Here is a 144,179-nt window from a genome sequence, read left to right as displayed (position 1 = left end):
TTGCGATTCGGCACTGCGTGACTTTAACAGACAATTACGCGGTTGTGCGACGCTGTACCCAAACGAAATTTACGTCCTTTTTTTCCCACAAACAGAGCTTTCTTTTGGTGGTATTTGATTACCTGTGCCATTTTTATTTTTTATATAAATCAGCAACAATTTTGAAAAAATAACAATATTTTTTCACATCCTTTATATGAAATTCTCAAAAAAAATGTAAAAATCAAAATTATTTAACATTTTAGGCCAATTTGTTTTCTGCTACATATTTTTGGTAAAAAAAAAATCGCAATAAACATATTTTGATTGGTTTGCGCAAAAGTTATTGCGTTTACTAACTACGGGATTTATGTCATTTTTATTTATTTATTTTTTTTACTAGTAATGGCGGCGATCTGCGATTTTTTTGTGGGACTGCTACATTACGGAGGACAGATCTGACCCCTAACTGACATTTTTGACACTTTTGGGGGTACCAGTGACATTACTACAGTAATCAGTGCTATAAATATGCACTGTTGCTGTAAAAATTACACTGGCAGGAAAGGGGTTAACAGTACTGGTGATCAAGGGGTTAAATGTGACCCTAGGGGCGTGATTCTAACTGTGGGGGGTGTGGATTGTGAAGTCATCACAGAGACATGTGATCCCATATAGCAGGATCACATGACATCTGTGATAACTTCAGGGAGAAGTACGGACGGCTGTGTTTACATCAGCCGTCCGTCCTCTCAGCTGCCGGAGATCGCGAGTGGCCGGTGGCCCTCCCTCACTCTACAGGAGAACAAGCACAGCTGTGGTTTTAAAACACAGGCTGTGTGCTGGAACTCTCCTCTCCTCTGTAAAAGCAGAATTTGACCAGTGCTATGGAGTGTGCGGTGAGGCGTGAAGGACTAACAGGTGTAAGCGGCCAACAACCAAACCCCAAAAGGGGTCAAGATATATGTGAAGTGCAGAGAAAGGTTGTAAACGGCGCTACCTTGTGCAAATAAATAGTTAAATAGTAATAAAGTGCAATCTCTTATAATCAATAAAAAATGAGAGGGTGTGTCCCATAAAACCGAAAGGGTTAAAAAATTATATATACTGTGTATCAAGTGGGTACAAGTAAAAAGGTAAAATATCCTGGTGTATGATAGATAAAACCCAGAAAGAGCTGGAGTGCAATAAATAAATAAATAACATAGACAGTGTTTTTATTGTGATAAACAAGTAATTAAATCAATCCACTATGGAAATAAAAAATCAAATATTGGTGAATATTCCTGGCACTGTTACTATCAAAAGTGCAACATGCCAGTAGAAACCATATAAGTGAAGTAGAGTGAAATCAGGGAATAATCCCGTGTAAATGAATAAACCAAAATAAAATGAAAAATCAGCTGCAATCACCTGTGTGACCACTAGGCATAGTGAGTGGATGCTACGTTCCTTTTCTTCAGTTTATCATTGATACTTCACGCGGTTCCCCCTTTCTTTTTCCCCATATGGAAACTCGCCAATTGGTACTTGGTTGATTGTGGAGGGGGACCTTTGAAGATCCATCTTGCCTAACTTTCGTTTAGGGCAGGTTGTATATACAGCGCGACACCTAGTGGTCACACAGGTGATTGCAGCTGATTTTTCATTTTATTTTGGTTTATTCATTTACACGGGATTATTCACTCTGATTTCACTCTACTTCACTTATATGGTTTCTACTGGCATGTTGCACTTTTGATAGTAACAGTGCCAGGAATATTCACCAATATTTGATTTTTTATTTCCATAGTGGATTGATTTAATTACTTGTTTATCACAATAAAAACACTGTCTATGTTATTTATTTATTTATTGCACTCCAGCTCTTTCTGGGTTTTATCTATCATACACCAGGATATTTTACCTTTTTACTTGTACCCACTTGATACACAGTATATATAATTTTTTAACCCTTTCGGTTTTATGGGACACACCCTCTCTCCTCTCCTCTCCCATCATCTTTTTTATGTTGGCATTGGGAAAAGCTGCAGAATAGAGTCTTGCTGATAACAGAACGGCAAGGCAGCAGGAAAAAATGACACTCAGAGCTTTGGAGAGGAGCAAGTACACAGTATAGAAGGATTTGCTTTGTTCATATATCATGTCTGAGGGTTACACCCACTTTAAGGAGAGGAAGGTGTTTAATAGATATGATCAGAGTTAATAAAGGGTTAACAAGGGTTTAAATCAGTGCAATTGTAATAAAAAATATATTGTGTTTAATTTGCCATGATGTAAAGAAGGCCATTTGATCTCCGCATGAAGAAGTCTAAGGCCCCTTTCACACTAGTGGACTGATCGGGTCCGCCTGTCAGTTTTTCAAGCATACCTGATTGGACCCTCCATTGTCCTCTATGGAGTGGCAGGTATAAATGGACATGTGTTTATTTACACCCGTTGACGTCCAATCCAATCCGATCTGCTAAAAACAGATGAGTGGGGATCCGTTTACTATCTGTCTAGCAGATCGGATCCGATGAGAGTCAGGTGTTACCAGACAAGGGGTCCTTTACATCCAACCCCCCATAGAGGAGAATGGGCCGTGTCTGTGTCTGCTCTGCATAAGTGGAGCGGGCACGGACCAGCCATCCACCTGCTCAGCGGGGATCGGCGGATAGATTCCCCGGCGAGCAGGAGGACTCCGCCTCATGTGGGGGGTGCCTAGTATAAACAATGAAATTGCTATAGTGCAGGGATATGCAAACTGTGGGCTCCAGATGTTGCAGAACTACAAGTACCATGAGGCATAGCAAGACTCTGACAGCCACAAGCATGACACCCAAAGTCAGAGGCATGATGGGACTTGTAGTTTTGCAACAGCTGGAGGGCCACAGTTTGCATATCCCTGCAATAGTGTATCTAGAAACTAAGTCCCCTGTGGGTTTTTTGGACTGATGACCAGACTACATTATGGCAAATTTGTAGGACTCTTCTGTTCTTTCTTTTACTTCTAAATTCACTCTTGATGTCTGTATGGATAAATGATTGTAATATTTTTTGCTGCACTGAAATATAAGAGAATTAAAAAAAATGATTTCCATTTCAGCGTTATATACAAACTGTGGGGGATATTTTACCGAAAGTTGTGGGAGGTTTTCAAGCCCACAGTTCCCAAGCAATTACCCATCTAACTGTCGATGCACTTGGGAAATTATAACAGCGCCCGATACATACGTAGTAATCTACTTCTCCTCTGTAAAGTGAGTATTGTATGTTGCATGTACTGTATATCTTTAAATGTTGTAGCCATTGGGATTGTTCTGTAGATTTAAATAGAAGCATAGAAACAGAGAGGAATGAAATAAAGACCTGACAACATTTTTTAACATGTTGGTTTATTTGTTTATTTACTTATTTCATTATTTATTAGCCTTTTTGTCTGAATATAGACCTACATTGAGTCTGAGTTCACACTGGTGAGATACCAGACATTGCATGATGTGATTCGCATTGCATTGCTGTGCACATCACATGCAATATCTGTGCGATGCAATTCAGCCATATAGTTTGTATGGTTGAAATCGCATTGCATTCGCATCAAAATGGTGCAGGATCCTTATTTTGGTCTGCACTGGAATCTGATCGCATGGGTGCTCAGACCCATGCAATCCGATTCCACAGTTTGCACTGTGTGTTCTGCAAACTGGTTTGGGGGTGTCATTAACTTTATATTGACACCTGCAGAGTTTCACAGAGAGTAGTGTGAATTGCCTGCTAGTCAGATGCGATGCGGGAACCCGCACTGGAATCACTGTGCTTCTCGCATCACACCAGTGTGAACCCAGCCCTACCCCAAGCATATATAAAGGCTAACTTCACCCTTAGGAAAATGTTACATGCTACACCTGTATTTCGGCTGTAACTTGTAACATTCCTCCCAACTTTTTCAGATGGGAATGAGGGACACCTATTAGCAAAAGTACATGGATAGTGCACAAACCCCCTGCCATGCTCCCTTAACCACCCTGGCGGTATCCCCGAGCGTGACTCGGGGTGGATTTTTTAGACTAGGATCGGTATCCCAGAGTCACGCTCGGGGTAGATGTGCAGAGCGCGCAGCGGTGTCTCTTACCTTCTCCTGGCGATCCAGTGATGATCTCTCATTGCTGTGACCGCCAGCCGAGATCCCCGCCGCTCGTCCGTCGGTGTGATGACTTCCTGGTTCTGTTACCTGCAGCAGCAATGCTGCATGGGAGCGGAACTGGGAGGGAAATTCAAACGTTGCACAAAACACAAACACATAACACATTTTATATTTTATATATATATATATATATATATATATATATATATATATATATATATGTATATATGTGTATATATGTATATATATATATATATATATATATATATATATATATATATATATATATATATATATATATATAATGCATGAATTATAATCTAATCAATAATATAATTTTATTATATATATTATATAATAAAATTATATTATTGATTAGATTATAATTCATGCATTTGTGTTTCAAATTTATCACATCTGGGATGTCTACTAGAGTCTTGTTTTGGTCAGGTTTAAGTCAGTAATTACTAAGAATTGTAGGCCTATAATACATAATGCCAAATTTCCATGAAAAAAATTGTACCGCTTTTGGTACGTAATTCCTGACATAATCATACCACCAGGGAGGTTAAGGCCACTTTCACACTTGTATGACCTGAAAGTCATGTGATTTTGACACGACTTGAAGCAATGCCTGTGTAATGGACCTCAAGTCGCATCAAAGTCGGCACTCAGAAATAATAGGGTACGACTTGTCATGCGACTATACAGTCCCAAGTCGCAGGACATCGCACAAATGTGAAAGGGGCCTAAATTATGCAAAAAAAATATTTCTTAAACCCACAAGTGTTCTTTTTTTTTTTTTTTTTTTAACACTACTATTCCTTCATACTGCCTATTGAAACTTAGCACTGGGAAACACTTTTTGGGAAAGATAAATAGTGCATTTTATATACAACTATACAGATCAGACCAAATGAGGGACAAATGAGGAGGAAAGAGGGACAGAGGAACGTTGTTCAAAATCAGGAACAGACCATCACAATCAGGGACAGTTGGGAGCTATGATGTAACATGCTACCAACCTGTGACAGCATGCAGGAGTTCCTCTCCCTCACAGCCAGGGCCATCTTTAATATTGATTGGACCCTGGGCAAATATTTTCTTGGGCCCTGCCAAAACCACGTATTACCTATTTGCAGGCAGTGTGGGCTCAAGGGGCAGCTGCTTTGGGCCCCACAACAATGACTGGACCCCGGGCAGCTGCCCCTTTTGCCCTGTGTTAAAGACGGCCCTGCTCACAGCTGCTGTAACATTTAAAATTGACATGCCAATAAAGTTGACTGCCTCAAGGCAAATAGGTTGTTCACTTTGCAAGGGACAAGGGAAGTTGCGCTTCGCGTTGGAATTTCCCCCAGAGCTTAGTGAATGTGATGAATGGTGACTATGCAAAAAAAAAACAATACAATGCAAGGAAAGTAAAAAAAAATGCATTTTTGCTTGAACATGGTTGGATGATGGAAAACGGCAGAACTTCCCCTTATTCGCAAAGCTTTGTGAAAAATTTCCATGCAAAGTGCAACTTTCTTTGCAAAGTGAACAGTCTTTTTGCTTTTGGCAAAACAACCCCAATGATCTAATTACATTCAGGAAGTCACACGGATGGGATTTACAAAAACTTGAGCATGCAAAATCTGATGCAGCTCTGCATAGAAACCAATCAGCTTCCAGGTTTTATTGTCAAAGATTAATTGAACAAGCTGAAATTAGAAGCTAGAGATGAGCTCAGGCGTGTTCGAGTTGCTATGTGCCCGATCCCGCCAGGAAGTCAACACTGCACTCCACTAATCACAGGCAGTGAGACGTTTCCTAACCTATGCAGCTGCAGATTGGGATATGTCTCACTGCCTGTGATTAGCGGATTGCAGTGTTGGCCTCCTGGTGGGATCGGGCAAGTACGAACTAGAACACGCCCGAGCCCATCCCTGTTAGTAGCTGATTGGCCACCATGCACAGCTGCACCAGATTCTGCTTTACAAGCTAAAGTTGGATACACACTATACAATTATCTTTAGATTTTTTCCTTTAGATTTACCAAAACCATATAATATGAGGTCAAATCTAAACACTTTGAATTTGTATGCAATCAGGCAGACCCTTGCGCTACATAGTTAAAGGTAAATCTAAAGGAAATCGAACAACAAAAGTTGTACAGTGTGTTTCCTGACAGACTCCATGCCAGCATACGTATCGGGTTTGACCCCGCCTCCAAACTGTAAGATTCTGGTACCTCTGGTACCCTTATTTTCCACTTTTCAAATATGCGTCCCACCTTTCTAATTAGGTGGTACGCATACACCTTTAAGACGGATGACATCATCGCCGAGCGCCGCAGAGCGGCTATTTCAACCGCCGGCGTTCTCTCTCACATCGTTCGTTCAACCTGCCGTGTGTCCACATGCTTACAAGCTTACCTTGCTACCGGAACCTCCAGCTATTCCCTTTTACTTGGAAACAGACCGGAACCTCGCTACCGATCCCTGTATCTCGCTACTGGATTACTCCCTTACTACTGGACCCTGCTACTACTAACTTTACTAGTGATAAGTACCCCACAGGGGAATCCTCCATAACCTTACTTACACTATCTACCTCTGCACATAAGGACTGTTACTATCTATGCATACTAATTCTATCATCTGCACTGTTACATAGATTGCTAGCTCTTGAGTCTACTACCATCTATCCTTGCACTGGGTTAGTCTATCCTGTATTTGTCATCTGCTGTCCTTACCACCTGTTACCATACTCGATTACTAACCTATCTGCATTCTACCTAATACCATCTAATACTCTCCTGAACAATTCTATCAAGTGCTTGCCATCTCTGTCACTGTTCACACCTGTCCCTTCAGCACATCATCTTCATACTGTTATATACATCCTATCACTCCAGGAACATCTTATTGAGTGTGTATATCTGTATGCTGAAGCTGACAAGCCCACAGTGATGAGTCTGGAGAGTTGGATCTGGTTATTCAACACATCTCTACATGACTACTGAGTGGAGATTCTGCAGCTGCAAATCCAGCCTACTACAAAAACGCAGGAGCGTTACACAAACCTACCCATAGGACATCACTCCCATAAATCTTTGCACCTGTTCAGCACACGTGTTCCTTTTTTGTCCTCCTAATGGATTACCTGTATCCTACCTGAAGATGGATCCCAGGAGATGGATGTCTCTACCATTCGGGTATTGAGTTCTCCAATAAGCCCCAGCTGTTGCGGGGTATAGAGCAGGGGTGAAGATTCTTCTGACGTGCACCTTGGCCAAAAAGCCCAGCTGCTGCGGGTGGCCTGTCCCCTTAAAGAATTATGAAGTCCGGTGTGTGCTGTATGCTCATCCATCCCTGGTGACTAGTGGTTCGTTGGTGGTCGTGAGTACCCCTTGCCTGTTATATTTGTGTAACTCCATGGCAGCTTAAGTTTTTATTTCAGGAGCATCTTTTATGCTGCCATTCTCTTGTACACACCTCATGGGTTGTGGTAACATCGGATGCCAGCAGCACAGGTTGGGGGGCTCATTGCCTCTCGGAAGTGGCTCAGGGCAAATGGAAATTCCCCTCCCAGGGGATAGTGTCCAACATTCTGGAGCTACGGGCGGCCCTCCAAGCTTTGAAAGCATTTCCTCACTTGACAAAAGGTCTTCCAGTGATGCTAAGACTGGACAACACCTCAGCAGTCACATACATAAGGAAGCAAGGAGGGACACGCAGTTGGTCCTTGTTGCGAGAGGTGGAACCAATTATGGTCTGGGCTCAAAAGAACTTGTCCGACCTGTCAGCAGTATACGTTCCTGGAGTCCAAAATGTCCAAGCCGACTTTCTATCTTGTGTGCAGTTGGACAACAACGAGTGGTCTCTCCACGAAGAGGTCTTCGAGTGGATCCTGAGCCTGGGGTTCTCCCCAGAGGTAGACCTTTTTGCCTCTCCTCGCAACCGCAAGTTGAAAAAATATTATGCGAGGTTCAGGGATCCTCAAGCTCTAGGAATTAGACGCCCTCACGGATTGTTGAAGGTTCAACAGGGCATATGCCTTTCCCCCAGTTCCCATAATCCTTCAGTTTCTCCAGAGACTCAGGTCGGAAGCAGTGGAAATAGTGGCGGTGATTCCATTCTGGCCCAACAGGCCCTGGTTCCCTCTTCTAACACTCCTCAGTGTTCAGGATCCGATCCCGCTACCTCTCAGGCAAGATCTGCTATCTTAAGGCACCATATTGCATCCTTGTCCAGCCCGGCTGCATCTGAAGGTTTGGCTGTTGAGAGGGGAAGGCTACAAGCCTTAGGGTGCCCTGAAGAGGCCATCTCTACACTTTTGAGTGCCAGACGGAGTTCAACTAATTAAGTGTATGAGAGAATTTGGTCAAGATTTTCCTCCATCTGGCCACTAGGTCCAACCCTCATTCATCCATCAGGATCCAGGATGTGCTAAGCTTTCTACAGTCTGGTCTAGATCTTCCTCTATCAGTGAGTTCTCTGAGAGTTCAGGTGTCGGCTATTTCAGCCTTTACCGGCATTTCTTGGGCTACCCATACGCTAGTCCAACAATTCTTCAAAGGAACAATGAGACTCAGGCCCCAGAAAAAGCCAAGGTTTCCTAAGTGGGATCTCCCCTTAGTTCTGGACTTTCTATCACAACGACTACGTGACACAGATGAAACTCTTACCATCAAGGAGTTGACATTGATGACCGTGTTCCTGGTAGCCATTACATCTGCGAAGAGAGTCTCTGAAATCGGAGCTTTAGGGGCACAGGAGCCCTTTCTAACCTTTTTTTCCAGACAGGGTAGTCTTAATCCCTATGCTGGAGGCTAGACCGAAGGTTACTTCAGTTTTTCATGAAAACACGGAAATAGTTCTGCCTACTTTTAGGCAAGAAGAAGGTTCTTCTGTCCATCTGCTGGATGTTGGAAATTTCGTCAAGCAGTATCTGGAAGCTACGGTCTCCTTTCGACAGTCAGATCATTTGTTTGTCACTTTTGGTGGAAAGAACAAGGGTCTTCGGGCTTCTTCAAGGTCCATCTCTTCTTGGATCATCCAAACTATCCAATGGGCTTATAGGGCTAAGGGCTTGACCCATCCAGTGGAGATTACGGCTCATTCAACTCGGAGTGTCTCTACGTCCTGGGCAGTGTCCAGACACGTCTCGCCTGAAGTGATTTGTAGAGCAGCATCCTGGTCCTCTATAAATACTTTTTTGTCTCACTATTATGTTGAGCCGGCAGCTCTTTCTTCTGTTAACTTTGGTTTACAAGTCCTGTCTGTTTGACAGAGTAAAATTAAACTTTTTGTTCAGCACCTGCCCACCCTTTTGTGTACGGCGAGTTATTTCCCGATACGTATGCTGCCATGGAGTCTGTCAGGAAGACGGAAAATTTATATCAAATAGTTACCGTAATTTTCCTTTCCTGATGGACTCCATGGCAGCAGGAGTTCCTTCCCGGATTCTGAGGAGGATAGTTACAGAACACGTGTGCTGAACAGGTGCAAAGATTTATGGGAGTGATGTCCTATGGGTAGGTTTGGAGGCGGGCCAAACCCGATACGTATGCTGCCATGGAGTCCATCAGGAAAGGAAAATTACGGTAAGTATTTGATATAAATTTTCCGTTATCCAGCTTTAAGCTGACCTTACATGGGTTGAATTCCAAAAGAGTTTTCTTTTGAAAATCGTATCTACGAATTCTCGTTCGAATTTCGCACCGTTACGGGGCTGCAACAACAGCCGACTGTCATGCAGCCATCAAATTTGAGTGATTGGGCATGTTGGAAATTTTTTGAAAAACAAACGATTTTCTAATCATTGGTGGGAGAAACGTGCAAGAAATATAATTAAAAGGAAATATGCATGGGAGCAAGAAAAAAATATTCCAGGAAACAAAAGAAGATTCCGGGCCACAAAAATTATTTTATATAGCATGAGGTGAAATCGAAGACATGGTTGGTCAAAATTTGAAATTAATGGTGGCATCTTCAAATTACAAAATGTACAAAATTTCTATATGGCCTGCAGTATTTCACAATTTAACCACAAATGTCCATGTAAACTAATTTTTCATGTATTGGTTGACCTTATTTTGGACCAGTTCTGGACTGCCCCACGCAGATATACTGCAGCAGGGCGGCCCTCCTACGCGAAATTACGTACCTGTATGTCATTTTGTGCACTGGGTCACTGCTGGCGACCTGCTCCCTCTGTGATTGGACACAGTGGGAGCCAATCAGCGGTTCCAGCGGACCCGATGTTCGCCGGCACCCCGTGATCCTTCATGAGAGAGACAGAACAGCTGTCTGCGTATGTAAATAAGGCAGACCGCCATTCTGTGAGAGGGGAAGATGGAGATCTTGTGTTCCTGCTAAGCAGAAACACAGATCTCTGTCTTCCCCTTAGACAATGCACCCCCAACACAGTTAGCAAGCACTCCCAGGGAACACATTTAACCCTTTGATCGCCCCTGATGTTAACCCCTTCTCTGCCAGTGTCAGTACAGTGACAGTGCTTTTTTTAGCACTGATCACTGTATTAGTGCCAATGGTCCCCAAAAAGTGTCAATTAGTTTTTGATACTATTAAAAAAAAAAATGTCATAAATCTATCCTACAGTTTGTAGACTCAATAACATTTGCGCAAACCAATCAATATACGCTAATTATGATTTTTTTTTTACCAAAAACATGTAGCAGAATACATATTGGCCTAAATTGATGAAGAAATTAGATTTTTCCATTTTTTTATTGGATATGTTTTATAGCAAAAAGTTGAAAATATATATATTTTTTTTCAAAATGGTTGGTCTTCTTTTGATTATAGCGCAAAAAAATAAAAACCGCAGAGGTAAGCAAATACCACCAAAAGAAAGCTCTATTTGTGTGGGGGGGGGGGAACCCATCAATTTTATTTGGGTACAGTGTTGCACGACCGCGCAATTGTCAGTTAAAGTGACGCAGTGCCGTATCGCAAAAAATGGCCTGGTCATGAAGGGGGTAAAACCTTCTGGGGGTTAAATGGTTAAAGCTTAGTAGGCAGCAAGGGTGGAGCCAAGCCTGACTTTTACAGGAAAGTCCAAACTGGCATAAAACAAAAGCTGTAACCTTTGCTTATGTTTTATTATCATATGGTTAGTTTGAATTGCCCAGGCTTGTGACAGGCTCACTTTAAAGTAAGCATTATAAAAAAATCTATCATATGTAACAATTTATCTATTTATTTTTTTATTGATTCACAAAGACAGATTCCCTACATGCACCCAGTTGAACTACTAAAATAAATTGTTTGTTTGTGGAATTCTTCCATGCAAAGCAATATTAACTAAACATTTCCTCTTTTTGTTTGCTAGCATAGAAAGTAATCCAAGTTGTATCTGGGATTTTGTGTCTATACATGATGGACCTCCTTGGAGCAATATGATTGCGAAGATTTGTGAACCACGATCTTATACCTTTTATGCCTCATCTAATGCAATGACCATTGTGTTCAATAGTGATATATCAGTTGAATACAAAGGCTTTCAGGCAATATATTATACTCAGACATTTTATGATTCAGGTAAAAACAATACATTGATTTCGTATTACCAATTATTCTGACTCCAATTGTTGTACACTGGGATGTATCTTTTCCTGAGACCTCTATGCAGGGCTGGCCCAAGCATTGTGCTGCCTGGGTCCAAGAACGAAATGCTGCCCCCCCCCCAAAAAAAAATTACGCCCACCAAAAAGCCCCCACGTCCATTATATTTAAAATGTTGAAAATATTATATATACTGTTATCTTCTTGCATAACTCACCACTGGACCGGTCCACCAAACACCCACTGTCTGTCCTCAGTCCTCCTGTCACTCCTGTGTCTGCCGCGCCCCCCGCCCTAGAAGATCCAGCCTGCCCTGTGTGAGATGGAGTGCGCTGATGTCTGATGTCATTGCGCACACTACGATCATGTGAGAGACATTCCACAGAGGAGACACTCCGCCTCCTCATACTCATCGGTTTGCATTACGGCGGCAGTATGAGATGGGGAAATGCCTCCCGTAACGCGACGCAAACTGATGACACACAAAACTGCTGTAAAAGTCAATTTGTTGGGAGTCAATTTGTTGCCCCTATCCAAATGCTGCTTGGGCCCAATGGACCCAGCTGGACACATGGTAGGGCTGGCCCTGCCTCTATGCCTAGTCTGAATATAGCAGAGGCACTCACTACAGATGATCTTATTCTTATCAACAGTCCCGGATCTGCAGAGACACTGCTGCTTTTCAGTCACAGGTCCCACAACTTCTGCATCCTGGGTTGCGTCCTGAAATCAGGGCTCTTTCAATATCGTGTACACAATAGGGTGGCCACCTCATCACTTTAAAGCAAGACACACATTATTTACACTGGTTCTGTGGCTGATTGGTAATTAAACTCACTTAGTGCCTTATCTGCATTTTATCAGCCCCAGAACCTGTGTAATGTATATGTGTCCTGGATTAAAGGGATGAGGTGGCAACCCTAGTACCCACTACTCCCCTCTCGCTTTACAGTATGTGCTGTGTATAGTCTCCCCCTTCTTCCCTGTGCACAGTCTCTTATATGTAGCACCCTCCTAGATAGGTGCTAAGCAGAGAGAGTAGTTTGCTCTGCCGCTTAACAGGGTAGTACCCGGTAAAACATAGCCTGCTCCATCTGCTTAACAGGGGAGCCTGATCAATAGTTATAAGTAAATGTGGAAGATAACCACGCTATGCTAATGTACCAATAAGCAGCAGCTTATAGTGTGACAAACACTTAAACAAAAATTATATCAAGGTAAGCCGCGCTAAGCAGTGACTTTGTGCTATAACACACTAAGTCCCCGTTCACACTAAGGCGACCTGTGAGGCAACCTGGTCACCTCACAGGTCGCCGTAGGTCGCATCCCATAGGGAAGCTGCGGACCCGTTCTAATAGGAGCGACACAAGTCGCTCCGACTTAGAAAAAAAGTCCGGAGCTTCTTTGGGGCGACCAGGAGGCGACCGCCATAGACTTCAATGTTATGAAGTCCGTGGCGGCCGCTCCGAGGTCGCGGTTCGAAGTAGCCTCGCCCCTATGTGAACGGGGCCTAAATATTATATATGGTGAAAATACCAAGTTAAATACTTAAATATACAGTGAATAAAAATAATAATAATAACAACAACTTGAATGTGACATACACCCAACAAGGAAGTGTGCAAGGCAAGCCGTGCGTGGAGTTAATTAAAGTTCAATAGTCCCAATAAGGACCCAAAAAATCAACAGTGACAAATAAAAATGTCTAAAGGTCAAAAATGATCTTGACCACAAAAACTGCTGGAAAACACCTGGGGATCAATCCAGTAGTCCGTGTGAGATTCCAAAGTGTTAGATCACTCCTATTGCAAGGAACAGCCACTAGATACGCAGACTGCTTACCAGATTGAGGTATATCAAGTGCCTGATTCAAAGGTGTGTACTCCCAGGATCCTCAATAGGATAGACCAGTGGTTCTCAACTCCGGTCCTCGGGACCCACCAACAGGCCAGGTTTGCAAGATAACTAAATTACATCACAGGTGATCCCATTTGCTGCTCAGTGATTGCAGTATTCTAGTCTGCATCTCCCCAAGGTAATACTTAAAATCTGGCCTGTTAGTGGGTCCCGAGGACCGGAATTGAGAACCACTGGGATAGACCTCTGGATAAATTCCAACCTCAGACGACAGGAAAAGCTCAACAAACATAGACCACGTGCATGAAAAAAATGATACAAGATCCCATAGCGTAACACTGTATAATTATTATGGGTGCATATATCACAAATGTACACCCAATGGTGAAATTTACACCTTAAGTGCAATCCACTTAATAAGGAAAAAAGTGCTAAAGTGAAAGATAGTGACCTCCACCGATATTACAAGCTGCTTACCAGACATACAAATGAGTATAGCCAAAGGAAGTTGCAAATAACTAAGTATGTGCCAAACTCCAGTCAGAGAAGCGACCAACACCCACATGCACAAATTGCTTACCAGATGTACACAATTAAGTGCCAGTATCAGATAACAATTTGTTTGAGGGAATTAAAGCCAAAGGAAGGAAATCCCAAGGTGTGCGGAAACTTCAGTCAGGAGCGTGACCACCACCGACATACAAAACTGCTTACCAGACATACTCAGTAATAAGCCAATGTCCAATGCCAGTAAACTCAGGATCAAAGAATTCAGCAGGTCCCAACATGGAGGAATGCCTTCAAACAATATCTCCAGCAGGCATCAAGTCTCAGGTTCATATAAAAAAGAATAAGGTGTCCCATAGTGTAATACCATAACATTTATTAAAAAAAAAATTAAGGGAAGCAACTTACAAACATCAGAAATAGAGAGCGTTTGTTTGAATGAGCCGCCGGCCGGTCGACTCTTCCGCCCGTCCTCAATCTCGTATTGGTGAATACTACAGTGATGTCAGCACGCCGCGACCGACGTACGTTTCATCAGATATGATGAAACGTACGTTGGTCGCGGCGTGCTGACATCACCATATATAATATTTAGTGTGTTATAGCACAAATTCACTGCTTAGCGCGGTTTACCCTGATCAATAGTTATGACTGTTGCATGTGTCCATGTGTGATTCATCTGGGCTGAGGAAGTGTCCCCACTGTATCCAATAGGGGAGCCTGTTGGACAGTGGAGGAAACCCAGCCAGTGACACACAGGCTTTGTAACTATCCCAGTGGGTTGGCACAAACAGTGGTGCATCCTGGGATATGTTATAAAAGCCAAGGGCACATGTGACAGGGTGTCTTTGGGCAGGAAGCCAGGTCCCAGGAGGAGGGTGACGGCTGTCTCTCCTCCTGTTCGCTGTGGAAGGTGGTCACAGGCCTAGTGCACCAGGAGTGTGGACCTGAGCCAGGAGGTCCAGGAAAGCTGACAAGCTGAGTTGGAGGCAGAAAAACCTTGGGGAAAACAGTGTCCGTGAGTACCGGGAAGCTTGCGAGGGGTCTGCCTAGGAAGGGGGACCGCTCCAATGGAGTGTCAGTGAACAGGAGTTCAGCACACACAGCAAGTGAGAAAGGGGGTGCCAAGTTAGACCCTGAAGAGTAACTTAACAGGATCATATTTTCAATCTCTGCTTTAGTGGCAAGGTGATGCAGCGGCCTTGCTGCACACACTACAGTCAGTTGTCCTCAGAATTGTGCATAGTTCATAGTTGGAGTATCCCACTCATCCCTTCTCCCATCCCAGTTCTAAATAAAACACAAAAAAACAAATCCCCTGGACTGTTCTTTGTCTGAGCCAAGCCTTTAAAGTGATAAGTTTCCACAGACTGTTGCTACGGGTAACCCAGGGGAATCCAGAAAGTGCAATTCTTAGCAGTCCTCTAGGGGGCAGTGCTACATATATATGTTATGGTATGTTTATTCACATACCCCAGAATACCGGCCAGTCCAGACCCCACCTCTGCCCCCACCCCTTGCTCAATGTTTCTGCAGCTGCTTGCAGGTCTAGGCTTGTGGACGCCGCTGGGTGTGCGATGCCCCCAGACAGCTATATGGTGAACACATGAGATTCGTTAGTGAACAAACTTCTTTAGGGTCATTCTACACAGAGAAATAATTTACAGGTAAAAAAAGACAGTACAGTGTTATCAGTGGTGGGATTCAAAAATTTTAGTAACCAGTTCCGACTTTCCCAGCAGAATGACCAGCATGCCCCCTTTCAATGCACAGTGACCAGCGTGCCCCCTTTCAATGCACAGTGACCAGCGCAGCGTGCCCCCCTTTCAATGCAGAGAGACCAGCGTGCCCCCTTTCAATGCACAGTGCCCACAGCATTGCCCCCAACCATTGCAGAGTGCCACGGTATTGCCCACAATCATTGCAGAGCGCCACAGTATTGCCCGCAATCATTGCAGAGTGCCCACAGCATTGCCCCAATCACTGCAGAGTGAACACAGCATTGCCCCCAATCATTGCAGAGTGCCCACAGCATTGCCCCCAATCATTGCAGAGTGCCCACAGCATTGCCCCCAACCATTGCAGAGTGCCACAGTATTGCCCGCAATCATTGCAGAGTGCCCACAGCATTGCCCCCAATCACTGCAGAGTGCCCACAGCATGCCCGCAATCACTGCAGAGTGCCCACAGAATGCCCGCAATCATTGCAGAGTGCCCACAGCATTGCCCCAATCATTGCAGAGTGCCACAACATTGCCCGCAATCATTGCAGAGTGCCCACAGCATTGCCCACAATCATTGCAGAGTGCCACAGTATTGCCCGCAATCATTGCAGAGTGCCCACAGCATTGCCCGCAATCATTGCAGAGTGCCACAGTATTGCCCGCAATCATTGCAGAGTGCCCACAGCATTGCCCCCAATAATTGCAGAGTGCCCACAGCATTGCCCCCAATAATTGCAGAGCGCCACAGCATTGCCCTCAATCATTGCAGAGTGCCCACAGTATTGCCCGCAATCATTGCAGAGTGCCCACAGCATTGCCCTCAATAATTGCAGAGTACCCACAGCATTGCCCCCAATAATTGCAGAGCGCCACAGCATTGCCCCCAATAATTGCAGAGTGCCCACAGCATTGCCCCCAATAATTGCAGAGCGCCACAGCATTGCCCTCAATCATTGCAGAGTGCCCACAGCATTGCCCTCAATCATTGCAGAGTGCAACAGCATTGCCCCCAATCATTGCAGAGTGCCCACAGCATTGCCCCCAATCATTTTTCTAGAGCTTTTTTTTTTTTAATACATCCATTAAATTGTACTTACTTTTGTACTACTAGTCACTGTCACTCTGTGTCACAGATCACAGTCACTGACTGCTCACTGCTCAGATTCTTCTCCTTGGACCTTGTTCGGTGCTGGCTGCTTGGAGAGAAGCTGCTGGAGCCTGGAGGGAGGAGGTGGGTGGAGCCAGGCAGCGCGCGAGGAAGGACTCGGAGGTTCCACTGTGGATGCTGGGGCATCGCTCTCCTCCACTCCTTAGACCGGCGACGAGGTGACGTCACTGGTTGCTAGACGCCAATCGGCGGTTGGCATAGCAACCAGTGCACTCACTGCGGGCGGGCCACGGCTGCTGTACAGGCCAGCGGCGCGGCGGCGGGACTACAAGAGAAGCTTTCAGCTCCGCCGCGCTGCTGGCCTGTTCCTGCTGGGGAGAAAGGACCATGGACTGGAGAGTTACACAGTAAGTGCCATGGGTAATATTTTTTTCGGGGGGTGCAATTGACCCGATGCCCCCCCCTGGATTCGCCACTGGTGGAGGCGGGGACTGGGAGGCGGCCTGGCTGGAGGAGAAGAGGCTCAGATTCAGAAGGCCTGGTGACGTCACTGGTTGCTAGATGCTAGGCGGCCTCTAGCCTAGCAACCAGTGCTCCCCGCAGAGAGAGAGAGCGCCGCCGCAGCCACAGACAGGACAGTCACGATTCACACAGAGGCAGAGAGAGCAGCGCTGCAGCCAGGACACAGAGGACAGATCACAGATGGTCAGTAGCAGTAAGCCGGTTCTGCGAACTGCCACATGTTTAGTAACCGGTTCTGTAGAACCGGTGAGAACCGGCTGAATCCCACCACTGAGTGTTATTATTATTGACTATAATAATAAAAATAATAACATAGTTAAACATTTAAAAAATGTAAAAGATTCTAAATGTGTCCATGCTAGAATAAGAAAGGCATTTATTAAAACAGTGTACTAAATAAAAGCTCTAATATGTCCTTAAGCCCCCGTTCACATCGGGGGGATTTGACATGATGCAATTTGACATGTCAAATCGCAAGTCAAATGGCAGCCTTTTGCAGCACCACACGATTTCAAAAAGCAGTTCCTGCACTACTTTTGGCAACTTCAGGGGCGATTTCAATACTGTAGAGATCTGTGCATAAACCCGAACAGATGTCTTTCAAATCGCCATCAAACTTGCACTGAAATGCTCGGCTGAACTCGCACGATTTCAAACTCGCCTCTAATGTGAATGAGGGCTAAACGATAACTTTACTTTGGTGGAAAAAAAAGTTCTAAACAAAATAAAAAATAGTATAGCATATACTGTGAAGAGGGTTTTTTCTTTTGCACACAAAATAAATAGGTGTTGCCACCGTCCCTAATAGAGTATATTGGGGTTTTCTGGTGCCTCAAACCAATAGTAAGTGGGACTTTGCGGGCAAGTAAATGAAAGTATATATATATATATATATAAGTTTACAAAATAGGTGCTCAAATAAGCGGTAAAAAGAAATATAGTATTAAAAGTCAACAGAAGTTTATTAACATATAATTCCAGGTATTGTTAATAACGTAATGGTGAATAATGTGCTTGGGGTAAAGAGCCCAAGTGTGAGGAAGTAAGAAAGAAGTTGATTCTGAAAGAATCAGTGACAGTAGTGCATAGGTGACATATTCTTGAGGAGTTTGTGGGGTTGTTTTCCCATAGATATTAAAGGGACATTGGTCCCCACAAGAGGATCCTCAATATTCGCTGACGCGTTTCGGCTCATAGGCCTTTTTCAAAGCGTTAAGGTCACTCTGTGCTTGTTCTATAAAGAAGAATATATATCCTCAGTATTGTCATCAAAAAATGGTACAGATAACTTTATAAGTAGAATAATGTTGTTCCACATACATGAGTTTAGCTGGCAGTGACTGCATGGGGCTCCCCTGTCCTTATTGTAGTCACAGCGAGATCATATTCTGCGTGCAGCCTGGGATGGTGGTGAAAAAGATTTTAATATATATATAAGAGAGATGGATGATTTTATATGGTGTGTCCAATATATATGTATATATATATATATGATATGATGACCACTTACAGTTTTTTGCTGGCGGGGGTAAAAAAACTCTTCCTCCAGGAGGGGGGTTGTGGTTTTTTCTTCCTCTATTGGTGCCAGAGTCTTGGTCTGTTATAAATGTATGGTATAGTATATAGTATGTAGGGACTACCAAATAGCTGATATCGCTTGGACATACTTCCATCAATGGATAATATGGTGCTTAGGTGCTTAGAACAGTAAATAGTGTGATTTCATTGGTGCCCAAATTTTATTGGTAATAACTGGGGAGTTTCCCTTTAAAGACTTACATTTAGTAGCTGGTCTTGGTTGTGGAGAAAAAGTCCATCCGGCTGGCGCGGGTTACGTCTGTCTCCTTCTCTCTGCACGAGAGAAGTGAAGACTGACCGTCGATCCCCGGCCTTTTAAAGCCCTCGGCGCATGCGCAGTGACTTCTGCACATGGGACGGCTTTAGCTTCGAGCGTGATGAGACGTCAGTACGTGCTCCTGCGCTTGTCGGATGCGCGCGCAGGTTGCTACGGCTCGTAGTGCAGGACGCTTTCTGGCCGCCAGCACGGAAGGAGGAGCCCACCTTTTCCCGAAGGTAATTGGTGGATCCCAAGCAGCCCCTATGTGAGTACGTAGGGGCTACCCGTGCTGGGTGTGACTAGCGGGGCTGGGGCCGGCTCATCTGCAGAACTGACAGCTATATATCATGTGTGTGGATTTGTCCTAGTACAATCGTTGACATAAAAAAACACAGGATTATACATGTGCCGTAACCAATGGTGACAGAACACAGTAACAGAACAAAATTCATGAAAGTAACAAAGATAAATAATTAATTAAATTAATTATGCAGTAAACCGGTAGTACAAAAAGATATAATGAATGAGTAAAATAAAGATGTTTTAAATAAAAACATTAATCCCACTTCAGGGAATCTATGGGTCGAGAAGGAGCAATCCCGGTATCCGGGCACTCCAGGGTCATCTCGAGGCCATGCTCATGTAATTTTCTGGTACCTTTGGGTACCCTAATTACTCTTTCATAAGTGTATGCGCCCCACCATTCTCTTTTGGTAAGGTGCGCATACACCTTTAAGACTGATGCTGTCATCACTGAGTGCCGGACTGGATGGCTATTTAGATCGCCGGCTCTCACTCACATGTGTTCGTTCAAACTGCTTTGTGCCTTGATGCTAACCTGTCTTGAAGCTCTCATGCTTGCAAGCATACCTCGCTGTCGGAACCACGCTGCGCTGATCCCTGTATCCCGCTACCGGATCATCCGCTCTTGCCGAACCTCTCCTCTGCTACATTGTTATTAGTGATAAGTACCCCACAGGGGAAACCTCTATAACCTTTATACTAAAGCTTACACTATCTAGCTCTGCATACTAAGGACTATTACTACATCTGCATTATCTAAGATTGCTAGCTCTTGAGCCTACTACCACCTGTTCTTGCACTGGGTTGATCTCTCTTGTATGTCCACCTGCTACTCTGTCATCTACTACCATACATGATTGCTAAACCTATCTGCATCCCATCTGCTACTATCTTACTTTCAAGAACATTTCCTTTCAAGTGTCTGTCATCTACCATCTCTACCCAACCTGTCTCTTCAGCCTATCATCACTGTGTTACTATATACATAAGTCACTCTAGGAAACATCTTATTGAGTGTGTGTATTTACTTGCTGAATTGAGATCATCCACACATGATGAGTCATTGAGAGTTGTGATTGGTGTCTCAGCGTTTCTCTACATGACTACTGAAGTGGAATAGTTCTGCAGCTGAAAATCCACATCATACGTAAAACGCAGGAGCGTTACAGATTGAACGAACCACAAATGGATTCAGCAGAAATAACCACTCAGATGACACAATTAAAACAGCAAGTAACGGCGTTAATACACGCACTTGCTGAATTAAAAGAAGACAATCAGGCTCTGTCGCAGCAGGTAATTAGACTGACACAACTTACCACTGCTCAGTCCCCTGAACCCAAAATAAATCCTCCTTTGGTATTTACAGGCGATCGCAAAAAATTTCGCGAATTTAAAAACGCATGTGAGTTACTTTTCTTGCTAAAACCCTGTACCTACCTTACTGATCACATTAAGGTTTGTACTATTATTGCTTACCTAACAGGCGATCCTTGGGCCTGGGCAGACTCTCTTTTTGAGAAAAACGACCAGCTTCTCAACTCCTATGCCTTGTTCCTAGCAGAACTCACTAGCCTATATGATGATCCCAATAGGCAGAGTACTGCCGATCTTCAATTAAGATCCTTGAAACAAGGTAGGAGACCTGTAGAAGACTTTGTCGCAGAATTCAAGAGATGGACCCTTGATTCAGAATGGAATGATGCATCTCTGAAAACCCAATTTAGGCTTGGCCTATCAGAGGCCGTTAAAGACGAGCTCGCCCGAGCGGATCTGCCAAAAACCCTGGATGCATTGATACAACTCAGTATCACCATAGATAGAAGACTACGAGAAAGAAAGGCTGAGAAAATGGGAATGCCATTATCCAGTTCTTCTCGGATTTCGGCCGTTGACCCCGTTCCTATGGAGGTAGGAACCATACGCCCACCTCTATCAATTATGGAAAGAGCCAAAAGACGATCTGGTAATCTCTGCTTGTACTGTGCATCCCTGGATCACAAGATAAACGTCTGTCCCCTAGTCTACAAAAAGAAGGGTGAGTGTTCACATGTCCTCCTAGGGGGATTGACAACTTCAATCACTAACCCTTACCTTTCTGTTTGCTTAACATTACAGTGGGACCAGAACAGGATTACTACTAAGGCCATGATTGACACAGGATCTTGTGGAAATTATATTGACATACGTTTTGCTGCTTTAAATAAAGTTCCTATTATTTCTAAACTTAAACCTGTCTCAGTAAGTCTTATTAACGGTGTTCCTTTATCCTCTGGTCCGATCACTGATCAGACACAGGCACTCCTAGTCACTACTAACGGGTCTCATATGGAGACCACTACCTTCGATCTAATACCTTCACCCCACTTTCCCATTGTGTTGGGACTTCCCTGGTTGCACACACATATCAACCAACCATAGATTGGAAGGAACGGACCCTGGCCTTCCTCTCTTGCTCTTGCGAGGGTACGTGTAACCTCCCGTCTTTCGGGAAGATCCTGTCTGTGGTGACAGATGAGATTGCACCACTATGTTATCAGGATCTCTCTGAGGTTTTTCTTGAGAAAAATGCTCAAGCACTACCTCCCCATCGAGACTATGATTGTAGCATTGATCTACTCCCAAATAGCAAATTGCCGTTCGGTCATGTTTATCCTCTTTCACAGGATGAACTTTCCCATCTCAAAGACTATTTGGATGAGAATTTGAAGAAAGGTTTTATTAGACCTTCCACTTCTTCCACAGCAGCAGGACTCTTTTTTGTCCGCAATAAGGACTCAAGTCTCAGGCCTATCATCGACTATAGGCAATTGAATGCTATTACAATAAAAGATCGCTATCCTCTACCGCTTATCCCTGAGCTCATTGAGCAGGTGCGTGGAGCTACCTATTTTTCAAAATTGGATCTGAAAGGAGCATACAATCTCATTCGAATCAGTGATAGACACGAGTGGAAGACTGCATTCAGAACCAGATACGGATTGTTCGAATATCTTGTAATGCCATTCGGGCTATGCAACGCCCCTGCAGTTTTTCAACGATTTATAAAACGATATTTTCAGAGACTTACTAGATGTCTGTGTTGTGGTATATCTGGACGATATACTTATATATTCACGATCCCTGTCTGAACACATAAGACATGTAAGACTAGTATTATCGAGATTGCTTGCACACAACCTTTATGTGAAACTGAAAAAATGCTTGTTTCATAAAGAAGAGGTACTGTTTCTAGGCTACATCATATCCAAAACAGGAATCGAGATGGACATGAGTAAGATATCCTGCATTCAGGATTGGCCTACACCAACCACACGCAAGGCGCTACAGCGATTCCTTGGATTTTCGAATTTCTACAGGAAGTTCATCAGAAACTTCTCTGCCATTGTGAGACCCCTCACACAGCTCACTAGCATTAAAAAACCATTCAAATGGTCAGATGAAGCAAATAAAGCTTTTCACCTGTTAAAGACAAGGTTTACTTCTGCTCCCATATTACGCCATCCAGACCCATCCCTCCAATACATTCTGGAAGTAGATGCGTCAAACATGGCAGTAGGGGCAATACTCTCCCAACGACCAACTCACACTTCACCACTTCATCCAGTCGCCTTTTTTTCTAAATCCCTAAGCAGTCCAGAGATAAATTACCCCGTGGGTGAAAAGGAACTGCTTGCTATAAAATTGGCTCTGGAGAATTGGCGACATCTACTCGAAGGCACCCAATTACCAATACTTATATACACGGACCATAAAAATCTCCAATATCTTCAGACTAACAAAACTCTCTCTCACCGACAGGTACGATGGTCACTATTCTTTCTAAGGTTTAACTTCCTAGTGACCTACACACCTGCAGATAAGAACAAAAAGGCGGATGCACTATCACGACTAACTGAAGAAAACTACTTCGAAATCCCTTCCGTTCCTATAATACCTCACAAACGCATTATTGGAGTTGTCCGTTCCTTGAAGGAAGAGGTTTTGCATGGTATAAGTTTGGATTCACCCCCACCACAACTAAATACTGATGCAGAAGGCTTCCTCTACTACAACGACAAACTTTACATACCACCTACCATACGCACCAAGATCTTGGAATTATCGCATGATGTGCCTATGGCAGGACATATGGGTATGACAAAGACTCTTAATCTGATTACCAGACAATTCTGGTGGCCTGACATGAAAACATCTATACAAAAATTCGTCTCTTCATGCAATGTCTGTGCCAGGTCCAAAATTGACACTACGAGACCATCCGGTCTACTATGCAATCTACCAATACCCCAAACTCCATGGGAAGTTGTGTCCTTGGACTTTATAGTGGAATTGCCTCCTTCCAAAGGATTTAATACCATCTTAGTGTCAGTGGACCATCTGACAAAAATGGCACATTTCATTGCTATTCGCAGACTACCTTCGTCCAAACAAACGGCAGAACTCCTGATGAAACATGTCTTTAAGTTACATGGTATCCCAAAAACTCTTCTGTCTGACCGTGGATCACAATTTATTTCCAAGTTCTGGCAAGAACTATGTCACATACTATGGATCGAGCGGAAGCTTACTTCTCCTTACCATCCGCAGACCAACGGACAGACTGAAAGAGTCAACCAATGCATCGAGCAATATTTACGTTGTTACACTTCTTACCAACAGGATGATTGGGTGGATCTTCTCCCTCTGGCAGAATTTGCCTACAACAACGCAACCCACAGTACGACCAAGCAGAGTCCGTTCTACTTGAACTATGGGTTTCATCCCTCTATTCTTCCACCACGCATCCTTCCTTCAAATAACCCAGTAGCCTCAGACTATCTTACCCAAATAAAGGACTCTCTGGGTTTGCTTAATACTACCATTGCACACGCTCATAGTCAACAAAAGAAGTACTATGATCTTCGCAGAAGACCTTCTCCTCAGTACGCTATCGGGGACCTCGTTTGGTTCTCAACAAAAAATTTAAGACTGAAAATCCCTAGCAAAAAGCTTGGACCTCTGTTCTTGGGACCTTTACCAATCAAGAAACTTATTGGAAAAGCTGCAGTACAGCTTACATTGCCAATAGACCTCAAAATACATCCCATTTTCCATGTGTCGCTACTGAAGCCCCATGTTCCTGACCAAGGAATAAGGCCTACTATCCCACCTCCTCCTCCTGTACAAGTTGAAGGTGGAGAAGAATATGAGATAAAAGAGATTCTGGATTCTCGTATCCACAGAGGAAGACTTCAGTACTTGGTTCGATGGAAGAACTATGGGCCCCAAGACGACACCTGGCTAAACACCTCTGACATACATGCCTCTAGATTAATCCGCAATTTTCATGCGAAGTACCCAGACAAACCAGCTCCAGAGGCCTTCAGGAGCCGGCCTTAAGGGGGGGGTACTGTAATGTTCTGGTACCTTTGGGTATCCTAATTATTCTTTCATAAGTGTATGCGCCCCACCATTCTCTTTTGGTAAGGTGCGCATACACCTTTAAGACTGATGCTGTCATCACTGAGCGCCGGACTGGATGGCTATTTAGATCGCCGGCTCTCACTCACATGTGTTCATTCAAACTGCTTTGTGCCTTGATGCTAACCTGTCTTGAAGCTCTCATGCTTGCAAGCATACCTCGCTGTCGGAACCACGCTGCGCTGATCCCTGTATCCCGCTACCGGATCATCCGCTCTTGCCGAACCTCTCCTCTGCTACATTGCTATTAGTGATAAGTACCCCACAGGGGAAACCTCTATAACCTTTATACTAAAGCTTACACTATCTAGCTCTGCATACTAAGGACTATTACTACATCTGCATTATCTAAGATTGCTAGCTCTTGAGCCTACTACCACCTGTTCTTGCACTGGGTTGATCTCTCTTGTATGTCCACCTGCTACTCTGTCATCTACTACCATACATGATTGCTAAACCTATCTGCATCCCATCTGCTACTATCTTACTTTCAAGAACATTTCCTTTCAAGTGTCTGTCATCTACCATCTCTACCCAACCTGTCTCTTCAGCCTATCATCACTGTGTTACTATATACATAAGTCACTCTAGGAAACATCTTATTGAGTGTGTGTATTTACTTGCTGAATTGAGATCATCCACACATGATGAGTCATTGAGAGTTGTGATTGGTGTCTCAGCGTTTCTCTACATGACTACTGAAGTGGAATATTTCTGCAGCTGAAAATCCACATCATACGTAAAACGCAGGAGCGTTACAGCTCAGCAGGGTCGGATGCAAGCAATCAGCACATATGGAATATTGTCTTAGGAGGAGTTGAGACCTCCTATATGTGAGGAGATGTTGAAATCCCACATAGGATTGTTTCTTGAACATAGAACGAGAAAGTAGGGGTGAGGGATGGATGGATGGTTTATGTATCATCTGAGTGGGTCATAAAAGAACCTATAAAGTTTATCGGAAGCATGGGAGTAGGAACATATTATGTAGAGATATGTTTTATGTCTGTACAGAGGTTGATTTTGATTTTTTAATCTTTTAATCCGTCTTTCCCGATGCAAAGCCCTCCAGGAAAGGGCGAAAACTCTCGTTTTCGTTGAGTCCAGGTGGTTTTGTGGCATGGAGGCGTCTTATCCACCTCATTTCCATTTGTAACAGACGTTTGTTCCAATCCCCCCCTCTACATGGTATATGGATCCTTTCCAGGGCTGTAAATGTGACTTTTGGCATGATATTCTTGTGGTAATGTGCTACGTGTCTGCCCAGAGGTACGTAAAAGTTGCACATCTGCATACTATTGATATGCTGATTGACACATTTGCCAAACTCCTGTTTAGTCTTACCTACGTAGTATGATTGACATTGGCACCTCATAAGGTAGACCACCCCTCTTGTACGACAGTTCACAAAATGCAGAGGTGTAAAAGAGTCTCCATTCGGAGAATGGTCATCATATCATATATATATAAACATATATATTGGACACACCATATCAAATCATCCATCTCTCTTATATATATATTAAAATCTTTTTCACCACCATCCCAGGCTGCACGCAGAATATGATCTCGCTGTGACTACAATAAGGACAGGGGAGCCCCATGCAGTCACTGCCAGCTACACTCATGTATGTGGAACAACATTATTCTACTTATAAAGTTATCTGTACCATTTTTTGATGACAATACTGAGGATATATATTCTTCTTTATAGAACAAGCACAGAGTGACCTTAACGCTTTGAAAAAGGCCTATGAGCCGAAACGCGTCAGCGAATATTGAGGATCCTCTTGTGGGGACCAATGTCCCTTTAATATCTATGGGAAAACAACCCCACAAACTCCTCAAGAATATGTCACCTATGCACTACTGTCACTGATTCTTTCAGAATCAACTTCTTTCTTACTTCCTCACACTTGGGCTCTTTACCCCAAGCACATTATTCACCATTACGTTATTAACAATACCTGGAATTATATGTTAATAAACTTCTGTTGACTTTTAATACTATATTTCTTTTTACAGCATATACTGTACAATTGCTACACAAGTCATATTGTAATTGAATGTTATGAAAAATGACCTTTCCCTTTCAATCTGCAGCGCTGTCATTTTCTGTAAAATTCAATGCAATGAGAGGAGGCGTTCCATGCACCACTGGTGTACAGAACACTCCCAGAAATGTAATTTCTTGCTTGTGTGATTGGTTCACTGATTTTCCCAGAAGTCTGCACAAAGATACAAATCTGTTTTTAGGCATCCTCTACAACTAAAATGTAATTTCTGGTGAGATACTCCCAAACATATAACCACTTCTAAAAGGATGCAGGCACAGTCTGCAACTTTCTTCATTAGAACACTAAAAGTCCATTAGCTAATCAATAACGAAAAAGTCACTCCCATTCAGATTCATTTTGCAGACAGCAAGCAGCTTTTTCTTCAGAGCAAAAACAGGTTGGAATCTGCAACGGTTTGTTCAAATCCTTGCAGTGTACATTAATCACCCAGAGAGGATTTTTTTTTTTCTTAGCAAAAGTAGTCCCCCTGAAGCTAGGGTAGGCTAAGTTCATATTTTTACAGTGATGATTGTGTTATTATAATTTATAAGCTTTCCCCTTACCTTTTATTGGGGCTTTGCCACTTATTTCCTTTAAAAATAATAGGGTGCCACACTCCGGTGATTTTTGATCTCTTCCGTGTTGCGCAGACTGATCTCCACCTCTCAAATGATGCCTACTCCTGCTCTAGGCTCACTTTGCACTGACTGGGTCTTTTTAAGCACATATATTTATCAGAATAAAAATGTTTTGCAGTTGTGATCCTAAATATAATTTATTTTTCTGTATTATAAAGCAGATGGTATGTCTTCTGTGGTTAGAGGCAAATGCTTTTTAGTCTTATTAGAGTTATTAGATATGAATTATGTTTAAGTGTGCTTTCATTCTTTGTAGATGGTAACATTCTGCATTTCTTTCTTTTTTATATCAACTTTGCCTGCTTTTGGTATAGTAGGTGCAACCACTGGTAAGTAGCACTCTAATCCTACTGGATATTATAATTAATGCACAACTCAAATGGCAGCCTTTTGCAGCACCGCACTGATTTCAAAAAGCAGTTCCCACACTACTTTTGGAAACTAGTGATGGACGAACATCGGCCAGGGTGGTTCGCGAACGTCAGCCGCAAATTTTCTCAAAATTCCGTGAACCGCAAATTCGCAGTGGGCCCAATTGACTTTAATGGGAGGCGAACTTTAAAAACCTTTAGGTCATATTTGCAGCCACAAAAGACATACTAGCTGTGCACAAATAGTCCCACCACATGGGACAATGTCATAACAGAAGTATTGCAATTGGAAAAGTTGCCCTAAATTTTTTTTTTTTACAGCAAAAAATTATTATTTTTTTTTCATAAATCAGCCAGAACTGACAGCAGCCAGTAAATACATTGTCTAATACATATATAGGGTCCATTCACACATCTGTAAAATGGGTCCGCATCCATTCCACAATTTGGCGGAACCTTTACAGACCCATTGATTTTCAATTCCAGTCTGAAAAATTAGGCATTCACAGGATAAAGAAGTGTCGGCCATTCCAGGCCCCAAAAATTAGCCCACATGCATTTACCTGACAGCTAAGAACGTAGTATTCTGTGGCTTAAGGTACATTAGGCATTCACAGGATACAGAAGTAAGTGTCTGTCAGCCAGTATTGGCCCCGAAAATTAGCCCACATGGGTTTACCTGACAGTTAAGAACGTTGTATTCTGTGGCTGAAGGTACATTAGGCATTCACAGGATACAGAAGTAAGTTTCGGCCAGTATTAGCCCCAAAAATTAGCCCACATGGGTTTACCTGACAGCTAAGAATGTTGTATTCTGTGGCTGAAGGTACATTAGGCATTCACAGGATAAAGAAGTAAGTGTCAGCCAGTATTGGCCCCAAAAAATAGCCCACATGGGTTTACCTGACAGCTAAGAATGTTGTATTCTGTGGCTGAAGGTACATTAGGCATTCAAAGGATACAGAAGTAAGTGTCGGCCAGTATAGGCCCCAAAAATTAGCCCACATGGGTTTAACTGACAGCTAAGAACGTAGTATTTTGTGGCTTAAGGTTCATTAGGCATTCACAGGATACAGAAGTAAGTGTCGGCCTGTATAGGCCCCAAAAATTAGCCCACATGGGTTTAACTGACAGCTAAGAACGTAGTATTCTGTGGCTGAAGGTTCATTAGGCATTCACAGGATACAGAAGTAAGTGTCGGCCTGTATAGGCCCCAAAAATTAGCCCACATGGGTTTAACTGACAGCCAAGAAAGTTGTATTCTGTGGCTGGAGGTACATTAGGCATTTACAGAAAAAATAATTGTCGGCCCTGAAAGGCCCCAAAAATTTGCCATTCAATGGACATGAAATGCCTTTTATGCCGCTGTATGTAGCGAAGCCAAGGACCAGGAATTGCTGTGGGTGGATGGCGGTCTGGCGGATATTTGTGGCCTGGCATGAGGAATTTCAATGAAACATGGTCTACTGGTCACATGTGTTGAATTCCTCAGAGATCCATGCCTCATTCATTTTTATAAATGTGAGGTAGTCTACACTGTCATGAGCTAGGCGAGTGCGCTTATCGGTCACGATACCCCCTGATGCACTGAACGTCCTTTCGGACAGGACACTGGATGGGGGGCAAGCCAACATTTCCATTGCAAATTTTGCAAGCTCTGGCCAGAGGTCAAGCCTGCCCACCCCGTAGTCCAGGGGTTCATCACTCCTCAGAGCGTCCACATCGGCCGTTAACCTGATGTAGTCGGACACATGTCGGTCTAGGCGTTCCCTGATGCTGGATCCGGAGTACAGCTGCCGATGGGTCGGCTGAAAGAAGGATCTCATATCTGAAGTGACTAAGACATCTTCAAACCGCCCTCTTCTTGAAAGGCGAGTTGGATTGCTACCCGCAACTGTCTCTCTGTGAGTGGAAATTCCTCTGCCAGCGCACGCAAAAGTAGAATGCAGCATTTCCCACAGCAAGGCCTGGAAGTGCTGCATTCTGACCGCCCTCTGTGATTGTGGTAACATTTCTGCCATTTTTTGTTTGTACCGGGGGTCTAAGTACGTTGCCACCCAGTACTGGTCCTTGGCCTTTATGCTTTTTATAGGAAGGTCCCCCTTAAAACACTGGAGCATGATGGCCTGCTTCCAGCTTATCATCCAGGATAATGTCGTCGTCATTCTCATCCCCCCAATCACGGATAACACCAGGGATCCCAGAAAGGTTTAAAGCATGCTCTTCTTGCTCCTCCTCATCCCCCCCAGGCACCCTCCTCCTCTGACTCCTCTTCAGACTCCTGCTGTTGACTTGTCTCAGATGGAGTAGCACCCACTGGGAATTCATCCAACATTGCGAATTCCTCATCTTCCTGCTCCTGCTCCTCGACGGTTTGATCAATGACACGACATAATGCACGCTCCAGGAAGAAGGCGTAAGGTACGATGTTACTTATGGCGCCCTGGCCATGACTGACCAGTTTGGTGATCTCATCGACTGGTCGCAGAAGTCTGCATGCGGCCCGCATGAGCAGCCACTGGCGAGGTGAAAAAAACCCAAGCTCCCCAGAACCTGTCCTGCTGCAGAGTTCATACAGGTAGTCGTTAAATGCATGTTTCTGCTGGAGCAGCCTATCAAGCATTTGCAACGTTGAGTTCCATTGCGTCGGGCAGTCACATATAAGACGACTGACGGGCAGGTTGTGTTGCCGCTGAATGTCAGTAAGGCGAGCCATGGCTGTGTAAGATCTTCTGAAATGGCCCGAGATTTTCCTGGCCTGCCGCAAGACATCTTGGACCCCAGGGTGTTTGGCAATGAATCGCTGCACCACCAAGTTCAGGACGTGTGCCATGCATGGCACGTGTGTTATTTTGCCCTGTTTCAGCACGCTCAGCAGATTGTCACCGTTGTCGCACACCACTTTACTAACTGTCAAATTCAGCGGTGTCAGCCACTGATCTGCCTGTGAACGCAAAGCTGAAAGGAGTGCAGGACCAGTGTGGCTCTTGGCTTCCAGGCACAACAGACGCAGCACAGCATGGCAACGTCTCACCTGGCATGTGGAATAGGTTCTGGGGATCTTGGGTGGCGCAGTGGAAGAGACGGTAGCAGCGCAAAAGGAGGAGTCAGCAGAGGAGGAGAGGGAGGATGGAGGAGGAGGAGGAGGAGAAGAAGAGGCAGGCCTGCATGCAATCCGTGGCGGTACAACCAAATCTACACGGGTGCCACGGGTTACATGCTTGACGGCCATCAGAAGGTTCACCCAGTGGGCAGTAAAAGTGATATACCTTCCCTGCCCGTGTTTGCTAGACCATGTGTCTGTGGGCAGATGTATCGTGGCACCAACACTGTGTGCCACAGATATATTCACTTGCCGCTGAACATGGCCATACAGCTCTGGAATGCCCTTCTGCGAGAAATATTTCCTGCCTGGGACCTTCCATTGTGGTGTTCCAATGGCCACAAATTTACGAAAGACCTCAGATTCCACCCGTTGATATGGCAGTAGTTGGTGGGCTATCAGTTCCGACAAGCCAGCAGTCAAACGTTGGGCAAGAGGGTTATCCGGCGTCATCATTTTTTTACGCTCCAACATTTGGGCCACAGAAGCCTGCCTTTTTCCAGAACAACGTGACGATGGCATCATGGAAGGTGGAGTGGAGGACAAACGTGAGGAGAAGGAGAAGAGGCTGGACGGTGAGAGCCTGGAGTGTGGCTTTGTGGGTTCTGACGATGTTGCTCCCAATGTTTGTGGTGGTGTCTTTGGGGGTGCACACAGCAGAGAGTGAAGAGGGTGCAGATAGAGAGGATGAGGAGGGTGCAGAAGAGGAAGGCAGAGTGAGCCACTCAACCAAGTCTGGTGCGTCCTTTGACGTAATCGAACTCGCCTTCTGAAACTTCACACTTTGGCTCCGGCCTACTGCTCCTGCCCTACCCCTACCACCCCTGCGCAAGTGTCTGCCTCTTCCTCTGCCTATCATGTTTTTAAATTACCCTGTGACAAAAGTCTCTAGAGAATCGCAGTATATCTGGAAAAAGGTATGTAACACCTCGCTTCAATCTGTGGTATTGGGGGGCCACAGGTTTATCACACCATTTCTATAAATAATTGGCCAATAACTGTTGTCACTGTGTGTAGCTCAGTTAACACAGCAAAAGAGGCCAAATTTTTGCAGGACTAAAATACAATCTTAGAAAGGTATACTGTTAAATAACACCCCACTTCAATATGTGATATTGGGGGGGGGGGCACAGTTTTATCACACCAGTTCTACAAATAATTGGCCAGTAACTGTTGTCACTGTGCGTAGCACAGTTAACACAGCAAAAGAGGCCAAATTTTTGCAGGACTAAAATACACTCTTAGAAAAGTATAATGTTAAATAACACCCCACTTCAATATGTAGTATTGGGGGGCCACTGGTTTATCACACCAGTTGTTCAAAAAATTGGCCAGTGAGTTTGGCACTGTGTGTATCAGAATTAACACAGCAAAAGAGGCAATATTGTTGCAGGACACAAATACACTTATGAAAGTATACTCAGATAACACCCCACTTCAATATGTGGTATTGGGGGGCTACTGGTTTATCACACCAGTTGTTCAAAAAATTGGTCAGTGAGTTTGGCACTGTGTGTATCAGAATTAACACAGCAAAAGAGGCAATATTGTTGCAGGACACAAATACACTTGTAAAATTATACTCAGATAACACCCCACTTCAATATTTTGTATTGGGGGGCCACTGGTCTATCACACCAGTTGTTCAAAAAATTGGCCAGTGAGTTTGGCACTGTGTGTATCAGACTTAACGCAGCAAAAGAGGCAATATTGTTGCAGGACACAAATACACTTGTAAAATTATACTCAGATAACACCCCACTTCAATGTGTGGTATTGGGGGGGGGGGGGGGCACTGCTCTATCACACCAGTTGTTAAAAAAATTGGCCAGGGAGTTTGGCACTGTGTGTATCAGAGTTAACGCAGCAAAAGTGGCAATATTGTTGCAGGACACAAATACACTTATGAAAGTATACTCCGATAACACCCCCTTCAATCTGTGCTATTGGGGGGCCACAGGTTTATTACACCAGTTCTACAAATAATTGGCCAGTAACTGTTGTCAGTGTGTGTAGCAGAGTTAACACAGCAACAGAGGCCAAATTTTTGCAGGACTAAAATACACTCTTAGAAAAGTATACTGTTAAATAACACCCCACTTCAATATGTGGTATTGGGTGGCCACTGGTCTATCACACCAGTTGGTCAAAAAATTGGCCAGTGAGTTTGGCACTGTGTGTATCAGACGGAACACAGCAAAAGAGGCAATATTGTTGCAGGACACAAATACACTTGTAAAAGTATACTCAGATAACACCCCACTTCAATATGTGGTATTGGGGGGCCACTGGTCTATCACACCAGTTATAATACATTAAAAGTGCTTTTGTCACTGTTTATAGTATTGCTGCAGCAACGCTCAGTCACCACACCTGTCACAATGCTGCACAGTGCACAATACTAATCCACTATAATATGCTTTCTACAAAGTATATTATACTGTGGATTACCCCCCCCCCCCATATAGGGCACTGCACACCAACACCAAAAAAATTGCAGCCCTTTAAATTACTTTTCTGGACATTAACAGAGCGTTTTGTGTCACTGCTGCTGATCTCTAACTGCCCCTAAAGCACAGACTGGATACCTGTCCCTAAACTCAAAAGAGACTGTAGTATCACAGGGAGGGCTAGGACTTCCTAACCTGCGGTGGTATTACCAAGCAGCACAGTTGGCGCAGATATCAGTCATATATTCTCATGGGGTAAAACCTGACTGGGTCAATATGGAACGCCAAGCGGTCCCTCTCCATACGATAGACTACCTGATGTGGTGTCAAGCAAAGTATCGTCCAGCAATTCTAGCTCCTACTCTCTCACACTTGTTCTCTCTCTGGGACAGGCTCCGGAGTAAACCTAAAATCACCTCCCCCATACGACCTCTGGCTCTCTTGTTCCAAAACCCCAATTTCCCTCCGGGCCGGAATATTACCTCGTTTAAATGGTGGCTAGATAAGGGGTTGTATAGAATAGGACACTTCTTTACAGGATCGGGCCCGATCTCCCTTTCGTACTGCAAATCTAAACTCAAAATGCCAGCTACTGAACTATTCCGCTTTCAACAAATTTCCCATTTCCTTTCTTCCATCTGGAATTCCAACGTCACTTCTCCTAGGGTAACACCATATGAGGAGTGGTGTGGTAATGTCATGGAGCAGAGGGGTGGCATCTCTGCGATCTACGGGTCACTTGCCGATAACAGTCAGAAACCTAGTTATGCCAGAGCATGGGAGGGTGACCTCTCGCAGGAGTGGGGGGAACATTCGTGGTCCTCTGCCATGACTGCGGCTTATAAAGGTGTACTGAATGTCTCCCTTATTGAGGCAAGTGTCAAAGTCCTCACTAGATGGTATATGGTGCCTGAGAGAATTCATAAATTCTACCCGGCTTCTTCCCCACTCTGTTTTAGGGGTTGCTCCTTCCTGGGCTCTGTCGTTCATATGTGGTGGGACTGCCCCAAAATACGGGGCTTCTGGAATAAAGTATTCAATATCATCAGGAAAGTCACAGGTCTATCTATTGTTCAATCACCACAGATTGCTCTGCTTAACATGCCTTCTTCGGGCGCATCCAAATTTCAAAAACGTCTCATTCACTTCATTCTTCTGGGAGCCAAAATGACCATAGCCAGCGCTTGGAAGCGACCTTCAGTTTCCATACTGCGCGCTAAAAGAAAAATTTCCTGGATCATGTCGCAAGAATTGTTAGCTAGCAAACTCCTGGATACTCACCATATCTTTGAAGTGGTGTGGGAACCATGGGCTGAGTTCACTAAAACCCCATTGCATGCTCTGCAGCACTAGTTTGATCCTTCTTGTTCTTAGGGACCTGTCAGGAAAACTCCTCCCTATCACTTTTTCTCTCTAAGACCTCATTCCTCTGTGCTAGTATCGCACCCTCTTTATCATGGTCTTATCCTTCCTCTGTTCTCTCCTTTAATAGCCTCTTTAACTCTCCTTTCTATTCCTTTCCCACCTTTTGTCTCTTCTCTTTCTCTTCTCCACACAATATTCTCTTAAGCATACCATGCTTGTTGTGAAGTTTTTGAGATGCTAGTTGCTCCCTACCTTCACGGTATTGGAAGCCTTCTCGACTCGTACGGTTGCATATTACTCAATAGCATTTTGATCTAAATTTATAACTTTACGGCTCTCTTTTATATGGGTAAATCATTAATACCTCAACTTGGTTTGCCAGAGCTGAGTTATGGGGGAGCCGGGTTGCCCTATCTCTCCTGAGGGGACAGTCTTAGCCCCCAGTAGGGTCTCCTTGGAATTGGGCGGGCCTCATCGGATCTCCATTTCACGGCGCATAACTTTTCCCCTGCGCCTTTCGCATTGTGGAACATGTGAAGACTACTTGCTTACTTATACTTTGAAACATACTAAACAGAATACATACAACTCTCGAAAACTTCAATTTGTCAAATATTTGCTTCTAGTGCATGGTTCATAATGCTTGTTTTGTATCTGTTCCATTATATTACAAATAAAAATCTTTTGAAAGTAAAAAAAAAAAAAAAAAAAAAAAAAAAAAAAACTGTAGTAGACCTATACCAAAATACCAGCCCTTTAAATGACTTTTGTGGACATTAACAGAGCGATTTGTGTCACTGCTGCCGATCTCTAACTGCCCCTAAAGCACAGACTGGATACCTCTCCCTAAACTCAAAAGAGACTGTAGTAGACCTATACCGAAATACCAGCCCTGAAAAGGTTTGTTGTGGACATTAACAGAGCGATTTGTGTCACTGCTGCCTGGCAATCTCTCCCTGATGCATACAGCAGACCTCTCCCTACGCTGACAAAAAGCAGAATGTGAAATGGCCGCCTGCTCTGGTCTATTTATAAGGTAGGGGGCATGTCCATGTGCTGAAATGTTTCAATTGGCTGTCCTGTTCCACCTGACGGCTGTGTCATGGGTCAAAGTTCTCCCCAATGTAAACTAATATGGCCGCTGCGAACAACGCCATGTGTTCGCAAATTTGGCGGGTAGTAAACAAACAAAATTCGCCGCAAAACCGACCGCCGGGCGAACCGCAAGGCCATCTCCATTGGCAACTTCAGGGGTGATTTCAATAGAGATCTGTGCATAAACCCGAACAGATGTCTTTCAAATCGCCATCGAACTTGCACTGAAATGCTCAGCTGAACTCGCACGATTTCAAACTCGCCTCCAATGTGAATGAGGGCTAAACGATAACTTTACTTTGGTGGAAAAAAAAGTTCTAAACAAAATAAAAAATAGAATAGCATATACTATGCAATTGCTACACAAGTCATATTGTAATTGAATGTTATGAAAAATGACCTTTGCCTTTCAATCTGCAGAGCTGTCATTTTCTGTAATATTCAATGCAATAAGGCCACCTGGAGGCGTTCCATGCACCACTGGTGTACAGAACACTCCCAGAAATGTAATTTCTTGCTTGTGGGATTGGTTCGCTGATTTTCCCAGAAGTCTGCACAAAGATACAAATCCGTTTTTATGCATCCTCTACAACTAAAATGTAATTTCTGGTGAGATACTCCCAAACATTTAACCACTTCTAAAAGGATGCAGGCACAGTCTGCAACTTTCTTCATTAGAACACTAAAAGTCCATTAGCTAATCAATAATGAAAAAGTCACTCCCATTCAGATTTATTTTGCAGACAGCAAACCGCTTTTTCTTCAGAGCAAAAACAGGTTGGAATCTGCAACGGTTTGTTCAAATCCTTGCAGTGTACATTAATCACCCAGAGAGGATTTTTTTTTTTTCTTAGCTAAAGTAGTCCCCCTGAAGCTAGGGAAGGCTAAGTTCATATTTTTACAGTGATGCTTGTGTTATTATATATTTATAAGCTTTCACTTTACCTTTTATTGGGGCTTTGCCACGTATTTCCTTTAAAAATAATAGGGTGCCACACTCCGGTGATTTTTGATCTCTTCCGTGTTGCGCAGACTGATCTCCACCTCTCAAATGATGCCTACTCCTGCTCTAGGCTCACTTTGCACTGACTGGGTCTCTTTAAGCACACATATTTATCAGAATAAAAATGTTTTGCAGTTGTGATCCTAAATATAATTTATTTTTCTGTATTATAAAGCAGATGGTATGTCTTCTGTGGTTAGAGGCAAATACCATTTAGCCTTATTAGAGTTATTAGATATGAATTATGTTTAAGTGTGCTTTCATTCTTTGTAGATGGTAACATTCTGCATTTCTTTCTTTTTTATAACACCTTTGCCTGCTTTTGGTATAGTAGGTGCAACCACTGGTAAGTAGCACTCTGATCCTACTGGATATTATAATTAATGCACAACTCTTTTGGCTAGATGGAATTTTTCATCCACCTGTCTCAGAAATACATGATATATGCTGCGAATACAAGCAAACTAATAAAAAAGAAGCACGTGAACCCTGGGCAGATATAAAATATTATATATACTGTTATCTTCTTGCATAACTCCACCGGACCGGTCCACCAAACACCCACTGTCTGTCCTCAGTCCTCCTGTCACTCCTGTGTCTGCCGCGCCAACCGCCCTAGAAGATCCAGCCTGCCCTGTGTGAGATGGAGTGTGCTGATGTCTGATGTCATTGCGCACACCACGATCATGTGAGAGACATTCCACGGAGGAGACACTCCGCTTCCTCATACTCATCGGTTTGCATTACGGCGGCAGTATGAGATGGGGAAATGCCTCTCGTAACGTGACGCAAACTGCATAATGTATTCCACACAATAGGCAAGGGGAGGAAAGTGTCTTGTAGTCACCAACAAATAATCTCTTAATCCTTTCGAGGGGGAAGGAGTCACACTCAAAGGTAGAAGGTTGGACGAGAAAAAGATTCCTGTGGCTTTCTTATTATCATCTAGAGGGTGTTCCTCATATAATAGATGGACAGAAAAGGGCTCATAGCGTGATTCTGTAATAAGACAATTTATTCAAAGATAAAACAATCTGAGAACATTCCCATTTGGGTAGTGAGAAGCAGGCATGAAACGAATAACACTCTTGTGTTAACTGAACAGCTGATATTTGTCCGACACGGATCGCAGTACAGCAAGCGCAACTGATGTCACTCGACTCCTCCTATGCGTTACCTCACTGGTCATGTGACTTCCTCTGCACCAAAATTGATGATGTTTGCAATAGATTCATGTACCTGTTGAGAACAGGTACATGAATCTGGTTTAGGAGGGGGCAGCACTGGGGCCGGAGTGTCCATACCAGACATAGCTATAGCTATAGAGTCCACCTGCTGTACTGGACTCTCAATCAAAAACAAGGTGGACCTATAGAAGAACTAGTCTTTCTGTTTCCCATCAGGCTCTGCACACCCAACAAGTGATGTGGCTGTGAGGTTGGATGGATGGGGCCTAATGAGGAACTGTGAGACTAGTTTCCATCAGGTCCAAATACTGTGGGACTTGTTTTTGCTGAAATATGGGCATTAGCATATTTGGATAATGGCAGCAGCCAGTATCCCTCACCCCTTAGTTTACATTCAGGTTTGAGGATCTTCAGGCAGACAGCCGAAATTGGCCCAAGGTTAGAACCCAGTGTAGGAAGCTGTCACATACATGACAGCTTCCCAGCACAAAATGCCCAACCCTGAGCACTGGTGTCTCTTCATACGCCAGATTGGAGTTAGTCTTAACTACTACCAGTTAACTAAGCTGTGAAATGGTGGTAGGTTCTTTCTGAATCTGTCACAGCCATAGCAACAGGTTATTTAAGAACTGCCTGAATTGTCCCTTGTGTTTTTACCAAAACTGGCACAAATGCAACCTGAATAAGGCACAGGTAGTTCTAAAGGTACTTAACGAAACAGAAAAGTGTAATAAAAGGCTTATTTTATTTTCCAGAGTCTATATTATAATTAAAGCCTGTTCACACCGGTAGAATGCAGCCCCTGGTGTGCGGTGTGAAGGCTTCAGTGCCAATGTACTGTAAACAGCGCATTGCATTGCAACTTTTCTTTCTGAAAACTGGTGCATTGTCACGCATTGTGTCACCCCTCGCTGAGCCTAGAAAAAAGGACTGCGTGCTGCATTGTAGTGGTCGGAACTGAGCAAGTTGTAAGCAAATTGCCTTCTCTTCTGTTAGGACTGTGCTAGGAAAGGATCCCCAGGTAAGTCCAATGCACCTGATGTGAAAATCAGAGATTGTATTTGTGAGCGTTTGTGTTCATGAAAATTATTATAATCTGATTATTTTTTGCTGAAAATATAAATTTGATAAACAGTTATGCAAATATCATGCAACATAAAAAATGCAACTGCTGTAATTTTACTCTATAGGTTTTCTGCTTTCAGAACATATATATATACACACAGTATCTCACAAAAGTGAGTACACCCCTCACATTTTTGTAAATATTTCATTATATCGTTTCATGTAACAACAGTGAAGAAATGACACTTTGCTACAATGAAAAGTAGTGAGTGTACAGCTTGTATAAGTGTAAATTTGCTGTCCCCTCAAAATAACTTAACACACAACCATTAATGTATAAATTGCTGGCAACAAAATTGAGTACACCCCTAAGTGAAAATGTCCAATTTGGGCCCGATGAGCCATTTTCCCACCCCGGTGTCATGTGACTCGTTAGTGTTACAAAGACTCAAGTGTGAATGGAGAGCAAGTGTGTTCAATTTGGTGTTATCGCTCTCACTCTCTCATACTGGTCACTGGAAGTTCAACATGGCACCTCTTGGCAAAGAACTCTCTGAGAATCTGAAAAAAAAGAATTGTTGCTCAACATAAAGATGGCCTAGGCTATAAGAAGATGGTCAAAACCCTGAAACTGAGCTGCAGCTCTGTGGCCAAGACCATACAGCAAAATAATAAGACAGGTTCCACTCAGAACAGGCCTCGCCATGGTCGACGTAAGAAGAAGTTGAGTGCACGTGCTCAGCGTCATATCTAGAGGTTGTCTTTGGGAAATAGACGTATTAGTGTTGCTAGCATTGCTGCAGAGGTAAAAGGGGTGGGGGGTCAGCCTGTCAGTGCTCAGACCATACGCCGCACACTGCATCAAATTGGTCTGCATGGCTGTCGTCCCAGAAGGAAGCCTCTTCTTAAGATGATGCACAAGAAAGCGTTTGCTGAAGACAAGCAGACTAAGGTCATTGATTATTGGAACCATGTCCTGTGGTCTGATGAGACCAAAATATACTTATTTGGTTCAGATGGTGTCAAGCTTGTGGGTGGCAGCAACCAGGTGAGGAGCACAAAGACAAGTGTGTCTTGCCTACAGTCAAGCATGGTGGTGGGAGTGTCATGGTCTGGGGCTGCATGAGTGCTGCCGGCACTGGAGAGCTACAGTTCATTGAGAGAATGCCAACATGTACTGTGACATACTGAAGCAGAGCATGATCCCCTCCCTTCGGTGACTGGACCGCAGGGCAGTATTCCAACATGATAACGACCCCAAGCACACCTCCAAGACGACCACTGCCTTGCCAAAGAAGCTGAGGGTAAAGGTGATGGATTGGCCAAACATGTCACCACACCTAAACCCTATTGAACATCTGTGGGGCATCCTCAAATGGAAGGTGGATGAGCGCAAGGTCTCTTAACATCCACCACGGGGCCCCCTACAGACTACCTGACAGACCCCCCCCCCAAGAAAATATTAAAGCTATATTTCGTTAGAAATACAATAAAATCATTATTAGCAGACACAAATACAACATAACTCACAGAATTCCTGCTAAATCTAAAAGACAAAACTGAGTTAATAAAAAAGAAGATGAGACCAGCTGCTGGAGGAAGTGTTCTGCAATTGTGGTCCATCGCTAATCCCCCTCCCTGTGTGGGCTCCCCTGTGTGCTAGGGCCCCCTACAAGAGGGCCAGTGGTTCCCCCCATTAGCGGCCCTGTCTGTGATGTTGTCATGGAGGCATGGAAGAGGACTCCAGGGCAACCTGTGAAGCTCTGGTTAACTCCATGCCCAAGAGGGTTAAGGCAGTGCTGGAAAATAATGGTGGCCACACAAAATATTGACACTTTAGGTCCAATTTGGACATTATCACTTAGGCCCCTTTCACACGGGTCCATTCCGTCGACTGAGCCTTTCTGCTCAGCGGAAGATCGATCCGCCGATCCCTGCTAAGCAGGCGGATGACAGCTCTGTCTCCGCTCTGTGTGCGGAGATGGAGCTGTCAGATCCCCACTGTCCTCTATGGGGGAATCGGATGAGAATGGACCACCTGTTCGTTCTCATCCGATCCCATCCGATCTGCTGGACGGATGGAAAATAGGGTTTCTATCCGTCCGGATTTCACAGACAGGATCGGATTTACACTGTTATACAAGCTGTACACTAACTACTTTACATTGTAGCAAAGTGTAATTTCTTCAGTGTTATCAAATGAAAAGATATAATAAATAATTTACAAATTCGTGAAGGGTGTACCCACTTTTGTGAGATACTGTGTATATACAGTGTGTACTGTATTGTTTTATTGATTTTTATGTATATGTCATAAATGCACAGTTTAGCCTGTGTTTAGGCAATGAAAACATTAAATAGTACTTTATTTGTAATTATTTATTTCAGATGGAAACCTACACATCAAACCGACGATGGACAACTGAGGATGAGAGACACAGAGGAATTGTTCTTAAATGCTGATAGCTATGAGTCTGAGAGGCAGCCACCATGACCATTCAGACACCAGGGTCCTTAACCACTTGTGGACTGTCCACCGTACATTTACTGTGGCAGGGCGGTCGCTCAGTGCCAGATCACGAACCTAGAATGTGATCTGACACTTCTGAATCTCGGGTGCCCACGCGCACCACAGGCGGCCCGCTCCCGATGTGATTCTGGTCAGTAGGTACGGCGGACTTGATGCCTTCCGGCACCCGGCGATCATTCGTTACACAGGCAGAAGGGCAGTCTGGCTATGTAAACAAGGCAGATTGACGTTTTGTCAGTACTGAATGCATTGATCCTCTGTTCCTGTAAAGCAGAAACATTGATCCATGCCTTCCACTAGTAAAAGCACCTCCCCCACTACACTCAATCACAGGCTAGGCACACTGTTAACACTTTGATCGCCCCAGATGTTAACCTCTTCCCAGCCAGTGTCATTAGTACAGTGACAGTGCATATTTGTTTAGCACTGATCACTGTATTAGTGTCACTGGAGCCCAAAAAAGTGTCAGTAAAGGCCCGTACACACGTAGCGATTGTCGGCCGTAAATATTCGGCCAACGTCCGATCGGCCGATTGTCGGCTTGTTAGTATGATGCGTCCGACAACCGACAGCGACTTTTCGGCCGAACAGAATCTGGTGTGCAGGCTTTGAATTTTTTGTTGACCAACACCAGAATGGCCAATTGTTCCTCAGTCAGTACAGAATTCGGCCGACAAACAGCAGATGAGCAAGACTGGGCATGCTCAGAGAAGAAAAAAGACACGGAAAGTTAACCATCACATGACATCACTTCTGCAGTCGGTTGTTGTTGGCCGACAAAATTCGTGTGCAGTCTTTTGCACTTTTCAACCGACAGGACAGCACCGGACAAAAGACGGCCGATCGTTCGGCCGACGATCGCTACGTGTGTACAGGGCTTTAGTGTACGATTAGTCCGCCGCGATATCTCAGTCCTGCTATATGTCGCTGATCGCCATCATTACTAGTAAAATAAATAAATAAATAAAAATATCCCATAGTTTGTAGATGTGATAACTTTTGTGCAAACCAATCAATATACGCTTAATGGGATTTTTTTTAAAATGTAGCATATTACATATTGGCCTAATTAATGAAGAAATTTGATTGTACCATTTTTTATTGGATGTGTTTTATAGCAGAAAGTAGAAATGTTGTTTTTTTTTTTCAAATATGTTGTTTTTTTTTTTTTTGTTTATAGTGCAAAAAATAAAAAATGCAGAGGTGATCAAATACCCCCAAAGGAAAGCTCTATTTGTGGGGAAAAAAAGGACATCAATTTTGTTTGGGTACAGCGTTACAGGACCGCGCAATTGTCAGTAAAAGTAATGCAGTGCCGAATCTTCCAGAGGTCAAGTGGTTAATAGGCATTTACAGCTCTAACAGTTGAACAAACTTCAGAACACTGGCTGAGAAGTCAGAGACAAAAGCTTCTCCACTAGGAAGCTTCAGACACAAACATTACTCCTTGCTCTGGGTTACCATTAGCTTTCAGACTTTACTGCGCATGCGCAAAACCTTTCACCCTCAAAGGTCAAAGGAACAGGCGTGCGTTTCATTCCGAATCTCGCGAGAAAAACACAGGGGACTGTTTCCAGGCAGCACAAGTCGCTCGTCGAAGGTTGGTTTTGACGTATTTCCGGTTTGCCCGGTCACATGACTGTTTGCTGGCTAGGCCATATTGCCTGTGTCGAGTGTACGTCTGTAGTCCGCAGCGATGTTATCGGCGCTTGTTTGGTGAGCTGGTAGGCGGGACCGGGCTGAATGGTGGCGGAGTTGTGTTTCTACATTTCACCAACGCGGTTACCGCCAGGCTTGGGCAGTGAGCGCTAAAAGAGGGCGGAAGTGAGGCCTGGAGGAGGTGAGTGACCCGGGAGTCCTCCCTGGGCAGTAAATGGGGACGGGGGATATGGGTGGTCTCTCAGGGCTTGTACACACCCCCCTCCCCCGCCAGATCCTCCTGAGTGTGGAGGGACACTGTGTATACTACAAGGTCCGCCCATAGATATGTACAGGGGGGTCCCCCCTGGGACCTATACCATGTGTCCCCAGTGTAAGGAGACCTCCCATAGATATGTACAGGGGGGTCCCCCCTGGGACCTATACCATGTGTCCCCAGTGTAAGGAGACCTCCTATAGATATGTACAGGGGGGTCCCCAGTGTAAGGAGACCTCCTATAGATATGTACAGGGGGGTCCCCAGTGTAAGGAGACCTCCCATAGATATGTACAGGGGGGTCCCCAGTGTAAGGAGACCTCCTATAGATATGTACAGGGGGGTCCCCAGTGTAAGGAGACCTCCCATAGATATGTACAGGGGTCCCCAGTGCAGTAAGGAGACCTCCCATAGATATGTACAGGGGTCCCCAGTGCAGTAAGGAGACCTCCCATAGATATGTACAGGGGTCCCCAGTGTAAGGAGACCTCCCATAGAGATCACAGGTGTGTGTGACCCTCATCCAGCACTGATCTGATACAAGAGAACCTGTAACTGACTCATAGATCTAATACATACACTTTATAACATCAGCATTGTAATAACAATACAAACAATGGGTACATTTGACATTCCAATATAAGTTTACTTGAAAAATCTTCCATGTTGTGAGTTCTGCCTGTCTGCTGTCCGTCCTCTTTCCACAACTTCCTGGATTCCCAGCATGCTTTGCAGCTTCTCTGCTGTTTACTTTCCATTTCTAATGACTACATATCCCATGGTACCATGCCTGCATTCTATGCATTACCACCTACTGACCGCACTATAGCCCAAACACGGCCACAGCCCAGTCACCTAGTTCTAGGAGGGCGTTGAACGCAGCTGATCACAGATCTGGGTAAAGGGCCAATCACAGTGGCCCTTTACCATGCAATCAGCTGTGTTCAGTCCCAGCAGATCATATGTAAACAGACTTGTCGGTTATTGGCATTCCTTCCCTCCCAGGCTGTGTCTGTTGGAGAAAAGGAAACCTGTTAACTGGCAAGCCTGTCAGGACATCGTTTTTACTGATAGTGAGAATCACAATTTCTTTGCTTAGAATAAAGATCACAATTCTCTCCTGATTCTCCGGGGAGAAATCATATTTAACATTATACAAAAAACTGGGCTAACTTTGCTATTTTGTTTTGTTTTTTTTTTTTTTTTTGTTTTTTAAATTCATTAAAGCGGTTGTAAACCCGAGGAAGAAAAAAAAAAACCTGCAAGACAAAGGCATAATGAGCTAGTATGCATCGCATACTAGCTCATTATGTATTACTTACTGTAGAACAAAGCCCCAACACGGACCCCCGGACATCGCTGCGGGCGCTGCCATGATCCCTCGGCGTCTCTTCCGGGTTCGGTGGTTCCGGCCAATCACATCGTGATTTTCCGGCAAGCTCCCGGCAAGGAAAACTGAAGGTCCCCCCCTTCAGAGCGCATGCGCAGCGGCTGCATGCACTGCAAATATCTCCTAAACCGTGCAGGTTTAGGAGATATTAATTGTACCTACAGGTAAGCCTTATTATAGACTTACCTGTAGGTAAAAGTGTCAAAAAGCGGGATACTCCCGCTTTAAAGTGTATCCCCCCCCCCCCAAAACTGAATTTCAAAGACTTCTGCGCAAATACAGTGTGACAAAAAAGATTGCAACAATCGCTATTTTATTCTCTAGGGTCTCTGCTAAATATATAAAATTGGGGGGTTCTGAGTAATTTTCTAGCAAAAAATACTCTTTTTAACTTGTAAGCAACAGGTGTCAGAAAAAGGCCTGGTCTTTTTTAAGAGGTTAAACTGCCCTATATAGGATCACAGGTCTCTGTGATCATTTCAGAAGCCCAACCCCCATACAGTTAGAATCACTCCTCTAGGGTCACATTTAACCCCTTGATCACCCATACTGTTACTGTCAGACCCCAAATCTCTCCTCTGACATGCCATACATGCTTCTCTGGCTGCTGGTGGCCAGGTAAATAAAGGGGCAGAACCAGAAGTGACAAATACTCATCGCTCCTGGTTTCCAGGGTTACAAATGAGGGGAATGATGTCAGTTCCTCTCGCTGTATCAGGCAGCATTGCTCCCAGCCTCCGTGATGGGGCAGGAGAGGGGGAGGGGGTGGGACCCCCTCCTGCCACGGGTGGGACCCCCTCCTGCCACCCCCTCCTGCCACCCACAGTAGTGATTGAATGGCTAATTGGCCCCTCTGAACACTTCTACCAAAAAGAGAATAGTCAGCTGAACAAAATGATACCGGGGTGATTCCTGTAGGTGCAGGCATTATTCCAGTATTACCACTGAACCCCAATGACGTACGGGTACATCCATTTGGGGGAAGTGGTAAAAGGGGGTTGTGTGTGTGTGTGTGTGTGTGTGTGTGTGTGTGTGTGCGTGCATCTCAATAAAAATTAAAATATCGTTAATTTATTTCAGTAATTCAATTCAAAAAGGGATACTCCTGAATTTATATTGATGCGTTACACACGGAGTGATATATATCAAGCATTTCTTTCTTTTAATTTTGATGATTATGGCTTACAGCTAGTGAAACCAAACCCCAAATTCTGTATGTCAGAAAATTAGAATATTACATAACAATGGAAAAAAAGGGTTTGTAATGGAGAAATGTTGGCTTAATAAAAAAGTATGTCCATGTACAGTATAGTATTCACTCAATACCTGTTCGGGGGCTCCTTTCGCATGAATTATGGCTTGGCACATGACCGGGAATATCGTGGCTATCACTGTAGTAGTGCCGACTACAATGATTGTTTCCAGTTCCACTACAGTCCCTCAGGTATGACGTATGCAAACTCCAAGCTGGAATGTAACTTTGCCATTTAGATTATACCTGGAGTTCAGCTTTAAGCTGTTGTACAGTGACTGTAAGAGAACAATGCAGGTCAACAATGGCAATCTCCACTATTTCTCAGTGCAGGTTTTCTGTAAGAATTCCAGTGCCAATCCTTAGTTTGCATTCATGGTCCTATAGAGAGAGTCTTGGTTGGCATGTCTGTGACATTAAAATCCTTGTTGATTATAGAGTAAGAATATCTGTAGTTCTGCTCTGTTTGTTGTATTTTGCATTAATGGTTTGTAATTCAATGCCTATTTTACAGCACAGTAACTTTTTTTTTTTTTTTCCCTTTTCACAGCAAAAACATGGGGATCAAAGTTCAACGTCCTCGATGTTTCTTTGACATATCAATTAACAATGTTACAGGTAAAACAGAATTCGAAAATAAGGTTTTGTTGTTTGATCATTTCTCAGGTTTTTGTCGGGTGAATGTACGCCTTTTAAAAGAAGTTTGGGAATTTTTTTTTTTTTTTTTATTTGGGTTGATGCAGCATTGGTCTTATGCTTTATCTGTCCCCCTGCCGGCTCTAAGACTAAGAGAACCGAGCTATCAAACACTGCTAATCACTCAGTTATCAGTGCTCTGTGAGCAGAGAGCTGGTAACTGTCAGTCACTTGCTCTCTGCCCCTCCAGCGCTCACTGGAGGGGGTGGCTCAGGTTCTCAGCAGCCAAATGGTTATGATCTTTCCCCAGCCTAGACAAGCTCTCTGACGTCAGGTGACAGCAGGCTTCAGCCCACTGTTGGCTGAAAATAGGTCACTGGAGTGCAGAACAAACTGCAGTCCTGTGATGCACAGCAGAAGTAAAGCCATATGAGCTTCGCCTGTACTCTTTAATTCCTGTACTGGTGAAAGGAAGTTAGGCAATAAGTCCCTATGGGAACATGCATCAGAATCAAAAAATGATTGAGAATCCAATCCATCCCCATCTTAATGGACAAACAATGTGTTTGTTTGGTTTTTTTTTTTTTGGTTTGAGTTTGGGCTCTTTTACACGGTCCGCCTCCGTAGGCGGATCCGTGCTGCTCAGCAGGGATCGATCCGCCGATCCCCGCTGAGCGGGCAGATGACAGCTCCGCTGCCCCATAGAGCTGCATGGAGGATCCGATCAGATCCGCCTAAAAAACGGACAGGCGGATCTGATCGGATCGCCCGTGTGAAAGAGCCCTTTCTGTTTAAAGCTGAGTTCTGGGAATTGCACAAAAAAATACCCTTGCATTGGGCCCTCCACACGCCAGGGGTTAAAAGCTTGTTAGGTCTAATGGAGGAATATGATGTAATATACTTTGTTCCTCGCTTTAGCAAGCTTCCTCCAAGCTGTGTGACCAATCCCTCAGAGCCTCTTCTGTAAAAGCGCTCCAGCTGTTGGTCGTACCGGTATTTCTGCATTGTATGTACGAATGGCAAGGGCCCACCTACAACCCAGGGCATCAGGGAGAAAAAGTGAACGCCAAAAGCCCACCAGATAGAGGAATAGGTTGAATATTACATCTCATTACTCAGCCCCCCTTTCATACTGCAAGGATGTGTTTTTGTGTCATTATACTTTCAAATTACTTGCTATTTTCTTAGTAGCCACTTGAGTACAAGTCTGTAATAACTCCCTCTCTCCAGGCCACTCTTCAGTTTCCTCTGCTGTTATACTTTGACTGTCAATTACTCAGTGTGTACTCATGTAACACTGGACCCTAATGACTTTTATACTTTTTTTTTTTTTTTTGGACTGATGTAACTTTTTTTGTGGTATAATGTAAAAGACAGTTTCCCTTACTTTTTGTTACAATAACAAAATGCCAGGATTTTATTAACACCCCCAAAAGGACCATTTTCAGAAAGTGGACCCCCCATATGGGATGTAATTAAAACAAAGAAATCTTCTGATACTGAAGATGCTTCATCATGGATCTTGGTAATTGTGCAGTAGATGCGGTAGATGCGTACCATATACAATACAGAGGGAGGATATAAAGGGATAAATATACAAGCTGCACAGTGGGAGGATGGAGATTAAGGATAAGAGGTGAAGGCAAAGAAGCATGGTAGAGTTTGGATGTGTAGGAGGGGTGGGGTAGTGAAAAGGTTAGAAATTATCGTTACGGCTTTTACCACGTTTGTGTTGCCATCACAGAAAATAATGAATGATATCTTCCTTGATTAGTTCCTGTTTCCTCCTCCTCCTGTAAGGACTCTCAGATGTAACATAAGTCTGTGTGCATCTAAGATTGTGGCAGTTTGTCTTTTCAATGACCAGCCACAGCAATTTTGGAAATGCAGAGCTTTTTAGAGAGCTAAGGGCTAATTCTGGAGTGACAATTTTAAACAATGCTCAAGAAATTAATGTTCATCTCTTCACTGTTTCACCATTATTTGTTTTTTCTTAATATGATAGGTAGGTGGTTTCACAAATCAAAAAATGTGGCCGTGCATGAATCCACCCACATGGCTGCGTCATTCATTCAGAGATCTGTGAATGAATGATCTACAAGTAACGCGGCTGACTGCTTGTAGTTCTCAGTGAACTGCAAGGGTGGTGATGACTGTCCCCATAGTTCATTGATTATTCCTGCAATTCAGTAACTGCCTACTCGTATCGGAGGTACGGGTACACAGTGTACTGAGTCTGCATGATCCTGGCATTGCACCCGCGATCTGCTTAGTTTGGCTGATTTTGGCTTGAGTTTGGCTATTGCATATCACAATAGGGCTTACAAGGCTTGTGCACGTGTTTGTAGGCATTTAGAAAGTAATAATGCCTCGAACACACGCAACGATTATTGGCCGACCGATCGTCCGACTTTTGTCCAGAGTTGTGTTTTGTTGGTTGGAATGTGCCTAGACTGCACACGAATTTTCTCGGCCAACAAAAATCTACTTCAGAAGTGATGTCATGTGATGGTTTACTTTCCGTGTGTTTTTTCTTTTCTGAGCATGCCCAGCCTTGCTCATCAGATTTTTGTCTGCCGAAATCTGTATTGACTGATGGAAAATCGGCCGTTGTGTTGACGGGCAACAAAAATTTTATAGCATGCGCACCAGATTTTTTTTCGGCCGAAAAGTTGGAGTCGGTTGTCGGAAGCATCATACTAACAAGCCGAAAATCGGCCGATCGGACGTTGGCCGAAAATTCACGGCCAATTATCGACGCGTGTGTACGGGGCTTAAGGCTTTCTAAATACCCATGAACCCTAATGTCATCTTTTCACTTCCAGAGAGGTGAACTGATGAACTAAAGCCTCGTACACACGCAACAATTATTGGCTGTGAATTTTCGGCCAACATCCGATCGGCCGATTTTCGGCTTGTTAGTATGATGCTTCCGACAACCGACTCCAGATTTTTTTCGGCCGAAAAGTCGGTGTGCAGGCTATAAAATTTTTGTTGGCCGTCAACACAACGGCTGATTTTCCGTCAGTCAGTACAGATTTCGGCAGACAAAAATCTGATGAGCAAGACTGGGCATGCTCAGAGAAGAAAAAACACACGGAAAGTAAACCAGAACATGACATCACTTCTGAAGTAGATTTTTGTTGGCCGAGAAAATTTGTGTGCAGTCTAAGCACATTCCAACCAACCAAACACCACTCTGGAAAAAAGTCGGACAATCGGTCGGCCGATAATCGTTGCGTCTGTATGAGGCATTACAGTCTGTTTTCTTTCAGGTGTTAAATAGAACAAACCTATTTTACAATCGGAGAAGGGGCTAATTTTATATATAAAAAAAGAAAATTAGCTGCTAATGCAGCTTTTAGCTTTAGACCCTTGCTTACCATGATGCATTGTGTTCATCCCTGGTTACTTAAGTAACAAGTGTTTTTTTTTTTTTTTTTTTTTTTAATGCAGTGGCGGAAGGAATGGCTGGTGTTCACTTTGTTGCTGATGTTTTCATTTATTTTAGTTAAATAATGAGGATATTAAATTTTTCTTGGTTCTCTTGCAGTTGGAAGAGTGGTCTTTGAGCTGTTTACAGATGTTTGTCCGAAAACATGTGAAAATTTCCGCTGTCTCTGCACAGGTTAGTTAATACATCTATCAATGTAACATACATTTTCCATTGATGCCACGTTCTTGTTTAAAAGTCACTTTTTTATTTAGCTGGGGTTCTGTTTAAATGTATACATGCGCTAAATGATTGGATTACTTAATGTACATGCTATGCATTAAGGTAAAAAACTTTCCAGTTGCTGTTTCTACTCCCTTCCCTAAGTATATATCTGAGTCCTAGATTGATCAGCTCTGTGCCCATCAGTAGGTCTTCTCTCTTCTCACCTTGCTCTCACAAGCTTTGCTAAGAGCAGCAGGAGCCATCGGCTGCCACCGCTGATAGATCAAGTTAGGGAGGAGCAGGGGTTGGACCAATCTGCTCTGTGTGCGTTTATGGATGCCTACAGCCTGGCTCGGGAGTGTGCCCCCATAGCAAGTAGCTTCCTGTGGTAGTCTACAGAGAAGAGGCAGAGTGGACAGCGCCAGCAGGGGACCCCAGAAAAGGAGGTCCAGGGCCACTCAGCAATACCCCTGCACAGGGCAGGCAAGTATAACATCTTTATTGAAAAACGCACAAAATAAAAATCTTCTCGCTTTGACGCACTAAAGCAAAACAAAAATCGTGTAATAGGACATCAGCACAATAAAGATCAAAATACTACTCTTCTAACCTCCCCCTTCTTTTTTTTTTTTTTTTTTTTTTTTAAGTTTTTAAAATAAATGATCTTGAATCCTCTTTAGTAGGCAATGTCCCCTTGCTTGCGCAGGATAATTTGAGCTCTAAGACTTACTGGTACTCTCCTTGTGTGCGCTCCCACAACACTCCTTTCTTCTTTGTAGACAGCACTAAAATCACAAGTGTCGGCTAGTGTTTTACGCTAAAGGGCACGCTGGCTATCATGTGACATTGTTTTGCCCAGTGAATGGTTGCTAAACCTGAGCACTGTCACATGCTCCTTCCTATACCTCAAATCCCCAGAAAATACACCGACTGTAGAAAGAACAGTAGAAAGTGATTCCTTTAATGAGCAAAGGGACAGTGTTTCTTTACAGTGTGTGATTCAGAATAGAAAGGACTGCAGTCTGTGTGGACCGGTAGTGCAGCCTGCATTCCATTAGCTGAAGAGCAGACTTTCTTCATTAGGTAAAAACCCTTCTCTCCTGCATGATTCCGAAGCCCCCCCCCCCCCGCCTAATTTTCTGTTTACCTGAGACCAATCTCAATCTAGTACTGTGCCTGAGAGCAGCAGCTCTCTTCTCTTAACTCCTCCTCACAGGGCAGATTGATAGCTGTGCCATTCAGGTAAGTATAACCGTATGTTATGTTAAATAACATTTTACTATCACTTTAATTATTCATATGTTCAAGGTGTGCATGTATATAGATATTTTCTATCCAAGACTAACTTCATCCCACAGTTTGAGGATCTTTGTTGTACAAAGATCTACATAAATTATTAACCACCTCCTGCCCGACGTATAGACAAATGAGGACAGGCGGGGTACTCTCTTGTTGAGGAACCGTCCTACTCTCAATGCAGGGCGCACATCGCGGTGATCAGCGGTGTGCTGTGTCCCGGGGACACGTGCTTTCCCGATCTCTGTAAAGAGCAGATGATGCGGCTCATTACCCGTGTGATCAGCTGTGCCCAGTCACAGCTAATAACAAGGAAATAAGTAAATAATAACAAGTAAACAAGGAAATGCTGGTTATTGGCTTTCCTCTCCTCACAATGAGAGTGTGGGGAGGGGAGAGCCGATCAGCGGCATTTCCTCAAAGGGGAGACCTGCACTGATTATCAGTGCCCGAAAGCCAGTCAGGGCACTGATTATCAGTGCTCAGCATTGATACCAGTCAGTGCCCAGCAGTGTAGCCTATCAGTGCAGCCTCATCAGCACAAATCAGTGAAGGAGAAAAATTACCTATTTATAAAAAATTTTTTTTTTCTTTAAAATTTTGGGTCTTTTTTTTCTATTAAATACCACCAAAGGAAAGCTCTATCTGTCTTAAAAAAAAATAAAATAAAATAAATATTTATAGAACTCTTCCCCCGCCTATGATTGGTCGTGTGCAGCGACTGCTTCCTGGCGGGTATGATCTGAACACACCTGAGCCCATCATTATTTTTGCACGTTTGCATCTCTAGGCCAGAAAGTGTTTGTGCTTTTCTACTACCCAACAATCACATCCCATATGTGTTTATTTTTTTTACCTGCGCCCATTGTGAGTGCTGAATAAACTTAATGTAGCATCAGCTACATACAGTATACAGCGCTGTTTCGGCAACGGGATGGGGATTTCCTGTTCCACTCCCAGAACAAAATCGAGTTGGGCTGAGTACTGTTCCACCATTCACAGGGAACTTTGTATTCTGTGAGTGAATACAAGGCTTCCTCGGATTGACTTGTATGGAGAGGTGGGTGGATGACGTCACAATCTTCACCTCAGCCAATCATGAAATCTGACGACTTTGCCAAGCAACTTCGGGGAATGCATGGGTAATCTTCCTGTATTGTGGCATTAGGACCCATTAATCAAGATAAGGATCTGACTTGGAGGCAACTTCCATTAAAGTCTATAGGTACAAGTCGGATAGAAGTCGCCTTGAAGTAGTACAGGAACCTTTTTATAAAGTCAGAATGACTTCAGTAGTGCTAATTAAGACCGCTCTCATTGACTAAAATGGGATTTCACATGTCGTCCAACTTGGAGTCTCACAAGTTGGATCCCGAGTTGCGGCAGTGTGAACCGAGCCTTACTGTAATCTCAGAATTTTAGCCTCTGTAAGTTGCACAAAACTGGTAGGTTGCAGTGTTACCTGGATAGGATTAGTAGTTTACTGATTACTAGGGGTAAGAATGGGTGTGGTCCAAACCCTGACGTTGGCTGTTTTTGGGCCAATGAGCTGCAGGCAGGAAATTATCCTTTTTTGTGTATGTTAAGCTGCGGGACAGAAAATCTCCGCTCACAGCTCATTGGCCTAGCAACTTTCAAGTTCAAAGTGAATCCAAGCTCATCATTACGGATTGCGGTCCCTGTCGCATAGGATTGCTTTTAAAGGAGAAGTACAGCCAAAGCTCGTTTGGCTGTGCTTCTCCTGTGTATCCCAGGAGTGCAGTTTGTTTTGCACTCCTGTGACCTGTTTTCAGCAGAGAGCAGACTGAAGTTCGCTCTCTGCTGACGTCACAGAGTTGGTCCAGGCTCAGGCGTCATCACGACCTTGGAGTTGGAATCCGCCAACATGCCTGGACCAGGCTCCTGGTTTAGCCACTTAGCGATGCTTCCTGCCCCCTCCACAGGCCACCAGTGAGCAAGAATTGGGCAGAGCAGAGAGCTGCTGATCAACAGTCAGCCGCTCTCTGCTCACGGAGCTGTGAGAACCGAGCAATCGGCAGGGGCAGACTCTGCATCCACCTAGGTAAGCATGGAAAAGAAGAGAAAAAAAAAACCATCTTTTAAAAAGAAATGGTCATAAGCTGCTTTTGCTGCCTTGATGCTTGGCCATCATGCTAAGACAATGACTTCAGTTCTGAAGCACATATGCAGATCAGAAGGTGTGACTGCACTCTGACGTTCTAATCTGGATGCTTGGTTCAGGTCAGCGACACGAAAAAAATTAAAACCCTCATAGGCAGCTATCCAATGGGATGCCCTGAATTTCTTTGTACAGATTTTTTGTACTGTATGGCAGTATTAGTGCTCTCTTAAACGTCTAGGGATTGTTTTTTGTGTCTAAACTTTTTATTTTATTTTTTTAATGGACAGCTGTAAGAAAAGATTTGTGTGCTGACATTAGCATTTCAATAGTTCAATTCATTACATGGTTCGTATTTCTGGATGAGTATTAAATGTACTTGACATCTTTTCTGTTTTCTTTTTTTAGGTGAAAAGGGTGTTGGGAAAAGCACACAAAAGTCATTGCATTACAAAAACTGCTTGTTCCATCGAGTGGTAAAGGATTTCATGGTTCAGGGAGGAGATTTTAGTGAAGGTAATGACACGTGTTCCTTAATTTAATTCAATAGACAAATCTCTAACATACAAAGGCCTTTGTTACATAAGGGTTGGTGCTACTAGCAATACATTTTTCTAAGTTAAGTTTTTTTTTTTTTGCCAATGTTTAACTTTAAGTTATACAGAATGTGTTCTATACACGTTAAAGCGGTATTAGATTAACTAAACTGCTTTTCTTTTTAAAAATGGGCCCCAGGTGGTTCATTTCATAATGTGCTAGTATGCACTGCATATACACATTATTCCAGACTTGCCTGTGAAACTAAGCCCTTCAGCACTGAGCAGTCACCGCTCCTGGTGCTTCCATCTTCACTGCCTGCCTGGTAAGTGCTGTTCGTGACTTATGTTAAGCTTAAAAAGATGAGTTAAATACTGATCTAAAATTGATAATACAGCCACAGGGGTTATGGCACTTCAAAACATTCAATTCGTCACTATCCTGGCGTTCCTTTTATAGTGCAGTAATTGCTTACACATGTGTTCTTGTTAAAGTGTTCCACTTGTTTGCTCTTTTTGTAGTTTAATTTCTTTTTTTTTTTTTTTAGGCAATGGAAGAGGAGGAGAATCAATATATGGAGGATTTTTTGAAGGTAATAGGATTCAGATTTATGTTTAAATTCTGACAGCCACCATTTTATTGAGTGAGGTCAATACAGTGCATCTGGAAATTATTCACAGCGCTTCCTTTTTTCCACATTTTTTTTTTATGTTATAGCCTTATTTAACAAATTCTACACACAATACCCCATAATGACAATGTGAAAGAAGTTTATTGAAATCTTTACAAATTTATTAAAAATAAAAAAAATCCCAGGTACATAAGTATTCCCAGCCTTTGCCATGACTCTCACAATTGAGCTCAGGTGCATCCTGTTTCCCCTGATCATCCTTGATTTTTTTACAACTTGATTGGAGTCTACCTGTGGTAAATTCAGTTGATTGGACATGATTTGGAAGGGCACACACTTGTCTATATAAGTTCCCACAGTTAACAGTGCAAGTCGGAGCACAACCAAGCCACGAAGTCCAAAGAATTGTATGTAGACCTCTTAGACAGGATTGTGTGGAGGCAAAGATCTAGAGAAGGGTACAGAAATGTTTCTGCAGCATTTAAGGTCCCAATGAGCACAATGGCCTCAATCATCCATACATGGAAAAAGTTTGGAACCACCAGGACTCTTCCTAGAGCGGGCCACCCAGCCAAACTGAGCTGTCAGGGGGGTGACCAAGAACCCGATAATCACTCTAACAGAGCTCCAGCATTTCTCTGTGGAGAGAGAACCTTCCATAAGAACAACCATCTCTGCAGCACTCCACCAATCAGGCCTGTATGGTAGAGTGGCCAGACCGAAGCCACTCCTCAGTAAAAGACACACGGCAGCCCACCTGGAGTTTGCCAAAAGGCATCGGAAGCACTCTCACCATGAGAAACGCATTTCTCTGGTCTGATGAAACAAAGATTGAACTCTTTGGCCTGAATGGCAGTCGTCATTTCTGGAGGAAATCAGGCACCGCTCATCACCTGACCAATACCATCCCTACAGTGAAGCATGGTGGTGGCAGCATCATGCTGTGGGGATGTTTCTCTTTCATTCATTGACGGACACAGCTCCTGATATTCTTAACCATACTGCCCCCTACAGAAAAAGTCTGGCTATGCCCATGGGCAGTCCCAGGGGGTATACTCCCTCTCTCTGCTACAGGTTTTTTTCTGCCCAGTCAGGAGTAAGGACCTAGTTCCTTGCTGGGCTCTTTGGTCCTGGCATTTTTTTTTTCTTTTTAGAACGAAAATTTTTCTCCTGGATTCTTCCTGTAAGATCTACAATCAACTGCCAGCATGGGTGAGGCCTGGGTCCCTGTAAGCCACGCCGGGCCGCCATTTTGTTGTAGCCTGTGTTTCTATACACGACGGCCAGGTTTGTGTAGTCCGGCGCCCATTTTGCTGTGGTTTGCTATTGAAAATAGCGGCGGCCATGACAGTGGAGCCCTGTGGGTGGCCATTTCGGCGGTGGGAGCCCCTCCTCATCCCCTGGTGCTGACTTCTGGATCTTTTTTCTTCCTGATCGCCGCACGTGTAGTGCAGATTATCCTAGTGGCTGCAGGTGCCTGTTTCTGCTGGGTTATGAGTCTGGTGCGGTCCTCTCCCTCTCTGCTGAGGATCGCTTGGTGCTTGGGCTTGGCAACTGGGTGGTGCTGCCAGCGCGGTGGGGCTTGTCCCTTTGCAGTGTATTACACTTTTTGTGGGGTCCCTCTGGGTACTCATAGTCTTTGGAGCACATGTCCCCCACCTGATCCCCTCTGTGGCTGCGGGGCCCTCCAGATCCCGACCATCCATCAATGTGCTGACAGCGGTCCTGGAGTCCTTTGTGTCCCGGGTGGAGGTGGCTTTCGGGCATCGGGCTAGCAAAAAGCGCCCCCCCCCCACCGCCTCATCTGTCTCATCAGATCCTGAACCTTATTCGGCTACAGCGAGCATGGGTCACCCTGCTGGGTCTGCAACCTCGTGCCCAGAATCCTCTGATAGTGAGGATGATTTCCCCACGTCTGCAACTGTGCACGAAAAGGCGCTGGTGGAGTCACTGAATTGTAACTGTGTGTGAGACCCTGAAGATGGAGGACGCAGTTGCGACAGAGGCCCAGGTTCCGTTTAGCACTCACAAGCCACCCAGAGCGGCCAAGGGGTTTTCTTTCCCTGCTGTTTTTGACAGTATTGTCGCTGAAGAGTGGGGTCGACCAAAGCGTCCCCGTGGGCTCCCCAAGCGCTTTACTAGGCCTTACCTCTGAGGAGTTTGTTCTTAAGAAGTGAACTGTTCAACCGGTGTTGGACCCTCTGGTTTCCAGATTGGACAAGGCAACCATGATTCCGGTTGAAGAGTCCCCGGCCTTTAAGGATCCGGCTGACAGGAAGGCGGATGCTGTGGCCCGCAATATGTACACTCTGGCCGGTTCAGCAATGAGGCCGGTATTCACTATTGCCCTGGTGTCCCAGACTCCGAGTAGGCTAAGCTCTTACGCCGTGACCTAGAGGGAGAACCGCTCCGCCCTGCCTTTGCGAGCTGGCGGACCAGCTGGTCCAGGGGCTGCAGTTTATCTGTGATGCCTCCTTCGTATGCGGCTCCCCTAGTGGCTCGGCTCTCCTTTTTTGGCAGTGGTCCTTCAGCTGGTCTTTTGGCTCAAATGCTGGTCTGCGGACCAGACTTCTAAAGGTCTTGACTGATCTTCTTCCTTTTCAAGGAGATCACCTGTTCGGAGATACCCAGGATGACATCATTAAAGGTCTCATAGGGGGGAAGAGTACTCCTTCTTTTTTTTTTTTTTTTTTTCCGCAGGCTACTAAGGGCAAGGTACCCCTGTCGTAGACGTGGGCCTTCCATCTCGATTAGTACGTTTTTTCGTCCCTCAGGGTCAATTGACAAGGGCTCGAAGCCATTCAGGGCCTCCTCTGGAGGATCCAAATGAACCTGGTCTGGCAAGCCTAGAGTCCTGGTGCAAGACAAGTGGGTCCACAAAGTCATTGTCTGGCTACAAGATCGAGTTTCGCTCTTGTCCCCCAGCAAGGTTCAGTCCTTCCAACTTGCGCTTGTCCCCGGGAATGCTTGCAGGGCCTGTTTGGGGCGCTACAACACCTGTTACTTTAAGGGTTGATTGTCCCGGTTCAGAGTCAGGAATGTTTTTAGGGGTTTTACTCAAACCTGTTCCCAGAAAGGAAGGCAAAGTGCATCCAATCCTGGACCTCAAGGCGCTAAACTGCTTTGTGTGGATGCAGAAGTTCAGAATGGAGTCCATTCAATTTTGAACAGTGGTGGCATCCCTGCGTCAGGGTTTCCTCGCCTTTATTGACATCAAGGATTCACATTCCAATATGTGCCGTCACCAGCGTTTTCTCTAATTTGCTGTGGAAAAGGAGCATTTCAGTTTGTGGCGTTACCTTTTGGTCTTGCCTCTGCTACTCCTCGGGTCTTCACAAAAGTTCTAGCCCCAGTGCTAGCCCTGTTACACGAACGTGGGTACGTGTTACTGGGCTACTAGTTTAGCTGGTTTCTGAAATTTCAGACGTCTGTTCCTGGTTCTGTCCACGAAGCTGGACTATCTGGGCCTGACTCTGCCTTAGCCAGAGTGCTCCTTCCTCTGGACAAGCTTCAGAAATTGCAGGCTGCAATTAGTCTCCTGCTGTCCAGCAGATGGTAATCCCTCTGGACTTACATGCGGGTGCTGGACCTAATGGTGTCTACCTTTTTTGAGGTGGTTCCGTTTGCACAGTTCCATACGAGGTCCCTGCAAAGGGAGATTCTGACCAAATGGGTCAAGACTCCGCAGCCTCTGGACAATCCGATCTGGCTGAGTTGGGTAACAAAGGAGTCCCTTATGGTGGCTTCGTTCTCCAGCGCTGGGAAAATTTAACACCCCCCCCCCCCCTTTGTATTGGACAGTGGTCACCACGGATGCCAGCCTGTCTGGCTGTCCGGCTGGGGAGGCCTCCTCAGGAAGCATTCTGCTCAGGGGATCTGGACACTGGAAGAGTCCAGACTACCGATTTAATGTCTTGGAATTCAAGCGATCAGATCATTGGACAGATAGTGTTCAGCGTTGTCCAGTACGCATTCATTTGGACAATGCCATGGCTGTGGCTTATGTCATTCACCAAGGGGCACAAGAAGTATCCTGGTGGCTCTGGAGGTAGACAGCATTCGAAGGTGGGCAGAACAGTTCGTTCCAGCCCTCTCCGCCGTAAACTTTCCCGGGGTGGAAAATTGGCAGGTGGATTACCTCAGTTGGCAGGTGTTGGACCAAGGGGAGTGGTCCCTTCGGCTGGAGGGGTTTCATCAACTATGTCCCTGGTGGGGCACCACCAAGATGGATCTGTTGGCGTCTCGGCTCAACAGAAAGGTGCAGAAGTTGGTCTCTCGCTCAAGGGATCCTCTGGTGGACGCCACAGATGGTCTGGTGGCCCCATGGGGGTCATTATTGTCTGATTTACACGCCTTCCCTCCTTTCAAGCTTCTGCCAAAACTTCTCTGCAGGATTAAAGCAGAAGGGATTCCGGTCATCTTAGGGGCTCCCAACTGGTCTTGCAGCCTTGTAACAACAAAATGTGGAAAAAGTACTGTGAACACTTTCCAGATCTCTACACAGAATAGAAATTCCTATGGCTGTGAGTGGTGTTTTTTATATTTATTTATTTCCCTTTCCCAGTCTGCGTCTCTCACATTACTATTCTGTATTGCTGTCATGACCATCAGAAGTTTATGGTTGTATTTTGTGCCATTGGGTGCATTTTTTTTTTTTGTTTTGGGTGTACTAGAGACTTTGTTAAATAAATTTGTAGGGGAAAAAAATAAAAATCATGACGGCAAATAGAGTATGTAAGGTTCATCGCAGATTTTCAATACCTACACTTGTAGGACACTAACGTCATTATATTTAGGTGCCAGTAGGTCTCCACAGGTGTAAGTGTGAACTTGGAAGCTTGTACTTCACTTTGTCAGAAGCAAAATATGCCTTTTAAGGCCTCATGCACACTGGACATTTTTACAGCTGCTGCTTTTGGCGTCAGATGTTGTTTTTTTTTTTTGTTTGTTTTTTTTTTTTTTTTTTTTGTTTTTTGTTTCTTCATGCAGTAAACTCCCCAGCATGTTACCCTATGTGTCCATGCACACATAGGCTGTTATCAGCAGTTTTACGCAGGGGCGTTTTCTGGCTGGGAAAAAAAACCCAGGTTTTAAGAGGTGTTTTTCAGCTGTGAAAATGCTCAAACGCTGATAAAAGCTTAAAAACACAAAAAAAATGCGGCTATTCAGTGTTTATCAACATTTTTTGAGCCATAAGCTTTTGTGGGACTACAGTTTTGCTAAAAACGCTACAGCTGAAAAAAGCTACTGCAAAAAAGATGAAAAACTCCCACAGCTTTCTACGAACGTTTTGATAACTTCCAGTGCATGAGGCCTAAGGGCTCTTTCACACGGCCACTCCGAATTTTTTTTTTTTTTTTTTTTATTCTGCTCCGGCACTTCACGGACACGGATAACACCGGTGTCATCCACTCCGTATGTCCGCATATCATCCCATCCGTTTGCGGATGATATACGGACATAATGCATGTCTATGGGGATTGCGGATGTCAGCGGATGACACTGCTGACATCCGATTTTGCATCCGTTCCGTTTTTTAAACGGAAGAAAAAATAGGATTCCGTTCCAAAAAACAGAACAGAACTGAAAGGACGAAAATTGGATGTCAGCAGATGGTCATCCGCTGACATCCGCAATCCCATTGACATGCATTATGTCCGTATATCACCCGCAAAAAATGGACATACAGAGCGCCCGTGTGAAAGAGCCCTAAGGCTTCGTTCACATCTAGGCATTGTTATTTTTACAGACCTTTTTATTCATTTATTTTTTTCGGGCATTTTACAGGCATTTTTTTTTTTTTTTTTTTTTTGTACAGCCAATTTTAGGTTGATAAGTGACCAATGGAGAAAAAATAAAAACTCCTGTAATCTGTCAAAAGAAGCTCATGTACTTTTTTGAGCAACAGGTGTTGTACTTAAGGCGACAGAACGCTCATATGTGAACAGGAGCCATTAAAATGAATATGATTTTGTCTTGTTGGGCATTTTTAGAGCTGAGGCTTAGAGCAGATAATCTCCCAAAAATGGCAAGATGTGAACGGAGCCTAAAGGTCATGGAGACAAAGCCAATTATGCTTTGACCTTATTTACAACACTGTTGGTTGCAGTGTCACACATAGGAAATAGAAGATTTCCTTTCAAAATTCTAATAATAAACCTCTCCAAAAGACTCGGTGTGTTTTTTTTTTTTTTTTTTTTTTTGTTTAGCTCAACATTGAGCACAAAAAAAATTTAATTCCTCAGTAATCTATTTGTTACAATTCTTTCCCAAGCAATTGCCATTTATCATGTTCAATGCTGTTGGCTCCTGCAGCTTCCCGAAACTTGTGCTCTTCACACGAAAGGGTTAACAGTGGACAGTGCTATCTCCAGTCTATTGGCTTGGAGGAGCAGGGAAGAGCCTTCCCATCCTAAGCTACATGGCTGTTTGTTTTTATTGATGCACACAGTATAGGGAGATTCAACTCCAGTCCCTGCATGCAAGGGTGGCTCCAAAGAAAGCTGCAAGTGAAAGCAACCTCCGTGAAACTGGAAACCTGGGGCCTACGGTAATGGCACCAGGTTAAAGTGGAATATAGGCAAGGACTAATAATAAATAGGCTGCTTATTCAGTAGCTAATTAAACCAGCTGCTGAAAGTGCTAAAAACTTGAGGGTTCAATGTTACTTTAAAGCATTTATTACTAGGGATGCACCGATCCCATATTCGGATCGGATATCGGTGCTGATATGGCCATTTTAGATGGATCGGTAACATTGACCGATCCACTGGCCGATCCGGTTTTTGCTTGGCCATCCCTTACTAGGTGCAGTAGTAGTATGGGATGGGAGCCGCTACTTCCTGTATAGGTCCGGCTCACAGGCGGAGTGATATCAGATGCACTCCGCCTGTGAATGGAGGAGCCACACACAGGAAGCAGCAGCTTTGCTCTATACTGCAGCCGCTTGCTTTATGTGTAGCTCCGGATCGGTTCCAGTATCGGCGATTTCACAACGCCAGATATCGGTATCGGATCCAAAAGAGTCGGATCGGTGCATCCCTATTTATTACCCCAACACTTCATATTCCTGATATATATTTGCTGTACCATGTACTCGTATGAGAAAGTATCCTGTTCTCTTTCTATTCCTTTATGTGAAATCCCTGGTGTTCCTGCCAGTCCCTCTTCTTTCCTATTAAAAACTGGCCATGCTAAGCAGGAGAGCACACTGTGGTCAGTTCTCTAGCTATGCTGGGAACTCTGTATGCTCTCCTCCAATGCTCAGACTTGTCCTGACATGCCCTCGCTGCACAGCCATTCACTGGGAAGCTCAGTGTACTGCTGCTCCCCTCCCCCTCAGCTCTTATGCAGCTTAGAACAGCGGGAATGTAATCCCTTATAAAAAAGACAAAAAAGGTATTTGTTTTTGTTTTGTTTTCCTATGCTAAAATGTGTTTTTGTATTTTTAAAGCATGCAGGTTCAAACTATAACTGCCTAAAGTGATATTAAAGTCCTTTTTTTTTTTTTTTCTTTAAAAATAAAAAAACTGCTCTACTTAACTGCTCTGTGTAATTGTTTTGCACAGAGCAGCCCAGATTGTCCTCTTCTTGTCATGTTCCCCCATAGCAAGCAGCTTGCTATGGTGGCACCTGAGCCAAGCCGCAGCTCCGTGTGCCCATTCAGACACAGAGCCATGGTTCGGCCCCGTCCCCTCTCCCTCCTGATTGGCTAACTGACTTTGACAGCAGCGGGAGCCAATGGGGCGACTGCTGTTTCTCTGCCATTCAGGAAGGGAGAGTCCCGGACGACCGAGGCACTCGTTCAGATCCCTGGATAGAATTGGGGCTCAGGTAGGTATTAGGGGGGCTGCTACACGCAGGAGGTTATTTTTATCCTAATGCATAGAATGCCCTTATTGCCTTTTTTGTTTTATTTGAACATGTGATATCCTAAATCTATTTTCATAATCTGATTACCTCCCTTTTTGGTTACTTATTGCCATAGAATTTGTCCTTAACTGTCCTAATGAAAAAAAACCTTCAACCTTTATTTAACTACTTGCTGCCCACATACTGAAATTCACTTTAAATGATTTTAATGAACACAAACATGATCTAATACCCTATTTGATAAAATATAAATCATGATGCTATGCTGAGTAAATGGATACCTAACCCGTCACGCTTTAAAATTTCCCACGCTTGTGCAGTGGCAACTAACTAGAATACGTAAAAATCTCCATAGACAATGCTTTAAAAGCCCTTACAGATAGAATTCAAGCACCAGACCTCCTGTGTAACTCTAAACTGGTAATCTATTCTCAATCTGACATTCACGTCTATGCCTCTTGTGGTTCGACTACAGTTTACATTTTGTTTGGGGTGTCTACATATGCATTCATTTTTGTGCGCGAGCCCAGGGGGATGGAGGCACTTAAAATTTTTTTTATACGGTCTCCAATTTTTTTTAAATCCACTTTATTGCTATCACAAGGGATGAACAAATTATGTTGTGATAGCATGGGCAGTGACAGGAACTCTATACTTAGAACGTAAGGGAGTAAAGGAAAGTGCACTAGAGCCGTAAAAAAAAAAAACTCACCATCGTGAATATCTGAATAAAAGTGTGAAATGTCTGCAGCTGCTGCGCACAAAGTGCTAATCACTTGTAAACATGAAAATAAAACGATACAGCGCTCGCAACATATAGAGAACCAAATATAAATGTCCAATAAAAATCAATATCCAAAAAACATCTCCATAAGCACATGAGCACTTTTATGGAGATGTTTTTTGGATATTTATTTTTATTTGGTTCTATATATGGTGCAAGCGCTGTATCGTTTTTTCATTTAAAGCAGTAAAGCGCTTTATTAAATAAGCCCCCAAAAAGCGTGCCATCATGGCACCCCAGGAAGTTGGATCGGTGGAGTGGCAAGCAATCCTACACAAGCTTAGGCTCCGCTGTGGAGCAGGCCCCTACAGGGAGTGCCTGTGTTCCTATCCACACGCTGCCTGCACAGCTTGCAGTGAGAGAGAGACTGTTATGAAACGCGTTGTATCCCTGGCCCGGATTCTTCTGTGATTTCTGTGGGATGTTTAAAGGTGCACACCTGATCTGGTTAATGTGAGTGCATTTGATTTTATTTCATTGTTTTTAGTTTAACAAAGTGTTTTACTGCACTAGTTGTGCGCTTTCTTTTGTGCCCGTATGTTTTGAAGCTGGTCCATCCCCTTGTACAAGAGACCAGGGAGCGCTGCGGCTCAACTAACATGGGGAAAGGACCTAAATATGTCTGTATTCTGTGAAGAATATTATAAGGATATGCCTGCTCAATAAGTGGAAAAGCAACCAAAATTGGTTTGATCAGATGCTTTACAATCGGGTAACGGATTGTACACAACAAACCAGAAGTGACAAAATCCTTGTCTCTTCCAGTTACATAGATTATAGAGATAATCAGGGAATCCCAACTGTCTGTTTTAGTTCTGGGCTCCCCTGTAAAAGTGATGTATAATGGTGGCGGTGGTGGTATAATCTGGTGGCTGTATAATCACTCAGATTGCTTTTACGTGTTAGAGCATCGCCGGCTCTGAAAAAAATGGTGGCAGCCATGACCCTGGTAGAACCCCCATATTCTGAGGATGTATGTCCATTTGTAGGAAGTGCTTAAAGGACATCTACAGGGTAAAGGTTTTAAGTTGTACTGTGGTTGGCCTAATTCATGTAGGTTTTCCTTCTGTTCAGTTGTTTCTGACCTCATATGTTAAAATGGATTCTCTAACCTTCCAGATGAGAACTTCTCTGTTCAACACAACAAGGAATTCCTCCTTTCCATGGCCAATCGGGGCAAGGACACCAATGGCTCACAGTTTTTTATGTATGTATTGGTGAACCTGAATTAATAATATTGAAATGGAGCAAAATTGCAAGCCCCCCTCTGTATGTTACTTTTTTTTTTTTTTTTTTTTCAAGAAGCTCCACACCGAATGGATTTTAAACTTTTTTTTTTTTTTTTCCCCTAAGGAGCAAAATGAGATTAATAGTTCTTAACTCCATACTTTATACATGTACCAAAACATTTTTTCCCTTTTTGTTGAAGGTTGCCAAGGGCATAAATAGTTAAATGTTTTAAAAAAATATTGTATGTTATGCCTTCAGTTTTAAAAAGAGATTTTCTTATAAAACAAAGTTAAGCAGGGCAATAACTTCACACCAGGATATAGCAACTTTACCAGAAAACCTCAATAAAATAGAGGGGTGGGCAGCTATATGGCAAATGAGATGTAATATTGAAAAATGTAAAGTAATACACTTGGGTGCTAAGAATATGCAAGCAAGTTACTTGTTAGGGGGAGAACTGGGTGGGAATAGAGGATGGAAAAGTATTTGGGGGTCTCAATAGATCAGACTGAGCAGAGAATGCAAAGCCAAGCTGCATCAACAAGGTTAGCAGACTCATTTGAAATAGAAACTTCTGCTGGCAGGTACAGAAGAGCCGCTGGCAAGAAAAAAAAAGTCCGGCACATTGCAATCAGTAAAATAAACTTAATTTCTCTATTGGTTATTGACAGACGCAGCTCCATATTCTTCTTAACCAAACACCCACTCACTCTGCTATAGGCATTCAGTATGTTGTTTCTAGATGAGCTCCAGTTGTTTCTGGTTGAGCTCCATGTTACCTGGTTTGGCTAAGTTTAGCCTTTAGGAACTACATTATTTTCTGTGTTGGTTATCCAACTCCTTAATACTGCTTTGGGACGTCCCAATAGTTAAGAAGAATATGGAGCTGCATCTGTCAATGAACGATGGAGAGAACTGTTTTTTTGACTTACCGTAAAATCCTTTTCTCTGACGTTCGTTGACAGACGCAGCACCCGCCCCTCTATATGTGTGTTGGGTTGAGGTTATTTTCTTCTGACACTGCTTGCAACAAAACTGAATGCCTAAAGCAGAGTTAGTGGGTGTATACCCCTAGGGACTGTCCCATAGGCATGGTAAAGATTTTTCTTGCCTAGTGTCCTACTCCTGCTGTACTAACCATAACGTAATAGAAAACACACCAATAAAGTTTAAAAAAAAAAAAAAAAAGATAGGATTCCTCTCATCAAGGTCTTCAACTCAGGGTTGGTGACTACAGCTGGAGACCTTGAAGAGCGGAATCCTGCACCACTACTGTTGACATATATATTTAATATACCATTGGTGAATCAGATATACTGTGAGGATCTAATCCCAGTCACCTGGGTCTTCGCATCAGATACCGCTTGCAAGCAAATCTGACTCCGTTATAAGAGTCCATCGATTCTGGTAAGAATCCATTCAGTTACTGGTGATGGTTCCATATGGTGAACATAGAAGTTTTCTGACACTTTCCATTACACAGTGGTGTACATATCTTCTGATTGGGACTGCTGTTCTCATTCTACATATTCAAAGTGGACCTTCACTATTTTTTATTTATTTTTTTGCACTTTATTGGTATGTTTTGTATCACAGTATTATTGGCGCAGTAGAATTTTGTTTATTTTAAAGTTAGCAGACTGTGATTACGTATTGTAAAGGGTATTTACTCAAGAACTAAAACTATAATTCTATCACTTTACATAACTCTAGTTAGACTACATCTTAAGTATGCTGTCCAGTTTTGGTCACCACATCTTAGGAAAGATGTACTTGAACTGGAGACAGTCCAGAGAAGGGCAACAAAGCTAATAAGCAGGCTGGAGGGCCTCGGGTATGAGGAACGTTATTCTTCCTGGAGGAGAGGCCCTTAAGTGGGGATATGAAAGCAATATACAAATCTTTTAAAGCAGTTGTATACCCTGCTTCCTTATTTTTATCTCCAGGTAAGCCTATGATCAGGCTTACCTGTAGGTAAATTGAATATCTCCTAAACCTACACGGTTTAGGAGATATTCACCCTGCATGCAGCCTCTGAAGTCAGCAGCGCAAGCGCTCTGAAAGTCCTGCATACCGTGTTTGAACTTCAGAGCTTCTTGCCTGGAACTGAGTGCTCCCGCACGCATGTGCGGGAATAGCATCATCGCAGCTCTGCCTACTCTGAGCCCTTGATCCCAGAAGAAATGACGGGAGATGTCAGCCCTCTCAGCTTTGACTGCGTGCCGCTGAGAGGGCTTCATTCTAAGGCGAGTATTTATGCCTTTATCTTGCAGGGTGTTTTTTTTTTTTTTAGCGAATGGTGACTAAATCATTGGAGGAAAACTATTTAATCTCTCTAGAGAAGACACACAATAACAAATCTAGTGAATAACACAATGAAGTTGGACAAGAGGCGGTTCATTCTTAAACTGTGTAAGGAGTCCTCTACTGTTAAGAGTAGTAAGGATGTGGAACTCCTTCCACAGTTGTTGGTCTCAGTGGGAAGTGTAGATACATTTAAAAAAACTTTTAGATATGCTTCTTAGTGAATACAGTGCACAGGGATATGAAAAATTGTGTTAACATAAACACACATACACACTCCGATTGAACTGGATGGGCCACTGTCTTTATTCAACCCTACCAGTTATGTAGGTAAAGGTTTTTTTTTTTTTTATGTTAAAATAGACAAAATGAAAGGGACACACCTGGTATGTGACATTTAACCTAGGTTACAGGGAATTCCTCTGTTTGGTTTTCATTTTATACTGCTATGTCTGTCACGGTTTCAGAAGATCACCTGCTGTAATAAATGGATCTTGCATATCATATTGGTTTAGAGAGAGATTCACAGCTTTCTGTGGGGAAAGATAACTTTACCATCTAAATTGCCTAATGAATATCTAAACCCAAAAACAAAAATTTCATATATTGCAGCTTATCAGTCCTTCGAGGAGGTTACTTTGTGTTTTTTCAGGCTTTCCCCCTTTATTTTCACCAGGTAAGCCTGTAAAAACACTCCCTGTCCCTTTTGTGGCTATGCTTACTTCCTCACTGTATCTATGGTGGGAGCCATGGTCGTCATGCAGGCTGGACTACAAATAAGATAATCTTTCTGCTTTCACTCAAGTTTTAAGGAAGTGACTAGGAAACTACATTTCAGACATGATCATCTAGTGTTTTCTGTACTTGCTAAAAATGTTCTTGGCCTAAAAAATAAAAATGAATGCAGCCACCACACCTAAGGACCAGTAAGATGCCATATATTTCATGATTTGTTCTTGGGCTTAGATATCCTTCAATTCTTTAAATATGTGAGCCTCAAACATAAACTAAAGATTTAATTTAATAGTCTTCGTCATAAGTAGGCTATTGGTGTGAATGTGAGTGGCAGTTGACCCTGGAGAAGAAGGTTGGTAGTGGCCGTTGACCCAGGGAGACTTTTTTCCAATATGTAAATATTTGTAAATAAAGTTGGTAAAGGTTGCATTTCATATGCTTTTTGAATAAATGTGCAGCTTCAGGAATCTGATTTTTCTTTCATTTTTTTCCGTTTATTCTCAGAACAACAAAGCCGACACCTCACTTGGATGGGTAAATACTGTTGTGTTTGTTTTTTTTTTTGTTTTTTTAACAGGTTTTCATTTAACTAATTTTACCTTTCATCCACAATTTACAGGCTCCATGTTGTTTTTGGTCAAGTTGTGTCTGGTCAAGAAGTGGTAAGAGAGATTGAAAATCAAAAAACTGATGCATCTAGCAGACCAAGTGCAGAAGTCAGAATACAGAATTGTGGAGAACTTGTTCAGGTTCAGAAATCAAAATGTGAGTGTTGACATTCCTACATAAAACCTGTTATGCCAGCTCTTACCTGTCACATCTGAGACCCCCATCCAGTTCTGAAGTATGTCTGATTACTAAAAGCCCTGCTAGCTTTAACCACTTTACCACCGGAGGATTTTGCTGTCTTACATCTGGGCCACTTTTTGCGATTCGGCACTGTGCGAATTTAACTGACAATTGCGCGGTCATGCAACGTCGTACCCAAACGAAATTTACGTCCTTTTTTTACCACAAACGGAGCTTTCTTTTGGTGGTATTTGATCATCTCTGCGATTTTTTTTATTTTTTGCGATCTTAATAAAAAAAAAAAAGCAACAATTTTGAAAAAATAACTATTTTTCTACTTTGACAGTTAAAAAATATCCAATATATTCAATTTTTGTCATATATTTAGGCAAAAATGTATTTAGCTACATGTCTTTGACAAAAAAATTCTCAAGGAGCGTATTTTTAACCGCTTTATGACCGGAAGGTTTTACCCCATTCCTAACGGACAATTGCGCGTTCGTGCCACGCTGTACCCAAATTAAATTGACCTACTTTTTTTCCCCACAAATAGAGCTTTCTTTTGGTGGTATTTGATCACCTGTGAGATTTTTACTTTTTACGCTATAAACAAAAAAAAGAGCGACAATTTTGAAAAAATAACTATTTTTCACATTTTTTTTTTTTATATGAAATTTCCCCCCCAAAAAATGTAAAAATCAAAATTTTTTATTTTAGGCCAATTTGTTTTCTGCTACATATTTTTGGTAAAATAAAATCGCAATAAGCGTATTTTTATTGGTTTGCGCAAAAGATATTGCAGCTACTAACTACGGGAAACTTAGGAGATCCGCCCGCTTTGTTTACACAAGCGGGCGGATCTCCACACTCGATCCCCGACGATCGGGGAAGAGCAGCGGTGATCACCGCCACTCTTCCCCTGGCCCGTCTCCCGCTGTGACTGAATACAGTGGCAGTGAGCCTCCAGCGGCGCGCTCGGAATGTCTGGTGACGTAGGTCTACGTCGCCAGACGATAACGAGCCACTGTGCCACAGTAGCAGCATAGTGAGCAGTGGAAAAGTGGTTAATGTAGAGCGGTTGCTTCCTGTATCCTCCTTCATAGTGATGGGCCTTATCTAAAGCTTATACTGCTTCTAGGAGTTGGGCAAGGGCAGGCTTCAGCATTGGTTGGGAACTTTGACTTTGTAGGTAATGGACATAACAGATGGGTTTATTGTAACTGATGTATTGTGTGCGGCCCAAATCTAATGTTTGGTATTTCTTGTTGGCTTTAGCTAAGAAAGAGAAGAAGAGGCACAAATCTTCCTCCAGTGACACAGACGATTCAAGTGGGTCTGATTCCTCTTCTGATTCATCATCTGACTCTGAAGAGGAAGAAAAATCTAAAAAGAAGAAAAAAAAGCACAAGAAAACTTCCAAGAAGCAGAAAAAGGAGAAGAAGAAGCGAAAAAAGAATGAAAAGAAGAAAAGGTATGTTACTTTTAAGGGAAAAATCTGAGTAATTTTTCATTACATAACCTTATTGTAGTATTTGAAAAACGTCTTCTCGGTCTATGAAATTGACTTATGTTTATGATGTACTCCTGAGGAAATCTGGTACTGACCAGCATACTAGCTTCTCTTCTATTAAGCGTGTAATTTTAAAGGTGTTAAAGCAGTCCTATGTGAAAATAACAGCCCTTTAGTACAGAAGTGTCATTCTCAGTTTTATTGTGGGCCGCATCAGCATTATGGTTGCCCTCAAGGGGCTGATAGTCTTACAGATACAATCTACTCTTTTATCATTTTAATTAATTGCCTCTGAATTCTATTATTACTGGGCTCTGTGCCGGTCTGCACTTGCTTCTTAAGTAGCATGGTTAGAGATTTTGGCGAGTTGGAATTTTCAGCAGAACAAGGGCAGTATTTGAGTACCCGTCCATGTTGATTGGTTGTCAATTTTTTTTTTTTTTCTTCTTTCCTTAACACATGGCCTAATAAGAAAGGTAGGACAGTGTAGTCTTAGCAAGCAATATGCAGTATTTTAATAGCCAGTTGCTCTAAATCACTGCACTTTTGTGTATGACTATTGTTCTTCATGATTTTCTTTTAAATAAAACAAGATGGTTCTTGGGCATGCTTTATTTTTCATTTGGTATGGATTTATTTTTCTTTGTCTCAAAACTTCAAATGTCCCTTAGTTCTGAGAGTGAAAATGAAGATGAGGTTCAAGTCACATCCACTGTACGTCCAGAAGAGATCCCCACTGTGCCAGAGAACAAGTTCTTAATGAGAAGAAGTCCACAGAGAGTTGATGAGAATGAAGCAAGAGGCATGGACAGAGAACGAGAAAGGGACAGGCAAGTGGTTTTAGTTCTATTTGTTTTGTCCAAAAATAATTGCTTTGCATATGAAAAGCTGTAGACTGGTGGTGTTTACTGTCTAAACTGTAGCTCCAAGGTTGCTTTCCTGCATTAGTTTTGATTTTGTATTGTTTTTTTTTTTTTAGCAATTCCCTTTACCAGAGAAGACTTTTAGTAACGAGGTCTGGAAGAAAAATTAAAGGCAGAGGCCCCAGGGTAAGCTTTAATTTTAACATGTTGTATCATTGTTTTCCAAACCAGTCAATCTGGCCTCTAAAAAGTGTTGTCCTAGTATTTCCTATTAAGTTTTCCGGCAACCCCCACTCAACCCCCCCCCCCCCTCCGCATTTACTGGGCTCTCCTGTCCCACTGGCACTGGTTTCCATTTGTTTACAAGTTGGAGGACGTAGGAGAGATATGGGGTCTAATACACCCAAAATCTTTCCATAAAGAGGATCTGTCACAACCCATGCTGTCACAAGGAATGTTTTTCATCCCTTGTGGTAGCAATATAATTTAATCAAAATGAAAGGTACAGTTTAAAAACAAAAAGCCCTGCATGCATATATAAACAGTGATCACACCACATATGTGAACATTAGTGTGAGCAATAATTCTAGGGTCAGATCTCCTGTATAAATCTAGGCTGGATTTTTAGGTACCATTGTTTGTTGCTGTTCCACGGGCATATGCAATTTTAAAGCGTGACAGTTTTAAGTATCTATGTGGCGTGACATCATCTTTTATATTTTACAAAAAATTAAGTATTCTATTGTATGCACTAAAAGGCATTAAAGTGTATTTTTTCCTGAAAATGCGCATTTTAAAAATGGCTGCACAAATATTGTGTGACATAAAAAAATGGCAACAACCACCATTTTATTCTCCAGGGCCTCTGCTTAAATATAAATATACTGTAAACCCCCCTCCATTGCGGGGGTTACGTTCCGGACCCACCCGCGAAAAGTGGAAATCCACGCAATAAAAAGACCCTACTTAAATACACTATAGGCATTTTTTTTATAACTTTCACTGTACTTTTAAAAGCATTTTAAGGTCTTTAAACACATTTTTAAAACAATAGAAACCCATTTAAACACATAAAAGATACTGAGAGACAGAGCAAGAGCAATGGAAAACACAAAAATATTTAATTAACAATGATTTAATTAGTAAAATAATATTAATAGGTCTTACAGAAAAAAAAATGCAATATACCGGGAGCGCAAAAACTGAACCGCGATATAACGGGGGTTTACTGTATAGTGTTTGGGGGTTTAAAGTCCTTTTTCTAGCAAAAAAAAAAAACAAAAGGCAAATTTTGCCATGCATGTCAGAAGTGTATATATAAGAAAAGCATGTTACTTTTAGTCGGTCCATATATAAAAGTAAGTTACCAAGAGCAACTAATAAGTTAAAGCCGGATTCCGGGTATGGATATTTTTGCATAGTTACATAATTGGTCCAGCAAGGATCAATGTTTGTATACATATTCCCTACCTCGCTGGTATCTGTGGAAGCAAATGGTCCTCATGGTCTTCCGGGTCCTGTGCTGGGCGGCTACCCTGCTGCACAGCAGCAGTGAAGGGAGTTGCTTGCTTGGCACCTGGTGCCATTCCGAGAATGCCTTCTATATTTTCTCAAAGAATGCAAGGATTTCTCTGAATGTATGTTTTATTTATCAAATATGCCGTGCTAAATCCTATTTAGTGTATCGAATAATTTTCTCTTTACCCGTACACCTATATCATATGCATATCATGAACTGTAAGAATACACGACATGAATGAAATGAATCAACAAATTGTGTATCGCATTAGTATAAAAATGAAAACGCAGTAACTAAACTCAATGTGAACATTAGAAAATTCAAAATTGAAGACCATATATGGCAGTGTCCAGAAATTACATCTTCTGTTATACTTGTGCAATATGTGAAGTCATCAACATACAATTGTGACCTCCACCTTTCCCAGTGAGTACTTGCTCACTTTTGTATCAAAAGTCATACAGAGTTCTCTGAATGATGCTTGTGCGAGCAAGCAACTCCCTGTAATCACTATGCAGCAGGGCAGTCACCTGGCATGTGGCCCTGAGATTAGTTAGGATCGCTGTAGTAGCAGCGGCTTCTACATTGATTCTTCACTTCCACAGGGATCTGCTATGTATGGAATATGCATACTTAGATCGGTTCCTTAAGTCTTGAAAATCAAAATTACTTTAACTGATCTGTCTTTTTTATTTAATTTTTTTAAGCGCTACCGTACACCATCAAGATCTAGATCTAGAGATCGATTTAGAAGAAGTGAGACTCCCCCACACTGGAGGCAAGAAATGCAGAGAACACAGAGGATGAGATATTCTAGTGGAGAACGCTGGATCAAAGGAGATAAGTATGTCATTTCGTTATGCTTTCAAGTGTCCTTTAGGGTTCTGAAAACCTCCAATTTAGTCTCTTCCCCACAGTAGGTTTTAGAAAAAATCCAGGCTAATTATCACCGATGTAGGTACTTTTTAGCCAGTTACATGACAGGCAGGGCTCATCTTGGTTTCGCTGGTGGGCAGTCTTCACTGCTGTTGTGAGTGCTGTTCTATGCAGTATTTTACTTTGAGCCCAGTCTCTGTGTTGAAGTACCCCTAGGGAATGCCATTGACCACTTGTGCTCATAAGTGATTTAAATTACACTGGGAGAGGGCTTTTAATAGTCAGCCCCTCCAAGTATGATTTTCTTGTATCGGAGAGGAAATCTAGTGGGCTGGATCACCTCTGGATACTTGCATCTAGGAAGGGTTGTCAAAGCTGATGTGCAGACCTGGGAACTGCATTGTGAATATTTGACCACTTAAAAGATAATAAATCTTTCATAGATGCTCTATTTGCAAACTAAAACGCAAATTACCTGAAACCAAATACTAATTTATTAGCTTTGGATAGACTGACTCTTATGGCGCTTTTCCACTGCATAGTACGGCTTGGTATGGCTCCCTTTGTCGCTTTTCCACTGCATGGTATGTGTTTGAACGATTTGGTACGGCGGCGCTTTTCCACTGCATGGTATGGCTCTCTCATTTAGTACCACCTCGGGGTTCCAAGGGTGTCCCGTACCTATACCAAATGCCACAATCCTTCGCATGCAGCCTGATTGGTCTTCACTACTAGCCACTGATTGGTCAGAGAATTGTCACCGTCATCGGATTTGCGACACCGCCGAGCCATACCATGCAGTTGAGTGAACTCTCCTGTTCCTCAGCTCAGAGCAGCGCCTGTGTGTGAACACACACCACACACACAACACACACAGACATGACAGTGCTAAAGCTTACCCTTGTGCGCCGTTGAGCAAGCCTGTCGTTGTTTTTGTTGTAGGAGTTCCCATACTCTCTCTTGGTTTTTTTCTGCAGTATTTTTTGTTTTGCTGCCATCAGCCTCCTTTGCAAAAAAACGTTTTCGTCAGGCGGTGAAAAGAATCCACATGCCGAGAATCAAGAACACCATTCCTTCCATAGGCTCCATTGCTCATGTTGTGTCGCGTTAAGATGTCACGGCAGTAGAGGCGGCGCAACTACGTTGTAATCCCGCCCACTTACTACTAAAGTGGAAAAGAAAACCGAGCCGAGTAGAGCCTATACGGTGCTGAAAGGTGCCGACTCATACCACACAGTGGAAAAGCAAACTGAGCCGAGCAGGGACAAGCAGTGCCGAGTGGAGCCGAGCCGGTACTCGCAGTGGAAACGCGCCATTAGATTTCCGGGAGTTCATTAGCAAATTCTCCTGGCTAGAGCAGTCAGTTCTATGTCCATGCAGTAGTTTGTACTGGAAATGGAAAGCTTATTTTGTTTTGTCATTCTGTTTTGGAGCGCTTGTAAAGCTTTCATTTTATTTTAAGAAAGCTCATTTTGGCTGTACTTCTCCTATGGATCACAGGAGTGCAATTAGTTTTGCACTTGTGACCTGTTTTTAGCAGCGAGCGGACTGAAGTCCACTCTCTGCTGATGTCACAGAAGTCAGTCCAGGCACCACGTCATCGCGACAGTGGAGTCTGGATCCGCCAGGGGGCCAGACTGACACCCAGCGCAGCCTTAGCAAGCCGCTGAGAGGCTGAACCGGCCGCTCTCTTCCCCTTCACAGCTCAGCTATTCAATGAGTGAGTAGAGCAAAGAGCTACTGATTGACAGTCAGCAGCTCTCTGCTCCGGGAGCTGTCAGAACCAAGCGATCGGCAGTGTTTGATCGCTTGGTTCTCAGTGTAGAGGTGCTAGGGGACAGATGCTGCATCCACCTAGGTAAGTATTAATATAAAAAAAAAAACATAAACCTATACTTCTCTTTTAATAAAATAACAAACATGTCAGGCATGCCTGCTCTGTGCAATGGTTTTGCACAAAGAAGCCCCAGTCCTCTTCTGGGATCCCCTGCTATCGCTCCTGGCTCCTCCTTTTCTGTGAGTGCCCCCAAAAAAAGCTGCTCTCGCAGGCACTTGTGTGGGCTTGCTTCCCCAGATGACCTTTCTGCATCTGTTGACACAGGCAGCACCAGTCGGCCTTAACCCCCCTACCCTGGCCCCCGCTCTCTTGTCACAGAATTTGATTGACCCAGCTGGAGCCAATGGCTGCTATCAATCTGCTTGGTGAGGAAGAAGAGAGCGGAGAAAGTTGTTGCTGTCTTGCACAGTGCTGGATTCAGATGGGGCTCAGGTAAGTATACGGGGGTGAAAAGGCTTAGGCTTTAGAACCACTTTAAATGGATATGACCATAAAACAAGTAAAATGTTTGTATAACAAGTCTGTTATTTTTAAATTGTTCCAAATTGTTTTGTAATGTAAAAACACATCTTTTAAGACTTTAGAAAATAAATGCCTCATCTCTGTAGAGTTCAGAAACCTTTTAGTCTTCATGAATAATAATTACAGGTTTGCTCTTTAGAAAGGGTTTTGTGGACAATAATTGTCGTCCTTTATTTTTGAAGATTGTTGTCCTGACTGAGCTAAAATTACCACTGCTTTGTGCTAAAGCACACAGGCAGTTTCAACCTGCTACTGAATGATTGACCCTCTTGTTGGAAATCTCAATATCAGCAGAATATTTATTTGAATTTGTTGTAAATTGTTTGCCTGAAAGAAATCAAGCTGCGCAAGAACAAAGTTTAGAATGGACGTTGTTGCTTGGCCTTTGGGCTAGCAGAGCATGGCTGAGTTTTGTCTGATTTGCAGTATCAAGTTTAACCTTTTGAGAAATGTAAACCTTAATTGATTGATCAAACTCAAAGGCAGGCAAGGGCACATCTGTATTCTACTCGGATGATCTTTAGCAAGGGTAAAAGTAAATGTGAAGACTTCTCTGAAAAATTTTATATTAGACTGTGTTGTCCTGCACTACAAATTGTTGATTTTTTGCAGGAGTGAAATGAATGAAAAAGACAATCAAAAAAGTCCAGTAAGGGGTAGGGAGAGGAAACAGCCTGACCAAAGAGCTCCATCTGAAAGTCCGAGCAAAAAAAACGATCATGGGAAGAAAAGCAAAGATCGTAAATCAAGCAGCAGAGAAAGGGAGTCTAAGAAACATGGCAAAAATGACGAAAAGGAGGAAAAATCCTGGAGCAGAAAAAGGACAAAGTCCGATAGCCGAAGTGAAAGTAAGGAGAACGCTAAAGGCAACAGAGAGGCAAAGTACAGCAAGCATGATAAGACTAGATCAAGAAGCAAGGAAAAAGGACATGAACGGTCAAGAGGAGAAAAAGAAAAACAATCAGACAACAAAACGAAAGACAAAGAGAGGAGCAGAAGTAAGGAGAGAGAAAAACAAAGCAAGTCAAAAAATGAAACGGTAAAAAGTAAAAGCAAAGAACGCGGTAGAAGTAAAAGCAAGGACAGAGCAAGAAGTAAGAGTAGAGATATAAGGAAAAGCAAAGAACGGGGTAGAAGTAGGGGAAAAAGCAAAGAACGGGATAGAAGTAAAAGCAAGGAAAGAAGGAAAAGTAAGGAACGAGGTAGCAGTAAAAACAAGGAAAGAAGGAAAAGTAAGGAACGAGGTAGCAGTAAAAGCAAGGAAAGAAGGAAAAGTAAGGAACGAGGTAGAAGTAAAAGCAAGGAAAGAAGGAAAAGTAAGGAACGAGGCAGAAGTAAAAGCAAGGAGAGAAGAAAAAGTAAAGAACGGGGTAGAAGTAAAAGCAAGGAGCGAGGCAAAAGTAAAGAACGGGGTAGAAGTAAAAGCAAGGAGAGAATGAAAAGTAAAGAACGGAGTAGAAGTAAAAGCAAGGAGCGAGGCAAAAGTAAAGAACGGGGTAGAAGTAAAAGCAAGGAGCGAGGCAAAAGTAAAGAACGGGGTAGAAGTAAAAGCAAGGAGAGAATGAAAAGTAAAGAACGGAGTAGAAGTAAAAGCAAGGAGCGAGGCAAAAGTAAAGAACGGGGTAGAAGTAAAAGCAAGGAGCGAGGCAAAAGTAAAGAACGGGGTAGAAGTAAAAGCAAGGAGCGAGGCAAAAGTAAAGAACGCGGCAGAAGTAAAAGCAAGGAGAGAATGAAAAGTAAAGAACGGGGTAGAAGTAAAAGCAAGGAGAGAATGAAAAGTAAAGAACGGGGTAGAAGTAAAAGCAAGGAGAGAATAAAAAGTAAAGAACGGGGTAGAAGTAAAAGCAAGGAGAGAATGAAAAGTAAAGAACGGGGTAGAAGTAAAAGCAAGGAGAGAATAAAAAGTAAAGAACATGGTAAAAGTAAAAGCAAGGAACAAGACAAAAGCAAAGATAGGCATGAAAAAGCAAGAAGTAAGGAACGTGAATCTGTGAAAGCAAAACATAGATCTAGCAGCACCGCTAAAGAGAGAAGCAAAAGCAAAGAAAACTCTAAAAGAGCTTCGTCAAGAAGTCGGGATAGTGACCGAACCAGAAGTCGAGATCGTGCAAAAAGCAAAGACAAAGAATCCAAAGCAAGGAGTCGGTCCAGAAGCAGAGATCGAAAAAGAACCCCAGAAAGGTCCAGAAGCAAACGAAGTAGGAGCCGGGATGACTCCAAATCCTCCGATCGCGAGGCCAGTCACAGCAAAAACAAAGAGACTGCGAAAAAAGAAGGAAGAAAAGGCTCTCCGAAAAAGTCCCCAGAGCGTGAAAGCCACAAAAGGAAGTTATCTCGCAGCAGCAGTCCAGACAGTAAACGAACCAGAAAATCTAGCCGAAATCATACAAGTCCAGACTCCAACACCGTGCATAGCACTTACAGAGAGGACCAATCGTCCCATGAGAAAAGTGGAGACCGGGAAAAAACGAGAAGATATTCGCATGATAAAGAGAACAGCAAAAGGTCCCGAAGCCGTGAAAGACTTACTTCCCGTTCAAAGGAACAGAGGATAAATAGTCAGTCAAGTCCCGACAGTGTTGACAATAAAAATGAGTAATACAATTAGACCTATTTTTGGACTTTTTTTTTTTTTTTTTTTACAGACTTTCGTTTGTCCGCATTTTTGTTTTTTTTCTTATATAATCCTCAGCCTGGATCATTTGTATTGCTCATGTTTTAATAAATGTTCCATGAAAGAATTTTAGGTGTACAACATTGTCAACAATTTTTTTTTTTTTTTTTTTGAATGGTTGAGGGTTTTCTTTTTTCTGTAGTTTACTTGGCTGCAATGGTTTTCCCTTAGCTCTTCAGAAACTGCATGTGTTCATGCTTTGATAAAATACCATGCTTTTGGTTCCTGATGTAATGGCACGTTTTTAATAGCATCGACACCATACCTGTAAAAGACTATACGTAACATATTAGAAACTTTTGAAGTATGTTTACAAGTATTTTTTTAAAGGCTTGGGTAAAATCTATGTATAGTATGAAACGTATACTAAATGTTTGCTGTATAAATTCAAAGTGTGTTGTTTTTTTTTTTTTCGCTTCCCTTAATGGGGTTTTCCTGTTTAATACAAAACTGAACACTCCTTAATACAGCTCCCACTCTACTTTTTATTCTGGATTGTTGGTAGTTTATATTTCAGCAGGGAGAGATGCCAGGAGAAATCTGGTATAGCACCCCAGTCAAAACATGCATTTTTTATTTTGTTCAGCACATGCTCTCTGAGTGAATTTTGATTATATAGGTAAACGTTTGCTGTATGGTGGAGGCTGAATTAAGTGAAAACTTTTTTCTAAAGTGGAAAGTCCCTTTTTAAGTGGAGACATTTGATTTACAACCTTGTATGGATCCTACCCTTAAACACTCAGCTTGAAATCAATAGTTAGCATTGTCCTTGCAAAAACCTGTTCTACTGTAATGATCGGTATGGAGTTTCACCTAGAGCAATTTCACTGCTGATATCTGAATTTGTCTCTACAAAAAGGAGATGAACGAGAAACTGAGGGGTTTAAAGCAGAACTCTCCTTTTAGATGTGGAAACCCTTTTAAGCATGCATATAATCAAACCATGGTAATAACTGTTAAAATGAAATTTTGGATTTTGAGACCTTTTTTTTTTTTTTTTTTTTTTTTTTTTTTTTTTTTTTTTTTTTTTGTTACTGGCTGTGATTCCTCTATCCTGTTCAGCTGAGTAAAATGTATGTATTAGCGAAGTCTGTGTCAGTTGTGAATAATACATCTTTTAGTTCTGTTTTTGAAATGCCCATGACACTTGTCTTTGTCTGTTATTCTTCTTTAGATATTTTAAATATATTTCAAAAAAAGTTTCCTGCACCTATTCTTGTAAATCACTTCAATCTCATGGTAATGTAGTTTTAAATGTTCTATCCAAACTAACCTATCCAACATTTTTAAAGGATATCTAAACTCAAGAACAAATATTATATATTGCAGCGTTCCAGTCATTCGATGTTGTGGCTGCAGTAATTTTTCAGAAATAAGCCCCGTACACACGTACTGATCGTCGGCCGAACGATCGGCCGTCTTTTGTCCAGGGCTGTCGTGTCTGTTGAAAACTGCAAAAGACTGCACACGAATTTTGTCGGCCAACAACAGCCAACTGCAGAAGTGATGTCGTGATGGTTAACTTTCCTTGTCTTTTTTTCTTTTCTGAGCATGCCCAGTCTTGCTAATCTGCTGTCGGTCGGCCGAAATCTGTACTGACTGGCGAACAAGTTCTGGTGACGGACAACAAAAATTTTAAAGTCTGCACGACAGATTCTGTTCGGCCGATCGGTCGTCGGCCGAATATTTACGGCCGACAATTGGTACGCGTGTACGGGGCTTAAGAATATTTTCAGCAGGTACAGAAAATAACTTGCTGATCTTACTGTAACTAATGCAGTGCCCTTGTAACTTCTTGTAAATTCATTCTTGTTCTTATCTTCAAGATATCTTTTCTACTTTACCAATTCCTCTGCCCCCTGCCCCTAAAAGCAGAAAACATACCTGGATAGTCTAATTTTTAGAGGTAATCATGCCAGGGGTAGTTGATCTAGACCAGTGATGGCGAACCTTGGCACCCCAGATGTTTTGGAACTACATTTCCCATGATTCTCAACTACACTGCAAAGTGCATGAGCATCATGGGAAATGTAGTTACAAAACATCTGGGGTGCCAAGGTTTGCCATCAATGATCTAGGGAATATCTGTGAGCCGGTATACACACAGGCGTTTTGTTGACCACTCTAACAGGGGTTCACATGAGATCTGGTAAGCAGAATTTGAGTGTGAGAGGTGTCACTGGGCTTACATCAGGATCTCCTAACTATCACAACGGTTGTGGGACTATCATCTTCACTGGACTATGAGACTTTTGCATAAGATTATTAAAATTTTTTTTTTTTTTTTCACAGCGCTACACTATTTTTTGCTTTTTATATTTGTGTTTTTGGATCATGAACACAGTGTTCAGCAACTTTTTGAGTTTTATTTTGGCGCAGATTTGTTTTTGTTTTTAAATTAATGTTTTTTTTTTTTTTTTTGGTTGATGTTGTGGGGTTTCTTCTTCTTTTTTTTTTTTTTTTTTTTTTTTCTTTTTCTTCTGGACTAACTATGTAACCTCCAAGAAATAATGAAAATGGAGAGTGAGACATGTTTGTATTCCAACTCAGGAGAACAATCTGATGACAGCACTATTGTGCTGTTTTTGAATAGATGATCCCCTGCCCTCTGTCACTGAGGAAGGTAGGGGAACCCAGGAGTGTGGGTGTAACCTTTTACTAAAGGTGAACTTTTTTTTTTTTTTTTTTTAAATCACCTGCTTTTATTAAAATACCTAGTTATCCTGTCATGCAAGTCCTTTTTTAGGAACATTTTGTTACACTGTGACAGCACTCTCCCTGCCTCCCAATTGTGCAGTGGCCATAACAATACATGTTCCACTGTTAACACCGTCAGGAAATCCATCTATGAGAAATGCAATTGACAGTGCTTTAGCTGACTAAATTATAATTCATTTAGGGCTTATGTGTACTTTGAAGAATATTAGGCCTCCTATTTAAAAGTAGCTCTTTTGCCCAAGGCAACAAGCCACAGCGTTTGTTTCATGTTTTTGTTTAAGGTATACCTCATTTAAAAAGCAGAATGTAAATTGTTGCTGCTGTTCTCTTGCCCCTTTCACCACAAGGTTTTTCATTTTACTGAAGATGATGGGGCTTGTTGGGAAGTCCAATGACTAAGGGTAACTGTACAAGGACAATCTGAGGCTTAAAAAAAAATGCACCTATACTCTGGTATACATCAGCGCTTTCCTGCACTTGTGTAAATGCACATATACACAAATGCTGTATTCCCCTGAATGTGGAATTTACACCTAGAGCGAATATATCATACATTAATGGGTGGGTAAACACTGATGCTTTTGTGTAGTGGCATTAATCAGAATACAACCACATACTGCTATGCACTTTTATGGCCAGCAGTAGCTTCCCAGGCATGTAAATATGTCAAATTTCAAGCTAGTCCTATTTAATTTACTAAAACTGGAGAGTGCAAAATCTGGTGCAGGCGTGCATGGTAGCCAATCCAATTCTAACATCAGCTTGTTTGGTTAAGCTTCGACAAAAAAAAAAAATACCTGGAAGCTGATTGGTTATGGCAAAGCTGCACCAGATATTGCACCCTCCTGTGAGGGTAAGACCCCACACACACACGTAAATATATGGATGCCTACACATGTAAATGCAATACACGTTACATATAATCGCATATGCTGGATTGAGAACAAAGTTTCTAGCACCAGACCCCCAAGAAGAAGATGAGAGACACCAGACCCAACAATGCAGGTGAGCTGAAAACCACTATGGAAAAAAACCTGGGCTTCCATAACACCTCCACAATGCCACAGGCTGATCACCTCCATGCCACATTGATGGAGTAATTCATGCAAAAGGAGCCCGATAAAGTATTGGTATAGTGCATACTATATCGTACAGACATATTTTCAGTAAGCCAACATTCCTGTACTAAAAATGATTTTTCTCTTTCATTGACTGACACACTCACTGCTCCATATTCAAAACCATAGGGTTATATCGCCCCCCCCCCCCCCCCCCCCCAGAGGAGTAGAACACTAGGCAGAAAAAAAAGACTTGGCTACGCCTATGGGCAATCCTAGCCGGTATACATCTCCCTCTCAGGTATAGGCTGTCAGTGTTTTTCTGCTAGTCAAAAGTAAGGATGTAGCTCCCTGCTGGAATCTTTGGTTCTGGCAGTTTTTTTTAAATTTTAAATTGCATTTTTGTCTCTTGTTTTTTTTTTTTCCCTGTGAGATCTACAATCAACGGCTGGGCAGTTAGATTCAGTGGTCTGGCCAGCATCTGGCTCTGTGCTGGGTCAGCCACGACATAGCCCCACTGGACAGGGTTGGCTTGCGAGTTAAACGCATAGGTTGCATATGAATGGGTCTTGGACCAAATTGCAGCATTCCTCCTGGTCCAGCCCCCCCCCCCCCCCATCTCAGTGGTGAGGGGTTCTGTCTGGTTCTGTGGTATGGTAAGTAAAATGTACCCCTCTCCCCCTGGATGCGGTGGGGGGGTGAACGCGGGCACCTCCCGGGACAGTCGGACCTGCGGGTTTCTCCCAGGTCCTCCTCTGTTTTGTGTGGTCCCTCCCTGTGGACCATCTTAGTAATAAAATAAACTTTTTGATATTCTATTTTTTTTTTTTTTTGGTGCACCTTGTGGGTAGCCGATCATTGACCATCGCCATTATCAGTATAGTAATTTATGAGATTATACACAACGCAAAAATAGGTGTGCTTAAAAAAAACATGCAAAGTATATGGAAAAAATGCTAAGTGGTCTGATATTGCACCATCCACCTTAAATAAATGAACTCATATAATTAATCATGCTACAGTGCTAATACTCAAAAAATAAATAAATCTATGTAATTGGTCAAGCTAAAGTGCAAAACAGTGCTGCTTCTCTATAATACATATATGCATAATATGCAACTAATATAGACCAATAGATTTTCTATATTTATTCACTTTTCTTGTTCTTATAAGTCACAATAGTCCAAATTAAGCAAGTAGCCAGTGAAAGACAAAGTGCAATGTGCTCTGTGCTCCTTTAGTATGCAAATCAGTGCCAATCCGTGCAGATAAGTTGCATTCTTGTGCAGTTCCCCTCCCTTTGGATGCTCCCACTTACCAGACTGCCAGGACCCTGTAGCAATACTGAATATAGCAAATTACATTTTATTTAAAATGTTTTTTCTCTTAGGTCCTCCGACAGTCACCGCCTCTCCATATTCGTCACAATAGGGGTAATTGACCTTTGCTCCGTAGGAGTAGCTAGGCAACAGAATATGTCAATATTAAAGCTTTTAGCATATCCCACCCCCAGGGGGTGGTCCCCTCAGTCAATACCCTCCTGCTTCCTGTATCCATACCCCAGTTTCATTGTCTAGCTATCAGGAGTAGCAGGCTGTTTCTGTGCTGGGGCTTTTTGTCTCAGCCTTTATCTTCTTTTTGATTTTATTTGAGTGTTTTTCTCTATCTTTACTTAGCTGTTTATTTTTTCAGCATTAGTTAGTTCTTCTGATGAAGAGGATCGTGCGGGCTGGGTCTCGGGCTGGCCCCCCTGGTCGCAGGTTGTGGGCCAGTGGCTTCCCAGCCTGCCATCGAGCGTTCAGTCAGGTTTTTTCCTGGCATGTGTGAACGACCCATCCCTGTTCGCTGCAGGGATGCTGCGGTGAGGTGGCTACCTCACTGGACGCCATGCGGTTTCGCACCGCAGTTCTGCTGCGTCCTGGCTGCAACTCTCCCTGTCCTCTGTGCAGCGGCTTGATCGCTTGTGCGGGCTCCCCACGCCATTCAGAAGGTATGTACTCTGTGTGGGGACCTGTCTGTTTAGTGGGTGTCAGTCTGGGACTGTGTAACCCTGCATTCTGTACACACTATTGGGCTCCCTGTCTGTTTTGCTGCTTCTGTGGGCTGCAAGGAGGGGGGCCATCCTACACTGTGCTGTGTTGCAAGTGGTGTATTTTCTCTGTGTGACAGGCTGTATGCTGTGGGGCATGGTGTGACACATGTTATGCATACTTAAGGCGGCCGCTGCTGCGGTCCGCCATTTTTTTTATTATTAGCTTATGCTGGCCATTCCTGTGTGAGGAGAGCGGCGCTTTTGGCGCCAAGCGCCGCCATTTTGGCGGCGATCGCTCAGACCGCATGTCAGCGCTGCATGCTCTGCCTTTGCAGTCCCCCACCGGCGGCCATGTTTGTGGAGCCTTCCATAGGCTTTATAGGATCGGTCTGTATTACATCACTTCCTTTGCCCTGAGACCAGCGATCGATGCAGCAGCCTGAGGGATCGCTCCAGGTTTATCTTCCTTATTCCTGTATTCATTGCCTAAGTTTGTTGTACTTCTCCCTGTGGGGGTCGGTGTGTGCTGTGTGTGTGCGGTGGGCTGCGCTGCCGCGCTCTTAAAGGGACAGTACCCCTTTTTTCCTGCAAACTTTTGGGGCATGGATTCTCAGGAAAGCAAATTTCCTCCCACTTTAGTGGGGGGCCAAGGGTCTGCTGCTTCCCCCGAAGGGGGCGATTTGGCTACCATTGTGGCTATCCTAGCTGCTCAGGTGCACATGCTTGTGGCTGCTCAATCCACAAAACGGCCCAGAGTTTCAATTTCCTCTGATTCAGAGGGCCATGGTGATGGGGCTGCTATGGCTGGGGTCCCCTTATCGGGGTCCCGTTCATCCCTGGACCTTGTAGGGTCGGAAGGGGAGGCAGAGGTTGAAGGGGTTGATGATTCTCCCCCTGGCTCGTCTGAAGAGCTTGCAATCATGGATGAATTGGTTGCTTCTATCAAACAAACACTGCATTTGCAGGATGAACCATGTCCTCCTGCCGTCCTGGCCTCTTGCAGAGACGCAAATCATCGTAGGTTTTTCCTTGCACTGAGGATTTTCAGCGCGCTGTTAGTGAACAATGGCGCAATATAAAGAAGCCTTTTGCTGTGCCAAGTAGGTTCAAGCTGTGTTATCCCTTCACACCCGCCACTGATGAACGTTGGTGTGTGCCGCCTCCGGTGGATCACGCGGTGGCGGTTTTGAATAAATTACTGCGATTCCGGCGGAGGATACCCCGGTGTTCCGGGATCCCACGGACAGGAGACTGGAGTCTCTTGCCCGCCATACTTACTCGGTTACCGGTTCCATGCTAAAAGCTATTTTTGCTTCCCTTATGGCAGCTCATGCTGTCGCGGATTGGACGCAGGTGCTCAGGCGCGTCCTGGTGGCTGATTCTGCCCCGCCGACAACGTTGGCTATGGTAGATCAAATTCGTCAGGGTGTCATGTATTTGTGTGATGCGGACTTAGATTTAGTCCCTTTGGCTGCACGTGTGCACAGCGTGGCGGTGTTGACACGCCGCTTGATTTGGCTGAAATGTTGGTCTGTGGACCAATCTTCTCACAAAACTCTGGCTAATCTACCTTATACGGGATCTCGTCTTTTTGGCGACTCCTTGGATACGCTGATAAAGGGGATCACTGGGGGTAAGAGCACGCTCTTGCCCCAGTCCCACAAGGCTAAGGTTGCTCAAGGTAAGAAGCATGCTTCGTTTAGGCCTGCTCAGGGGTCCTTTCGTGCCTTTCGGTCGCACTATAAGGGCAAACCCTTCAAAGGCCAAGGCTTCCAAAAGAAGCCATGGACAGGTAAGCAAAAGTCCGGCCAGTCCGGATCCGCTGCCCATAACAATGCGGCCTGAAGGGGCGCCCTCACCCAGTTCTGGGGTGGGGGGACGTTTGCTCGGTTTTCTTCAACCCTGCCTGGCCCGCGTTCGGGACAGGTGGGTTCAGGAGATCGTTCGGTCCGGTTACAAGATCGAGTTTCTCTCTCGGCCAGCGAGCAGATTTTTTCCCTCAAATCTTCAACTTGTCTCCGGAGCGTTTGCGGGATCTGCACCTGGCGGTGCGGGACCTGCGGGCTCAGGGAGTGGTGGTTCCGTTGCCTCATCGGGACAGATTTCGGGGGTTTTACTCCAATCTGTTCACTGTGGCCAGAAAGGAGGGCAAAGTACGTCCGATTCTGGACTTGAAAGCTCTGAACCGCTTTGTGCAGGTTCGCAAGTTCCGCATGGAATCCCTGCGCTCGGTGGTGGCTGCTCTAGTTCCGGGAGAATTCATGGCCTCCATCGATTTGAAGGATGCGTACCTTCACATCCCCATTTTCGAGGGTCACCAGAGGTACCTTCGATTCGCCATTGCGGAGGATCATTACCAATTCGTGGCGCTTCCTTTTGGTCTCGCTTTGGCTCCGCGGGTGTTCACCAAGGTGCTTGCACCGGTTCTGGCCTTATTGAGGGCCCAGGGCATCTCGGTCCTGGGGTATCTGGACGACATTCTGGTTCGGTCTGCGACCAGTCAGGGTCTGGTGAAAGACCTGTCCGTCACGATGCAAACTCTGCAGGAGTTTGGTTGGACGATAAACTTTCCAAAATCGACGCTTTGTCCGTCGGTTCGTCTTCCCTACCTGGGAATGATTCTGGACTCTGTTGAGGCGAAGGTCTTCCTGCCGGAAGACAAGCTCAGGACACTTCAGGAAGAAGTCAGGTCCCTCAGGGACGTTCCGTGCTCGTTCCTTTCGGACGAGCATGCGGTGTCTGGGATTGATGGCCTCGGCCTTCGAGGCGATTCCCTTTGCACAGTTTCACACGAGGGGTCTCCAAGCGGAGATCTTGTCCAGGTGGGACAGGCGACCTCAATCTCTGGATCTTCAGATCTCGTTGAGTCCTCGCACCAGAAGGGAACTTCTGTGGTGGCTACAATCCCCGGCGGTGTCGGGGGGGCAAGTCTTTTCGCCCTCTTTCGTGGACGGTGATCACCACGGATGCCAGCCTGTCGGGCTGGGGAGGTGTTCTGGGCGTTCTGTCCGCCCAGGGTACTTTGGTCGGAGGGGGAATCCTCCCTTCCGATCAACATTCTGGAATTGCGGGCGATAAATCTCTGCCTTCGGCGTTGGACGGACAGGCTTCAGGGCTGTCCGGTTCGGATGCAGACGGACAATGCCACAGCGGTGGCCTACATCAACCACCAAGGGGGCACCAGGAGTGCCCGAGCGGCTCGGGAGGTGGCCAAAATTCTATCTTGGGCCGAGACACACGTCCCGGCGATATCGGCAGTTCACATTCCGGGGGTGGAGAACTGGCAGGCGGATTATCTGAGTCGCCAGACCCTGGACCAGGGGGAATGGTCACTCCACCCGGATGTCTTCCAGATGTTGTGCGCGAAGTGGGGTCTTCCGGATGTGGACCTGTTCGCGTCTCGTCTGAACAACAAGGTGGGAAGGTTCGTGGCAAGGACGCGCGATCCTCGGGCAGACGCGTCGGAGGCTCCGTGGCATCAATATCGCCTGATGTATGCATTCCCACCGATTCAGCTGCTATCCAGGTTCCTTCGCAGGTTGTCCTTGGAACCGCTCACGGTGATTCTGGTGGCGCCAGACTGGCCTCGCCTGTCTTGGTACGCAGACCTTGTGAATCTGGCGGTCGACGCTCCATGGCGTCTGCCTCTTCGAGGAAGATCTTCTGTCTTAAGGACCGGTATTCCATCCTGCTTTACAGTCGCTGGCTTTGATGGCCTGGCTGTTGAAACCGAGGTCTTGAGGGATAGGGGTCTCTCCCCTGAGGTCATTCACACTTTGATCAACGCTAGAAAGACCTCCTCGGGGAAGGTTTACTACCGTACTTGGAAGGCCTATTTTGCCTGGTGTGAGTCCAGGGGGTTTTCCCCTCGCTCATACTCGGTGTCTAGAGTGTTGTCTTTCCTTCAAACGGGTGTGGACCAGCGTTTGGCGTTGGCCACGATTAAGGGTCAGATTTCTGCGCTGGCCGTTCTTTTTCAACGTCCTGTGGCGTCTAACTCTTTGGTTAGCACCTTTGTTCAAGGGGTGCGACACCTGGTCCCTCCTAGGAGGGAGCCTTTGCCTCCATGGGACTTGAACCTCGTTCTGTCCGTGTTGCAACATGCTCCTTTTGAAAAGATCAGGGAGATCTCGTTGCCCATCTTGTCTAAGAAGGTCGCTTTTTTGGTGGCGATCACTTCGGCTCGCAGAGTGTCGGAGCTGGCGGCCTTGTCCTGCAGGTCTCCGTATTTGGTGATTCACTTGGATAAGGTGGTCTTGCGACCTAACCCTTCTTTTCTTCCAAAGAGGATCTCGGAATTTCACCTCAATGAGGACATTGTCTTGCCTTCGCTTTGCGCGAAGCCCAAACATCCTAAGGAGGTGGATTTACACTCCTTGGATGTTGTTCGGGCGATCAGGGTTTACCTGTCATCGTCTTGCGAAAGGATTTTGTCGGATTCTCTATTTGTCCTTCCAGAGGGGCCTCGGAAGGGCATGGCGGCGTCGGCTTCTACCATCGCCAAATGGATCAGACAGACTATTGAGCAGGCATATGCTTTGAAGGGAAAAGTTCCCCCTATGCCTGTGAAGGCGCACTCTACCAGATCGATGAGTGCGTCTTGGGCCTGTCATCATCGGGCCTCGGTGGCCCAGGTGTGTAAGGCGGCGACTTGGTCGTCCGTTCACACTTTCTCAAAGTTCTACAAGTGGATGTTCAGGCATCGGCAGATGCTTCCTTTTGGCCGCAAGGTTCTTAGTGCGGCAGTACCTTAGGGTCCCTTGTTTTTGGGCCCTTGGCTGTTTGGGATGTTTTTATCCCTGGGTAATTTGTTCTTCCTGGGTTGTTGCTCCTGTTGCGCAAAGTTTTTTTTCATGCTGCCCAGCTGGTTTCCTTCCTTTGGTAAGGTTCCTTTCTCTGCTGTGGGTCCGGTGTTGCCTTAGGCGCGGCTGCGTTTCCCACCCCTCATGTATGCACTGCTTTGGGACGTCCCCATTGTGACGAATATGGAGAGGTGGCGACTGTCGGAGGACATAAGAGAAAACAGAATTTTTGTAAAATCTTACCTGTAAAATTCCTTTCTCTGAGTCCTCCGACAGTCGCCGCCCCCGCCCCTCTTTTGGGGTTTGTTTATGTACTCTGCTGCTATTCTACTGAAACTGAGGTATGGATACAGGAAGCAGGAGGGTATTGACTGAGGGGACCACCCCCTGGGGGTGGGATATGCTAAAAGCTTTAATATTTACATATTCTTTTGCCTAGCTACTCCTACGGAGGAAAGGTCAATTACCCCTATTGTGACGAATATGGAGAGGCGGCGACTGTCGGAGGACTCAGAGAAAGGAATTTTACAGGTAAGATTTTACAAAAATTCTGTTTTTTTTTTTTTTTTTTTTTTTACAAAAAACGTAGATTAAAAACTCAAATTTATGTGTGCCTCCAAGCGGCACCCAGTAAAATCGCCTGGTTGTCTGCGGAGCGGCATGCGTTCCACTGGGCGGGACTTCCGAAACCAGAAGTATCAACGCTACACTGGACCTCAATGCATTTCACCGGAAGGTGTCATCAGGGAGTCATAGTGGCCATATTTTCGATGTAACATACCCCCTTTTTGGCTTCACATTGGTTTCCTTGGTAATCACATGATTTGACCAGGAAGTGTGTTTATATTAATTGGTTCCATTGGATTATACCAAACATTGTCTAAGGGTGACGGCTCCCGCTTCCCACCGTCTGACTCAAGTGGTCCCATACAATCTCGAAAAACTTGTTCTAATCCATTGTGTCCTGTCAAATACATCTCCTAATTTTAAAATAATTAATACTCATTAAAAATTACTAGATAAACAATTTTCAAACTTTTATAATAACTTCTCGTGCTGACATTGAAATGTTGTTCCCTAGTAGATATATTCCATACAAGTGTAGCAGGTTTTCCAGGCTTGTGGCCTGATGTGGGTCTGCCATTGTTATTGGTTACCTTTCCAGTCCATATGACATTCACACACAGAGCTTTGCTCGGCCCTGCCCCCCCACTCTCTTCTCATTGGCTCGCTGGCTGTGATTGATAGCAGCAGGAGACAATGGCTCTTGTTCCTGTGTGAGTCAATGAGGAGAGACCCGGGAGAGCTGCTGCTCCCTAGCATATTGCTGGATCAAGATGATGGCCAGAGGAAATCCTTGCTTTGAACCTGCATGAGGGTCTTGGGGCTAATGGTTGCCTCCTTCGAGTTTGTACTGTATCTCACTACAGACTAGTAAATACAATACTGGCATGGTGAGTTTTCAATCCAATGTTAGGGCCACGGAAGCCCTATCCACCAAAGACGTGGAGGGTTCTCATGATCGATGCCAGCCTATTGGGCTGGAGAGGAATCCTGGATGCCTTATTTGTACAGGGGATTTGGTCATCATAGGGAAGCTGTCTTCGCATCAACATCCTACAACTAAGAGCAATTTGGTTTTACTTTGGAAACTGGACCATTCAAATTGTGAGGTCATTTTAATGACAATCCAGTCGGAAATGAACATGGCTGTGGCCTACATCCACAATCAAAGCGGCATCAGAAGTTCAAAAGGAAGCAAAAATAAATACTCTATTGGGTAGAACTACAAGTTGCAGCTCTGTCTACCCTCCACATCCTCCCAAAACATATTCAGATTCCTGGCAGACACACTGTGGGGCCCTCCTGGTTTATCCAGACCTACTGTCCTAAGGGCCAGTACACCCTCCTGCTTTTTGGTCACTGGCTTTGATGTCATGGCTGTATAGGATATAGGTTCCTCCCCTCTGATCTTATGGTCTCCTTATTGTTTGCTTACAAAACTGAAATATTCCAGCAGCTGTTTTTTTTTTTTTTTTTTTATCAATGTCCAATCACCAAAAGATAGCTGTATATAACTCATCTTTAAAGCGGAACTTGACTCCTCAATCAACATTAGCGTTAATATTTTTAATCCTTATGCCGATAGCATTAGGAAATTGATAGGAAAATGTATCATGTTTGCTTGTTTTAATATATATCATATTTGCTTACATGCCTAAGCAAATGATGTCATACATCCCAGGAGTTTTCAGCAGGAGAGGAATTTTCTCAGCTAAGCATACCCTCTCCTGCTTGCATGCCTGAGCTAAGGGCAGATGAATTCCAGGAAGTAAATGTTACATCTGCCCTTACTCAAGTAGGCCACAGCCAGAAATCCTAGGGGGATGTTTTGTGGGTGATTTTTCAACTAAATAAAGCATAGAGACATGGACAGATGGGAGAGTTTTCTATAAATATTAAAATGAATGAAATAGCATTTTGGTTTGTGGTGCTCAGATGAAGTGTAGTTCCACTTTAAGACTGACATATTTTACAAAAAAAACAGATTTTACTGCAAAAGTGATAGCAATGATAAGCAGAAGAGTCATTTAAAAATAAATACAAAGAAAGGGGCATGATCTGGGGTAGACAATGACTAAACCTCCATCCCTAATGAATATGCAGAAAAAAGAACAATAGTTCAATAATTATGGGACTTTGAATAGGATAATATGGAATCACAGAATAATAAGTATTTTATTGAATAATTCATGGTTTACACAATAATATAAATATCAATAGACATAAACAAATCAAAGACCAAACATGGAGTATACAAATTTATATAAATTATTTAAATAGTAATAAATACATTTGTTAAAAAAATATTATATAACATAAACCCGGGGCTAGGTGGGTATTGGCCGAGGTCAGCACATAGGGGGGAGGAGATGGGGGTTGGCGAATTAACCCCGCAGAGGGGGCAGATAGGTACACCACCAGGGTATCTAAAATTATGAGCACACATTGTGACCAATTGACCTGAGAAAAAGAGGGGGGTTTTTATTAAAGTGATATATAGGTTATAAATAATGTGTAATTATTGTATATAGAAAAATATAGTTTTAGGTAAATAGGAATGTGGTGTATGAAAAAGAGGAAAGCCAGGGGATCTACTTCTGTGTAGAAAAAAATGTGAAAAATAGAAAACCTAAATGCCCAAAGTGTATCAAGTGAGAAAGGAGTAAAGGAAGGGAAACCGAATTGGAAATTAGGCATAAAAACCTCAAGAGATGAAGTGTTGAACACATACCAAGTACCCGACAGGTGAAATATCACAGTAAAAAGTGTTGTAAGTGTGAAATCAAACAACTTGCCGAAGGTAGAGTATAGTAGTGAAAAGAGCTGCACAGATGACAACAAAAGCAAACCGACCAACTGAGAGGGACAGAGTGAAATATAGATGGCGTCCTGGCCCCTCACAACTCAAACTCCACTGACCAGGGCATAATCCCGCCAACGCCATGTGAACGCACTAATGTAGGGCGGGGAGGGATGATCTCATATTCGGCGCATATATATATATATATATATATATATATACATATACATATACATACAATCATTACACGTTATTTATAACCTATATATCACTTTAATAAAAACCCCCCTCATTTTCTCAGATCAATTGGTCACAAATGGCGCTTTTCCACTGCATGGAACCGTACCGGTTCGGCACCCTTTTGTGCTTTTCCACTGCTGGTACCGCATGGTATAGGGTCGGAACGGTTCGGTACGGTACGGTATAGGTTTGCTTTTCCACTGCATGGAACCGAACGGTACGGCCCTGAAAAAACAGTACCTACTCGATTGTGGTTCCAACAGGTACCAAACTGGTACCATATCCCACAATCCTTTGCATGCAGTCACTACTAGCCACTGATTGGTCAGAGAATCCCACCCACCCTGTTGTTATCCCACCCACTTAACTTTAGTACTGCTTTAGTGGAAAAGCAAACCTATACCGTACTGTACCGAACCGTTCCAACCCTATACCATGCGGTACCAGCAGTGGAAAAGCAAACCAGGCCAAGCAGGGCCGAGTAGAGCCGAGCCGGTACTAGCAGTGGAAAAGTGCCAAATGTGTGCTCATAATTTTGGATACCCTGGTGGTGTACCTATCTGCCCCCTCTGTGGGGTTATTTTGCCAACTCCCCCCCTATGTGCTGACCTCGGCCAATACCCGCCTAGCCCCGGGTGAGACAATCGCTCCTGGGGTGGTCTTCCAGAGTCATTGGGTTACTATAGTAAGTAGCTGGATTCTATATTTATAATTTTGGAGCAATCTGTTATATTCCTCATATGAGATTATAGCATTCTAATACTAGTTTACATTTACAGACCTCATTTTTAACTAGCTCAAGACAAGTGGACGTAGAGCCACACAACGTGTAGAGCCTACAAGAAATGATGACATACCATTTGGAGATTAATTACATGTTGCTTATGTTATATAATAATTTTTTGACAAATGTATTTATTACTATTTAAATAGTTTATATGAATTTGTATACTCCATGTTTGATCTTTGATTTGTGTATGTCTATTTATAATTTTGTGTAAAACATGAATTATTCAATAAAATACTTATTATTCTGTGATTCCATATTATCCTGATATCTAGTAATTGACTTACCTCATTCAAAGTCCCATAATTATTGAACTATTGTTCTTTTTTCTGCATTTACACACATTTTAAATCTTTAGTTAAAAAGATTCAATTCATATACAATACCTAAAGAGGAAAGAAACACATTTCCTTATTAATCTAACTCATCCAATGATAAACTATATTACCAAAAGTATTGGGCTGCCTGCCTTTACACGCACATGAACTTTAATGGCGTTCCAGTCTAGTCTGTAGGGTTCAATATTGAGTTGGCCCACCCTTTGCAGCTATAACAGCTTCAACTCTTCTAGGAAGGCTGTCCACAAGGTTTAGGAGCGCATTTGTGAGGTCAGGTACTAATGTTGGAGAGTTGGAGAGAAGGCCTGGCTCACAGTCTCCGCTCTAATTCATCCCAAAGCTGTTCTATCAGGTTGAGGTCAGGACTCTGTGCAGGTCAGTCAAGTTCCTCCACCCCAAACTCGCTCATCCATGTTTTTATGGAGCATTAACATTTGTCCAAAATGTCTTGGTATGCTGACACCTTAAGAGTTCCCTTCACTGGAACAAAGGGGCCAAGCCCACCCCTGAAAAACAACCTCACACCATAATCCCCCCTCCACCAAATGATTTGGACCAGTGCACAAAGCAAGTAATTCAGTAGGTAAAGACATTATGGCTCATTCATGCCAGCTTGCACGCTTTTAATGATTCTTTTAGCTTGCAGGCTAGTGTCTGTTCTGTACAGGGTTGGTGCTTTGCATTTTAAAACATAAGGCACCATTTACCTTTACCCTAACATCATTGGAATGTCAGAAAGTGACATCTTATTAATTTCTATGCATTGTATTAGAGCTGTGCTACAGAGTTTTTAGGTGGACACCAGTGTGGTGGAATAGAATGCAGGCATGCTGCTATTTTCCGCACATTTGCCCCATTGCAGTGCGAGCAGGGTAAATATAAAACCATTATTTTCTGTGTACCCTTGTGGCCTTTATGTATGTAATAAGGACTAATATGGCGACTTTCTACCTCCACAATAAAAATACAGATACAATTGCTTGGAAAAGGTGTGAATATTTTATTGCATTTTACCATTGATCTACAACTGTTGTTAATATTGTTGAGTAAAAAAAAATTGACAGCATTATTTTAAATTCATAGGTCAATGCACATATTTTTTACACAATGGCTGGAGGCATATTTAGCCTTTATGCAATGGTAAAAAGTCACAAAAACACACTAAATCCTATTTTATTTTAAGTCTAATTATTATGGATTGTGTTTCCTACACATTAAAGTATACTTGTTCTTTCAGAGAAAGTACAGTAATTATTTTTGCCTAACCTTCCTGACTTAAATTTACCTGCCCCAGATACATACTTGCCCAAATCCCTTGTCCTGCAGGAATCTCTAGAACTTTTGACTGATATCTTCTTTGCCCCTGGCTATACCTGTGTCATCAATTCCCATAGACTTCTATGGAGCCAACTTTTAATACTGGAGATAGTCCCATTGAAATGGGGAGGCTTGAATTTGCATTGCATGGATCAAATGTGCAGGTGCATCCAGTGGAAGAAAGATTAACGCCAGAGGTTCTGAACATTTCTGCAGGTCGTCGTCATCCAATTCAGGAAAGCATACATCTGGAAGGAGGGACCATTAGGTTAAAGCGGAGTTCCACCCAAAAGTGGAACTTCTGCTCATTTCCCTCCCCCCCCCCCCGATGCCACATTTGGCACCTTTCAGTGGGGAGGGGGGAACGGGTACCTGTTTTTGACAGGTACCCTTCCCCACGGCGCCGTCCCTCAGAAGTTTGGCCCCCTCCTCCTTCCCCCGCCACTGAGCCAATCCAAATGTGCAGCACGCTTTGCGCATGCACAGTGGGGAACCGGCTGTGAAGCCGCAAAGGCTTCACTGCCTGGTTCCCTTACCGGCAATGGCGGCGGCAGCACCCGACAGCCGATGGAAACATCGGCTGTGATGCCGACATCACTGGACTCCAGAACAGGTAAGTTTCCTAATATTAAAAGTCAGCAGCTACAGTATGTGTAGCTGCTGACTTTTACATTTTGGGGGGCGGAATTTCGCTTTAAGTAGGCCATAAACAGTTTGAATCTCAGCTGGTTCAGCAGGAACCGGCTGAGATTCGAAACATGTACGGGCAGACTGATTGTACACAAGTCGACCCATCAATCCATTTGGGTACAACCAGCATGTCAGATTTTTCATGCAATTATTGCCAGCGCCTATGGGCACTAGCAATAATCACTGTGTGTTCTCCTGGCAGGGACAGCACCCCCCACAGGGAGAATACAATGGCTCCGCAGGAGGGATTGCCCCATCAACAGTCAGTGATTGCAGGAAAGAAAATTGCACCATCTATGGCCGGCTTTACGGGTAGGCAAAAAAAAAAATAACTGTATTGTGTCAGAAAGTATAGATATTCTTTATGGAAACCTGTACTGGGAGAATATGGGGCAGAAGCTGCTGCTCTACTGAAATTTGCTAGTTCCCTGACTGTTTCTGGAATTAATACTGATCTGCATACGTATTCCAGGACAGTGCCTAAGAAAGTACCTCAATGAATGGATCATCATGACAGCCAGGTAACCAATAATTTCAGGATAGGCCAGCATTGGCAGGCTCCATATTGTCTCAGTACAAGTTCCTTACGCAGTTGTGTTAATGTGGTACAATTCTGCATCAGTATGTAAAACCAAGTTTTCTTTTAGCGTGTTGGATATCCCCAGAATCATAGATCCCCTTTATTTGCTGGGTAGTGTCATTCTGGTAGGCTGGAAGTTGGACTCCACTAGTATCCTGTACTAGGTAGCTAGGCCGAATGCCTCCTCTGCCAGGGTAAGCTGGGCCGTGCCCACCACCAGTGCCAATCTGAGCTGCTTTCTTCAGCGCATATGGATTACATCCACTGTTGGTGACTGAATCAATCACTTGTTTGGCGTACTCTTGGAAAACATCCTCTTCCTTCATCATTAAAGCTTCATTTTGTTTGGCATAAGTGATCTCTGCTTCTTTTTCTGCCTGTGACATAGTTTTCTTCTCAGCCTACATTTAGCAAAGAACATCAAATAAGATTTTGAAAACGAACATTATACAATTATGCTGGCTTCTTAAAACATAAATGTAATACATTGCAGCTTACCAGTCCTAGGATATGGTGGCTGCATTAGATTTATTTTTTTCAGGCTAAGAACATTTTCAGCAAGTACAGAAAATTTCTGTTGATCTTGCCAGAAATGCTGTGTTAGGGCAAATTTACAATTTACAACTGTGGCAGCTGTCAGTTCCTGACTGCGGTCGAAGGCAGCGTGGTGTGCAATTTACCACATCACACAGCTCCTTTAAACTTTATTTAATGTATACAAAAGTACACTTCATTCATGGCGATGCGCTGCTGTACAGTGCCATGTGGTTCTGCACAGTGCGCTGTGATAAAATGCAGCGACAGGCATTTTACAATGCAACAGATTTATTATAATGTCGCATTTCGTGTAGTAATTGTGTCGTATTGCTTTGAGCCAGTTGTCAGATTATGTAAAAAATATAGCAAATTTGCCACAGTCTTTTCACAAATTGCCTAAAATAGCTGTCAGAAAAGCATTTAGGTAGTCATTTTTTTTAGATAAATAACAGTCTGCATCACTTCCTAATTATGTTACAGGTGGCGGTGTTAATTCTTAGGCAATGTAGTTCTTAACACTTGCAACAAATGCATAAAATTGAGCAAACATTCACATATATTCGCAAAACAGTGGTGGTGAAACACTTGCAGAATGTTGAAAATAGAAAAATTTTGGGACTTTGAATGAGAGACATGACATGATACAATAAAAGATATTGCATTTATTATTTATTCTTACTCTATATAGATACATTTTTCATGTGGCTACTCAACATTACCCCAATCACCTCTACCCACACTTCTTTGGTGTGTGAAGTCTTTCGCCCTGCCTGCTGGGCCTTATGCGCCCTCAGCTCCCGTGGGAGGCGCCTGGGTCCATGCCCCCACCTCCAGTACCGGTCACTGCTTCAGCTACCATGTAAGTTTTTGGGAATGTGGGGACTTGTTCCCTTCCTCTCCCCCCCCCCCCCTACCATTTTCCATTTACCATCATTTTTTGCAATGCTTCTATATGCCTATATTTATTTTTTATAGATATGGATCATACTCCGACTCTGAAGAAGTGGCGAATCTACTCCATGAAATGCGTCAAGTCTATGGATGTTATGATATCATTATATACTCTGTTACTATTGTCCTATTGCTATGCTGGTTCTTTTGAATATGGTTTGGGGGTTATATGTCTTTTTTTACCATTCCATTTTATACCATCTATTCAATATATTTGTATTTTACATCATGTACATTCCTTTTTTTGCATGTATTAATAAATGTCATATCTTTTGTTGTATCAGCCTTGTCATGTCATGTCTCTCATTCAAAGTCCCAAACTCTTTCTTTTTTTTTTCTATTTTCAATTGAATTTAGGGATGGAGGCACACGGCATATCCCACTGGGCGCCTTATTCAAAGTCCCGCCCTTCCCCCCCTTTTCACTTGCAGAATGTTCAGCCACAAAAGATAAAAAAGTAAATGCACATGATTTACATACATTTGCAGAATGTTACATTTGGAAATACAGAGCAATTGCATTCGTAAATGACGCCCAGTGACTTTGCCAAAAAGTGCAAAAGATAATTCTGCAAATTATAATTAAATTGCAATGCAATTTACTCCTTTAGTCAACCCCATTATATTAAATCCATCTAAAATCGAAGTCATCTACTGTATTCAGCTGTGGTTGGTAAAGTAAAGTCAGGTTCTTACCATCTGTTGGATCTGCATTGTTTGCACTTTCTTACATTGTTCTCCAGTTTGTTTCATTTTCTCTTTCTGCTGTGCAATGAAATAATTATCTGCCTCTTTTATTTTATAAAGGGCTTGTAAGGCCTTCAACTTCTCTTCTTTTTCTTCCTCTTCTTTTTTTCTTCTCTGTTGTTAAAGATAACATATGTCATAGGGTGATGTTTTGTGCTCATTAAAGTCCACATATTTCTAGCGCCTAGTTGATTTAGTGGAAACTTTTAACGCCCCCTAACTGGTATACTTATGTAATTTGTATTTACCAAGCATTGTTTCTTTTGCAAAATCCATTACAGATACATTGGGGTCAATTTACTAAAGACAAATATACTGTACACTGCAAGTTCACTTGCTCCAGAGCTTAGTAAATGAGGTAAAGCTTCACTTTGCAAAGAATACCCAATCACATGCAAAGAATACTCAATCACATGCAAGGAAAATAAAAAACAGCATTTCTGCTTGCACATGATTGGATGCTAGAAATCTGCAGAGCTTCCCCTCAGATCTAGAGCAACTGCACTTGCAATGCACAATATATTTCCCTTTAGTTAATCAACCTCCCCCTCACTTGCCCATCAGTGCAAAGTGACAGTGCTTACGGATAGCCTTTATCCGAGCAAAGTATACGCAATATCGATGCTGCCTCTTCGCACCTTTAGAGCCCATGCTCTATTTGATTTAATGTGATGGGGCTTCCAGGTATGGAGGAGCACATGACCTCTCCCATGTGATGTTATCCATCAGAGATAACTCAAGGTCCACTCCTCATTGTCTTTAATCTGAACCTCCTGCTGTATTGAAAACAAACAGCTACTTGAAAAGTTTTTTAGAAACAGACAGTTACTTTCTTAACTGTCAATTTTTGGTACTCTGCTGTCTGTGCTCATTTGGCAAACTGTGTCCTTTAGTCGTGCAGGGGCCAACGGAAGGAACCACAGAGCAAAATAGGAGGCCAAGAAACTGATACTACTTGCTACTCAATCTGCTCAGGATAAACACCTTGCCTTATATTTACACTTTTTCAAGCAATGCAGAGGGATGATGGGCAAAGCAGTAAATCCTTGGCATTCAGAATCTTAGGCTTACTAAATAATGAATAGAAAAACAAAAATCTATATATTCATAATTAAAAGCAGTTGTGTTCTTACCATTGCAAGCCTATGCTCAGTGATAGCCTTGATATCTGCCTTTATCTTCTCTTCTTTTTCCTGTGTTTCTTTTTTGTTTTTTGCTTCTATGTCTGCCACAGCTTTTGCTATGTGTTGCTCTTCATCATCAACTTTCTGTTTCATTTGTGCCGCCAGCAGTTCAGTGATTTGATCCCTACGTTCCACTGTTTTCCTGGTACCCAACAAATCAACCCATTAGAATCATTGTGATGTCTCATTTAGCTCAGCAAGTTTATGCATTAGCTTTAACAGTTAATGTGTGCCGATTTACGAATCGATTTACTGAGGCTAAATGATTTTAGGCCTTTTTGTGGTTTGTAACACACTGGCATTCATTACTGCCGACTCAGATAATATTTAGCAAAAAGTAGAAAATGATGGGGTTAGGGTGCTAACTGGTTGTGGAGCTTTGAAGTACAGCTGTTAGAGAGGGAGGTTGTTATCATGATTCAATGGGAGAAAAAGCAGAGCTGTAGGTGATCAGGGAAACAAGAGGTAGAATGGTGGCTGTGGATTTGGAAGTAGGTTGATAAAGATGCAGAATGACAACTGGTTGTAGATCAAAAGGGCATAAAGGAGGCAGAGTGGAAAATGATCATGATATTGGAACATTACATTGAAGGAGGCTGAGCAAGAGCAGATAGGAAAAGATAATGGCGAAAGAGTGTGATCTAATCCAGCACTGGGGAAAAAGAAAAATGGCAGAATGTAGAGGATTATAGACAAGAGAAAAGACATGAGGCTAAGAGTGAGCTGAGCTAGGACAGAAGTGAAAGCATGGTGGAACAAAAGGTGGGAGATGCTATATATGTCATTAATATCTCCCTCTGCCATCCGCACTACATTCTCTAGCAGCTACTCCCACTGTCTGCACAATGTTCTCTGACAGTTTTACCCTTAATGTCCACTCTAGCTTCACTTGTAGGTCTCCCCCCTACTATTCTCACTACAGTCTGCTCACGTGGGTTCTTGTTCACATTGCATTCCATCCCAATATCTTTCCATGATACCATATTCTTGGACAGAGGAAAAAGACAGGAAGCTTAGGATGAGCTTAACTAGGACACATGTAAGTGAAAGAATGGTGACACAAAAGAGATAATCGTAGTTTGGAGCTAACTGTGGACAGTGGATAAAGGAGGCAAAAATGATCATAGACCATCGGAGAATAGGTAGAGTGGGGCTAGTTGGGGGGCAGAGAGAGGGATTGTTGTGGCTGGGGGAGCAAAGTAGAGTGGGAGATGAACATGGACAGAGGAGAGGGGAGGCAGAGTAAGAACAGGTGTATAGAAAGGGATGTCAGCTAATTGTGTTTCATTGAGAAACAATGCAGAGAAGGACCACTTCATGGACTAGGAGGGTGAACAGAGGGATGGTATAGAGGGAGCTGATCGTGGACTGGGGGGGGGGGGGGGGGGAGAAGTGTCATATATAAACTGTCATTTCTCCCTCCCCAAGGAAGAATGACAGTTCATACCAATTTTCTTGATGTGTGAAGTCATTGTGCAGCTGTTTGACAACAACGTGCCTGAAGGGATTGGAGTTGGTGGAAAGCAGGCAGTGCTTAGGACATGCATACTTGTGAAATGTAAGGTAGACAGAGCTCAGTGCTAAGAAACTGTAAAAAGTGCTGGGTGTTGAAGCATGTGTAGTGCTTCATACAGCAGATGGTATCATGAAAATATATTGGGATGGAATGCAAAGTAAACAAGCAGTGTAGTGTGAATAGTAGACCTCCAAGAGAAGCTAGGGGACACCAATGGTGTCCTTGCGGCCTTGGAAGTGACAATTCTTCGTTGGGCAGAGCGGAGTTCCACCTAAAACAAAAAAAATACATAAAAATACCCCCGGGACAGTCAGGGCTAGTGCATTGCACAATGGCTAGCCTCTGAACTGTCCCGGGTTGCACTTACCTGCAAGAAGAAATACTTACCTTGAAAATGTCTTCTCCAGCGCTGCCATCTCAGGTGTGGGCAGCTGAAGCCAGCGCGATCCTCTTCTGCGTCCTCTTCCGTCCTCTATGGTCCCACGATGCACTGCACCGGCCCCGCCATCACTTCCGGTGCCACAGCGTCATCCCTGCACAGCTTCTGGGCATGCCCAGAAGATGTTTAGCAAGGTATGACGCGCCTGCACTGGAACTGACCTCGGGGCCGGTGCAGGCGCATTTATTCCCGGGAGCGATGACGTTCAGCTCCCAGGAATCATTGCACGCCAGGAAGTGTTGATGGGCCGTGGCCACCGAGGGAGGAAGAGGAAGTAAGGTAAGTATATTATCTTCTAAAACAAGGTAAGTAAAAAAAAAAAAAAAAAAGTACGATTATCCATTTGTTTTTTAAGGTGACCCGGAGCAAGAAGATGGACTGAAGTTAAATTTTAGGGTGGAACTCCACTTTAAGGTGTCAGAGCTGTCACATGACATACTGCGGACAGGGGAGGTTAAGTGGTTTCCATTTGATTAAACTCACTATGGGGTTTTCCAGTTTCTAAACAAATATGGAAAATCCCTTTTAAGCTTCATTTTTCCCATTATTATGCAGAGCAAGGTTCATCAGCACTGACTTTTACACCCTGCAATGCAAATGAGCCAGCCTTGAATGAAGCAAGAAATGCCTTCACCCTATTCTGCCATTTTTAAAATTGAATTATTTACTTTAAAGTAGATTTTATTCACATTTCTCAGTCTGCCACTATACAAAAATAGTTTTATTCGAGACCTGGACAACTATGAACTTATTGGTATCTTAGTTTTTAAATTTTTGGTTTGCGCGTCTTTTCTTTTTTAAACTTTGACACCCAGGTTCGGAATCTCTTTCCGAAACAGCCAATTATGTTCCATTAAGAAACACTGGTCTTTCTCTTCCTCTACATTCTACAGCCTAGGACTTGTACACATCCTCACCTGTGCAATTCATCCTCTCTTTCTTTTTTCAAGTTGGACATTTTTTTCTTTGCAAGAATGAAGCGACGTACCAAGTCATCATTTTCCTCTTCCTTCTGTTTCTCAATCTCTCTGAGCAAGTCTCTGTCTGCAACATGTGCCTGTCGAAAACCAAAGGTATTCCTATATTTTAAATCACATATTTCAAATTCTTAGCTGGGATAATTTGTGATCAGAGAGTCCTCCTGCTTGGTGTAGACTAGGTATGTCAAACTCAAGTCCAAAGATAGGCCACAAGGGCAATGCAATCTTCAGTTGTGGGCCACACTTTGACAGATATGTTGGAACAAAAAACTAATAATGATAGCCCAAGATAATTTCCTGCCACCACCATCTTCTGCCTGTGCCAATTTAACTGTTCTTTATTCCCACCACTTTTAACTGCTCTTCATGCCATGGGCAGGTGCAGCCAGAATGCTTTATGTATTTCAGTTCCCCATCAGGTCTGCCTGATGGCTGGTGGGAGGAGCTGTTTTCTTCTATGTAGAAATTGATTGGCTAAGAAAGAGCTCCTTCTTTCAGCTGTCATAGAGGAACTGATGGGGAAGAGACTGCTTTCACTTTTATTAGCGAAAATGTCAGGACTGACATTCTTTTTTGGCAGGACACAGGTGGCAGAAGCTGCCTTTGTCCTAGCATTTAACTTAGCAATGGTAGTGGCCAGTAGAGGCCATTTTTGCTGTAATAATGTATTGTATGCATGTAAACGTTACATGTATACAACATTCCGAGAACCATGCGTAGGATCTTGCTGCCAGCTTTTGCCAGCAAGATTCTGCAAAAAACATTACAGTGCTGTGTAAATGTGGCCTTCGTGTATCTGAAAGCATGCCGCAATGCACAGTTTGTAGTTCTTCGACTTGCCCCATTCTTTTACCATTTTCCAAAAAGTAGGCTTTAAAGGACAACCTCCTTAGTGTTAAACAAAGATAACTATAGCAATAAAAAATAGTCCTTTATAGCAATAAAAATGGTAATTTTATTGCCAAAGTAAGACTGCTTTTCAACAGCACCAACTTTATAAAAGCAATATTGGAAATAAGGGACTAGAATATTGTCATTACCGATGATGTAAAACGTGACCAACATGCAATAAAGATGTGTAGATTGGGAAAAATAATCAGTGGTTGTAAAATCTATAAGCTTTTTTTTCATTTTTTTTTTAATTTATTTATTTATTTTTTGATAATCTTTATTTTAAATCTTTCTAAACTTGTCACATGTCTCCTTACAGACAATTTGCTATTTAATTAAAAAAAATGACTATAGATCATAATCTTTGTTTTCACACTAAGAAGATATGGTTGTCGTTTAAAGTCTCCTTTTTGGAAAATGGTAGAATATTGTATAGATCATGATGCAGACATCCATGCTTCCTAAAAGGGCCCTATATGTAATGTAAATGTGTTGTTTTTTGTAATCTACTGACCAAATGGGCTCTCATTATTTCTTGTTTCTCATCCCGTTTCAGTTTAGCCAGCTTGCTCATTTCCCACTCGTTCATCCTGGTCAGTCTTTTGATTTCTTCACCCTCTCTATAGTTAGCTTGCTTCTCTAGATCAGCAGCATGTCTGTGCTCCTCCATCCTGGGGAGAAATAAACGGCATATGAAAGTTGTACCTGCTAAAAACACAGGAGGAAAGCAACAAAGTTAGTATAAATGGTAGACTGAAACCTAAGATTTTTAACTGCTTAAAAAGAGTACCTGTCTCAATAACTTTTTACGCTTACTCTGATCTTTTAACCATTTCCGCACTACTCACTAGAGCTCTGCTGCGGCAAAGTGGCCTACGTCGCCAGACATTCCCCTTTCTCGGCGGCACGCGCGCGCCGCCGGAGGCTCGCTCCTGCTGTATTCAGTCACAGCGGGAGTCGGGCCAGGGGAGGAGCAGCGGCGATCGCTGCTGCTCTTCCACGATCGTCGGGGAATCGAGTGTGGAGATCCGCCTGCTTGAGTAAACGCAAGCGGGCTGATCTCCTAAGTGACAGGCAGGGTCAGATTGCAGGGTTCAGCATAGGTGAACATGCGATCTGTCCCTGTGTCACTCAGTCACCTCCCCCCACACAGGTCAGTAAGCACCAGGCATACATTAACCCCTTCCTCTCCAATAAAATTAACCCCTTCCCTGCCAGTGTCATTTTTACAGTAACAGTGCATATTTATAACTCTGATTACTGTAGTAATGTCACTGGCACCCCCAAAAGTGTCAAAAATGTCAGTCAAGGGTCCGATCTGTCCGCCGCAATGTCGCAGACCCACAAAAAAAAAAAAAAAAACGCAGATCGCCGCCATTACTCGTTAAAAAAAAAAAAACACCAAAAACGACAGAAATCTTTCCCTTAGTTAGTAAACGCAATAACTTTTGCGCAAACCAATCAAAATACGCTTATTGTGATTTTTTTTACCAAAAATATGTAGCAGAAAACAAATTGGCCTAAAATGATAAAAAATTTTGATTTTTACATTTTTTTGGGGGGAATTTCATATAAAAAATGTGAAAAATATTGTTATTTTTTTCAAAATTGTCGCTCTTTTTTTGTTTATAGCGCAAAAAGTAAAAATCGCACAGGTGATCAAATACCACCAAAAGAAAGCTCTGTTTGTGGGAAAAAAAGGATGTAAATTTCGTTTGGGTATGGCGTTGCATGACCGCGCAATTGTCAGTTTAAGTCGCACAGTGCCGAATCGCAAAAAGTGGCCCAGACGTAAGACAGCAAAATCCTCCGGTGGTAAAGTGGTTAAAAACACTGTATGCATATAAACAGGCTAACCAATGGCTAGCAAACTTACAAAATAAATAAGAAAGCAGAAAATCTGCCAAAAAGTAGTAAAGTTTCACATACTGTTTCATAAGCTCATTTGCGTTATACTTTCTTTCTGTCAGTCTCTGCAGCGCCTTCTGCTGGTCATTATAAATACTTTCTTCCAGTTCTCGCTGCATGTTTGCCAAAGTGTCTTTGCCTTGCCTAGTGCTCATATTCATTATCTTATTTTTGAGCTCCATCTGTGCATCTCGCTCTTTTATGACTTCGGTAAGTAGCAGCGCACTCTGTAAATAATACAGGTAACACATATTTATAATTTTTACATATTTTTAGTTGGACTTCAGAATAACCAGCAGAGCTTCAGCATAGCAGATCACTACGACTCAAATATAAGAAACATAAAATAAACTATGTACATGGAACGTCTTGACTTTATCAGTCTGGTAGTATTGCTTGGTCCTGGCTTTTTCAATGGCCTCTCTCCTTTTCTCTGCCTGATATTGGGCCTCCTCTAGATCAATATTCTTCTTTTCTTCCTCTTCTTTTTCCTCCCGAAGCTTCTTTGCTTTTAGCCTCTTCTGCCTCAAACCCTATAAATGATATTGAAATGGTGTTTATCGCCCTATGATAAAAATAAAACACATGGCAATGATTGTTTTTTTTCATTTAAAGGTATGACAAAATAACTGCTAATATTAAAAAAAAAATCTATGTAGAATGAATCCTCTTGGAGAAGTACATAAGATGCCGGGCTATAGTTGGCAATGCATGGTTAGTTTTTTTTCATGCAGCCAGTAGACTAAATGACAAAAAAATAACCTAAGGCACAGGTGTCAAACATAAGGCCTGCGGGCCGAATGCGGCCCCCCAGGCCATTTTATGTGGCCCTCGCACCTCTCCTGATGCTGAAGGAACCCCCCTTGTCTCTGCCCCCACCTTGTCCCTGTAGTCGGTAGCAGAGAGGACAGAACTCCTTTGCCAGATCCTGCACTCCTCTGTGCAGCTGCAGAAAGGCTCATCCCCCCCCCTCTTCTCAGCAGTCCGCAGCAGAGACGAGGGCTGAACTCCTACAGATACTGTACCTCTCTGTGCAGCCGCAACACCACCTTGTCTCTGCCTCCCCTGGTCTCAGCATCCAGCAGACTCTGGAAGCTGACTCCAGCCCTCCTCTGGTTCTCCTCCAGACCCTGAACTTCTTCCCAGATCCACCTGCATCTTCTTCCTGGCAACAACACAAGGTAGAGGGGGTGCATTGTGCTGTAAGGAAGGGTGGGTGACTCTTGACCTCTGATGGTGGGGGGTTCTTGACATCTCATGTAAGGGTGTAAGGGAGCGTGGAGTGCTCTGGTCATCTAATCCTAGAGATATAACCGGCCCTTTAAGGGCAACCATAATGCTGATGCGGCCCGCGATGAAATTGAGTTTGACACCCCTGACCTAAGGGCTGGTTCACACTAGATGCTTTCCAGTGCGTTTGTAAAACATATCCGTAGCCCATACCATAATTGCCTAGTATTCCAGTAGCTGTACCGCACACCAGGGCCTGCTGCAGTTTATTTTACTAGGAATGTGTCTGAATACATCTAAATTGAATGCCACATAAGAAACCATTGTCCAAAGAGTCAAAATAATTAAAAAAAAGGAAGAAGAAGAGGAAAAAAACAATAAAGCATAAAAAAGCATAAAAAAATATGTCTAAACACGCATGCAAATATGCATTGGTAATGCTGAAAGTGTGGTGTGAACCAACCCTAACAGATTCCTCCATCCACACTAAGGATATGGATGGAGAAATTCCCCCACCAGGACATTGGCACCTTCCACTGTGAGGGTAGACTAACACCTGTATAGGTGGTGTCGCTGCGAGACCCCGACAAATTCCCACAGCTGCAACCACCCGCACAGCGAAACGCAGGACCCGCAGGGGGGTGCCATTAATCTATTGGCACCCCCCCCGCACTGGAAATCACACCCACACTGGAAACCTCAGTTTCTCTGCGGGCTGGGAGTTCAAAAATAGTGCAGGAACTTCTTTCCTGCGTGTCGCAAGGCACAGCAATCTATTCAAATGAATAGGCTCTCATGTCCGCGTAAACCATGGCCCGCACAGATGCGAACCTAGCCTTAGAATACTTTGATCAGTAGCTGCAGCTGATGGTTGTAAAATATTCCAAAGGGTCTCTTCTACAGAAATCAATGAAATTATTTAGAGGGGGGGGGGGGGGGTCACATACCGATTGAAATTCAGAAGGTTGCTATTGGATCAGTCTAATTTCAATCAATGTATGGCCAGTTTTTTTCTGGCTTCAGTACTTTGTGAGTAACTCGCCAGAACAAGCATGTAGCAGCATGAACTCCTATAAGTGGCTCTTTAATACTGAAGTCAGAGGATTAGCATGACAGCCAGGCAACTGGGACAGTTTCAACAATGGCAGCACACATCTTTCTTCCAGTAAAGGTTTCCTTTAAAGGGAAGAATTGTAAAGGAAGGTCTGAAATCTCTTTCCTGCAGAAAGCAGTACTTAGAACTTCTTCCAGAGGCCAAAATAATGTTGCAGCAATGGTTAGGTGATCTCTGCGGAGATGGGAAATCAGATTGTAGGTGGAACTGATAAATGGCCAGCCCTGCCTGAATCACAGACCCCCTAAGCTCTTGCAAGCACAGGATCAGGTTCTCCTCTGCAGCATATACCCACTTTTTCTTCAACATTTCCCTCCCCTCCAATGTCATCTAGAGCCCAGGGTGAACATGCCAAACTGACCCCCCCCCCCCCCCAGATGTATGACCATTATGTGTCCGCAAACCCCCCTCCCCCCACACAAAAACACTGAGCACTGATCTGCATTCAGATTCCTAAGCCTAAATTCCCCCCCCTCCCAGTATTAATCGCCCCCAAGTCTTTGACCCCCCCAAAAATAAAAAATCACCCCTCCTAGCACAAATCCTTCACCCCTAAAATGTCCCCTCCAAGTACACATCTCCCCCCCCCCCCCACTTCAAATCCCTCCCTTTCAGCACAAATCTGCTTTCCCCCCTCCCAACACAAATCCCTTTAGATCACCCAATCTTAGCACCCCCCCCCCCCAATTCCCCCTCCTGGAACAATTCTTACCCCCTGATGCCCCCCCAAATCCTTCCTTCAAACACAAATTCCCTCCCGCCCCCCAATCTCCATGTGGTGCCCCCCACCTCATATGACACCATAGTGCCCAGGGCAGCTTCCCCTCCTGCCCTCCCTGTGTCCCGGCCCTGCTTATATCTATTACCTCCTCCATGTGACAGCTCTGATACAGCATTAAAGCAAAAAGCAAGGTTGGGACTTTATATGAGGTGCGACCAGCAATAAAGTAAACATAAATATATAATGAGAGGGACCCAAGGATAATGTAAAATCGTATATTTATTGACGGTCTATAGACCAGATACTGGTAAAACCAAATCCAGCATCTGATCCAGCATTGTCATGAGAGGCAGGGTAATAAATCACAAACTCCTCCATGCTGCACATATGGATGTTTTCTTCAATCCCAGCAGCTGAATGAAGAAGCTTCATGGGAATGAAGAAGTTAATTTGTTGGACAACCTGTCTACATATTGCAGAAATAGACACGGCATCAATTATTAAATGACAGAAAGTAATTTAAGCAGAATCAAACCCTCCTAAACTTTACAGTCAAGGAAGCTGCCATCTTATCCTCAAATTTATCTGCAGTTGCAATGGTGATGATGGCAGTCATTTAATAGGTTGACAATTTGGTTGGGAGTGACAGTGATCATTCATAGCATGCCTTGAATGTAATTGTTATGAGTTAAACAGTTAAAACGGTTGAAAACCTCCTCAGACATGAAATATGAACAAAGCATATCCCTCTATAGTGTGTACTTGTCTCAATCCAAAGCACCAAGTGTAATTTCTGTCTGCTTCTCCATTCCTCTACTATAAGCATGAGTCACTTTTGACAAATTTTCCTGACACCAATAGAAAAATGGTGACAGGGGAGAGCACAGCCTGTGATTGACAGCCCCAGCTCTTTTCCTGTGTGCTGTATAAAGGGGGTGTTTCCCTTCCCCATAGGTGTGCACAGCCATTTGCATTAGGGTGTGCACCCCAAAACTCAAACATATACTGTATTCATGTGTGTGCATATGTTTATATACTGGCAGTGTCAGTAGAGCAGTGGATGGTATCACAAGGGCAAGGATTGGTGTCAGTAGAATATTTTTTACAATTTTATTTTTTTTATTTTTTTAGCAGAAAATTAGACTTTTTTGTATTTGGTGAAATATTAGGGGTCTAAACATGGGAAATATGTACCACACAGGGTGATTAGGGTGTGCCCAGGCTTACCTGGCACACCCTGTGTGCATGCCTATGCCCTTCCCTCCAATCATCTCCCAGAGCTCTTCTCACTGATGTAACCTCAGCTCTCCATCCCCTGCTTTTCAGGGCTCAGAGATCCTGTGTAAATTCTGCATTTTGAATGGATTTAGGCAGGGGCATATCTACTGGGAGGCAAACAAGGCGTTCGCCTCAGGCGGCATTTTTGAGGGGGGCAGCGCTTGTACCAAGATGAGGTCTTCAGCTAGGACATGACATCACTTTACTCAGTAACCATCTGCACCATTTTTAAAACATCTAAAGCATTTAAAACACAGATCTTGGTGTATTGAATGCTTTTAAGAGCAGAAGAGGGATTTGAGGTCTTATAGACCCCAGATCTCTCCATAAAGAGTACCTGTCACTGCCTATTGCGGTCACAAGGATGTTTACATTCCTTGTGACAGCAATAAAAGTGATAAAAAAAAAAATTGAGCAACAGTGTAATAATAAAATAAATTAATAAGTAAAAAAAAGAAAAAACATTAAAGTGCCCCCGTGCTTGCACGCAAGGGTAAATTTGCTTGTTGGTCCCGCACGCATGCAAACAGCGAACGTCCCACACATGTGAGGTATTGTCGGAATATGGGCAGTAGTTCTACCACTCGACCTCCTCTGTAAACTGGTAAACTGTAAAGGCTTTTAAAGCATTACCTATGTAAAATGTACGTTGTTTGTCGCCGTTGTACGGGCGTGCGTAATTTTAAAGCGGCTGAGGGTGGGACAAATTTAGATGGGGGGGGGGGGGCACCCAATTCGAGCCTTGCCTAGAGCAGCACAAAACCAAAATACACCACTGGATGTTGGAGAAAGACGTCTGTAGATAGACATATACGACTTATGCCCCGTACACACATGCAGATTATCTGAAGACTTTTGTCTGCAGACTTACCAAAACCATATAATATGAGGTCAAACCTAAACACTTTCAATTTGTATGCAATCCGGCAGGCCCTTGCACTACATAGAAAAGGTAAGTCTGCAGACAAAAGTCTTCAGATAATCTGCACGTGTGTATGGGGCATTATATAGGAGAATTTGTTTCATCTCTGTGTATCATCTGAGGCCAGTCACTTCATTGGGTATATGTAAGGGTTGACATCCACTATAAGTTCATGGGTTTAGTTATACTTTAACACAGCCATGGACATGCCTGCCTTAAAATTTCAGGCTGAAGAAAAAGACATCAATAAAGTGTGCCAGTGAAGTCATAAAACCTCATCCATTGTATCAATAATACAAAACATGTTCCATGGTTCGGAACACAACAGATTATCATCAGAGTGCTCCAATGCACAACAAGGATGAAATAGAATTAGGACAGAGACCCAGGCCGGCCACATGATTAAGGCTCCATTCACATCTGAGCATTCCGAATCGCCGTCAGAATCGCAACGAATCTGCCCGCGATTCAAAATTGTGGCAAATCCCAGAACACTTGTGCGATGCCATTACTTCTCAATGGCACTTCTTTTGGGCGACAGGTAACCCGCGATTATGTTTGCACGATTTTAATGCAATTTGTCAGGCGACAATCGTGGCAAAAATCGCACTGCAACTGGGGTGCCATTGAGAAGTAATGGCATCACACAGGAAGGAAGAGAGGAAAGATCCTTGGTGCCGCACATCCTTGGAGTCCTATGGTGGTATAAGAGAGAGAGACAGAAAGACAACCTCAGCCTGGGCTCCCGTCAGGCCACGCCCCGATGCGTTTCACTCCACCCCCGGAGCTTAGTCATCATTGCAATGGCATTCCACAAATGTTCTGTGATTTGCTGCGATTTAGAATTGCGGGCAGAAATCGCTGCTATTCTGCCCGCCATTCGGATCACTCAGATGTGAATGAAGCCTGAGGAATTATATTTTGCCATGTAAAGAAGCACCCTGGAAACCAAGACCATAACAATTTTTAACAAATCTGTCTTGTCAGGTAGGAGGACTTTAACCACTTCCGGCCCGCGCTATAGCCGAAGTACGGCTACAGCGCGGACTCGAATTTCCGGGAGGCCGTCTTTAAACGGCCTCCCAGTAACAGGCTCCCCATGCGCTCCCGCGGGCGCGCATCGGGGAAAATCTGTGTCGGCCGTGTCCCTTGGACACAGCCAATCACAGATCGTGGTGAATGGCCAATCACAGCGGCCATTTACCACGTGATCGGACCGTGCAATGAGAGATGATCTCATATGTAAACATATGAGATCATCTCTCATCGCCAGCGCTCCTTCCTCACACAGAGACTGCAGTGTGAGGAAGAGGAGAGCCGATCACCGGTAAGGGGACACGAAGGAATGTAATCAGGGCACTGATCACCAGTGCCCTGATTACAGAAGAGGGGAAAAAAAATGCCACAACTGCCCTCAGTGCCCCCCATCAGTGCCCACAGTCAGTGCCCATAGTGCTGCCAGTCAGTGCCCATCAGTGCCTGCTCATCTAGGCACTGATGGGCACTGACTAGCAGCACTATGGGCACTGAGTGTGGGCACTGATGGTGCTGCCCATCAGTGCCACCTGTCAGTATCCATCAGTGCCACCCATCAGTGTCCATCAGTGCTGCCCATCAGTGTCGCCTCTCAGTGCCCAGCAGTGCTACCTCAGTGCCCAGCAGTGCCACCTCTCAGTGCCGTCTCTCAGTGCCCAGCAGTGCCACCTCTCAGTGCCCAGCAGTGCCGCCTATTAGTGCCGCCTATCAGTGCTCATCAGTGCCACCTATCAGTGCTCATCAGTGCGGCATATTAGTACCTCCTCATCAGTGCCCATAAGTGCCACCTCATCAGTGCCCATGAGTGCAGCCTATCAGTGCCCATCAGTGAAGGAGAAAATTTTATTTATTTTCAAAATTTACTCACAGAAAATAAGAAAAACTTTTTTTTTTTCAAAATTTTCTGACTTTTTTCTTTTTTTTTGTAAGAAATAAAAAAGCCAGAGGTGATTAAATACCACCAAAAGAAAGCTCTATTTATGTGAAAAAAATGATAAAAATTTCATAGGGGTACAGTATAGCATGACCGCGCAATTGTCATTCAAAGTGTGACAGCGCTGAAAGCTGAAAATTGGCCTGGGCAGGAAGGGGGTATAAGTGCCCAGTAGGCATGTGGTTAATATGTCATGAGACAAGCAAACCAACTAACGCACACCGCAAGGAGTACAGAAAAAATCTAAAGACATCCAGAGACAGAGGAAAAGAAATAAAGGCAGAAGAAGAATAGTAAGGAAAGGGGGATATTGCCCGGCCGGAAAATCGATCGCACTTCTTACAAAATGTTCAATAAACATAAATCTTATTTACATCAATGCTCCCCTCCTTTTCATCTCTTTATAAATTGAAGACAGATTTCTGACCCTCATTACAGGATCTGGGCTCATATTTAGCAAAGAAAATATCTACGGCTAGAACTTGAGATATTAGAATGAATAACTCACAGATATGGTGTTAGTCCAGTTTTTCACCACTTCCTGGGAACGAAGGTGCAAGGCTTCCTGCTCCTCCCGCTCTTCATAGAGCCTCCTTTCTTCTTCTTCCAATGTGTTGTTATAATTGACAATCCGTTCCCAGTCTGCTTTAGGGAGCACAGTGACATGACGCAGCTCCACCGGCTTTACTGCTAAACCAGCATTGTCTGCCACCTTTTCAGCTGCAGAGGGAATTACAGGTTTCTTAGTTAGTAAGCCTGACAGTAAGAAGGTGCAAGGAGGGGGTGCAAGAGATGATGAGAGGAGTCCCAAGGCTCTTTATAGTTTACAAAGACACAAAGGAATATTTTTATACTAAGGAAGTTTACAGCAGTATAAGAAACCGGAACAGACATCGCAGTACAGGAATATTTGATGCTAAACAGTCATTCTACACATTGGTAGTGAATGAACATGGAAGCTCTAGGAATTAAAGTCATATTAAACCCTCAGCAGCTGATTTAATCACTCACTGAGTGTGCAGCTTCTTTAGCGTTTAATCCTTGTCTATGTTTTAGTTTAAAGCCCCGCACACACGCACCGATTGTTGGCCGTAAATTTCCGGCCAACGTCCGATCGGCCGATTGTCGGCTTGTTAGTATGATGCTTCCGACAACCGACTGCGACTTTTCGGCCGAACAAAATCTGGTGTGCATGCTATAAAATTTTTGTTGGCCGTCAACAGAACGGCCGATTTTCCGTCAGTCAGTACAGATTTCGGCAGACAAAAATCTGATGAGCAAGACTGGGCATGCTCAGAGAAGAAAAAACACACGGAAAGTCAACCATCACATGACATCACTTCTGAAGTTGGTTGTTGTTGGCCAAAAAAATGTGTGTGCAGTCTAGGAACATTCCAACCAACACAACAACACTGGACAAAAGTCGGCCGATCGGTCGGCCAACAATCGGTGCGTGTGTACGAGGCTTAAGCAGGTGATATGATCACTGCCCCGGGTTTGCTGTTTCAGGGTGCATTGCTCCCAACTGTCCGGATTTGGAACAAAGTCCCTCTGTCCTTGTTTCCTCCTCATTTGTCCCTCATTTTGGTCTGATCTATATAGTTGTATATAAAATGCACTTTTTATCTTTCAAAAAGTGTTTTCCAGTGCTAAACATTTCATCCAATTTCTAAACCGCCACATTTGTAAAATCCCCAAGCCAGTATAAAGGAATAATAGTGGTAAAAAAAAAAAAAAAAAAACACTTCTGGGTTTAAAGTGGAGTTCCACCCTATTTTTATACTTACCTCCATCTTCTCGCTCCGGGTCACCTGAAAAAGAAATGGATAATCGCATATTTTTTTTTTTTTTACTTACCTCGTAGCGAAGAAAATATACTTACCTTACTTCCTTCTTCCTCCTTCCTCGGCCGCGGCCCGTCGTCACTTCCTGGCTCTGCAATGATTCCTGGTTGCTGGACGTCATAGCTCCCAGGAATCATTGCGCCTGCACCGGCCCCGACGTCAGTTCCGGGTCGCGCGCGTCATCCCCTTCTAAACAGCTTCTGGGCATGCCCAGAAGCTGTGGAGGGATGATGCGCGCGACCCGGAAGTGACGTCGGGGCCGGCGCAGAGCATCGTGGGACCAAAGAAGGCGGAAGAAGACGCCGAAGAGGACGCGCTGGCTTCAAGCTGCCCACATCTGAGATGGCAGCGCTGGACAAGACGTTTGCAAGGTAAGTATTTGTCCTAACAGGTAAGTGCAACCCGGGACAGATCAGAGGCTAGCCATTGTGGAATGCACTAGCCCTGACTGTCCCGGGGGTATTAAAAAAAAAAAAAAAAAAACTCCGCTTTAACTAATCTTTATTATAATTCTCCTTTTTAGGGGGTGTGACAGGGGGTGTGTCCTATGGAGCCAGGCCTTCTCATCCAACATCACCGCCTGACCTCACAAATGCACTTCTGGAAGAATGGTCACACATTCCCATAGACACTCCTAAACCTTGTTGTCAGCCTTCCCAGAAGAGTTATAGCTGCAAAGGGTGAGCCAACTCAATATTGAACCCTATAGACTAAAGGCCCATACACACAAAAAGAAAATCGGAAGTAAAATTTTGCCGGACGAACGATCTGCCGATTTTCAGATTGTTAGTATGGTGCTTTCGACAGTGGATTATGAATTTTGGGGTGACAAAAGCTGAATGTGCAGGCTAGAAATACACTTTTATCATATCTGAACACATCGTCCAATTTTCATTTAACCACTTAAATACCGGCCACTTTCACCCCCTTCCTGCCCAGGCCAATTTTCAGCTTTCAGCGCTAATACACTTTGAAGGACAATTGCACGGTCATGCAATGCTGTACCCAAATGAAAATGTTATCATTTTCTTCACACAAATAGAGCTTTCTTTTGGTAGTATTTAATCACCACTGGGTTTTTATTTTTTTACAAAAAAAAAAAAAAAGACAGAAAAATTTGAAGGAAAAAAAAAAGTTTTTCTTAATTTATGTCAGTAAATTTTGTAAATAAGTAATTTTTCTCCTTCACTGATGTGCGCTGATCAGGTGGCACTTATGGACACTGATAGGCAGCACTGATGGGTGGCACTGATGGGTGGCACTGACTGACATCTCTAATGGGCACTGATTGAGGACACTGTGGGCACTGATTGGCGTTACTGATGGGCAATGTTTTTTTGCTGTACTGTACTTTACTGTAATCAGGGCACTGATGATCATTGCCCTGATTACCTGTCCTTGACTCCCCTTTGAGAAGGAGGCACTGATCGGCTCTTCTCACCACACACTCTGAGTCTGCATTCACATGTCAGCGTATTGATCGCGGGCAGAATCGCCGCGATTCCGCCCGCGATCCGGAAATCATTGCAAATCGCGGGACGCATGTGCGTTGCCCGTGATTTGCAATAGCACCCCAAACGCTGTGCGATGTTGCCGCGATTTCCGCCTGCCGAATCGCGGTAACATCGCGCAAAAAAAATCACGGGACGCATTACACCCAAAAAAGTACAAGAGCTTCTTTGGAGCGTAATGTGTCCCGCAATTTTGCGCGATGTTACCGCAATTCGGCAGGCGGAAATCGTGGTAACATCGCACAGCGTTTGGGGTGCTATTGCAAATCACGGGCAACGCACATGCGTCCCGCGATTTGCGATGATTTCCGGATCACGGGCGGAATCGCGGCGATTCTGCCCGCGATCAATACGCTGACATGTGAATGCAGCTTGACAGTGTAAGGCGAGGAGCGTCAATAAATGGCACTTCCTCACTTACAAATTACTGATTGGACACAGCCAATCACATGGGTAAAGAGCCGTGCCATTACCAAGATCAGGGCCGTGCCGCGTCATGGCTGCGCTGCGCAACCTCGCGAGAGCGGCCGTACTGGGGCGCTGTCATATGACGTCCTCCCAGAACGAGAGCTGCACCGCTACGCTGTCATTTGGCGGTAGGCGGGCGGTAAGTAGTTATTTAGTACAGTTTTTGTCTGAAAAAAAATAGTAAGAGCAATCTAGGCATGCTCAGAAATGAAAGAACTCATACAAAGCAATTCCACACATGACATCACTTCTGAAGCTGAATTCTGTTGGAGGAGAATTTTCATATGAGGAATATTCCTCCGATAATCTGATGGTGTGTACGTGGCTTTACACTGGGATACCATTACATTTCATGTGTGTCCCAATACTTGTGGTAGTATAATGTGTATATATATATAGTCAGATTTCCATCGGCGGTAAGCATGATTTAGAAGAGGTGCCCCCTTATCTTCCATTGCCCAGGGTGCCAGCATGGAGCCTCACCTGCCTGCCTTCTGCTGGAGCCTTTCCTCCGTCCATACTGAACCACAGGGGCGGACGCGGTAGCCATCACCCCCGATCCTCTCTCTGCTCCCCTTCACCTCCAAGATGTGTGGCGCGTCACCTTGTTGCCTAGCAACAGACGAGTCTACGTCGCTTAGTGACCAAGCCGGAAATGGGAGGAAGTACGTCTATGATACCACGTGACAACCGGACGGCGAAGGAAGGTGGGCGGTGCAGTGAATTGAATGAGACATGCAGTGTAGATATCACAATGGAAGAGCGAAGAGAGATAAGGATCATTAGTAAGACGATGGCTGGGGGAGGGATACTTGTTACACACCACTAAATCTATAGCTAACAACATAATCTTGTTGAATAATGTCGCATTCGTTATGGCGGGGCGATGATTTAGTTGATCTGGTATCGTGTGAGAATGACTTTTGTTTTGGGACTTTGCCCACAGTAAAGATGGCGGACGGGCTTTACTGACGTCATGTAGTTACCTTTGCCCTGAGGATGATTAGAGAGCTGTGACTGGAGTGTCAGCCTAGGAGAGATACAGAGGGGATTATTACCAGAGTTGGCAAATACAGTCCAGTGTCCCTGCCAAGGAGCCAACGGATGAGAGATAGAGGAGGAGGAGGAGAGGGTGAGATCCGCATTACTCTGAGCTCTGCCTGATCATCTCATCTGGGTGAGTGCCAGAATCCTCTGTAATCTGCACACCTGATGATTCAATAGATAATCCATCATCATCCTGATCAGTAGGGTGCATCCTCCATTATACTGTCAGATAATCTTTCCATAGATGTCCGGGAAGAGGGACCCGGGAGGAACAAACCCCTAGCATGGGGCTGTGCCTGCATGTCAGGGGTTAATAGCTCTATTTGTCCACAGGAGAGGAGAAACTGTATTACTTACCTGATCCTCCGCCATCCCGGCAGACAGCGCTCCCCCATGACCAGGCAATGGTCTGTCTTTCAGTGTCCTCCCATCCAGTGCTGGGCTTTTGATTACATCAGGACCCCAGACTGCCCCTGCATGGGGGTGCATTAGCTGCAGGGGCAGTCTAGCAGTAGGGAGACTGGAGGATTAGTATTTTTTAAACAGAATTTATATAGAGCCAACAGTTTGCTCAGCGCTTTACAATATAAAGGGAGACAATACAATTCAATGCAAGAGGGTTAGCAGGGCCTTGCTCCTGTGAGCTTACAATCTAATAGGGAGGGGCTGGTGAAAGAGAAGGTAGTAACTGGGAGGGATGAACTGATGAGAGAAGTAGAAGATTTGGTTGTTAGGCAAAGTCAGGATAGGCCTCCATGGAGAGATGAGTTTTCAGGGATCGCCTAAAAGTAGACCGAGTAGGAGATCATAGGACAGATTGGGGTAATGAATTCCAGAGGATGGGAGATCAGCTATGACCATGGGAGATCCGCTATGACCATGGGGGATCCGCTATGACCATGGGGGATCCGCTATGACCATGGGGGATCCGCTATGACCATGGGGGATCCGCTATGACCATGGGGGATCCGCTATGACCATGGGAGATCGGCTATGACCATGGGGGACCAGCTATGACCATGGGGGATCAGCTATGACCATGGGAGACCAGCTATGACCATGGGAGATCAGCTATGACCATGGGGGATCAGCTATGACCATGGGGGATCAGCTATGACCATGGGGGTCCAGCTATGACCATGGGGGAGATCAGCTATGACCATGGGGGATCAGCTATGACCATGGGGGATCAGCTATGACCATGGGGGATCAGCTATGACCATGGGGGATCAGCTATGACCATGGGGGATCAGCTATGACCATGGGGGAGATCAGCTATGACCATGGGGGAGATCAGCTATGACCATGGGGGAGATCAGCTATGACCATGGGGGAGATCAGCTATGACCATGGGGGAGATCAGCTATGACCATGGGGGAGATCAGCTATGACCATGGGGGAGATCAGCTATGACCATGGGGGAGATCAGCTATGACCATGGGGGAGATCAGCTATGACCATGGGGGAGATCAGCTATGACCATGGGAGATCAGTGTTAGCGGAATTCAACTTCAATTTAATCAAGTCCATCTAATCCCAGGTTCACACTGAGCCGTTTTGAACTATTGCGTGTTCAGCTGAACTTTTACGTTTTTGGAAACCAATGTTCTATCAGAATACCGCTACCTATCGGATTCTGCAACCAGAAGTGACGTTCGGATGAGAACACCTTACTGCGCATGCGCCATGCTTTCCAACATGGCCGCTATGCATTTCGATAAGTTTCCTAATGTGACAGAACACGAAGCAGAGGAGGACATCTTCTTACACCCAAGTCTTGAATTTTACATTTATTATAGCAGTAAACTCACCTTATATACTGAATCACAGTATTACATTTGTATTATTATTGTATTCTAGTAAGTATAGCGAGAAACCTGCAAGTAGAAGGTGGCGGCGGCCATCTTGGTACACCTCGCACTGCTCAGCGACAAACTGATTACTGGGTCGCGGTGAAATATTTGATTTCAGTACAAAAGGTGAGTTTACTGCTAAAATAAATGTAAAATTCAAGACTTGTGTGGGTGGAAGAAGATGGCCGCCTCTGCTTCGTGTTCTGTCACATTAGGAAACCTATTAGAACTCACAGCGGCCATGTTGCAATGCATGGCGCATGCGCAGTAAGGTGTTCTCATCCGAACGTCCCTTCCGGTTGCAGAATCTGATAGGTAGCGGTATTCTGATAGAACACCGGCATTTAAGTCCGACTCCAGGGGCGATTTCACAGACATCATCAGTGTTTTTTTTCCTGTACAGACGTCTCTATGGAAATTGCGCCCCCACCCCCAAATTGCTAAAAGTAGTACAGAAACTACTTTTGGTAATGGGTGCGGCACCGCAAAGTCGGCGTTGCACCAATTCTGACGGTGTCATTGCCCACAATTGGCTGCGATTTGACATGTCAAACTGGACCAATGTGAACGTGAGCTAAATCTCCTTGGCCAACACTTCCCTCTCCGCAGACGGACAATGCTGCTGTCCAAAGGTGTCCCCAATACTCCTCTAGTGGAGTAGAGACCACCTAAAGCTGACCATAAACCAGTAGATTTCCTAATGCACATTCGTACGAAAATTCTCAGCGTATTTAATTACTTGGCAAATGTTGTTCAAATTAGTGTTAATTTTAAATTTCTATTTAGTTTTAGTCATAGTCTTTAGACTAAAACACCATTTTACTTTTAAGTGGAATTTTAGTCATCTGAATTGTTTTAGGCCTATTTTAGTTGACTAAAATCAAATGAATTTAGGTAAATTGTAATGCAAAATTGCAAAAGGGTTGTAAAGTCAGAAGGTTTTTTATCTTAATGCATTAACCACTTAAGCCCCGGAAGATTTTACCCCCTTCCTGACCAGGGGGTATTTTGCTATTCGGCACTGCGTGACTTTAACGGACAATTGCGCGGTCGTGCGACGCTGTACCTAAACAAATTTGACGTCCTTTTTTTCCCACAAACAGAGCTTTCTTTTGGTGGTATTTGATCACCTGTGCGATTTTTTTTTTTTTGGATCACGCGCTATAAACAAAAAAAGAGCGTCAATTTTGCAAAAATAACAATATTTTTCACATTTTTTTATATGAAATTCCCCCCCAAAAAAAAGTGAAAATCAAAATTTTTTAAAATTTTCGGCCAATTTGTTTTATGCTACATATGTTTGGTAAAAAAGATCGCAAAAAGCGTATTTTGGTTTGCGCAAAAGTTATCGCGTTTACTAACAAAGGGAAAGATTTTTGTTGTTTTTTTTTTTTAACGCGTAATGGCGGCGATCTGCGATTTTTTTTTTTTTTTTTTTTTTTTTTTTGGGGTACTGCGACATTGGGGCGGACAGATCGGACCCTTGACTGACATTTGTGACACTTTTGGGGTTACCAGTGACATTTCTACAGTAATCAGTGCTATACATATGCACTGTTACTGTAAAAATACACTGGTTGTGAAGGGGTTAACTTTATTTGGGAGGGAGGGGCTGTGTGTATCCCTAGGGGCGTGCTTTCTACTGTGATTGGCTGTGGCTTGAGCTGTAAGGACACTGATCAACGGATCTACATAGTAGATCCATGTGATCAGTGTCTTTACAGCGAGGAGAATGACAGGTGGCTTGTTTACACAAGCTGCCTGACATTCTCCCTCTCCCCCGCCGATCGCCGAGTGACCGGCGGACATCGGGTCCGCTGGTCACACGCACGGGGGGGGGGGGGGGTCCGTGACCACGCGGGAGCGCGCCTCCGGGGGCGCGCGCTCGCTCCCTAGACCCTCACAAGCTAGTGACGTAGCCCTACGTCACTTTGCCTGTGAGGGGCTGACTGCCGACGTAGATCGGCGTTAGGCAGTCGGCAAGTGGTTAAGTTAAAAAGACCTTCTGTGAGCAGCAGCACCCCCCCCCCTTTTAATGCTTACCTGAGCCCCCTCTCTATCCAGTGATGTCCATGACTTTCTCAGCCGTCCAGCACTCCCCTCCTCATTGGCTCCCGCTGCTGCCAATCAAAGTCAGTTAACCAATGAGGAGAGGGGCGGAGCTTAACCACAGCTCCGTGTTTGAATGGGCACAGGGAGCTGTGACTCGGCTCAGGTGCACCCATAGCAAGCTGCTTGTTGTGGGGGCACTCAACAGGAGGGAGGGGCCAAGAGCACTGAAGAGGGACCCAAGAAGGGGAGGATCCAGGCTGCTCTGTGCAAAACCGACTGCACAGAGGAGGTAAATATAACATGTTTGTTATTTATATTGAAAAAAATACGAGACTTTACAATCCCTTTAAGCATTTCTCTAGAATTTCCAAACTCATTATATGCTCCTGAAGTAAAAATCTAATAATATGTAATTATTTATGGTATTAAGATTTGATCATGTACTACAGACACAGATTTAGCCGTTGTGATATATATTGTCATTCAATTTCTATTTAGTTTTAGTCCTAGTCTTTTGACTAAAGTGCCAATTTAGTTTTAGTCATATCTTAGTCATTTTAATTGTTTTGGTTTTAGTCCACTAAAAAAGTGTTAGGGCCAGTTCACACCATAGAAACACAGTCCGGTGTGTTCCTGATGCTTTTCTGCATGTGCATTTTTGAGTAATTCCAGTGCTTTTTTGATGTAGTCCAGTACATTTTTTCCCCTCTTTTTTTTTTTTTCTTAATCTTAAATAAGGTTCCAGTGTGTTAGGTGGGTTTAGGTTCATTCTGGTGCATTCCATTGAGTTTTTGATGCTTTTTACAGCATTCCAGTACAGTCCAGTGCTGGAAAAATGCAGCCTGTTCTACTTTTTTATACCCAGTGAAGTGACTGGCCTCAGGTGATACACAGATGAAACCACTCCTCCTACATACGTTGTACCTGTTTATCTGCTCTCTTCCCTAAATCTGTTCAAAGTCCAGAATTTTCAAGCTTGTCTGAGAGTTCAGAAAAAGGGGGCGGAGAGCTGAAGCTACACTCGGTGAGAATAGCTCTGAGAGCTGATTGGAGGGAAGGGACACACCCCTCTCCACACAGCACACAGGAACAGAGCTCAGGATGACAATTAGCTGGAGGTCCCTCCCCTGTCACCATTTTTCTCTTGGTGTCGGGAAAACGTGTCAGAAGTGATTAATGCTGATCGCAGAGGAACGAAGCATCAGAGAGAAATTACACTTAGTGCTCCTAATTGGGACAAGAACACATTATAGAGGGATATACTTGTTTTATATTTCATGTCTAAGGCTTACAACCACTTTAAGTCTAATCTAATGCTAGTCAGTATGAGTAAAGTATTATTACCCATGGCTGGGTAATAATAAAGAACGTCATTACTCTTATCGCTGTTCTCGCTGAGACAACATGATTATTATTGCCAATGTAATATTGTTATGGCAACGTGTCAATAAAAAGTCTGATCCATTATGAATTCCTTTGGGCAGCTGTAAATGTATTTACTTGTGGTGCATGCGTTCTGCATTTTCATACTGAAAACTTGGCTTTAGCATTAGAAGTTGTAGCTGTAGAATCTCCGCCAGTGACTTTAGTGTATATTGTGTTTATTAGTCAGAGCTATGATTCCATGCAGCATGCCTCTCCTACGTGTTCGGTTGTCATTGAAGGTTTACAGCCCACTTCGGGTACTTTGATCTGCTTTAGGTATAGATTACTAGGTCAGGGGCTAATGTTTATTTATGTGCCCTGCCCATATACAGTTAGATTCCTTCTTGGTAATATAAAAACCTGCTCTAAGTAAATATATAAAATTGCAATAAGCAGCTGCTGTTCACCCAATGAGGAAATTGACTAACAAAAGGTAAATAATCACAGCGCTTGCTCAAACTTCAAAACTCATGAATAGTCTGAACAATTCAATACAAAGTGCTAAAAATTAAAGTGCTAGAAAAATTACTGTAGTAATTGCTATAAAGTGCTGAATGCGATAATTGCTTAGGATTAATATATATAAATGTAAGTATCAAAACAATTTAAATTCATACAATATTAGACAATATTGACAATTAAGAGTGTTACTCAGGTTATCCCGAGCAGCCACCATAGTGGCCAAGGAGGGCTTAGAAGAAAAATGGGGGACTTTAAGGGTACCAAATGGATGTCAGTAATGATCAATCAACTATAAATCTATTCAAATTTTATTTAAATAGGAATAAAATCAACATTTAAAGAAAAAAGACAAGATATACAAAAATACTGGATAAGAATATTCTAAAAACCATAGATATATTATGTCATAGGTAGCTCTAAATGACTAGACCGGATGAACCACCGGTTTCTATCCACAAAACGGTGCCCAACATGTTTCGCCGTTGCTTCCTCAGGGGCGTGTAGCTGCAGCGGAGATGGTCATAGAGGTACTCCTTGGCTAAATATCACGTTGTTTGGTTCTATACAGATATCCAGAAACACTAAAAAGTGATAAAAGATGGGCCACGGGAGGTAATGGATGGATAATTGGATACACACACTGGCAGTATGTATAATCCGGAGGATATTTATTTAGTAGTTAGCTTTTTCAAGGTTTCTAGATGGATCCTATAATGGATAGACAATAAGGCTAGGGAGTAATCGATGTTTGTCCCAACAGGGGGAAACCTTACCCAAAAAATTGGGAGGTTTACATTTGCTGTGTGTGCTCATCCATGGTTTTCTCCTGTGGTCTGAATATATTGACAATTCATAGATATTACAATACAAAGTGCTAGAAGTGCTGTGAAAAAAAGTGCTAAATGCAAAAAAGTGCTAGAAAGAATATAGATTAATATATAAAGTGCCAAAAAACTCAAGTGGATTCAAATATTAAACAGTCCATATTAATGTCTAAAAAAGTGCCAAAGTGCTATACTGCTTTCCTTATTAGTGAAAGGTGCCACACTCCCCTCCTTGCAACCCTACTCACCAGAAAAGAAGACCCTCTCTGGGTCAAAAGTGGCCTTTAAAGGGTAGTAAGGAGTCCTGGATATAAAATCTGGGTACCCTCCAGCAATCACCGCTCACTTCACTTGAAAGTAGATATTCCTTAATAGGCTCAACCCAAATAAATAAAAAGACCCATAGTGAAGAATTGTTAAAACTCCATTTTAGCAATGCAGGTAGCAGGAATACTCACAAAACAGAAGATAAAAGATTGCATTGAGGTGATTACAATGAGCTTCCTGTAACGCCGTCTCTCATGCTTTCCACAGAGAGACAGGAAGTGACATGAGTAGTTAAACCGGAAATTACGTCAACGCGTTTCGCCCGCCTCCCAATCGTCAAAGGACATCATTGAATCAACTGGTTTTATTCAAAAGCCCTTAAAGCGGAGCTCAACCCAAAAGGCGCTGCCACATTTTGGCACCTTTTGGGGGGCAGCTGCTACCTGGTTTTGACAGGTACCCACTTCCAGCCCAGTTCACCGTGAGCCAAGTTCGGCCCCCCTCCTTCCCCCTGAAGCCGACCCATTTACAAAGTGCAGCACGACTCGTGCATACACAGTAGGAAACCGGCCGTGAAGCCACAAGGCTTCACGGACAGTTTCCCTTAGGCAAGATGGCCGCGTCAACACCCAAGAACCAGTTCAAGAATCGGCTCAGGTGAGGACACCGCTGGATCCCTGGAAAGCTAAGTGTCCTAATAGTAAAAGTCAGCAGCTACAGTATTTGTAGCTGCAGACATTTCATTTTTTCTTTTTTTGTTTTCTTTTGACGGGGCGGACCTCCTCTTTAGAGGCTTAGTAGATAAAAAATCTGTAGATAAAAAAAAAAGTGCAGCTTTGAATATTGCCCTTAGTATAGATGTAGGTCATTTATGTACTTCCTGTAGCCTGACTGAAAAACTCCCTAAGGTGGCATCATCCTGTTCTGTCTTGTTGGTAGGACATTCCTAAGACATGCCCAGCTGTTACTGTTTACCTCCACCATCACAAGAGTGAGCTCTTTCTTTAAATTCAACCCCCTACCCCCCATGAGCTTTCTATCCCCTGACACAGTAGGTCTGAGCTCAGTGTTTGAGAGCTCACTCCTGTGATGGTGAATATGAACAGTAACAGCTGGGCATGTTTTGGCAACATCCTGGCGAAAAGGCAAGATGGGATGATGTGAGTTTTTCATTCAGGCTTCATGAGGTGAGTAAATCTCCTACACCTGTAGCAAGGTACCATAAGTATCTTTTTCTGAATAGATATACAGCTGTCACATGACCCAGCTCTTTCCCAGCCTGTCTGCAGGGAAACATAAGCAGGAGGAGCTTCTAGTCATCTGCTGCTGGTCACATGTTTAAAATAAAAAAACAGCCTTTGGAATACAGATTAAAAATAAATAAATAATATCAATAAACTGTTGGCATACAAATATATATTTGAAATCAAATTTCTATTATTTTGTGAAAATAACACGGTGTGGGCAGATTTCTGCCAGTCGCAGGCTGTGTCAAGCCCCTTCAGCCTGTGTCTTAGAATATGAGGGAGGTGAAGCCACCATTAATCTACATGTAATATCCCACCCCCATTGTGTTTAGCTGATTAGTGGGCATGGAGGATGAGAGAGTGGGTGGGCTGTCATTTACCACTGTGTAAACACCCACATGTGTGACTCTATAGTCACATGGGCTGTTTAGATGTGATAGGGAGGAAATGCTCAGCATAGAAACTCACTGAAAACTGAGCATGTGCCGAGTCGCCACCACAGCTGCAAAATCCCTACCTGAATTTGGAACATGGAAAGAAGGGGGAGATAGAGAGCAGCAGATTCAACCAGTTTTGGGTTTTTTTGCAGAATACAGAAAACAAATCTGATAGTGACAGAGTGAGTATGAAGAGGAAGCAAACCGGTTTAACCCCCACTAAAATTGATCTGACATTCCCAAAGCCATAATCTAGAATGAAATTTAACTGATGTATGGCCAGCTGCACACTCATCTGCCACTTCTATCTTAGCCAGACAGTGTAAGATAGTCAGAAGACCACCAGTGGCCATATCCAAGCTCTAATTCAATGCTGGTTTTCCATCATAACCATTCGACAGAAGCTGGTTATGCCAGTGTTCTATCAAATAGTGCAGATCATTGGATAATGCCTCTGACGATCTGTGAATGCGCAGTATGTAACGTCACTCCAGCTGCTAGCCCGAACAGCTGGCATGGCACATGCGCAGATCACCGGAGGCATTATCCGATGATCACCAAAGCGCAGAGGGAGAATGTTATAGTCAGATTCTGCCTGGCTCTCTGCTAATATGCAATAATTGATCGATCACATGACAGGCGGTTTTGGGTGTGTTGCAGGGTGGATTTAGATGTGTTGAAGGGTGGATTTGACCCCAGGCAGAATCTGATGATTACATTCTCCCTGTGCGCTTTGCTGATCGTCGGAAAATGCCTCTGACGATCTGCACATGCGCAGTGTTGACATGCCAGCTGTTCGGGATATCGGCTGAAGTGAGGTGATGTACTGCGCATGCGCAGATCGTTGGCGGCATTATCTGACGATCAGCACTATTCGATAGAACACCGGTCCTACTTAACCGGCTGCACTTTCATACGCGTGTAACTGGGCTTACTTTCGAATCCAGACCAAACCCAATCTCGTCTCTACTGGTATTGACTAGTGAAAGAATCCGCTTGGCATGTAATGCCCATTTTACTCTAGACCTGGTATAACAGACCATGTAATAACCATTCAACAACATGTTTACTTTGTGTTTTTTTTTGTTTTTTTTTTTTCTGCAGGCCAACCCAAAGACATCAGCCCAGTCGCAGAGATGAAGACACTGCTAGTTTTTGATTTTGACCACACAATTGTTAATGATAACAGCGACACATGGATTGTCCAGTGCGCCCCAGATAAAACCCTCCCGAACGTGCTGCAAAATTCTTATGAGAAGGGAAAATGGACAGAGTATATGGGCAGGATTTTCACCTACCTTGGAGAAAAGGGAATACGAGAGGACGACATGAAAAGAATCATGATCGCCATACCATATACACCAGGCATGACTGAGCTTCTCCATTTCATTGGCCAGAACAAGGATCGCTTTGATTGTATCATCATCTCTGACTCCAATACCATCTTTATTGACTGGATTCTGACGCACGCAAACGTTCACAATGTTTTCGATCAAGTGTTTACCAACCCTGCAGCCTTTGATCGGTTTGGAAACCTCACCGTCCAAAATTTTCACGTCCATCACTGCGCATCCTGCCCTAAGAACCTATGCAAGAGAAAGGTATTAGAAGAATTCATAGCCAAGCAGACCACCAAAGGGGCTCGGTATTCTAAAATAGTGTATATTGGTGACGGCAGCAATGACCTTTGCCCGGTAACTTTCCTGAAGAAGGGCGATATTGCCATGCCGCGGGAAGGTTATTCACTGCAGAAGCATATTGCTAAGGAGATCGAATTAATTGATTCATCCATAAGCGTATGGTCTACAGGCAATGAAATATTGGCTCATCTGAAACGATTGTTGGAGGAGTAAAACTTAACAATAACATTTTTAATTATTTTACGCACTTGCTAAATATGTTAAACAGTTTCTCTTGATTTCAAGTTTTGCCTTTAATGAAGCAGACAATCATCTAACGTCTCTTGTGATTGGCTGGCAACAAGCAACTAAGGCATCCGATTAAACAGATGTCAGGGGACTACTTGCACCTGTTTCATGAGACTGCTGGGAACAGGAAAAAAATTTGCAGCTCAGCACGACTTAAAGCAGAAGTTTAATATGCTTATATTTTTCCTTCTCTGGTTCTTCTTCCCCTCATCAACATACTAAATAAATATTGCAATAAAACCTGTTGTCACGTCATATCTTATTTAGATCCAATGACCTCATCACTGGGTCTCTGTGTTTTCTCTTATAATTGCAAGCAAATTATGGCTGGTGGGAGGTCGCAGCAGGGTGCTGAACTTAGTGAATCACAGCACCATGCCTCAGTGATGCTCTCAAGAACCCTCAACCCAGATGAAAGGAGTGGCTCCTGGCAGGAGTTCTACAAATATCCAAAACGCCTTGATGTCAGGCTGGTGGAGAGGACATTTGTAGGAAAACTGCACTTGCAAAAAGAACAGCCTCGGTAATGCTGGAGGTTTTCCATCCAGGAAATGAGATGGGCTCTATTTGATTTGTTGCAGCTTCTATTGCTTCTATCACTGTGAGAAGCTCAATGTACAGTAAAGTTAGAGCAGGGCTTGACAAAATTTGCCTGAAATCTAGGAGCCAGCTAAAAAAGTTAGGAGCCAGTTTTTTTTTTTTTTTTTTTTTTAACTAACAATCAAACTTTAAAAAAAAAACTGATACTAAATTTACACATAAATACGACTAGAACCCCGCTCTCCTCCTATAGGGCAATCGGATGGAAACAGACCGTCTGTCTGTTTCCATCCGATGCCATCTGATCCGATCCACGGAATGGATAGAAAATAGAACCACTATCCGTCTGTTTTTGGCGGACAGGATCAGATGGCGGCAGATTACCGCTCCATAGAGGAGACTGAAGGGTCTGATCAGGTCTGCCTGAGAAACTGACAGGCGGACCTGATCAGACAGTCCTTGTGAAAGGGGTCTTTCGGCTGTGTGGCTGTGGCATGGCAGGGAGATGATAAAAAATTATATATGTATATATTTTTCAATAATTGAAAAAAAAAAAAATTATTATTATTTTTTTAAATAATTTAAAAAATAATAATAACCATACTCCCTGTCCACTTACCTTTTTAAGCAAAGGTAAGTGGACAGGGAGATGAAGCCTGCAAAAACTTCCCTCTCATCTCCTCTTGGGAAGGATATGGGCAGCTCTGCCGGCTGTGCTACTGCAGCCATTAGATTGTGATTAAAGGTTCACTCTTTGGACGTACATAGTACACCCAAAGGGCTGAAATGGGTAGGAAAATTTAGTACAGGGGAGGAGCCTGTGTGAGTGTGCAAGACTGTAGGTAAAACTGGAGTTCAGCTTACACCATAGTTATTCCAAAGTGGTTTACATATATCAGTCACTGTATTGGTATGATAAACAATGCTTGGTAATTTTTATTTTGTCCAGGAGTTAAGAATCACAATCCCATGTAATTCTACCTTTTCTAAATGTGTATAAATATATATTTTAACCCCTTGCCAGCCTCCGAACGTACATGTGCTGTGGTAAAGTGGCCTCCCTGTGCTAGATCACGTACCTAGTACTCAATCCGCTTGCCCAGCTGTGATTCGTCACAGCATAAGCCAATCTGCGGGTCTTGGCCAATGATTGGCCCATAGCACCCAACTGTGATTTGTCACAGCACAAGCCAATCTGCGGGTCTTGGCCAATGATTGGCCCCTGGCACCCAGCTGTGATTCGTCATAGCACAAGCCAATCTGCGGGTCTTGGCCAATGATTGGCCCATAGCACCCAACTGTGATTTGTCACAGCACAAGCCAATCTGCGGGTCTTGGCCAATGATTGGCCCCTGGCACCCAGCTGTGATTCGTCATAGCACAAGCCAATCTGTGGGTCTTGGGCAATGATTGGCCCCTGGCACCCAGCTGTGATTCGTCACAGCACCAGCCAATCTGCGGGTCTTGGCCAATGATTGGCCCCTGGCACCCAGCTGTGATTCGTCACGGCACAAGCCAATCTGCGGGTCTTGGCCAATGATTGGCCCCTGGCACCCAGCTTTGATTCGTCACAGCACAAGCCAGTCTGTGGGTCTTGGCCAATGATTGGCCCCTGGCACCCAGCTTTGATTCGTCAAAGCACAAGCCAGTCTGCGGGTCTTGGCCAATGATTGGCCCCTGGCACCCAGCTGTGATTCGTCACAGCACAAGCCAATCTGCGGGTCTTGGCCAATGATTGGCCCCTGGCACCCAGCTGTGATTCGTCACAGCACAAGCCAATCTGCGAGTCTTGGCCAATGATTGGCCCCTGGCACCCAGCTGTGATTCGTCACAGCACATCCAATCTGCAGGTCTCGGCAAATGAAAACAATACAGAGCTCTGTTCACTGACAGGATCTTGCTGTTTTTCCCCCTGCTAAGCAGGGGAAAAAACAAGATCTTTAATAAAAACAGCACATCCACACATTACACATAGTTAGGCACAGTGTCATTAGTCATAACAGTAAATAAGCACTTATGACTTTATTAGACCGCATTCACACTGAAGCGGCACGACTTCGGGGGCGACTTCACAAGTCGTGTGCACCACGACTTCGGCGCGACTTGCACGCACTTCATATAATGAATGTCTATGCAAGTCGCTCCGAGGTCGCCCCGAAGTAGTACAGGACCCTTTTTCTAAGTCGGAGCGACTTGTGTCGCTCCTATTAGAACGGGTCCTGTAGCACTGCATGGACCGCGACTTGTCAGGCTGACAAGTTGCCTGACAAGTCGCGGTTAGTGTGAATGGAGACTAATGTCACTGGTGATGTCAGTGGCAGTAAGTCAGCTCCTCACAGTGTCAGTTAGGGGTTTATTTACTAAAGCTGGAGAGGGCAAAATGAGTCACAATTCTGCAGAGAAACCAATCCGCTTCTACATTTTATCAATAAAACCTGGAAATTGATTGTTTTTTTGCAGAATTGTGACTAATTTTGCCCTCTCTAGCTTTAGTAAATAACCCCTTAGTGTCAATTTGTCCACCACAATATTGCAGTCCTGTTAGAACTCACTTATCACCGCCATTAGTAGTATTAAGAAAATAAACATTCCAGTATATATACCACAGTTTGTAGACACTATAACTGTCAGACAAACTAATATACACTTATTGGGTTTTTTTTTTTTACCAAAGAGATGTAGCAGAATACATTTTGGCCAAAATTATGGAGGTGTTTTTCCAAATTTTTGGTCTTTTTTTCATTTATATTTTAAAAAAATAAACAGTTGTGATCAAATACCACCACTAGAAACTATTTGTGTAAAAAAAAAAAATTATATAAATTGCGTTTGTGTACAGTGTTTCATGACTGCGCAATTGTCAGTCTAAATAGCGCAGTGCCAAGTAGTAAAAAATGGCCTAGTCATGAAGGGGGTAAGATCTTCCAGAGGTCAAGTTGAAGCTTAATGAAAAAAATGTTCCGTGGGAAAAAAAAACATAGATATTACTTACCTGTAGTGTAGGGCAACGGTTTCTGTAGAAATCCTCTCTTCACTGATGCCAGTCCTCTTTGCCGCTGTTAACTTCCGGTGCTGCTTCATGGGTTGCTCAGCTGCATGTGTCTGAATATCCCCTCTAGACTTTCTTACTATGCCCTCCTCTTCTGTCATTTGCTACCCCCCACCCCAGCATTCTTTTTTTTTTTTTTGAAGGAAGGAGGGTCAATTGGGAGACCATAGCACGCTTCTACATCCTGCAGCCATTCTCAGCCAGAGTTCCATGGAAGCCCAGGGTACATTCAGAGGATGCATGGGGCTCCTTGAACTGTGGCTGATCATCCTCCCTATGATGGTACCTGCGTAATTCCAGATCCAATGCCATTGGCAGAGCCATCAGAATGACACCAGCCATCTTTTTTCTTGTTTGTAAGGGTGGCATTTTGAACATCACTAAGAGGGCATTCTTCCCTTTCACCACCAATATGATGGACATTTTTACCATTTACCCTTAATAACTTGGTTTCCTGAGGCCTGAAAATTGTTTTAGGGGTTCCTCTCAGGTAAAAATCTTGAGAAAAGCTTACATGCTGTGTAATGGAACCTTGACCCACAATGCGCTTGTGGGCTTCCATCAGAATACGGCTTCCTTCAGTCTTGAACATAGATACTAAATATTCTAGCCGCCCCCATAGAAAACTAGCTGAGAATAGCTTGTATAAGATCTGGAACATTTATTGAACAAACTCACAACGAATATACACCCCACCAGGTCAGGTGCCTGATTATAATATCCTATGCAGATGAAATTGTGTACAGAAATATAATAAACATAGCTAAGGAACAACCAACACAAACATTATTCTGCTTTCCCACTAGCAACTAATAGAGGACAGTGATTTAAATAACTTGAGCTAATTAAATAGCAGACTTGCCCTCATTGAGCTCATGAAGTACAAGACACATTATTATAAGTGTAAACACATCCACACAGTGGAAAATAGGTGAGTTAATCGGCACAATCTACAATGTGTGGAAGACAGGTGGTTAAGCTGATGACATTAGCATCTGCCATGAGTCTGACTGTGCGGAGCAGTCCCCTATTGGCAATAGGCAGCTAGGCCATTAACATGGATCCTAAGCCTAGAGTTCCAGAGTCTGTGTGTCTTGGGGAAGATGTGGACTTGAATCCAAAGTAACATTACTCCAAGGGTCCTCCCAGCATACACCCCGCAAAGAGCAGTGTTCCCTCACAAGCCAAGGCCCATAGTGAGTAGGCAAGAGGCTAGCCTGCAGTCCCCTCCAAAAGCCCCTGTCCTGAGTGAGTTTGTCACATACTGTAACAACAAAAAGGAAATAGAGAAGTTTTCAAGCGGGGGTCTCCAAGCTTTTTAAACAGAGGGCCGGTTTATTGTCCTTCACATTTTAGGGGGGGCCGGGTTGTGGCCATTGGGAGTAGGAAATGTTCCAGCATCAGTGGTAGTAAACAATCCCTCATCATTAATGTCAGTGGGAGAAATTGTGCCCCATTGTTAGTGTCATTGGGTGCAATTGTGCCCCATCTTTGGTGTCATTGGGAGAAATTGTGCCACATTGGTTTCATTGGGAGGAACTGTGCCCTTCATTGGTGTCATTGGGCCCCATTTCTGGTGTAATTAGGAGGAACTGTACCCTTCATTGGTGTCAGTGAAAAAATAGCACCCCTAGGGTCGGATTAAAGCAAGCAAAGTGCTGCATCCAGCCCCTGAGCTAGTTTGGAGACCACTGCTTTACAGCGTGCATCCCTAGCATGATCCATGAGTACAGGAGAAATGTAGTTTAAAATCACAATAATCCTTCTAGGTTGGGATCTGCACAAATACCTGCATGATTAATTTAGAAAGACAATCTCTCAAATATTTATCTGTGTAGATCAGGGGTGGGGAACCTTTTTTCTGCCAAGGGCCATTTGGGTATTTATAAAGTCCTTTGGGGGCCGTACAAAATTATCAACTTAAAAATGTGCCTGTTATATTTGGTCAAAAATTTAATTAACTCACCCCTAATGTGATGGCTGCAACTGCTTCTCTTTGGTGAGGTGTGTGATGTTAGCTGGTATTGATGATGTTGCTACTCGCAACTGCTGGCGGGTATTGCTGGTGGGCATAGCTGGCTGGTACTGCTGGTGGGTACAGCTGGCTGGTACTGCTGTGGGTACTGCAGGCTCAGGTTGGTACTGCTGGCTTGTACTGTGCTGTGGGTACTGCTGGCTATGGCTGGTACTGCTGGCTTGTACTGTGCTGTGGGTACTGCTGGCTGGTACTGCTGCTGGCTCAGGCTGGTACTGCTGTGGGTATTGCTGATTCAGGCTGGTACTGTGCTGTAGGTACTGCTGGCTGGTACTGCCTTGGGTACTGCTGGCTCAGGCTGGTACTGTGCTGTGGGTACTGCTGGCTCAGGCTGGTACTGCTGGCTAGTACTGCTGGCTAAGGCTGGTACTGCTGGCTGGTATTGCTGTGGGTACTGCTGGCTGGTACTGTTGTGGGTACTTCTGACTCTGGCTGGTACTGCTGTGGGTACTACTGGCTCTGGCTGATACTGCTGTGGGTACTGCTGACTCTGGCTGGTACTGCTGTGGGTACTGCTGGTTCTGGCTGGTACTGCTGGCTCTGGCTTATACTGCTGTGAGTACTGCTGGCTCTGGCTGGTACTGCTGTGAGTACTGCTGGTACTGCTGGCTCTGGCTGTTACTGCTGGCTCTGGCTGGTATTGCTGGTTCTGGCTGGTACTGCTGGCTCTGGCTGTTACTGCTGGCTCTGGCTGGTATTGCTGGTTCTGGCTGGTACTGCTGGCTCTGGCTGGTATTGCTGGTTCTGGCTGGTATTGCTGGTTCTGGCTGGTACTGCTGGCTCTGGCTGGTACTGCTGTGAGTACTGCTGGCTTTGGCTGGTACTGCTGGCTCTGGCTGGTACTGCTGGCTCTGGCTGGTACTGCTGGTTCTGGCTGGTACTGATGGCTCTAACTGGTACTGCTGTGTGTGCTGCTGGCGGGAAATGCTGGCTAGCAGCGGCGCCGCGCTGGAGGAAGAGGTGATGTTTCCTGTATTCGTCACAGGCGGAGTGCATTTGATATCACTCCGCATGTGACTCACTCAGACTGTTACAACGGAGCCGGAACTATACTGGAAGCATTGGCTCCGTTCTGACAGATCAGCTGAGAGACACAGACTCAGCTGCATGGGGGGCCCGACCAAATGACTTTGAGGGTCACATACGGCCCCCGGGACGTAGATTCCCCACCCCTGGTGTAGATCATTGTACAGGAAACAGAGTTGTATACAGTTTCCCTTACTTGGTTGGTTGATATTTCTCACCCAGTGCTGTGCATATTCTCCTTGTAGGAACTGTCTGTGGATGTGTGCACACTCCACCAGCAGGTGAACATTATGATTTTACTGTGTCAATGCTTGTAATCCTACTCAGGAAGGTGCAAGAAAGGGTGACAACCCTGCAGCTGAACTGATTGAGTGTTGCCACCCTAGGAAAGGACATTTTTGTGGATACCACTTGCTTAATTGAAAGCAGGACATATAAAAAAAGAGATTAAACATTTTGACATTACAGGAACATAATCTTATAACTATTACAACATAATCATAACATGTTTGGATTTCAATACACTTTAATGTTAATTACAATTCATATGACAAATTATGTTACAAGAGGCGATAGCTACACACTTTAAAGCGGACCTTCAGTTATTTTTTTATTTTTCCATCTATTAAATCTTCTGCCCTTGCTGTTTTACCATTGGATAGTAAAACATTTTTTTTTCTGCCAGTAAATACCTTATACAGCCCACTTCCTCTTTCTTGTCTGATAATTAGCCTAGGCTAATGACATCATGCACAGCTCTCTCTCACTTTCGTGAGAGTTTGCCAGCAACGGAGGAGGGGTGAGTCATAGGAGAGCCAAGGAGAGCTGCAGAGCTGGAGGGGGCTGGATGAGGGTGGAGATAACAGAAGACTGCAGAGATCCATTATTTATCAAGAGAGGATAAATGTGCAGGCAAGCAGTGGTGTGAGTGTGTGTCTGTATATATGTGTGCCTCTGGGTGTAAATCCAGGAAGTGAACAGGCAGCAGCTGCCCACAGTTAAAATGGCTGCAGCCAGACTTAGTCGAAGGAGATTTCTGCAGCATATTTGGCAAGTACAGAATCACAGTATATATAAAATATGCAAAGTGGTTATAGAGAAGCTTCAGAATGGCAAATATGGTTTTATTACTAATTATGTGAGCAGACTGCAGTTCCTCTTTAATTCAGCTTTCCTCTGCCTGTTGTTCACAGTTTATTTTGGATTCCCAGGTTCCAGCATGCCCTGTTACCCTCTGCTGTAGCGACATTCCTAGCAGGCCTGGTTGGCAGGCCATGCCAACTGAAGAAAAGCTTCAGTGCGGAATAAAAGAAAGAAGGAACTCATAATTCTGCCAATCAGCTCCTAACAGCCTGTGCTGCATTGAAATCTCAAGCAGAGATACAACAGAGGTCTTAAAGTGATACTACACACACTGTTTAATTTACGTAGTCTCTTCTATTACTGTAGGTGGATAATGGCACTAAAACTATTTTAATAAAAAAAAAATTTAAATACCTCTTTACCTAATTGGTATACAGCTGTCACATGACTCAGATCTTTCCCAGCCTGTCTGCAGGGTAACATAAGCAGGAGGAGCGTTTAGTCCTCTGCTGCTGGTCACATGTTCAAACTAAAAAAAAAAAAAGAAAAAACAGTCTTTGGAATACAGAGTAAAAATAAATAAATACCATCAATAAACTGTTATAAATTGTCATTCAAAAATATATTTGAAATAAACTCTACTATTTTATGGCAAGAACATGGTGTGAGTGGATTTCTGTCAGTCACAGGCTGTGTCACACCCCTCCAGCCTGTGTCTTAGAATAGGAAGGAGGTGAAGCCTCCATCAATCTACAAGTAATATCCCACTCCGTTGGTGTTTTGTTGTTTAGTGGGCATGGAGGAGGAGGGGGGTGGGCTGTCATTTACCACTGTGTATACGCCCACATGTGTGACTTTATAGTCACATGGGCTGCTCACATGGGATAGGGAGGAAATGAAATAGACACTCACTGATAACTGAGCATGTGCAGAGCTGCCAACACTGCCCTGCAAAGTCCCTGGCTGAATTGGGGACATGGACAGAAAGTAGAGATAATGATCAGCAGGATCAACCAGGTTTTTGCAGAATACAGAAAATGAATCTCATAGTGACTGAGTGAGTATGAACAGCATGTTATACACCATTTATTTATAGTTGTTTTATTATGTAGGTTTACTGACACTTTACCAACAGAAAACCTCCTCCTCATGTTATGAGGAGAGGAGTAGGTGTTCTTTTTTAGAAATTTGAAGTGAGCAGCATAGGCTGACAATGCTGTTCCTCCATAGATACAGATGGGCAAATTACCATTGTCACCCTAGAATGAGAAATGTGTTACTAGAAGAGTCACCAGGTGAAAAAAGGGAAGAAATCCTTAAAAAAAAAAAAAAAGAAGGAAAGGTAATTACTTTAAATTGATTGTAAAGTCAGAAGGTTTTTTTTTTTATCTTAATGCTTTCTATGCATTAAGATAATAAACCTTCTGTTTGCAGCAGCCCCCCAATACTTACCTGAGCCCCCTCTTGATCCAGTGATGTCCAGGAATGCCTCGGCTATCCGGGACTCTCCCTCCTGATTGGGAGGGGCCAGGAGTTCCATCCAGGGCCCCGATAAGAGGAGGATCTGGGTTGCCCTGTGCAAAACCACTTCACAGAGGAGATAAGTATGACATGTTTGTTATTTTAACCACTTAAGCCCCAGAAGATTTTACCCCCTTCCTGACCAGGGCCTATTTTGCGATTCGGCACTGCGTGACTTTAATGGACAATTGCGCGATCGTGCGATCCTGTCCCCAAATGAAATTGACGTCCTTTTTTTCCCACAAACAGAGCTTTCTTTTGGTGGTATTTGATCACCTGTGCGATTTTTACTTTTTGCGCTATAAACAAACAAAGAGCGTAAATTTTGAAAAAATAATATTTTCACATTTTTTTATATGAAATTCCCCCCAAAAAAATGTAAAAATCCAAATTTTTTAACATTAATGGCCAATTTGTTTTCTGCTACCTATGTTTGTTAAAAAAAAATTGCAATAGGCGTATTTTGATTGGTTTGCGCAAAAGTTATTGTGTTTACTAACTGAGGGAAAGATTTAGGTCATTTTTGGTGTTTTTTTTTTTTTAACGAGTAATGACGGCGATCTGCGATTTTTTTTTGCGGAACTGCGACATTGCGGCGGACAGATCCGACCCTTGACTGACATTTTTGATACTTTTGGGGGTACCAGTGACATTACTACAGTATTCAGTGCTATACATATGCACTGTTACTGTAAAAGTGACACTGGCAGGGAAGGGGTTAACTTTATTGGTGATGCAGGGGTTAAGTGTGTCCCTAGGGGCGTGCTTCTAACTGTAAAGGGGTGTGGCTAGTGATGTAACCACAGAGACATATGATCCTATATAGCAGGATCGTATGATCTCTGCAGTTAGATAGGGGAGAATGACAGGCGGCTTTGTTTACATCAGCCGCCTGCCTTTCTACCTCTCCATGGGAGATCGCGAGTGACCGGCGGACATCGGGTCCGCCGGTCACACACGCGGACTTGTTAGGGAATGAGCGGAGCCGGTCACACACGCGGACTTGTTAGGGAATGAGCGGAGGCGGGAGCTCGCCCCCTAGAGGCTCACAGGCTAGCGACGTAGTCCTACGTCACTTTGCCTGTACGGGGCTGACCGCCGCAGTAAATAGTCGTGCGGCGGTCAGCAAGCGGTTAATAGAAAAAAAAAAACGAGACTTTACACTTAAACTTTTCACTTTAACTCTGCACTGCCTTGCGGTGACGCATGCATTATCTCAATGCACGCTAACACGTTCTGTGCATTAGCACTTTGTGGCGCTGTTTATTTTGAATGACACCCCAATACACCCAGGCTCATTAATGCAAAGCACCAGGACACCAAGGTCTCAATGGGCTCTGCAACTAATGATTCACAATTTACCAACTGGTAAGCTGCAATATTTTACATTTTAGCTGTTTTGGTTTTGACACACTTTGAGGGACACCATTTGGGTTCCCAAATGTTTTTGATACAGGAAAGTAGCTTTTCACTACAAATATTTATTACTGAGTTTTCTGTTCTTGTGATATATGTTCCTGTAAATAAGGGATTAATGTTAAATTGACATTTTTTTTAAATTAAAATAAAAAACATGTTATAGGTACCTACTCTGTGAAATGGTATTGCACAGAGCTGCCCCGACTTCCTCTTCTTGGGTCCCCAGCTGGCATTCTCAGCTCCTCCTTATCTGGGTGCGCCACCATAGGAAGCCACTTCCTATTGGGCAAACTAATGTCAATTTATTTTATTTTGTAATGTAATCCAATAAGATTACAAAATATCAATGTGTTTGTGTGTTTTACTATTTCAATTTGCCGACAGTTCCACCCCCCCTGCGACGTGACACGTCGCAGGAGACGGAAGCCGGGGCACACAGCATCGGGCGGAAGATCCGGCCCCCGTATGCTGCAGGGACACATCCCGGGATCCCGGGAACAAGGTAAGTAACCTCTACCAGGATTCAGCGATGCTCCCTGGAGGTACCCCGAGTGTGGCTCGGGGTTACCGCTAATGGCACTAAAATTCCACCCCGAGCCACACTCGGGAATACCGCCAGGGAGGTTAAAGTGTATTTTTTAGCAAAAAATTGCATTTGAAAGCTGCGCAAATACAGTGTGACATAAAATATTGCAACAACTGCCATTTTATTCTCTAGGGTCTCTGCTGCAAATATATATATATATATATATATATATATATACAATCTTTGGGGGTTCTAAGTAATTGTCTAGCAAAAAATACTGATTTTAACTTGTAAGCAACAAGTGTCAGAAAAGGGCCTGGTCTTTAATGTAATTGTAAAGTCTTGTTTAAAAAAAATAAAATAAAAAATAACAAACATGTTATACTTACCTCCTCTGTGCAGTTGGTTTTGCACAGAGCAACCCAGATCCTCCTCTTCTCAGGTCTCTCTTCTGTGGTCCTGGCCCCTCCTCCTGTTGAGTTCCCCCACAGCAAGCAGCTTGCTATGGGGGCACCCGAGCCGAGTCACAGCTCCCTGTGTCCATTCAGACACAGAGCTGCGGCCCGGCCCCGCCCCTCTCTCTCCTGACTGACTTTGATTTACAGCGGCAGCCAATGGCACCGCTGCTGTGTCTCAGACAATCAGAAGGGAGAGTCTTGGACGGCCAAGATGATCGTGGACAGAGATGGGGCTCAGGTAAGTATTAGGGGGGCTGCTGCACACAGAAGGCTTTTTATCTCAATGCTAATTTTTAAGATAAAAAACCTTCTGACTTTACAACTCCTTTAAGTGGTTAAACTGACCTCATTTACAGACAGAAGTTCATCCCTTTGATCTAAAAGAACCAAATGATACTTTGTTTATACAGTAGTTATCTCTCAGCGCTGACCAATGTTGATAAACATTTGCCGGCTGCTTTTTTTTTTTTTTACAGCTCTGAGCAGCGAACGGCCCTGCACTGAATCGTGGAAATACTGGATTAAGATCGTGAGTGGGTTGAATCGAGATTGCGATCTTTTAACAAATAATTGTGCAGCTCTACTAGAAGCTATAGTACGGCTTCTATAAATGGAGGAGCTAGGTGGAAAGGGCAGGCATAGTTGGCACTCTTGATGAGTGCCTGCCACAGCTCCCTCTGCCCCTGCTGACACCAGAGGATTATGGTGGGGAAGGTAGGGGAGGATTGATGGAGGATTTCAGATAATATAGGAAACAGCAGCACAAGAGACTATAGGTAATATCCCTTGTGCTGATTTTTTTTTTTCAATTGTGATTTAACTTAGGCTTTAAATAAGAGCCATGCTACATGGTGCTGACTTAGCTACTTCACTGTTTTAATGATGACAGCTTGTCATTTTTTCTCTGTAATTACATTTCTCCTGCCCCCACATATCATAAAATTAGGATCTGATGCCACTGCTAGAATCTCTTTCTCTGGGAAGTGTCTTGACTTTTTTTTGCAGCCGTTTTCATGAACTTGCAGAAATCTTAACTATTTGCACTACTAGATCTAAACATTGGGGCAAAGGTTTGAAATATGGCAAAATCTGTAACCCGTAGCAACTGATCTGTATGTATTTTTCAGTGAGCTGACATCTGGTTGCTATAGGTTACTGCACTTTGCATAGCATCATGTACCTTTTAAAGAGGAACTTCACCCCCCTTGTTTCCGCTCCTTGTTTCCATAATTTACCTGTCCAGTATCCAGTTCTATTGCGATCCACCCTTCTGGTGGCATAGCCCCGGTCCCGCTCTGCTACTTTCATCCTTCTCACTATTCGGAGCAGGCTGCCTCTTCTGGGTTCAGGCAGCCAGCCCCAAATGATGCACACCACCATCGCCATGTCCATGAGCCTGCAGCCTCCTGGGAGTTGTGACATGGTATCCCAGGATGCTGCAGGACAAAGGACATGCCTAGGCAAAAATGGCAGCGGGGAGCAAGGCCAAATGGAAAAAACGTAAATAAGCACAGAAGGGGGGGGGGGGGGGCAGGACTGGCTTCCTGATCAGGGGATAACTCTGACTGGCTCCTGATCATACCCATGACCAGGAGATGTCTGGGACAGCTCAGTCACCATATACTCTCAGCACAGAAGCCTTGGCAGCCATGGACACATACACTCCATTACCCAAAGTATTGGGACACCTTCCTTTACAAGCACATGAACTTTAATTGCATCCTAATCTCAGTCCGTTGACCCACCCTTTGCAGCTATAACATCCTCAACTCTTCTGGGAAGGCTGTCCACAAGGTTTAGGAGTGTGTCTATGGGAATGTTTGACCATCCTTCCAGAAGCGCATTTGTGAAGTCGGCACTGATGTGGATGAGAAGGCCCGGCTGTGCAGTCTTCACTTTAATTCATCCCAAATGTGTTCTGTCGGGTTGAGGTCAGGACTCTGTGCAGGCAAATCAAGTTCCTCCACCCCAAACTCACTCATCTATGTCTTTATGGATCTTGTTTGTGCACTGGCGGACAATCATGTTGGAACTGAAAGGGCCAACCCCAAACTGTTCCCACAAAGTTGGGAGCATGAAATTGTCCAATATGTCTTGGTATGCTGATGCCTTAAGAGTTTTCTTCACTGGAACTAAGGGGCCAAGCCCAACCCCTGATAAAACAACCCCACAACTATAATCCCCCCTCCACCAAATGATTTGGACCAGTGCACAAAGCAAGGTCCATAAAGACATGGATAAGCAAGTTTGGGGTGTCCCATAGACACACTCCTAAACCTTGTGGACAGCCTTCCCAGAAGGGTTGAAGCTGTTATAGCTGCAAAGAATGGGCCAACTCAATAATGAAAACTACAGACTAAGACTGGGATGCCATCAAAGTTCATGTGCGTGTAAAGGCAGGTGTTCCAATACTTTTGGTAATATAGTGTATGTGATGATGTGGAGAAAAAGGTGCCAAGCCAGCAATAGTGTAGCACTGTTTATTAACATTAAAATACATAAGTAATACACTCACACAATATCCAAGGTGACAGGCATAAAACCTCTCAAATGAGTCCACCCGAGGGGTTCTGGTTCCGTGATGGTCCATTGTTTGCATTCAGGAACATATCTGCTAATTCAGGAACATATCTTCTATTTCACTTCAGTGGCAAGGTGAAGCAGCGGTCTTGCCGCACACACTACATTCAGTTGTCCTCAGAAATTGTGCATAGTTCAAGTTGGAGTATCCCACTCATCACTTCTTCCATCCAAGTTCTAAAATAAAACACAAAAACCAAATCCCCTGGACTGTTCATTGTCTGAGCTAAGCGATAAAGTGATAAGTTTTACAGACTGTTGCTATTGGTAACCCAGGGGAATCCAATCTCAGCAGCTCTCTAGGGGGCAGTGCTACAATTGATTAGGTTAAAAGCATTGATCTCTACTAGCCTCATATAACATGTTCCCAGTTTTGTACTGTCTTCTTGGTTCTCCTTTTGGCCCCTTTCACACGGCTTTCCGATCAGGTCCACCTGTTAGTTTTTCAGGCGGACCGGACCAGATCCTCCATGCACCTCTATGGAGCAGCGCAGGTCAGCGGTGACATCTCCGCTGGCACCCATTGCTGTCCGAACCTGTCTGTAAAATCCAGACAGATGGAAACCCATTTTTCATCCATCTGGAGGATCGGATCGGATGAAAACAGACAGGTGGTCTGTTTTCATCCGATCTCCCATAGAGGAGAGCGGGGATCTGACAGGTCGGTCTCTGCAAAGTAAGCGGAGACGGGCCTGTCATCCACCTGTTCAGCGGGGATCTGCGGATCGATCCTGGCTTAGCAAAACAGAGTCCGCCGGACGGAAAGCTCATGTGAAAGGACCATTACTGCTGGTCTCCAAGTCCTATACAATAGAAGACATGGGGGTTGATTTACTGTGCACTGCAAGTACAGTTGATCTAGATCTTAGTAAAGGTGGGGGAGCTCTGCCGATTTTCTTTGCATGTGATTGGGTATTCTTTGCAAAGTGAAGCTTTACCTCATTTACTAAGCTCTGGAGGAACTGCATTTGCAGTGCACAGTATATTTTTCTTTAGTAAATCAACCTCAAGGTTTTCATACGCTGCACCGAAGATGGCCAATGGGCCAGAAACAAATGTATGCAGTGCGGAAAAACAAATAAACCATGGTGTTGATTTTCTAAAGGCAAATATACCGTGCACTTTGCAAAATGCAGTAGTTCCAGAGCTTAGAAAATGAGCATGACTTCCATCATCCAATCCTGCAACCAAAAATTCAGTTTTTTTTTTCTCTTACGTCCTCCGACAGTCGCCGCCCCTCACATAGTCTTCACCAATGGGTATTGACTTCCCCTCCGCAGGAGTAGCTAGGCATAAGACTTGTTAGAAACAAAAGCTTTTAGCATAAACACACCCATGGGGGCTGTCCCACTGGTCAATACCCCCCCTGCAGTAAGCCATCCCAACTCAGTTTGGTAGCATAGCAGTAAGTGTACAAGAAAAAAACCCCAAAATAGGGGCGGGGGCGGCGACTGT

At 43.7% G+C, this 144,179-nt stretch overlaps 3 protein-coding genes across 5 annotated transcripts; 2 read left to right on the top strand and 1 right to left on the bottom strand.

Annotated features, from left to right (window-relative positions):
* Nucleotides 1-46,975: 46,975 nt before the first annotated feature.
* PPIG (peptidylprolyl isomerase G) lies at nucleotides 46,976-78,916 on the top strand (the record flags this gene model as incomplete). The annotated part of the gene is made up of 12 exons (XM_082260384.1): nucleotides 46,976-47,036; nucleotides 50,608-50,682; nucleotides 54,536-54,643; nucleotides 55,212-55,256; nucleotides 65,071-65,158; nucleotides 68,725-68,754; nucleotides 68,840-68,985; nucleotides 70,285-70,480; nucleotides 71,191-71,349; nucleotides 71,499-71,568; nucleotides 73,609-73,745; nucleotides 76,749-78,916. 12 exons carry the CDS (start codon nucleotides 46,976-46,978, stop codon nucleotides 78,733-78,735), a joined length of 3,102 nt encoding a protein of 1,033 aa, XP_082116510.1. The 3' UTR covers nucleotides 78,736-78,916.
* Nucleotides 78,917-96,515: 17,599 nt separating this feature from the next.
* On the bottom strand, nucleotides 96,516-117,513 carry CFAP210 (cilia and flagella associated protein 210). Its single transcript, XM_082261405.1, has 9 exons — nucleotides 117,429-117,513; nucleotides 113,631-113,842; nucleotides 106,248-106,421; nucleotides 105,910-106,115; nucleotides 104,495-104,651; nucleotides 103,027-103,166; nucleotides 100,104-100,296; nucleotides 98,920-99,084; nucleotides 96,516-97,137 (listed from the first exon to the last, which is right to left on the bottom strand). Exons 1-9 carry the CDS (start codon nucleotides 117,493-117,495, stop codon nucleotides 96,775-96,777), a joined length of 1,677 nt encoding a protein of 558 aa, XP_082117531.1. The 5' UTR covers nucleotides 117,496-117,513; the 3' UTR covers nucleotides 96,516-96,774.
* Nucleotides 117,514-117,624: 111 nt separating this feature from the next.
* PHOSPHO2 (phosphatase, orphan 2) lies at nucleotides 117,625-128,704 on the top strand. Of its 3 annotated transcripts, XM_082261352.1 has the most exons (3): nucleotides 117,644-117,730; nucleotides 117,892-118,122; nucleotides 127,664-128,703. In XM_082261352.1, the coding sequence occupies exon 3, from the start codon at nucleotides 127,696-127,698 to the stop codon at nucleotides 128,410-128,412; it is 717 nt and encodes a 238-aa protein (XP_082117478.1). In that variant the 5' UTR covers nucleotides 117,644-117,730; nucleotides 117,892-118,122; nucleotides 127,664-127,695; the 3' UTR covers nucleotides 128,413-128,703. The 3 variants fall into 3 exon arrangements, with proteins under 3 accessions (XP_082117476.1, XP_082117478.1, XP_082117477.1); XM_082261350.1 differs by lacking the exon at nucleotides 117,892-118,122 and having other exon boundaries at nucleotides 117,625-117,730; nucleotides 127,664-128,704; XM_082261351.1 differs by lacking the exon at nucleotides 117,644-117,730 and having other exon boundaries at nucleotides 117,828-118,122.
* The last annotated feature ends 15,475 nt before the right edge of the window (nucleotides 128,705-144,179 follow it).

Source organism: Pelophylax lessonae (genome assembly GCF_965119305.1).
Source record: "Pelophylax lessonae genome assembly, chromosome: 6".
Classification (NCBI taxonomy): domain Eukaryota; kingdom Metazoa; phylum Chordata; class Amphibia; order Anura; family Ranidae; genus Pelophylax; species Pelophylax lessonae.
This window is presented reverse-complemented; position numbering and strand designations above follow the sequence as displayed.

What these genes read in the sequence shown, in the direction of transcription:
- CFAP210 (XM_082261405.1), bottom strand. Translation starts at nt 117,495, where the DNA reads ATGGCTACCGCGTCCGCCCCTGTGGTTCAGTATGGACGGAGGAAAGGC. An exon ending in GCAAATGAGCTTATGAAACA is followed by an intron (nt 104,652 to 105,909) that starts GTATGTGAAACT and finishes ATTTCTCCCCAG; the next exon opens with GATGGAGGAGCACAGACATG. An exon ending in CAATGCAGATCCAACAGATG is followed by an intron (nt 97,138 to 98,919) that starts GTAAGAACCTGA and finishes TGCTAAATGTAG; the next exon opens with GCTGAGAAGAAAACTATGTC.
- PHOSPHO2 (XM_082261350.1), top strand. Translation starts at nt 117,700, where the DNA reads ATGGAAGAGCGAAGAGAGATAAGGATCATTA. An exon ending in AAGAGAGATAAGGATCATTA is followed by an intron (nt 117,731 to 127,663) that starts GTAAGACGATGG and finishes TTTTTTCTGCAG; the next exon opens with GCCAACCCAAAGACATCAGC.